The sequence below is a fragment of the Phoca vitulina genome, unplaced genomic scaffold, assembly GCF_004348235.1.
Source record: "Phoca vitulina isolate PV1807 unplaced genomic scaffold, GSC_HSeal_1.0 scaffold9, whole genome shotgun sequence".
Classification (NCBI taxonomy): Eukaryota; Metazoa; Chordata; class Mammalia; order Carnivora; family Phocidae; genus Phoca; species Phoca vitulina.
This window is the reverse complement of record NW_022589712.1, coordinates 1-130,990: the sequence shown is the minus strand read 5'-3', so window position 1 is coordinate 130,990 and position 130,990 is coordinate 1. Positions and strand designations below refer to the sequence as shown.

General features: G+C 44.4%; 3 protein-coding genes and 1 pseudogene across 8 annotated transcripts; 2 read left to right on the top strand and 2 right to left on the bottom strand.

The window, feature by feature from the left end:
* Positions 1 to 63,745: 63,745 nt before the first annotated feature.
* PSMB1 (proteasome 20S subunit beta 1) lies at positions 63,746 to 79,693 on the bottom strand. The gene is made up of 6 exons (XM_032407436.1): positions 79,496 to 79,693; positions 76,198 to 76,305; positions 72,782 to 72,863; positions 70,193 to 70,322; positions 65,033 to 65,139; positions 63,746 to 64,042 (listed from the first exon to the last, which is right to left on the bottom strand). Exons 1-6 carry the CDS (start codon positions 79,606 to 79,608, stop codon positions 63,857 to 63,859), a joined length of 726 nt encoding a protein of 241 aa, XP_032263327.1. The 5' UTR covers positions 79,609 to 79,693; the 3' UTR covers positions 63,746 to 63,856.
* Positions 79,655 to 85,518, top strand: LOC116634674 (annotated as a pseudogene).
* A 3,739-nt stretch (positions 85,519 to 89,257) lies between these two features.
* Positions 89,258 to 114,605, top strand: TBP (TATA-box binding protein). Of its 6 annotated transcripts, XM_032407435.1 has the most exons (10): positions 89,267 to 89,364; positions 90,299 to 90,421; positions 91,234 to 91,337; positions 91,986 to 92,188; positions 96,019 to 96,410; positions 101,037 to 101,124; positions 106,583 to 106,674; positions 108,376 to 108,543; positions 109,742 to 109,836; positions 110,325 to 111,088. In XM_032407435.1, the coding sequence occupies exons 4-10, from the start codon at positions 92,135 to 92,137 to the stop codon at positions 110,402 to 110,404; spliced, it is 969 nt and encodes a 322-aa protein (XP_032263326.1). In that variant the 5' UTR covers positions 89,267 to 89,364; positions 90,299 to 90,421; positions 91,234 to 91,337; positions 91,986 to 92,134; the 3' UTR covers positions 110,405 to 111,088. The 6 variants fall into 6 exon arrangements, 5 of the variants coding, with proteins under 5 accessions (XP_032263323.1, XP_032263326.1, XP_032263324.1 ...); XR_004299932.1 differs by lacking the exons at positions 90,299 to 90,421; positions 91,234 to 91,337 and adding an exon at positions 111,295 to 114,605 and having other exon boundaries at positions 91,983 to 92,188; positions 110,325 to 110,616; XM_032407433.1 differs by having other exon boundaries at positions 90,299 to 91,337.
* Positions 114,606 to 114,747: 142 nt separating this feature from the next.
* On the bottom strand, positions 114,748 to 120,436 carry PDCD2 (programmed cell death 2). Its single transcript, XM_032407429.1, has 6 exons — positions 120,101 to 120,436; positions 119,379 to 119,621; positions 118,898 to 119,029; positions 117,458 to 117,561; positions 115,895 to 116,008; positions 114,748 to 115,108 (listed from the first exon to the last, which is right to left on the bottom strand). Exons 1-6 carry the CDS (start codon positions 120,381 to 120,383, stop codon positions 114,950 to 114,952), a joined length of 1,035 nt encoding a protein of 344 aa, XP_032263320.1. The 5' UTR covers positions 120,384 to 120,436; the 3' UTR covers positions 114,748 to 114,949.
* Between the last annotated feature and the right edge of the window lie 10,554 nt (positions 120,437 to 130,990).

Sequence of the window (130,990 nt, the reverse complement as noted above, 5' to 3'; positions counted from 1 at the left end):
GTGTGTGTGCATGTGTGCCTGTATGTGTACACCTGTGTGCCTGTGTGTGTGCGTTAATTAGACCTTTCAACAGCTGCTGCTGATACAAGTGTCCATTGGGCGCTTCTGCAGGCAGGTGTCGGGGAGCTGCCTGGCTGGCCACTGCTTTGCCCCCCTCTCCTCTCTTCCCCTCTGCTCAGCTCAGGCAGAGCCCAAACTCTCAGGGCCACTGTGGTCCTCCCCTCCACTGCAGGAGTCCCTGTGACTCTGGGGGATGCAAGGTCCCTGCCCTCTTCCAAGAGGGGGTGGGAGGACCGTGGGTCTGGAAGGAGGCAGAGGGGGCGTGGGGCTCTGCATGCGGCTGGTGCCCCTTATGCGGGCATCACCACCCAGCTCGGCTTGTCCTGAGCAGTATACAGGGCAGGGCAGGGCCGGGCACCCCTCCTCGCCTCCAGCCAGGGGCTCTGATGTCCTTCCCCTGGTGATGTCATCACTGCCAACCTATGGGCCCTTTGGGCACCAGCAACAGCTCCTTCACTTTTTTGTAAACAAGGAGCCCCACAAGGCTCTGGAAAGCGGATTCTCCTAAACCTGGGGGAAGGAGTGGGGGCTTTGGCCCCTGGGCAGTGAGCACAGGCTCAGCCAGAGCCATGCTGGAACTTGTCTTGCCCCCAGCTGACTGGAGGCAGAGATGCAGAGTTGAAGGAGAAAGCCACCAGACCAAGACCTGCCTGCACCAGCCCACTTGCTTTCTTCTAACAAGACTTGGTTGGTGTATTTTGCTTGAAACAGGGGTATTATTTGTGACCCAAACTTGGGTGCTTCACTGATTACTTAATTCAGCCCCCCTTTGGCCACATTTCCTTGAGCACTTCTAAAAGGGTTAAATAAAACACTCAGGACCCCGTGAGTGGATCTCAGACTTTGTGCAGAACCCACAGGTGCTGGGCCCTGCCCCAGGTTCGGGACCAGGTGGGCCTGAGAACCTGCATTTCTAACAAGCTCTAAAAGCTGCAGGTGCTGTGTCCAGGGACCCCACTGTGAGAAACCCAGACTACATCACGATGATGGTGGGCTTCAATCTGAGAACTCATTAAAGGCACATGGGTCATCTAAGCCCAGTTTAAAGTCAGGGGGGCAGGAAGGCACCGGGTACCAGGTAGACCCAAACTGCCCAACCTGCCTCTGTGAGCATGCTACCTGGGGACCTGCACAGGAGGTCAGGTTCCTGCTGATGCTGGCCCCCATGAGCCACGGAGGTGTGGATGGCACAGCTGAGCATCTTGGGGGCCCTACCCTCCCTGATGTCAGCTACTCCCTCGGGAGCCTGCTCTAGGCTCCAAGGAGGGGAGTCAGGACCTTTGCCCATCCTGCTGGGCCTCTGGGAGAAACAGGTTCTCTTGGCTTCATCTGGCCTCAGAGGTTCGGGCAGCAGAGGGGTGTGCGCTGCGGATGGCTTCTCACTTGACTTCCCACCTTGGACAGCACTGGAGGCTCTGCAGGCCGAGGTGTCAGGGTGCTGCCCCCAGCTCTGGGTCCCTCCCGGGGCTTTGAAGTGGCCGGGCCTGCGCCTCTGTTGGCAGGACATTAGCAGAGATGTGGGTGTAAGTCACACCTTTCCTCAATTGTTCCAGGATTGTGTGGGGCCTCTTCAAAGGGAAAGAGGCTTTGTTATTTGGGGAATCATAGGGCTGCATAAACTCAGAGGAAGGGGGAAGGGTTTGCAGCCAGGGCAGCTGTGTCCTGGGGCTTGGCCGGCCTGGCTGAGAAAGGTCAGCTGTGGCCACCAGGCTCACAGACCTAAACCCAGGAGAGGGGCCTCGGCTCGGGCTCCCACGCCACGGGCCGGTCTGTGTGTCCAGCGGGGTTCCAGGCACCACTTGAGTCCAGTTGGGCAGTTCCCTAAAGGAATCTCTGCAAAGCTACTTTGACTTGCTGGGAAGTTGTGAGAGAACACGTTGCAGGGTCTCCAACCCCAGCAAAGGAGTCTGAGCTCCCAGGGCCCAGAGTTCCTTCAGCCTTTGCCTTGGGCTCACAAAGCCAGACCCAGCAGAGCCGAACGTTCGTGACTCAGATTTTAACACACAATTACTGAGCACGGCTGTGAGGCTGCCTAAAGGAGTTGATTGAAGCAACCATGCCTTGTTGCCCCCTAAGAACTGGACGGGTTAAGGCTGGGGTGCCGCTTGCACGTGCTGGGATGGGAAACTGGGCATCCCCATCGTATGGGGCCTCTGCTCTGGCCTGGATCTTGGCTCCAAGTAGCCCCCATTGATGGGGCTGTGGTCCTGGCTGTATGATGAGGCTTGGCTGGGGTAGAATAAAGACTATCTTGGGGACCGTGCTCTGCAGGCCTGCCTTGCCCCCTGCTGCTGGTCTGGGAGCCAAAGCCGAGTCTGCTGGTGAAGGAGCATGAAGCCAGCTCTGGGCGTCCAGACAGTGACCACGGAGCATGGTGCCACGTACAACTCGATGTAGCCACACCGTCTTGTTGAATTGGCCCAGAGGGCCCCGGGGGTCTTTCTGAGGTGGCTGTTCTCGGCATCAGAGGCCAGTCTGGGCTCCCTCTGCATGTTGGCTGTGCCAGGCCTCAGCCCTGCCCTTCCTCCCTGCGCCCACTGCTGGGATCCCATCTGCTCACAGTGTGGCCTGTCAGGGCAACACCTCTGGCTGCTCACGAGGAACCCCACTCCCAGTTCCGTATGCACGTGAGGGAAGGGGGCACTCCTTGTGGGAGAGCCTGTGAGTCAGGGTCTCCACCATGGCCCGGCCCTCGGGGCCCCCCACACTCTGTAAGTGGCCAGCCCACCTGCGAGCCCACCACAGAAATGTCCGTATGGGCTGCTAGTGCTTTGTTTCATCTGCCCCCCAGATGGCCTTGGACAGGTGGGCAGTAGCTGCCCTGGGGAGAGCATGCTGTCTAGGCTTCCCTGAGACCTGCATGAACTCTCTGCTCAGCCATCCTTCCTGCTGGGCCTGGTTCTCTGACCTGCGTCTCCAAACCCTCCCGGTGTCACCATGAGCCCACGGGCCTTTCTAGAGTAGAGGAGGCCCCCAGCCCAGCTGCAAGCTCAGGCCTGTGCACCTCCAGGAGATGGCCTTCTACGCTTAGCTGCAAGGGATTTAAAAGCCTCAAGGCAATATGAGAAGTTCAGATGAAACCATCCTCCCTGACCAGTGTCCAGGCTGAGTAAATGTCTTTCAGCCCTTCTCCCTGCCCGTGTGTTTTGGAGCAAGTGACTGGGCCTACTTATTCCTCAATGCCAGGTCTCTGTGTGGGTGACTCTTGGAGCCCCAGGCCCTTGAAGGTCAGAATCCCATAGGCCTCTTGGGAAAGAAGCTGCCCACAGCAGCATTGTGACCCTCTGCCTGGCATCTGGGGTTTGCTGGGCTGGGTCCCCAACCCCCAACTCCTCAGTAGCCATGGAAAGACCTCCACCCAAACTTGAGGGGCAAGCACGGTAGCAACGAGATGGGAAGGGTTTGCCAGAGCTGAGCCTTAGAGCCTTTAGAACTATTTGAATATGGGGTGAGGCAGGTGTCAGGCTGGGGCTGAGGAACAGGGTCACCGGCACAGGAATAGAGGGCCCACAGGAGCTACTGGTATGGGGGGATCAGGTGGGTGGATATTCTAGGGGTGTTCTTATGGAGCTGGTGCAGGCAGTGGGAATGTCCGCCCAGAGCTCTGGGAAAGGCCTGAGCTATGGGAGTAGATTCACTCAGTCATATCCATTCATTGAATAAAATGGGCATTGAGTCCTACTATGTGCCAAACACAGAAAATAAAAAGTAATTTAGAAGAGGTTCCACCCCCCCAGGACCTGGGGAAGCAAACACGTGCACAGATACATGTAAAGCTGAAAAGCAGCGTGGAAAAGGCTGAACCAGAGAAACATACCCAGAGAGCCTGCAGGAACTGGGATCTGTATCCCCTGGGACGGCCGGAAAAGTCACAGACTCCCCTGGACAGTGGGAGGTTGCCGTAACTCAGGTCTTGGGCACTGTTCAGAGTGGCCAGCAGGCAAGGCCCTGGGAGGGTGGGCCTTCAACAGGGGGTGCTGAAGACCGGGGATAAGCTCCGGGGGATGGGGAAATCAGCATGGGTTAGGGAGGCAGGGGAACATGCTGGAAGGACCCAGTGATGAACACTGTGTCTGCTCTACTAAGGACTCTAGACCTCTGGGGAATAGTGAGACTGATACGAATTTTTAAGTATGACAGTGACATGTCAGGCTTTTCTTATAGGATAACCTTGTTGGCAATGGTCTGGCCGGGCAAATGAGGTGACACAGTAGACAGAGGCTCTGTGGGGACAAATAAGAGAAACAAGATGCCCAGAGGAACTCACACTGAAAGCTTGAAAAGGAAGTTGCCAGAGACATTGGCCTGTGTACAACCCTGTGACCCAGAGCTGGGGTCCACGAGCTCTGCAAGGGCTCCCAAAAATATGTGAGACTCGGAAAAAAAGATTATTTGCTCCAAAATGTGAAGTTACAAAGTCAAATTAAGATTCAGATACTTATAATATTACACCCAGGAGCTCAAATCAACTCCATTCTTACATACTTCGTATTAATTCTATTTCATGCAGGTTACTGGCTCAGTTCGCCACATTTAGTAGGTTGTGGGCAGAGGTCTGGGAGCTGGTCCTGCCATTGGGCCACCCCACAAGGCGCAGACGGGGCGCTGCCCTTCTGCCTGCCCAGGTCCCTGCAGGAACGGCAGGCTCGGGGGGGCTGGGGGCACACACTTGCTCCCTCTGTCTGGGGCACTCCCCTCCACGTGTTGGACCTCTGCTTGGGCAACACTCTTTCGGGCAAGCCTGTGGCCTGCGTCGGGGTGGGGACATTCCCTCTCCTCAGAGTGCTAGTCTCAGGCAGTAATTGTACACCCGTGTGTGGGTTATTTCATCAGTAATTAAATAATTGCCTGTCCTTCTCAGAAAGCCACATGTGGGCCAGGACATGGTTTTGCTCAGTATTATACCCCAGTACCCAACATGCTGCCTGGCGAGTAGTAAAAACTTGGTACGTGTTGAGTGATTCTATTAATTTTGTTCCCTGCTCCATGTTCAATATTTTTCCATGACCAACATTTTTCCATGACCAACATATACCTATTGGTCTTTTCACCATCCTGTGAACATAAAATGTCATCTAGCCTTTGGTTCCTTTATTTTCCCTGGAATGATCTCCATCCACTCCTTGGTCAATCCAAATCCTACCTGTGTCAAAAGGAATGCTTTAAGCTATAAGCAACTGACTCCTAGAACAATGGTGGCTTCAGCAACTAAACTATTTGTCTCATGGAATAAGAAATCTTGAGGTGGATACTCAGGGCCAGGTCACTGTTCACCAATACCAAGGCATTGGGTGAGCATCTCTAGGGTTCTCTTGGCCTCTCCTCATGGTCACAACATGGCTGCAGCAGCCCCAAATATCATATGCTCACACAAAGCACCCAAAGCCAGGAAAAAAAAACAAAACAGCGTGGGTATAAAAACGTCCAGCTAGTAGGAGTTAGCAAAGAAGAATCTTGGGAGGGGAGTAGCTCCTTTTTCCAGCCACCAGAGACCCCAAAGTCTCTGTTCATAACCAATAGAGTTACAGGATGTGTGTGGACCCAACCAAGGAGAAGGGAACAGTGAGGATGGAAGCACCAAGCCAGTTTCATGGGTAGCAAAGCTAAGACAGAAGTAAACTAAGGACCATCTTCACTATCTGGCAAAAGCAAGCAAAGTGGGACGTGGATCCTGAACCACATGTGAGCTACTGAACCTCAGAAACAGATGGGAAAAAGTGGCCTCACTAGCCGATCTGGAGGCTCCACTTGAAGAACAGACTGGACTGAGCGGTCTCCTGTCTTAGCAGCCCCAGCACTCGCCTGTCCCCTCTCTCCTGTTAGGAGAGTCACCAGCCCAGCCAAGACCAGCAGAGGCCACAGTTGCTCCCGGACTCACACGCGATGCAGGAAGGTGGGCAGCTCCAGGCTCCTCTGAATAAGGCAGGAATCCAGGTGGTACATTCAGAGGGGAGACACCATGCAATGCTGCCATGGATGGAGGTTTGCAGGAAGTTTGTATCAGAGGTCTCCCTTGGGTGTAAAGGGGCTTCTTGCCCAGGATATGAAGTGGTTCTCACCGTGCAGGCCCCTTTGTGCGGAGAGTACTGGCGGCACCTGGGCAACACACAGAGCTGTGAGGACAGGTGCACCTTCTCGCTGGCAGAGCTGGGAGGAGGCTCTCTCTGAGGTTTTGCCTCTGGGCCCCAGGCTTCAAGAGACCCTGGCTGGATAGAGCAGGAGCTGCAGATGGGGGCCAGAGAGGAAGGGAGCCAGCACTGTAGGAGTTTGGGGAATCAGGTCAGACAAAGGTGCACAGGTGCCCCTTCCTGCAAGACTGCTCACAAACACCACAGGGCACCTGTCATGCACCAGGGGCCGTGGAAGCACCAGGCGCAGTCTGAGTAGCCGCCAAGATCCCCTTCCTGGAGGCTCACTGCGTGGTGACAGCACTGGGCATTTCCCAGAAAGGAGAGCCATCATCAGAGGGGTCCTGAGTGTCCCTGCTCATCTGTGCCACTCCCTGGGAGTCTGGGCCTTCCCTCTTGCTCTTGTCATGTGCTGGGCCTAGAGCCGCAGAATACACCAGAACCTAGTCCTGTACCCAGCATCATGGAGGGGAGTGTGGCCTGCTCTCTCCACGTTACTCTTGCCCCAAAACCCTCCCAATTGGTGACATATTTGGAGACACTGTGTCCCAGAATGGTGGCGCTTTCCAGGGCTACTTGGAATTGCTTGTCCATAGCAGGATGCAGGGGAAGAAATGGAGGCTAATTTTCTCAAAAATGTCAGCCTCTGGATGGAGATGGAGAAAGAATGTTCTGTTCTCATACATACCATACAAGAAAAAAAGAAAGGGACAGCCAGGGAGACAGAGAAGCCCTCCCATTACCCCACCTCTTCCTGAGCTGAGGGTCAAGGACTTGGCATGCCCCCGGGCCTGGGAAGATCATATGTCAATGTCCCTACCATATGTGCTTTGTAGAGCCCCAGAGAAACATTCACTTTGCCCTGATCCAAATTGGTAGCAGTCTGTTGTTGAAGCTAGCTTCCTTTCCCCCACCTGCTTTTGGGGAAAGAACAAGTTGGCGTGGAAACACCGGAGTCCTAAATGCTTCCCAGGCTCCCGAGAGCCTCCCTAGGTCTCAGAGCCCAAGGTGGATTGCAACTGTGAGTGGTTACCCAGAGGTTGGAAATCCAGGGAGAATGGAACCCTCGACCTACCCTGAGCACTCAGGGGCCGTGTGGTTGGCAGTGTTCATTGTGCTAAGCTTCTCAGACAAATAGCTATGAAATATACCAAACCATTAAACACATCAAATCCCTTATACCAGACGGCAAACAATGATGAGAAGCTGACAGTGTTCCTGCACAATTTAATTTGTGAAATTTGCATTTCATCAGAGAGTAAGGACTACCACCCACTCACCCACTGCTTTAACCACAAAATAGGAGGGGCCTGCACATCAGAGCCCTAGAGATGAGGGGCACTGGGGTGCGGCCAAATGCTAAGACCCAAAGCAAAACCCCAGTATGCCTGAGAGTTCAAGAATGGGGACATTCAGGGGCGCCTGGGTGGCTCAGATGGTTAAGCGACTGCCTTCGGCTCAGGTCATGGTCCCAGAGTCCTGGGATCGAGTCCCACATCGGGCTCCCGGCTCAGCGGGGAGCCTGCTTCTCCCTCTGACCCTCTCCCCTCTCATGCTGTTTCTCTCTCTCTCTCTCTCTCTCAAATAAAAAAAAAAAAAAGAAAAGAAAAAAAGAATGGGGACATTCAGGGATGACCTAAGAAATGCTAAAGTATTTTCTAAGAAAAGCAATGCGTGATGTGACATACATAATACCGAACACATAGTAGGTACTCAATAAATGTTCACAGAAGGACCGGAGGAATGATAGGGCATTTGCATATTTATGCAAGCTGCTGGGCCCATGGCTTCCCCAAAGCCCTTTCTTGTTCCTGTGCTCCCACCTCTGCTTTATGCCTGTCCAGGGCCTGCTCTCTTGATGTTCCCAGAGTGACCACAAGCAGCCAACACCTTCTCCCCTGGGGTAACTGGAAGACCGAGAAGATGGAAGGAGGGGCTTCTGGTGTTGCTAAAGTACCCCTAGGACTCCTGTCCACCTTTGATCAGCCAAAGCGCATCTCCTCCTCCTCCTCCTTCTGGTGTGCCCCCTGCAAGTCAGCGCCTGCCTCACACCCACAAGCCTGAGGAGACAAAGTCTCCTCTTGGAGATGGGGACACTGCATGCAGTGGATCCATCTCGTCCGGAGGGTGGGCCCATTCCACTTTCCCACCGACCTTCATGTTCCTTTGTCATCACAGTGTTTGCATGAAGCAAGACGTTTGGGAGATCCAGGCCTGGCTCAGTGACCTGGGAGGAACCAGAGGAACTGTCTCGAGGTCTCAAAAGAAAGAAGAAATTTTGGGCAACAGATGCATCTGGAAAGTAAAAAACACAACAAGTAGATGTGGCCAAGATGTATGGGAGCATCAGGACTGAACCAGGAGGACACAGATGGTGGAAGGAGGAACCACAGAGGAGGTGAGACTCAGGACTCACTCTCAGGACGAGGACAGGTGGGAGTGGAGGGGAGGCCACATGAAGGGGAAGTGAGACTCAGGACTCACTGCCAGGGATGAGGACAAGTGGGAGTGGAAGGGAGGTCTACGGGAAGGGAAGGTGAGACTCGGGACTCACTGTCAGGAAGAGGACAGATGGGAGTGGAGGGGAGGCCACTTGAAGGGGAGGTGAGACTCGAGACTCACTGTCAGGAGGAGGACAGGTGGGAGTGGAGGGGAAGCCACATGAAGGGGAGGTGAGACTCAGAACTCACTGTCAAGAGGAGGACAGGTGCTAATGGAGGGGAGGCCACATGATGGGGAGGTGAGACTCAGAACTCACTGTCAAGAGGAGGACAGGTGGGAATGGAGGGGAGGCCACATGATGGGGAGGTGAGACTCGGGACTCACTGTCAAGAGGAGGACAGGTGGGAATGGAGGGGAGGCCACATGAAGGGGAGGTGAGACTAGGAACTCACTCTCAGATTGAGGACAGGTGGGAGTGAAGGGGAGGTCTATAGGGAAAGGGAGGTGACAGTCAGGACTTATTGTCAAGGACAAAGACCAATGGGAGAGGCGGAGAGACCCAACCTGGAAGGTGAGTTGAGACTTAGGACTCATTGTCAAGAAGGAGGACAGGTAGGAGTGGAGGGAAGGCCTACATGGAAGGGGTGGTGAGACTTAGCTCCCTAAGAGAAGCAGAGACATACCACGTTAGAGAATTTGAAGGAGGGCTGTGAGTTGTCCCCTGGCTAGACTGAGAGTGGTAGAGTTGGGTTGCTGATGGCACGCAGTGTCCAGGATGGGGATCAGTGGGCCTCAAGGCATTATAGCTCCTCCCAGGTCATCTGCAGAGTGGCTCTGCATGGGGGTTCCTCACTCAAGCTCACACCCTCACCCTTCCTTCCAGCATAGGGCAGGTCACTGAGGGTGCCCAGGTTTGGGTGAGAAACAGAATGTCCCCTGAGACATGCTAGACAGGTGTCCTTTGGAAGGCAGGTTAGGGTGCAGGTCCGTCTACACCCACCCCTCTGGGGTCCTGGAAGCTGGCATGCACACCAGCAAGCCTGGCCCGCAGCTGCAAGATGCTGCTGACCTTACCCCACACCCAATACTTTTCAGTGGGGGGACGAATGTCCATAAGGGGAGAGCCTGGCGAACAGTGAGCGCTGACAGAGCTCAGGAGAAGGAGCCCTTCAGAGAAGACCTCAGGCTGGCAGTGCTGGGCTCAGGTCTGCTCACGGTCACTGGGGACAGCGAGGAGGCGGGCCTGTCTGGGCCACAGGAAGGTGAGACGGAATGGGTGGGCTAGGACCCAGGCGCAGCAAGAAGCCCCAAACATCCGGCACTGAGGTCCTGATTCCACTGTGATGGAGGCTCCCTGAGGGCTTTGAGCACAGGAGGGGCGAGATGGTAGTCATGTTTCTAAGGGCTGCCTGGTGCTGGATGGAGGAGACCGTCTGCCCCAGGAGCTGCGACAGTGTGAAGAACGGGAGCTGCAAGCCGGAAGGCCATTGTGCTGGGAGCCACATCCTGTGGCCTCTTCCTCAATCTTTGAACTGGCAGGAATGCCCCGAATAAGCTTTGGGGTCTTCCTCCCTAGACCCTGCAACACTAGGATGCTCAAGCGAGCCAGCGAGCATGTAGCTGGGATCCCTGGGGGCAGCAGGGAAGTCGGGTGACAGCCCACCCAGAACGCAGGTCGGCTGCAGTGGGTGACAGGAGTGGAGGTCTTCTCTTCAGAGGACAGGCTGACGGAAGATTGTCCCAGGGCGGATGGGAGCGGCTTTGTGGGGAGTTCTGGGGGACAAGTTGCTCATGCCATAGATATACGTATGAGGGGCAAGCAGATGCAGCGAGCACCTGACAGGAGGAACTTGCTGTGGAGTGGTCTGCGTGGCCCTGTGTCTGTCCAGCGTTCCTCAGGACCTCACCTGTCAGTTCCTGCCCCGTCTCCCCCAACACAGAGGAACAAGGCAGCTGGCTACTGGACTGCAGGAGCCCTTGCTGGGCATAGACTCAGCAGCCCAATGTTTGGTGTGGGCCAGGGACCGACCCTGGTCAGCGTGGGCCACGGAGCAGCCACACAGTCCCTGCAGCTCTGTGGACCAGCACTGCTTGCCCCCCACCAAAGGAGGCCAGGCCGTTAAGACAGGGGATTGTCAGTAAAGAAACCGGGAAAGGCACAGAAAAGAGTCTCAGAAATCCTAAAAAAAAAAAAAAAAAAAGAACTCCAAATTAAGGCCCATTTACATATCACAGAGAATTTTGATGATAAATCTTAAAATATCCAGTAATAAGACTTCCAGTGTTTTACTGCTAAGACGCAGTAAAAGTGAATAGAGAAACACACCCATGGGAGGACAGACTTCACAGAGTGATGACACGTGTAAAATAAAATAGACCCTTGGCTCTGTTCTGGGGTTACTTTGGTGCATCGTGTCCAAGTACTGCCGATTCTGGTGCCTCATACCTGCGGGACCTGCACAGGTCTGGGAACCGTGTCAGCTCCACGGACGCACGGACACTCTTCTCAGCACCCACAATGCTTCTTACGTGTTTTTACTGAAATAGAAAAATGCCAATGAGCAAGAAACACAAGGAATTTTAGGTGAGCCGCAAGTCCAGTGTCATCAGCACCAAGTGTTGGGAACCACGGACTGCGGCCACGTGGTGGCGAGGTGGGGAAAACGCCAGCCGCCCCGCACCAGGCACAGGGTTCCGTCACCAGCTCGGCTCCTGCAGGCGCCTGGCCCCGCCGCCCCCACCCGCTCCTGGGTGGGCGATGCACACAGACACGCGCACACCTTTCCCCTCGGGAGGCAGAGTCGCCGACTCCGGCAGGGTCGTGGTCGGCACGGACAGCCGTGACGCAGCAGCCTCTCTGCACAAGTCAGCGTCTGATGCCTTAGATCCCCCCTCAGCCCCTCAGCTGCTGCTCTCTGCAGCCTCCACAGCCCTCGCCCATCACCACCGCCCAGCACAAGTACTGGTCTTCTTGGTAGGGGCTGTACATGCCAGATAAGTCACACGAACAGGAAAATGCTCATGGGCTTCCCACTATCAGCAGCCATTGTTTGAGCACCTGCTAATTGCAAAGTTCTGGTGCTGCGTGTGCAGGGTTGGGGTGAGGGGAGGTAGAGACACAGGTGTCCTCAGGACTCAAGGCCCACGCCACCCCTGCAGACAGGCCCCCCAGGCCCAAGTCAGTCTGCGTGCATGTGTGTCACCAGCACAGGGTCTGACAGACCCCCACGCAGCCCAGCCCACACGCAGAAAGCCAGTCTGGAGCCTGGAGCCGAGCACGCTCCCTTCCACGCAGCAGCTGGGTAGCCAGGGGGTCTCCAGCCCCCACTACTCAGCGAAGCAGGGCTGCACCTCAGTGTCCTGCCTCCCCCTCCATTGGCAGGCAGCCATCTGTCCTGGAAACTTCTAGGTGTGGTCCTGCCTAGAGGCAGGGAGCTGGATCAAATGAGCTTTTGAGGTTCCCTCCCTCACAAATCCCTAAAGTCTATTCAGTGGAGCCCATGAAAGGTTAAAAATCAAAGCTGCACAGAGTCAGGTTTCCACATAAAACAAACGTGAATATAAAAGTGTCAAATGGAAGATTTGGCCTTCACCCCCCTGCTCCCTGCTCACACCCCTGCCGGCTGCTCTGTGCTTCAGAGGGCTACTCCCTGTTCACACTTCTGTAAACTGCAGAGTTCAATGGAAGGGAGCCATCCACACTTGGCTGAGAAGTGCAGCTTCGCCTCCTCCCGCCCTCTCTCAGCCACAAATGACCCTGAGGAGTGTCTGAGATCAAAGGAGCCAGGACCCCCTCCCTGTCTCCTGCTCAGTCCCGTAACCACCCCCAGAGGACAGGAATTCACATGTGCTTGGGGCTGGAGTCCAAGGTGTGGATGACTGAGTTGGCTGGGAAGCATCACCTGCAAAGGTGGGCGAGCTTAAGCTTTCAAAGGGTGGCCACCTCCAGGGGTAACCGTGAAGGGGGCCTTCCCACACTTCGGAAGCTGGTCGTGTGGGATTTGCATCCCAGCAGCCCGTTCACAGGGCCTTGGTCCTGCTTTCCACTAACTGTGACCTGAGGTCTGCCCTCCCAGCCAGGAAGATTGCTGCAGACAGGGAGGAAGCAAGGGCACGCTGGGGGCGCAGGTGCATCAGCCACCCTGATCCAGAAGAGCTTAGATCTAGTAGCTGCAGGGAAGCCACGTGGACTTCTGCAGACAACACAGTTTCTTGAGCTTTTCCCACTCAGCTGGCTTGAGTAACCAGAGCAAGTGAACTGGCCACGTGTGTGTAGCTGAAGCTGGCGTATCTGAAAGGAAAGCATTCACTCAAAAAAGTGTCTGGAACGGTCCTTGTGGCTCGTGGTGCCTCAACCCGCAGGTGGATTGCTCTCTTATGAGAGCTTGCCCACACTTGATGCTCAATAAGTGTTGCATAAATGATTTGATACTTGATATAATGATTCCTGTGGTTTGGCCTCAGTCATGGAACAATAATTTACTAGAAACTCTTGAAATGGTATTTTATTAGTTGTTTCTGTTAATTTCAGTTACTGCTTTGCAATAACGTCTGAGTAGCTGGGTCCTTGCCCCTACAGCTCCGCTGCGTGTGGAAACGCCCGCCTCAGTCTTCAAGCTGTTTTCCCAGGGCACACCATTTCAGGAACAACTTGATTTTTGTCCACGCAAAGTGCCCCAGTAAGAGTTGGCATGTGCCATTGATTAGTGACAGAGTTCCTAGAATAAACAATTTTCTATTCAAAATTTGCTACATGGAGGGGCGCCTGGGTGGCTCAGTTGTTAAGCGTCTGCCTTCAGCTCAGGTCATGATCCCAGGGTCCTGGGATCGAGCCAAGCATCGGGCTCCCTGCTCTGCAGGAAGCCTGTCTCTCCCACTCCCCCTGCTTGTGTTCCCACTCTTGCTGTGTCTCTGTCAAATAAATAAAATCTTAAAATAAAAAATTTTTTTAAAAATTGGCTACATGGAAAAGTACATACACAGATTGCTTGTTTCTGAGTTTTTCTACACCCTGACTCATGGCTACACCATTGACTTTCTAGCCCATCACAGATGGTCTTAGTGGTTTGAGAGTCAGCTTTCAAACAACTGTCCCAGTAGTCGTGGGTGGGGCAAACGAGCATCTCTCAGTCAGTCACCAAACACGCACCACACGCAGAAGACCCCTGGCCCACGCTTCCATGCCTGGGCCTGGACTCCACTCCACAGACGGAAGGAGAGAGTGTGGCCTCCCCAGTGGTGCCGATCCCCAAGAGGTGCATCGAGGGCTCCCGATGTGTCCCGAAGCCCCATTCCTGCCATGGATGGAGCGAACTGTTCACTCAGACACTTGTCCTCTCATCTCTGTCCCTGGCGCAGAGTAGGTGCTCAAAGACTGTTCATTCGAGAAGTGAATGGAAAAATTCATGGATTTTTCCTGCCTGGCCCCTTGACCAATTCTGTCAGCAGAGGGAAGGACCAAGAGCGGACCGTGGTCGGGTCACAGCTGTCCCTGTGTGTCAACCCGAGACCCCTCTTGTGCCGCACTCCTCACCCTGCAGCTGTTGGGCATCAGTGGCCTTTGGTCCCTGTGCGCAGCCAGCCAGACTCGAACAGGTGGTCTGTCGGGTAGAAAGTTCCCTTTCTTGCTCCTGGTTCCCAGTGCTATTGATTCTCCTTCCTTCTGGGAGAACTTGGCTGTGAGCAGAAGCCCTGGACTGCTTCCTCTTTGCTTTCTTCCCGTGGTCCCCAGCCCACAAGAAGAGCTAGAGCCGACACAGGAGGAGCATCGCCTGTGGGCTAATGACGGGAATCTGCCAAGAGGGCCGGCTCCAGCCGACAGAGATGTCCACCCACAGCCAACTGACCAAATACTAATCCTCTTTGGCAGTTCAGGCATCTACTTTCCAACCCACAAATCAGAAAAAAAAAAAACAAAAACAAAACTGAGATGAGGGGTAGACCATCCTGAAGGCCCTTGGTTCAAAGATCAACACCTTCTCAGGCTACCACTGGGCCCACAGCCCCACCCACACGCTGGCCCTTCAAGGAGGGACCTGGGGGAAAGCCAGGGCCTTGGCGTGAGCAGGCTGTGTGACCCCAGACAAACTCCTTGACCTCTCTGATCCTCGGCGGCATTGACACCACAGCTCTCGCCCTTCTGTCCACTTCCTCCACGCCACCACGGCCCGATCACTCCTCTACTCGCCATTTGTTATTTCTGTAAGAATTCATTGTCTCCCCAGATGTACTGAAGTTCTTGGAAGAGGCCTTGGCAAACCCCACTCAGTCCTGTGAGGTGACCCGACGGGGTGGAGGCCAGGGGCCCTGGGATGCTCCTGGTGAGAGATTCACCCAAGGCAAACAAAAGAGAGGGAAGTAGAGTGTCTACACAGCAGGTGGGCAGCAGGCAGGACAGCAGACGAGAGGCTGGTGGGGGGCTGCGCTGAGGGGGCAGTGAGGAGGTACCGGGACGCATGCGAGCCTCCTTCTTTGGTGCCTGCGCCCCAGGGTCAGTAGCCCCTTGGTCCGCTGGGGTTTATGGCTGTTCTGAGGTGGGTCGCCTGATGGGGCTGTTTGCGTCCAGCCCTGTGGCCACTGTGGGTCCTCCTGCCTTTCTCAGGGTTCCACTGCTCAAGCCTCTGCCTAAAAGCGGCTCTACAAGTCCCCTTAGTTTAAAAAGGGGACTGATCATTTCAACAACCTGCTCCACTAAGGTTTTTAGGGAGTCGAATGGGAATGTACGTCAAAGTCCTTCACTGGTGTAAGCCCTGATACAAATGCTGAGTATTTAATGAGACACACATCAGGGCGACTGAGTCACTGTGGGCTTCAGATATTCAGTACCATGTGGATTTTGCCCCAAATCCTTATAATTCAGAGAAGTCCTTCTCATGGGTTTTCAAAGGTGGTAGAGAAAAGACCTTTATCTGATAAATGGAGAAAAAGAAAAGTAGGTATTTGACTTTGGTGTTTTTCTTGTCATTTTTAATTGTTTTGGCTTATCTGTTCTGTTTTTTCTCCTCTCACATGACCACGTCTGAATAAATTCTGTGATCCGCAGCAACAGGAGGGTCAGGTCCGTTCCAGAGGAGCCGGTCCCCCCTTGTCTTCACCAGCCAGGCAGGCCCACCCAGCGCTACAGTCTGGATTGCAGGGTGCCCAGAGTAAAAGCAGTCCCCTCCCTCCTTTTGTTACTCTTCGAAACACCGCTGGGAGCTGAGCGGGCCCATCTTGCTGATGGATGACCGGTGCCTGGGACAGAAAAAAAGGAAAAGAACTATTTCCTCTTGTCCCTCATCCCATCCAGAGAGATTTGGGGGAGCCTGGTATGGTCACCAGACATGGTTTGGGCTTTCTGGGAGACTCCAGCTCAGCCAGAAAGGAAAGTCAGGAGTCTCAGGTGGACCTCCCACCTGCCCTTCTGTCAGGCAAGGTCTCACTGGTCTCCCTCAAGCTTTAGCTGAGGTTTGAGACAAAGCCAGGGGTGAGGTCAAAGAAAGAAAGACTGTGACATGTCAGTTCAGAGCCCAGCCCTGGGGGGTTGGGTCTTGTCCCCGGGTACGGAAAAGGTGACCCAGATAGTCAGTAAACTCGTGGTGGATGGAGGAGAAAGGCATTCTTGCCAAATTCAACCTAACACTCCACCCTTGAACACCCTCTCCCTGGTATAGCACCTGCCATATTCCATTCTTCCGTGATTAAAGACCCTCCCGAGCAGCACTAGCAAAGCCAGTGAGTCCTACACAAGCCATGTTCGTTTGGCATCTTACTGCTGTTATGTCATCTGTTCTTCATGATAAGCCCATGAAATGAGCATCAGTTAAGAATTGAGTTCAGCGGGCGCCTGGGTGGCTCAGTTGGTTGGGTGACTACCTTCGCCTCGGGTCATGATCCGGGAGTCCCAGGATCAAGTCCCACATCAGGCTCCCTGCTCAGCGGGGAGTCTGCTTCTCCCTCTGACCCCCTCTCCTCTCATGCTCTCTCTCACTCTCTCTCTCTTAAATAAATAAAAATCTTAAAAAAAAAAAAAAAAAAAAGAATTGAGTTCAGCTGCCCATAGAGGAAAAGCTAAGTAAACGTGAGGGTGTGACTTCTCTTGCACAAGAAGGAAGTGAGCAGGGATATTGCACATGATGGCCCCAGGGACACAGGTGGGATCTCATCTTTAAAATTCTGATGTGGGGGAGGATGCTACTTATCAGGGGCCTCTTGGAACTCCAACAGTGTCCTCCCACGTCCATGGGGCGATTCTAAGATTCATGTGCAATAGACCTGAGCAGTGGTGTGCCTGCAATCCTTGCACAGGTGATTGAACAGAGGTTTGAGAAGCTGTCACTTGGCCCCAAAACATACAGCTAATGAGTGTTTCCAAGCCAGAATTCCAACCCAGGTCTGTCTGACCCAAAGTCTGTGCTTTTTCATTGTCTGTAAGTGGATACCCGTGTGCATACACTCATGCACACCATGGCCCGCACAGACAAAGTCACCTCAGAGACTCTGGATGGCCCTAAAGACCATCAAACATGGCACATCAGCCTCCGGAGTCTCAGTTTCTAGACTTTTCTCACTGTTGGGTTGGGCAAGGTGCTCTGTTTCTAGCCACTACATGCAGTGGGGCTTGTAAGTCCTCAAAGACCCCCTTTTGTGGTTTAAAGACCCGCCAACACCCGACTTCGAGAGTCCTGGGAGGTCTGTCTCCTGAGGTCTGCTTGGCTTACATGATGTCTTTGATTGTCTTGAATTCTACCCCTTGAGCCCAGACATGTGCTCTGCCTTGCCCTGTCCATTTGAGGTGGCAACCCCTAGTCCAACCCCACAGTCTGCTCTGTGCCCCTTCCAAGTGGCCATCCAACCCAAGAATACCTGCAGGGTTAGGAAGGCTCTGGTAACTTCTGTGATATTGCCCAAAGCATATCGTTTCTCTCCCTTTCCTAGAACTCCTGGAAATATCTGCAATGCAGCAAACTCCTTTCCACAAAGTCGTTTTAAGAAGTAAAACCCATAGAAAATCTTATACAAACCCCCCTCCTCCAGAACGGTGTGTGTGTGTGTGTGTGCGTGTGCGCGTGCAGACACACGCGTGCGTGTAGACCCTGTGACTTCCACCTGCTCCACTTCCTGGCCAGGCCAGCAGGTGATTCCTAGGGCTGCACCTGCTTCTGCATTCAGGTATCCAGTTTTCTGAGACTCCATTTCAGGTCCCGTCTTGCCCAGAGCTCGTCTTTGCTAGGCTAGAGGCTCCCTCTGTCCCAGAGCTTTCACGAAGCTGAACAGATCTTTTTAAACCTGATTAAAGCCATACTCCCCATCTCTTCGTTAGCAGCCTTGCCTGCCCCCCTCAGTGCTGGGTCTCTTTCAAGGAGTCACAAGTAACCTGCAGCTGCTGCCTCCCCTGCACTCCCCCGAGCAGCCACCGCCAGACAGACAAGGACAAGGACAAGGACACTGGCTCCCCTTCTCCCACACTGTGCTCTGGCCTCTCACTGTGGAATGTGACAACATCCTTTTCAGTCTCGATTGACTTTTTTACATCTAATTTCCAGTGTCCCTTTCCTATGGGAGCAACCACAGCCGTGGCATGGCCCACAGGTGATCAGGAAGGGTGGGTTTAGCTAGAGAATGAATGGGCACAACATCCCAGGATTCAGCTGAGGGCAGGGAAGATGCTCCCAGGCTGTGAGCATTCCTAAGTCCTCCAGAACAGCACAAAATAAAGCTTTTTGCATAAAAGTTTTTAAAGAATTTTTTATTTTTATTATTTTTTAAAGATTTTATTTATTTATTTGACAGAGAGAGACACAGCAAGAGAGGGGACACAAGCAGGGGGAGTGGGAGAGGGAGAAGTAGGCTTCCCGCCGAGCAGGGAGCCCGATGCGGGGCTCGATCCCAGGACCCTGGGATCATGACCTGAGCCAAAGGCAGACGCTTAACGACTGAGCCACCCAGGTGCCCCTAAAGAATTTTTTAAACTGTGAACCCCTTACACCAGGGCACATGGGTGGCTTAGTCGGTTAAGCATCTGACTTCAGCTCAGGTCATGATCTCAGGGTCCTGAGATCAAGTCCGCATCGGGCTCCCCACTTAAATAAGTTCTTTTAAAAAAAGTTTATACTTAAAATTTTTATCATGTGTTAAAATAGTTGCAAAGACTATTGTTTCTGGTCTACGGTAAAAATTTATATTTAAAAATAAAACCGGGGGCGCCTGGGTGACTCAGTCGGTTAAGCATCTGCCTTTGGCTCAGGTCATGGTCTCAGGGTCCTGGAATGGAGCCCCACGTCGGGCTCCCTGCTCAGTGGGGAGTCTGCTTCTCTCTCTTACTAGTGCCCCTCCCCCCTACTCGTGCTCTCTCTCTCTCTCTCTGTCTGTCGGAAATAAGTAAAATCTTTTAAAAAATAAAAATAAAACTACTATATCATTATTTTAAGTGGATCCAATGGATTCTAAAGAAAATATTTGAAACCCAGCAGAATCTCCCATTGCTCTTCTTTGTCCTTGAATTCAGATTCTCAGTCTCTCCCCGATGGAGTTTTATCCTAAAGTAATATACTCTTAAGGTTTACAAGTTTGTTTGTTTATTTGTCTTACTAATCACCCCATCTTATTTTCTGTGATTAAAAATATATATAAAATAAAAGTTGATGTTTAAGAATCTGTTATCCGGGGACTTTTGGGAGGTGATGAGAATATTTGGGAAATAGAGCTGATGGTTGCACAATAGTGTAGACATGCTAAATGCTGTTGCATTGTTCACTTTGGAAAGGTCAGTATTATGGTACATGCATTTCTCCTCAATAAAAATTAATTAATTTTAAAATTCCCTTGTCACCATCAGCCACTAATTCAGAGGCTTCTCATCTTTCTTTGACTTGGACCTCTTTGGTGGTCTGGTAAACCCTGTAGACCCCTTTTCAAAGTAATGTTTTTAAATGCAGAAAATAAAATACAGAGGATTAAAAAGGAAGCCAACTATATTAGAATGCAAGTTTTGAAATTAGTTTTGTGATATAGTAATGCATGTAATTCTTTATTACCACATTAACAAGATCTAGCTGTAAGGGGTGCCTGGGTGGCTCAGTCCGTTGAGCATCCAACTCTGAATTTCACCTCAGGTCATGGTCTCAGGGTCCTGGGATCAAGCCCTAATAGGGCTCCCTGCTGAGTGTGGAGTCTGCTTGTCTCCTTCTCCCTTTGCCCATCCTGCCTCTCACGTACTCTGTCTCTGAAATAAATAAATAAATAAATCTTTTTTAAAAAAGATCTAGCTGTAAGTTCAATAACTATTGTAACTTTGAAGCAGTGATAAGTAGAAATAATGTTTCAAGTTATGTGATAAACGAAGTTCTTTCTGATTTCTCCTGGTGACGAAGTTATAGACACTAATACCACTATCATTTGTTGTTTGTGTATGTGATGGGGGAAATGCTAAATGTCACTTAGAGGTTAGTGACACAAAGATGTAATTTTTTTCACCTGAGTTCATGAACACACTAAGCTAAGAACCCCTATTCTAAGTATAAGAAATTTACTGTCTGGGACTACACCAAAATAAAAAGCTTGTGTATAGTGAAGGAAACCATCAAAAAACAAGAAGGTAACCTACTGAATAGGAAATGATATTTGTAAATGATATCTGATAAAAGTTAATATCCAAAATACATGAAGAACTAATACAACTCAACACCAAAAAACAATCTTATTAAAAAATGGGCAGAAGACCTGAATAGACATTTCTCCAAAGAAGACATCCAGATGGCCAACAGACACATGAAAAGGTGCTCAACATCACTTATCATCAGGGAAATACAAACCAAAACTACGATGAGGCAAGGGCACCTGGGTGGATCAGTCGGCTAAGCAGCTGACTCTTGATATCGGCTCAGGTTATGATCTCAGGGTTGTAAGATCAAGCCCCACATCGGGCTCCACGCTGGGCATAGAACCTGCTTAAGATTCTCTCTCTCCCTCTCCCTCTGCCCCTCCTCCACACCCCCCATGCACTCGTGCTCTCTCTCTTTCTCTCTCTCTCAAAAACTACAATGAGATACCACCTCACACCTGTCCGAATGGCGAAAATCAACAAAGAAGAAACAACAGATGTTGGCGAGGAGCAGAGAAAGGGGAACCCTCTTGCACTGCTGGTGGGAATGCAAGCTGGTGCAGCCACTCTGGAAACCAGTATGGAGGTTCCTCAAAAACTTAAAAATAGGGGCGCCTGGGTGGCTCAGTCATTAAGTGTCTGCCTTCGGCTCAGGTCATCATCCCAGGGTCCTTGGATGGAGCCCAGCATTGGGTTCCCTGCTCTGTGGGAAGCCTGCTTCTCCCTCTCCCACTCCCCCTGCTTGTGTTCCCTCTTCTGCTGTGTCTCTTTCTGTCAAATAAATAAATAAAATCTTTAAAAAAACCTTAAAAATAGAATTGCTGTACAATCCAGTAATTTCACTTCTGAGTATTTGCTTGAAGAAAACAAAAACAGTAATTCAAAAAAAGTGTATACATCCCATGTTTATTGCAGCATTATTTACAATAGTCAAGACTGGAAGCAGCCCAAGTGTCCATTGATAGATGAATGGATAAAGAAGATGTAGTATATACATACAATGGAATATTACTCAGCCATCAAAAAGAAGGCGAGCTTGCCATTTGCAACAATGTGGATGGACCTACAAGGCATTATGCTCAGTGAAATAAACCAGACAGAGAAAGACAAATACAATGTGATTTTACATATGTGGAATCTAAAAAGCAAAACAAACAAATAAAGGCAGAAGTAGACTCATAAATACAGAGAACCACTGGTGGTTGCCAAAGACAGGGGAATGGAGGGATTGGGTGGAATAGGGGAACAGGATTAAGAAGCACAAACTTCCAATTATGCAACAAACGTCCCGGGGATGAAAGCACAGCGTAGGTAACATAGTCAGTAATCCTGTGGCAACGTCGACTCGTGACCGATGGCAGTGCACGCTGCGTCACGTGCGATACGCCTGAGGCTGATGGAACCCTGTGTGTAAACTGTACTTCAGTTAAAGAGAAACAAATCCACTCTGGGTAAAGCTATCATCATATCTGTTAGTACTACATAATTGATCAAAACAGCATAAATATGTTATAAATCTTGATAAATAACTGCCATTCAAGATAACATGTTAAAATGCCTCTCTTAATAACATGGCTGAGGCTGGGCATTTTCCAGTTAGTTCCCCTTTGGGGGACTAATACTTATTTCTAAACCAATAGAGGGTTCCCAGCATCAGTTCTCATTTTAGGGATATAATTTTTGAGGCAACCCTGTTCATATAAAGAGTGTTACTATAGCAACAGTACTCAATTATTTGAGCCCCTCCAGAGTTATACGTCAAACATCACATGATAACGTATGGGGCGCCTGGAGGGCTCAGCCGGTTGGGCGTCTGCCTTCGGCTCAGGTCCTGATCCCGGGGTCCTGGGTTCGAGCCTCACATCAGGCTCCTTGCTCCATGGGGAGCCTGCTTCTCCCTCTGCCTCTGCCCCTCCCCCTGCTCATACTCTCTCTGTCTCTCTGTCAAATAAATAAATAAAAATCTTTTTTAAAAATCACATGAAAATGTATTATCAAAAATTATTTGTAATGCTCTGTCAGTCAATAGCAATTGGACCTCCTTCAACTGGATAAAAGAATAGGAAGCCAACTCTTCTCTGACATATTTGTATTTAGACATTAAATACCCAAAGATACAGCAAATGTCTGTTTCTTCCACCTGCTACTCTTTCACTTAGAGGCACTAGGGTCCCCTCCATGGCTCTTGGGGTGGAAAGTGGAGCTCAGGAGTCTGTTTTGCTGGCGCAGATTGTGGAAGATGCCAGGTGATCTTGGAGCCACAGTCTGGAGACAACTTGCCAACCTCTGAGGTGGTGTAGGGGTTGTTTCTTGAAGGTCAACCTAGAGCCTGCTCCTCTGTACACGTCAGTGGTTCTGGAAGTGCCTCTTCCCTGTATTAAACATTTTTTTTTGCTTGAACTGCTTCGGTTACATGTGATGAATATCTGCAGTTGAGCTGACAAAAAAGAACCCTACATTTGCCCACAGTTGGGCCTATTGTGCTCCTACTGGAGGTGATGCCCCACAGAAGGTAAGAATGCTACTGTGAAAAAATGCACTGCTGAGCCTTATCTTTTCTTACCTATAAGACAAAATGCTCAGTGAAAACTCACTCCCAGTGCTCCCCTTTTTGGGAGGGGCATATTCCACGTCCGCTAATGTTGGGCTGGCTGCTGACGTGCTTGGATCCGTGGGAGCACACCACACCTGAGCCAGGCCACAAAAGCACTGTGTGTTTCTGCTCTGAGCTCTCGCACCCTCACCCCATGGGAAGAACTTGCTTGGTCCCCAGAAGAAACACATTCCAGCCACAGCCTGAACCAGAGCTGACCTAAGAAACCCACAGACTCAGTGAGAGATGATGCTATTGTTGCGTGTCAACAAGCACTGGGGTGCTACTTACTACAGCAACAGTTGGTAAAGCCCTCCAAGGATTGTTCTGAGAATAAAACAAGAATGTAGACAGGAAGTACTTACCATCATCATGTATCACAGAGTAAGCACTCAACTATTGTTCTGTGGAAGTTCCCACTGGTTTCTAGCATGGAGCTGTGTGCTCGCTGTTCTCTCTTCCTTTACCAATGTCAGAACTGAGTGTGGGATCTGGTTGCAGGAGCTCTCCTACGTGGTTCCTCTCCTTTTGCTTCTCTCCCACTCTTACACACCCTCCATCAGACACTCCCGTGGCTCAGGCAGCGCCTCAGACACCAAGCACAGAGGAGAGAACCCCTAACCCACCGTGCAGTGTCCTACTGCACCTAATGGGACGGGTCACTTCCAGGAAGGTGCTGGCCCCAATTCTGATGGAGTCTGGAGCCCCGTCAACAGCCCCTGTGAAGTCTTTCTCTGTCCCCATCTCTGCCCTCCGCCAATCTTTCCCGAATGTGTGATCCCTCCTCCTCAGCCGCCCTGTCACTGATTTTATTTATTTGTTTGCTGAGCTCTGCCACTGCCCAGCTGCTGAGGCTGCTCCAGCTGGGTTCCCAGCCAGGCCTCCGTGAAACGCTCTTAGGGAATCTCTTCCACACCAGCGAGCCCTGCTCTGCCCTCCCTCCCTCTCCAGACCCCGCTGTGTGCTTTAATAAACACAGACACCGTCTTGCCTTCTCGCCTCCCTCCCAGGGAAGTTAATATATTTGCCGCCATGGCCTAGCTCACATTTGCCAGTCGACTTCTAATTGATTTAGGAACACACAGCCTCTTTCCACTGTCTGGATGAGTATTTCTATCTTTGGCAAACTGGCCCCAGACATAGGCAAATACGTTAATAGGACTTTGCCTCTCACTCTCTTCCTTCTAAATTTCTCCTGCAACTTCTCTAAGAATAAGGACTTAGAGGTTTGGAGTCAGACAAGCTATGCAAACCCAGACAAGCTCCTGAACCTCCCTGAACATCCATTTCCTCATCCATAAAATGAGGGAAGTCATATGGCCCCTTCAGCGTGGCAGTGAGGACTGACTCAGATGAAGCTGTGAAGAGGGGACTGTGTTTCCTCTCCTCTTCCCTCTCCTTCCTCTCTGCATCTCTCTCTGCCTCCCACCTCTCCCTAGATGGGTGTCTCTGTCTCTCTTTCTGTCTCTCTGTCTCTTACTCTCTGCCTTTCCATCTCTGTCTGTCTTTCTCTGTCTCTGTCTGTGTCTCTGTCTCTCTCTCTGACTTCCAACCCTAATAGTCATGCCCCAGCTACCTGCCCCCCATGCAATGGTCTGGACACCCAGAAGATCACATGTAGGAGCCCCTGCATGGGAGCCCCTAACAGGAGCCCCTAACAGTCATGCCCCAGCTACCTGCCCCCCATGCAATGGTCTTGACATCCAGAAGATCACATGTAGATCACTGTTCTTAACTCACTCTAGTTCAAGGGCAGACTCCTTTGAATCTGTCCTTTGCCCAAGAGGAGCTGATTGGAACCTAAGGGGACAGCCAGCTTCTCTGCAGGAGCTGGACTGCAAGACAGACAGACAGAGCTAGCTGCTGACAACAGGAATGGAAGCAAAGAAGATAACACAGCACAGGAACCAGGCACAAGGAGCTGCTTCTAAAGGGTTGCCGTCTCCCCTCCTGAGGGTCACCTGACTGCCAAGACTAAGGCCAGGACATCCTCCCACTCCTTCCCTTCCCTGAACCCTTATAATCCAAAGGCTGCCTCTTTCGCTGGTGATCTGAATGAGCCCCAGTGGTACAGGTGAGAGGTGCAGACCATTCTGTGCATGGCGGTTTTGTTTTCTCTTCAACCAGACATTCAAGGGTCCAGCCTCACTTTGATGTGCTGACACACTCTCTTCTGCACGATCTCTGACACTTGGCTCTCCCTGGAAAGACTCCCCCTCAAAACAGCCATACACATTAGCTTGATGAGATAAGGCCCAAACTTGAAAGAAACGGGATGCCACTTGAAGGCAGTCAGAGAGGCTAGACTTAGATAAATAGCTTGTCCTCTCCATTCAAAGGCTGGTTCGTTGGGACCTCAGAAATGTTTGGGTGACCAGCATTGATTGGATGAAACCACTGTACTTCCTCCTCATTGACTTCTCATCTAGAACAGAATTCGAGAATCTATCAAGAAGCCCCTCTTACCCCAACAGCAAAGGCAATAGAATCATCCATACTCTTCAACATCATTCTGAAGTTACCATCTTTCTTTCTAAGGAGAGGGTCCCCAGATGCACATGCACTGCTAGGAATTTCATGCCTGTTGGTAAGATGAGACATTGGGTGGGTGCCTTTCACTGACATAGTAAATGAACAATCTTCAGACTACCTTCCCACCGTCAGGAGGGAGGACAAAGACCCTCAGAGCCTTCCCACCATCAGAAGGGAGGACAGTGGCTAAGCAGGTACACTTTGACCCCCTTTAGCTCTCTGTCCTTTGGTCAGTAACCTAAGGGAATTTTGGGAGAACCCCTCCAGAAACACCCTGACCTGCCTTCCCTGCTGCTGGCTGTCCTTGTGGCTCCTGGCTTCCCACACAGGCTGTCTTGCCTCTTGTCTATTTTCAGAACTTCTCGTGAGTTCCTGGAGCTCCTCACAGCCTTACAATATATCTTTGTGTAAATTGCCAGAGTTGGATTCTTTGCTCACAAACTAAAGAATAGAAGCGAATCACACTCTCTTTTTTCCCACACTTTTTGGTCAGGGCATGGAGCGCGTTGCTCATCAGCTTCATTTTCACAGGAGCCTGGAGAAGAGTGTCGTTCACAGCACGGCCTGACAAAGTGCTGCTGGCCTACATCCATCTGCAGTTGCCACCACCGCCCCACTGGAGGGGCGTCTCCTCCAAGTGGCCTGCTGCGCGGGTTGGCATGCACTCGCCTCTCAGGCCCTGCTGCTTGCTGCCATCGAAGGCCATGTGGTCGGGACTTTTCCCTGGGCTAGTTTGGGGAGGCCCTGATATACCATCTCTGAAAACTTGTCTGGGCTCTTCTTCCGTATCCCTTAATGGGGATGGGCATCTGCGCATCCAGAACTTTAAACTAGGAGGCACCCTATAAAATTAAACCAATCTGTCTTTCTGAGAAGTTGGAAGACTAGAGAAGAAACTGGGGAAGTTGAATCTTAACTGGGTTTGGGAGTGAAAGGACATTTGTTTCTCCTTTTTCCATAAAAACTCTTGAAAGATACATTGCCAGCTCCCTCAATATCCTTCTACGAGGTGGAGGGACCAGGACACAGGAGGGCAAAGCAGTCTGGGACCAAGGAACGTGATCTGTGTGTTGTGTGCATGCCCGCATGCACGTGCTCATGCTTGTATGTGCGTGTGCATGTGTGTGAGCACATGCACATAAGCGTGTGCACGTATGTGTTTTGTGTTGTGTGCATGTGTGTACACATGTCCTTGTATTAACATGTTCACACACCTGGCCTGGAGCCATAGAAAACAGCACAGCCTGCAAACAAGTTAATAACCCAACTGCAAAATCACTGGGGGTTTTTGTAGCTACATCAACCGATTGCTTTCTACTGAAGAATCTCACAGCGAACCAACAGGAAGAGAATAGGCCCTTAGGCTTGAGGCAGAAGAGAAGGACAGAACAAGACCCAGAGAGAAATATCTCAAATGTGAAATGAATCTATGGCTTCAGCACAGGCTCCTAGAAGTAGCATCCTCGTACGGAATGCATGGTAGCTGAGCAGGGCCCTGGCCAGCAGTGCTCATGCCTGCGACCTGGACAGTCAACCATGCTCCTGCTCTTCACGGCAGACTTCCCATGCAGGGACATTTGATGGAACTGATCCATAACCTGAGAGGAGCCACCAGGTTTTTCTGATTTGAGAAGCTTCCTGCACTGCCTTCCACTTCAAAACCAATCATCACATTAAAACGGACAAGCCACTTATTCAGGACAGACCCCCTAAAAATCCTGAAGGCAGTTCAGGACTGGGGGACTCAGAATGCCCAGGGTAGCTGGAGCTGACTTGAATCCTGCCAGGACTCGATCTCTTTACTTCTGAAACATGGACACGCACATGGAGCGCACGCACACATGCTGATCCTGCCCGGGTACCAAGCTTAGTGTCTCCCACTGTATCCAGCCCTCAGAAGCATCTACTGTGTTGAATGATGGCCTAACTCGGTTACAGCCCTATTCAGCTGAAAACACCCAATAAATATTTTCGTTTGAGTGGTCTCCTACAGGAACCAGTAACCAATATATGGTGCTCTCCCTTCCATAGCCAGAGTCCAGGAATCAAAGAACGGAAACGAACCATTGTACTTGATAACCCATGTGAGCACTTTTGCTGTCTGTCCCCTCAACTTTGCACTCTGCTGGTTTACAGGGTTTCGTTCTCAAAAGAAGACACAATAATTGTTCTAATGAATTGGAAATTGAAGCTGCCACCTGGCCCTTTTGTCCTCCTCATGCCATTGAATCAATAGGCAAAGAATGAGGCGCTGCATGGGCTGGGTGACTGACCACCAGAGGGAAACTCAACTGCTGCTGTGGGACAGCAGAGGTGATGTCTGGACCCAGGGGACTTGCCTTGCCCAACGGTAACGGTCAGTGGAAAACCAAGCAATGCAAAGAAGGCAGACTCACTGGAGATCTGGACTCTTCAGAAATGGATGTTTGGGTCACCTCATCATGGAAAGAACCCCATCAGGAGTTGAGGGCAGGGCGCCTGGGTGGCTCAGTCGGTGAAGTGTCTGCCTTCGGCTCAGGTCATGATCCTGGAGTCCCAGGATCGAGCCCCACATCGGGCTCCCTGCTCGGCGGGAAGCCTGCTTCTCCCTCTCCCACTCCCCCCTGCTTATGTTCTCTCTCTCACTGTCTCTCTCTCTGTCAAATAAATAAATAAAATCTTAAAAAAAAAAGAGTTGAGGGCAAATGGAACACAGGGGGAAAAGTAGAAAAATAAAATTATTCTGAAAAAATAAATCTGGACACAGACCTTACACCATCACAAAATTAACTCAAAATGGGTTGTAGGAATAAATGTAAAACATTTAACTATACAGCTTCTAGAAGATGATGCAGGAGGAAATCCAAGTGGCCTTGAGCTTGGAAATGAGTTTTTAGATATTTCACCTAAAGTGTGACCCATGAAAGAAAAAATGGATGAGTTGGACTTTATTGAAATTAAAAACTCCTGCTCTATGAAAGATACTGTTCAAGGAATAAAAAATCAGGTTATGGACTAGAAAAAAGTATTTGCAAAACACATCTGATAAAGGACTTGTATCTGAAATATACAAAGAACCTGATTTTAAAATAGGCAAAAGGTCCGAAAACACACTTTACCAAAGTAGATATATATAGACGTCAAGTAAGCATATGAGAAGATGTTCAACATCATATGTTAATGGGGGATTGCAGATGAAAACAACCATAAAATGCCACTACACACCTATAAGAATGGCTAAAAATTTTTTTTTAGTTGACAACACCAAATGCTGGTGAAGGTATAGAATGAGAACTCTCATTCTTTGCTGGTGGGAGTGCAAAATGGATTAGCCACTCTGGAAGACAATCTGGAAGTTTCTTACAAAGCTAAACATAGTCTTTCCATATAATCCAGCATACGAACTCCCAGGTATCTACTCAATTGAGTTGGAAACTACATCCATACAAAAACATGCACACAAATCTTTATGGAAGCTTTATTCATATTACTAAAAACTGGAAGCAACCAAAATGTCCTTCAGTCAGTGAATGGATAAGTACACCGTGACACATCCAGACAATGGAATAGAACTTGGCGTTCAAAGGACATGAACTGTCACACGACAAAAAGCCATGGAGAAACATTAATTGCATATCACTAAGTGAAAGAAGCCAAACTGAAAAGGCTGCATACTGTATGATTCCATCTACATGACATTTTGGAAAATGTAAAACTGTAGAGACAGTGAAAAGATCAGTCGTTGCCAGGGTTAGTAGGAGAGGGAGAGATGAACAGGCAGAGCACAGAGGATTTTAGGGCAGTGAAACTACTCTTTATGATGTAATGGAAGACACATGACATTGTGAATTTGTCAAAACCCCTTAGAATGTACAACACAAAGAGTGAATCTTAATGTAAATAATGGACTTTAGTTAATGATAATGTATTGCTTCATTAATTGTAACAATATGCACACTCATTCAAGATGTTAATAATGGGGAAATTGAGTGGGTGGTGGTGGCAGGGGCGGGGGGAGTTACATGGGAACTTTCTGTTTTATCTGCTCAATTTTTCTGTAAATCTAAAACTGTTCTAAAAAATAAAGTCTATTAATTTTTTAAATGAGTAGAGCATTGGTGAGCTGTAGAAAAACTTCCCAAATCTGATGAAAACTGTAAGCCACAGATTCATGCAACTCAACAAATTCTAACCATAAGAAGTATGAACAAACTACACGTTGGAGACATAAATTGCTTAAAACTGATTATAAAGAGGTAATCTTAAAAACAGTCAGGAAAGACCCATAATGTACAGAGGAAGAAAGAATGGCAGGCAACTTCTCATCAGGAACAACATGAGCCAGAAGACAGCTGGTCAACATCTTTAAAATTTTCCAATAACATTGGCAACCTAGAATCCCTTGCCTCATGAGAACATTTTTCAAAAGCAAAGGGCACATACTGCATGGAGCACTGGGTGTTATACGAAAACAATGGATTGTGGATCACCACATCAAAAACTAATGATGTATGGTGACTAACATAACATAATAAAATAAAATGAAATAAAAATAAAAAGCAAAGGCAAAATAAATATTTAGACATACAAAAGATGAAAGAATTCATCAGCAGGGGACCTGTGTTTGTCAAACCTGCGCACCCTTTATTCTCCTGCATGTCTCCATGCTCGTATAATCTCACACAAATACACATACAGATCTATGTTTGGCCTCTTGTGTGTGTCATTCATTAGCAGTCATGCAATAATTCTCTCCCTTTTCCAAACCCTGCCTTTCTCATTCAGTAATACCCAGTGGACATCCTTCATTGTCAACTTTTTCAAGGGTACACAATATTCCATGATACATGGATTCCATCAATTATTTAATTCCTCCTAAAAGAGGAAATCACTATAGTTAACTGTGGCCTAGAGATAAATCACAGAAGAAAAAGAACTATCAAAACTTTGCATTTTCTTCCTTGTTGTTTATACATATGCTTGTATATATTAATTATTTTCCCCTTCTCTTCCCCTATTATTTTCCATAAGAATTATTGATAGTGGTTAACTTTAAAAGTTATTTTTCAGATAACAGAATATTTGGGTGGGATTTTGCTCGCATTCAAGTGAGAGTATCACCCAGTTGGGACTAGTAACTAATGGGACTTCTTGTCTCACCTTTCTGGGAAGAGGATGAGAACAACAGCTTTGGTACAAAAGTTATAGTTCTTGTGCAAATATGGGCAAAGGGAGTGAATGGAAGTTAAGTGGAAAGGTATGTGCTAATTGCTGACCTGTGTCTCAAAACTCATTCTTTGGCATTCTGTTCTGAAATCGTGTGGCTAAAACTCTACACATTGCACTTCCCAAGACTCCTTTGACAGCGAGCCTCTTACAGGGCCCAGCTCTGCTGATGGGAGATCCTAAGGGGTCTGACAGATGGAGCAGGAGAGGAGAGATTCCCCTTGTTTTCCTGTTTGGGTCGGTGCTGCTCCAGCCCCAGCTCCATTCACCTCTGCCAGAGGCCTGAGCACCAACCCCAGGGCCCTACTCTGGGCTCTGCTGTGTCTGGCTGCCTCACCTTCTGCCTCACCCTCTGGAACAGCAGTAGGTTCTTCTTTTAGTTCTTAATCTCTGGGTTAGTTCAGCTTTCCAACACCTATGCAATCAATTCATCTGAATTCCCTGTTTGAATCACCCAGGGATTCACATCACTTCCTATCTGGAACCTGACTAACACAAATCCCACCTCACTTAAAGGAACAACGTAAGACCTGGAGTCTGAGTAGCACAAGCCTATCTAATAAACAGCTTGCATCCCAACCTCAATCAGAGAGCCCCAAGTTCCTTAGCGCTGTCTTCCAGCCCGTGGAAGAGTGAAGGAGCGTTCACAGGGCCTCCCTAGCCCAGCGCTGGTTGCCGTGGTCCCACCGAGCACTGCCTGCCCATCACAAGACCTGTTGTCACTTGAGAATGTGGCCATCCCTGCTCACCTCCAAACACTCGTAACAGGTGAGTCTATTGTACTCCAGGCAGGGCAGGCACACTCCAGAGGTGTGTGCTAAGAATTTACTGGGGAATAAGAAGAAAAGATTCAAAGTACCTCTGCACTAGCACCCACTTCCCCTCCCCTGCTCTAGTTTCTCCTGGCACTTAGCACCCTGACACACAGTACTTCATTTACTGTCACTGCCAATTAAAATATAAAGTAGACGAAGGAACACATTTTGTCTGTTTCACTCACTAATGAATTCCCAATGCCTAGAAGAGTGACTGACAGATAGTAGATACTGAATAAAAATTTATAAAATGAGTAAATGGGATTTCCAAACAGGAGAGCAAAGAGAGGCTCACTGCAACATCTATGTTATATCAACAAGGTGTAAACAATATAAATAACAAGATAAGATACATTGAATAAGCTTTGGTAAATAGATTGAGATGCCATGCACCCAATAAAAATAATACTCTGAGCCTGAGTGGCTCAGTTGGTTAAGTAGCTGACTCTTGATTTCGTCTCGTCACTATCTTAGGGTCATGAGATCCAGCCCAGAGTCTGGCTCCCTGTTCAACAGGGAATCAGCTGGAAATTCTCCCTCTCCCTCTGCCCCTCCCCCCACTCACACTCTATCTCTCTCTAAAATAAATAAATAAAATCTTTTAAAAAATATTCTGAAAGTTTGCTTGTTCACGCAAAATGAGTGGTTCATGATGTACCATTAAATAAAATTTAAAAATTTAAAAGAAAGTGTAAAAGAAAATGTTTGCTGTCCATGATTTATTCTTTTTTTTTTCCTAGGAATATCACCCATATTTGCTTTGAGAACCATCTCTGTTCCATTTGAGCTATGTGTTTGGATGGATTGACTCATCATCTGGAGTGGCCCCTTCACTTGAACCACTTGGCATGTCCCTTCCAACGGGCCACAAGGGTGGGCACCATACCCAATTACAGGAAATAAGAAAGTGTCCCAAGGCTACTGTGAAAGGGACTTCTCTTTTCTTCAAAAGGAGCCCTTCATTCAGACCCTCTCTACTACGCCAAATGGTATGCGTAATGATGTGGCCACTTTCCTGGCACACTTGGGGGAGGACCATCTCCACTCAGATGGCAGTGTGGAGAAATGAAGAGAAACCAGTTTATTCCAACCACTTGGTCAAGTGAACTCTACCTCTGGATGTTTAGTTTGATAAGCTAATAAATTCCATTACTGCTTAGTTGAATTAGGTTTTCTGTCACTTGGAATCAAAAGAATCTCAAATGATATGTAGGGTTTGATCCCATTTTGGTTTTCTAAGTATATTTTAAAATATTCAGTCATCTAAACATGCTGTCTTCCCTTCCAACCCACTCCTCAATGTCTTCAAACAGGCATCTGGTTTCATCCCTCTAAGAAATAGTTCTGGCTAGGGTGAGCAGTGAGGTCCATTCAAACACAGCTGGAAAGGCGCTCTCCAGGGTTTGTTACCAGGAGCCCAGTCTGTGTGTGTGTATGTGTGTGTGCGTGCACAGGATGTTGAGAGGAGCATAAAAGAAAAAGTTAAAAGTGGTTATCTTTGGTTAGTATATTGCATGTATTTTCTAACCTTTCTAGATAAACTTGTATTTTCCAGGTCGTATTTCTGGTTCTCTGTCCAAAAATATCATTGGGCAGATATCAACATTGATATCAATATATCAAAAGTTTAAAAAGGTGTACATTGACCATCCTTTAACCTCAAGAGGACGGTGGAGTACTTCCAGTTTCCAGTTCTGTTTGCTTAGAATACAAATGCACAGAAGTCGTAACCTGATTACTGTGGTACTTGGCTGAGCTAACAGACGGGAGCCCAGACTCTGGTTCCAGGTTTTATCTTCCATTTTAGCCTCAGAATTTATGCCTAAATTTTACTTATTGTGAACAATCTGAGAATCAGAGAAAGAAACTTCCTTTCTTAGAAGGGAGACAATGTCTTCTGAATCAGAAATAGGGACACATGGGGGGCGCCTGGCTGGCTCAGTCGGTAGAGCATGCAACTCTTGATCTTGGGGTTGTAACTTCGAGCCCCACGCTGGGTGTAGAGAGTACTTAAAAAAAAAAAAAATTTAAACAACAACAACAAAAAAGAAATAGGGACACATTTTCTCACTAGTTTCATTACACTTGCAAAAGTCATGGGGAAAGAGTCTACATCACAGCTCCCCTTGGCTCCCTGTGTTTGTGGGGCACTGGGAGAGACTGAGGGGTTCCAAGGGAAGGCCTGGGGGCTGGGGGTCGCAGGCTTCGTAAGCAACAATGACAGCAACACGGACGTGCAGAAATCAATAAGCCGAGCAGGTCTCTCTCAGTAAGAGGAGCTGGGCGGTGCCCGAGACCAGGCTGAACATCTGTCAGGCAAACAAAAAGCCATCGAGAAGAACAAAGGGAGGATTATATTCACTCAAGTTCTTCCCGAGGCCCAGCAGGCGACACTGCCTGGCCCTCCTTTCTTCAGATACTGGACATCCATGGAGGGCGTGCTGCCGGGCAAAACCCAACCACAGGGTGCACAGAGGAGGGGGGAAAAGAAAAAGTATAGATGGAAAATTCAGGCAGATCCACACTGTTGGGATGTCACAGCTTCCCACATGCTTGCTGATTAGGAGTCAAAATTTCCACAGAACCTTTTGCTTTGCGTGTGAGAACATTGATCCCCAAGGACCTTATTATAATCCAGTTAGTTAAACCCTTACCCCACCTCTCTTCTATCCTGAAGGCCAGGAGTGGGGCAGAGGTGGAAAGTGGAGGACCCAGGGTGGGGCTGCTTGAAATGGACAGACCTCTGAGATGGCCCAGGGCTGTAGCCTTTAGTAACCAAATGGCTCTCTGCTACCAGGCTCCCTGGCTGCCCTGAGAGGTTCATTCTGCTGTGACCAGGGCGGCTGTGTGCTCTGGAGGCACGATTTGTCCCCTGCGGCTGGCAGGGTGGCAGCCACCAGCCTCCTGATTGGACAGACATCAAGCGTGAGTCACAAAGCAGCTCAGTAATGAGCCCAAAGTCCCACCACTGGCGTGTAGCCGAGGTATACTGCATTACAAATCTACCAATGATATTAGACCAAATGACATTATTAGGTGACTTTGGGGGTCAAGTCTTTACGGATCAAGTTTAGACATACCGCCACAGTGATTTTAAAATATGTCCACAAATTCCTTGATATCCCTTCTGTGAAAAGGTCGAGTCTAATTCCTCTCCCCCTGAGTGTGGCAGAACTTAGCCACTCATTTCTTATGAACAGAAGGTGGAGAAGTGAAGCTGTGTCACCTCCACGTCGGTCACCCTCTTGGGGAGAGCCAGCTGCCGGGCCATGAGGGCGCCCAGGCAGCACTGACCAGCAGCCGCCATCAGCCAGCACGGCGGGCAGCGCAGGGTTCAGCCACGCCAGCTTCGGGCTTCCCACCCCAGTGAAGCCTTCAGAAGACACCAGCCAGCTGACAGCCTGGCTGCAACCTCGTGAGAAACCTGGAGCCGGAACCACCCAGTGAAGCCACATGTGGAGACCTCGAGAGTAAACTGCTTATTATTTAAAACCACGAAGTTTTAGGGTAATTGATTATCCATCAAAGCATAACTAATGTATTTGCGTATCTTGAGGTTCAGTGACTGTTCAAGTTAAACTTAGATGCCACCTCCCTTTTGTTGTGACAGGTTCGGCAGAGACTCTGTTTCCTTTCTTCGTAGGTACGGCCTCTCTTGCAGTTAAGGGGGCACAAGACAGCTCTGGCCAGGGAAATACAGGTGAAAGGGGTTATGCCTCCTCCACACCCAGCTCATGAAAACTGACCGCATGGTCTCATTGCTGTGGACTGAATTGTGTCCCCCCAGAATTCACATGTTGAAGCCCTAACCCCAATGTGATGGTGTTTGGAGAGGGACCCCTTCCTTGGCAGGTAACTAAGGTTAGATGAGGTCATGCAGTAGGGCCCCCATGATGGCAGAGATGGGAGAGAGGCCCCCACCACACCACCCCTCTCACCGTGTGCTCGCTGCGGAAAGGCCATGTGAGGACAAGAAGGTAGCCATCTGCCAACCAGAAAGAGTCCTCACTAGAAACCAACCCTCCTGGCTCCCCGATGTCAGACCTCCAGCCTTGAGAACTGCTGTTGGAGCTGCCTGGCCTATAGTATTTTGTTATGGCTGAGCTCACTAAGATGGGGTCTTCCATGCTCTGACTTTTCCTGTCTGCCAGCCAGATCTTGAGACCCAGGACAACCTTGGACACCATATGTTGAAGGTGCTTGGGTGTCTGAATGAGTATGTGGATCAGGGGCCCACCCCCTTTGTTACAGTCCCCCATTGGGTGCTCCCATTGTGAACCTCACATGGACAAGAAGGGTGCTCCTATGGTGCTGCCACCTTTTACGGGGGCGCTAGAGCAGAGTTCCCTTTATGTGTGCGCTCCCAGCAGGAAATCTCTGTTCCATTATTCAATCCACTCAGCTGTGGTTTCAACGCTTGCACACTCAGAAAATAATAATAATGTACAATTGCCTTGGGTGAGGCCAGCTTCTCTTTCAGTATCAAGCATCCCAGTGCCTCTGTAGGAGCCCTGGCCGTGACTTTGGGGGCATCTGTTTGAGTGGATGAATACCCTCAGGCAGCTTCTGGTTATTCTGATCACAGCTTGAGAAGATCTTCACGTTTCAGTGACATCTTTGAATGCTGGATCAGAGGTAAGGCAAAGGCAAGCTTTTCTAACAGTGACTAGGTAAGCTCTCTCTATGCTTTCTCTTTCTTCCTGAAAGGCTCTGATCTCTTCCCCTGTCTTGATCAGGACACATGAGAACACTCCCTCAAATTCTCCCTTCCCCTGCTCACTGGGGCAGCTCCCACAGAAGCGTGCCAGGTTTGCATGCAGGGTTACAGTGCTTATCATGCCCTAGCAGGCCAAAACTTCAGATGGTTATGAATGACTTCCTTGAGCTCTGTGCCTCAGTGTCCTCATGTCGAAACTGGGGGTAATAATGGCACCCACCTTGAGGGGCATTGTGAAGACTGGCTCACAGGAGGCACATAGAGCACACAGCACAGAGCCCAGTCCTTAACAGTCCATCTGCGATCACTGCTGGTGTCGTCGTTATGATGGTGGGGGCGATTGCTACTGCCCCACCAAGGGACAGAGGGACTTGGGGAGTGCCATTCTCATTTCCCGTGTGAACCCCTCCTGCCTCTTGGCCCATGCAACCCTTCAGCCTGAGTGGTGGGCACAGCTGGCTGGGGCCTTCTTCCCACTCTCCTGTCTGGCTGCCACCTGTAGAGGCCACCTCTGACCTCTGGCCTATGAAAGGACAGCTGCCCTCCCCCTGGTCACTGCTCCACCCACAGATAGATCCCGAAGCGACAAGGCCCCTCAAAGCTCACTCTCTTTGAAACCGTTGAGTCCCAATAAATGGGCCTGGCCAGCTTCAGGGACTTGTGGGGGCCCACCCACCCTGTTCCCACTCCACTGCTTGTCCTGGGCTCTAGGCCCTGCTGTTTGTGCACATGTCCAATGTGGATGGGAGGGTGGGCAGAAGGAGGACAGATGAGAAGGCCAGTGGAGAGTGAGAGTGCATTGGGTCCAGGCATCTCAGACTTCCAGGAAGATGGGGCTCACTGCCCCTCCTCCTCCACAGCCTGCCCATGGCCACAGTTTCTGCTCTGCTGTCTGAACACCTCTCCAGTCTACCCACCACTCTCCACTAACACCCTCTCCACTGGAGCCCACCCCGCACTCTGAATCCCTAACAGCTGCTGGGGTGATTGGTCAAAATCACAAATCTCACTCCTCATCCTCCTACTGAAAATGGGTGGTCAGCTTCACAAAGCCTTCAGAATGAGGTCAGCCTTCTTGAAAATGGAGCCCTGGGCCCTCCACCCACTCTCTCCTGATGCTCCTTGGCAGCTCGCCAACAGCCACATGTTCATGGCCTATTCGTACATCGCCACTCCTTCAGATGCCTCCTCTGAGCCCCTGGGTGTTTCGTTTCTTATCTCTCTTTCCCACGCTTTAAATCCATGCAGGACCTACATGGTTGCTTTCAGTCTATTAATTTTCATTCACTCCTTCATTCATTTATTCAGTCAGTCACCATACATTTATCTGGTCCCTTCATACCAGGAAAGAAAGGGGAGAAAAAACAGGCCTCATGTCAAGATTGTATAGTCTAATGAAGACATCAAGACAAGCATAGAGACAAGCATAGAAAGGAGGCAAAAACCTAGTGCCATAAGCAAAGTCTGAACAGATTCTGTGGGAGCTGGGAGAAGGCAGAAAATATGTTTTATTGGCAACATCAGGAAAAGTTTGATGAGGCAGGCATTTCACTCAATCATTCAGTACATATGCACTGAAGACATGCTAAGTGCCAGGCACATAGGCATTTGGGATGGACCTAAAACAATGAACAGATTTTGACTAGGTGGGGGTCTAGGGGAGAAGCTTGGCAGGGAGGAGTAGAGAGGGAATACCAGGTGGGGTGACCAGTAGGAGCAGAATGAGCCCAACATCAGTTCTCTCCATCAGCTAACCACAGTGCCCTGGCTTTCCTGTCAGCAACTACTACTTCCCTGGACTACTATCCAAGTACTACTATTTCCCTAGAGTACTATCCAAGTACTACTACGCACTTGGATAAAATGGACCCCTGCCTCCAGCTCCAGGGACCAGCCCACATCAGCTTCAGTCAGCCAGCGTAGCTCGTCTTCCTGGTCAGAGTGACGGGTCCCAGGGTGGGCCTGTAAGCCAGGTGGGGCCGTGGGGCCAGACACACAAAGGGCAAAACAGAGGTAAAGGGAAACTGAGTGGCTGGATCAAGCCTTGCTGGATGTCCCTCTGTTGTTTAAGCTGGGTTTTTCTATAACCTGTCATCCAAAAAGTCCTAACAGATCCAGACAATTTATGGATGAGGCTGATTGATGAAGGCACAGAACTTCTGGTGGAAGTTTCCAGAGGCTGATTGTCTATAGCTGGAGTGGCCCAGGTGCTGACCTGGGCTGAGATTCCCAAGTTCCCCTCCTGTGAGGAAGTTCATGCATACTGCTCCCTACCTTGTCTGAAGCGCCCCTAGACACCAGGAAGCCCAGGGCCTGGGCCCACAGCTCTTGTGTGGGAATCTGAAGGGGCAGCTGAGAGTAGGGCAAGGCAGGAGGAGCAGGGGTGAGGCGGTGGACAGAGACAGGGATAACCAGACTCCATGGACTGGTGTGGTGCGAGCAGTCCAAGGCTGAAGCACACTTACAAAGGCTTTTTCTTTTTTTACTTTTTGTTTTGGTATAATTTCAGATTTACAGAGAGTTTCCAAATACTCTCCACACAGCTTGCCCTAATGTGAAAAGCATTTCTCAGAACTGAGCCTCCACATTAGCACAACACGTTACCTAAGGGTTGTGTGGTACCTCCTCATGGTTAGACGGGCCCTGGGCTTTGGCAGGAATATGAGGGTTGTGTGGTACCTCCTCATGGTTAGACGGGCCCTGGGCTTTGGCAGGAATGTGAGGGTTGTGTGGTACCTCCTCATGGTTAGACGGGCCCTGGGCTTTGGCAGGAATGTGAGGGTTGTGTGATACCTTCTCATGGTTAGACGGGGGCCCTGGGCTTTGGCAGGAACGTGAGGGTTGTGTGATATCTCCTCATGGTTAGACGGGGGCCCTGGGCTTTGGCAGGAACGTGAGGGTTGTGTGATATCTCCTCATGGTTAGACGGGGGCCCTGGATTTTGGCAGGAACGTGAGGGTTGTGTGATATCTCCTCATGGTTAGACGGGGGCCCTGGGCTTTGGCAGGAACGTGAGGGTTGTGTGATACCTTCTCATGGTTAGACGGGCCCGGGGCTTTGGCAGGAACGTGACGTGACCGTGCTGCCTTCTTCTGGCTGAGACGCTGCCTGCCAGGTTGTTCCATCTGAGTGAGTCTTTGAAGCTCTACCGTCCCGGGCAGGCAGAGTATCTACTTGCATTATTTAGTGAGCAGAGGCTTTTAAATTAACCACAGCCTTGCTTGAGGGAGCCCTCTGGCTCAGACTGCTGCTTCTTGGAGAGAAGCTCTCATGGAACTGGGCCACCCTCCAGGCTCACCATTCTCCAGAGCCACTTTGGCGCTGCAGGGGAGCTGACCAGAGACAGACCTGGAGAACCGGATCCAGCACGTGCCCCCAGTATGGTGCAATAGGATGTTCAGTGAAGAAGCTGAGAGAGCCCCAGCCCACCCAAGATCCCCCTGCTGGGATTGCCCCAAATCCTACCTGATCATCAACCCCTCAGGAAGGTGGTCCTTCCCCACATGACCCCAAAGACTCCTTCCCTGACCCTCAGTCTTCTAAGAAGCTCTCAGCCTGTGGACCCATCCTCTGTATTCTGTTCGGTTTTCTGACTTCATTGTTCTCTCAGTTACTGTTATGGAGCCATGGTGCACAGAAGACATGCCCCTCCCAGTCAGAACCAAAGCTCCAGCCTGAGAGGGGGCTGTCTGGGGCAGGATGAGGTATTCCCCTGACACTATCTCTTTTAGGGTTTCCAGACCCAATTCAAACATGGGGGAGGAGGTCCCCCCCACACAATAACAAACAATTCTCAGACATCACCACGGTGTCTGAGAATTCAAGCTAATTCTGACACTGTTTATCCAGAGCCAACATCAAATCTCACAGGTTAGGGCTCAGTCCTATAAGACTGTTTTCCACCCCCAACTTCAGATGCCAGTCGCAAGCCCCAGGCTCTTACCTATGCCTTTGACTGGCTATAAATCAGAGGTTCCCAGGACCTCCTTCTTAGGTTCTTTTAATTTGCTAGAGCAACTCACAGAACTCAGGAAACACATTTACCAAGGTATTCAAGGGTGTGATAAAGGATATGAATCAATAGTCAGATGAAGAGATAGATCGTGATACAAAGTACAGTGAAGGGGCATGGAGCTTCCATCCCCTCTGCAGGGCACCACTCTTGAAGCCTCTCCATGTGTTCGCCAACCCAAAGCTCTCTGAAGCCAGTCCTTTGGGTTTTTATGGAGGCTTTATTACATGGTCATATTGACTAAGTCACTGGCCATTGGCTAATTCAACCCCCGGCCCCTGCCCATCCCTGGAGGTTAGGGGTGGGGTGGGGGATGGGCAAAAGTTCCAACCCTCTGATCAATGATTGGTCCACCTGGCCGCAGGCCCTGCCCTAAGGCGGGGTCCAAAAGTCCCCTTCATTAGTAACAAGACACCCATGTCACCTTTATGACTCTGCAGGAACTATGGATGAAGACCAAGTGTGTCTGAGAACTTCTATTTTGGTCATCTGAGTGACCAAATATATATTTGTCATGAATTATTATATCACAGGTACCAATAAGGGAGGGAGTCTGAAGTACACTCCTGCAGCAGAGTTTTCCTCTAGCCTCTGGTGGCATTTGTCTACTTGAGTATCCTCCCTATCCATTTCTGGTCCACAACAACTCTCCAGCTAGAGGCTCACTGATAGCCCAAAGACTGCATTTCCTGTCTGCTAGCCCCCCATAGAATCACAAATTCCCCTCAAAACCTACGTTGTCTAAGGAGCTGAGGTAGTCTGTCCGTGTCACAGGCTGTGTAGTACAGACAGTCCCCTGTGAAAGCAGGTGGGGCTGGACCCACTCCAAAACCAACAAGCATTTGCTGAACACCCTCCATGCCAGGCACCGGTCTAAGCGAACAAGACAGACAAAGTCCTGCCCTCTTGACTACAGTCGACAAGGGGACAAGATTATAACCAACAGACATGTGAATAAGGGGCCAGGTGTTGACCACGCAGGCTGTGAGCATAGTGAGGAGGTGGTAGGCAGAGACCAGAAGGAATGAAGGGCATACCACGCAGCACCCTAATGAAGGAGTGAGTCCTTGTAACACCTAAGCCACACCTCTCCCTCCCCATCTTCTCAGCAAGTCATACATACACAGTGTCCCACAGGCCCATGGGGTCCCTGGTGGGAAGGAATGCCCAGTTTCCAGCCTGCTCTCAGTGGGCCTTGCTTCCCTGGGTGGGCCTGGACACAGCTTCCTGCTGGGTGAGAGGGAGCCACACTGCCCTTCTGGCCCAGGTCCTCCAAGCCCTCACTACTGACAACAGCAAAGGGGAAGAGTGTGGGTCCTCCCCATTGAGGCATGACAGCTGGGAGGACCAGCTCGGGCTCTGGACAGAAGGCTCCACACAGACCTGAATACCCCTGACCATTGAGCAACACAGGTTAGAAGAGCACAGGTCCACTTACATGTGGATTTTTGTTGGTAAGTACAGTACAGTACTACAAATGTAATTTTTCTTCCGTAACATTTTCTTTCCTTTCTCCAGCTTAATTTATTGTAAGCACATAGTACATAACACATAGGACATACACAATATGTGTTAATCGACTCTTTATATTATCAACAAGTAGGCTATTAAGTAGTTACGTTGTTGGGAAATCAGAAGTTATACACAGATTTTTTTATTGCACTAGGGGTGGGCAACCCTAACGCCCACTTTGTTTAAGGGTCACCTGTATTTGGAAATAGTTGGCTAACCCATGTACCACAGAAAGGGAACGTGTCAGCTTCCAGAAGCATCCAGGTGGTAAAGCCTCCTGGGCTGCAGCACCGACCCCACAGCCTACTGGAAGGGTGATGTGTGAGGGGCTCAGAGTTCCCTGGAAACAGAAGAAGCAAGCATCTCTCTCCTGTTACCTTTGAAGGCCTTTTCTTTGCCTTCACCATCACCATGTTTGTGACTCTCTGGATTGCCAGAAAACATGGCACTGGATTAGATCTCTAGTACCAGATTCTTTAGGAAAAAGTTTTTTCTTTAAACAAATTAAGTTTATTAAAGAATCTGAAAAACAGCAAATGGTTCTGGACACAAGGTCTGTTGAGGCTGAAAGAAATCTTTCCGCCGGAGAAAGATTTAGGGGTCTTCACAACAGAAAATAGAGCATAGCTAATATCTGCAAAAAAAGACTCTCATGCTCTGGTATTTTGAATGTTGATAACTGTTAGGTTGAGTTGGGTTTTGCTTACTTGGTTTCATTCCTGCAAAGCTGTATGTCTCTGATCTGCTCGTCCCCTGGAACTGAGACTGATGAAGGAAAAAATCTAAGCGTTTGCAAGTTCTTTTCTATCCATTCCTCAGCTTTACTGAGTTAGAGGACAAAAAGGATAAGGAGATGGAAGCAGGAGGTAGTCTGTACACATTAACTTCTTACCCAACCAAGGCCCAAAGACAGTGGTTCATCCAGCACCAATGTAGGGAGACCTCATTTCAGCCTCGAGGTTCCTTGGCCAGCAGAGAGGGCAGAAAGGGCTTTGTGTCACTCTGGTGGGTGATCCTGCCATAGGTGTCCAGCCTGGCAGCTACTGGCAGGTGCCTCACTTACATGACATGATCAGATGCCCGAAGATCCAAGGCCAGGCTCCAAGCTCCCACTCCCAGTTGGCTACAGCCTGGCTTTCTGCATGAGGAGCTGTCACACAGCCAGTAAGGAAGTTCAGGGACAGTGGGTGCTGTAGAAAAGACGCAAACACCCATCTTGGTGAAGTCAGGACTCTGCTCTTCTACTCTCATTAGAGGGTTTTTTTTTAATTTTTTTAAAATATTTTATTTATTTATTTGACAGAGAGAGAGAGTGAGCACAAGCAGTGGAGAGGGGCAGAGGGAGAGGGAGAAGCAGGCTTCCCGCCGAGCAGGGAGCCCGACACGGGGCTCAATCCCAGGACCCCAGGATCATGGCCTGAGCCGAAGGCAGATGCTTAACCAGCACCCAGGTTAAGCTGAGCCACCCAGGCACCCCTCTCTTCAGAGGCTTTAAAAAGGTCTCTGGCCTGGGGCACCTGACCGGCTCAGTTGGAAGAGTGTGTGTGACTCTTGATCTCAGGGTCGTGAGTTTGAGCCCCATGATGGGTGTAGAGATTACTAAATAAAATAAATAAACGTAAGGCATAAATAAATAAATAGGTCTCTGGCCATTAAGGTCTTCTTTAAAGTATGGACTTTAGACTGTACTTATATACAAATATCTTTTAAAACTTACTTAAGCATAAAGGATAACTGGAAACATAAGGACTTACTGCAAGAAGGTGGGATGTGGTGGAGGTTCTTGAGGAAAGTAGAGCTGCTGTGCCAGAACTAACTGGTGTCACAGCACCAGACGGTGAGCCCGAGCCCACCTCAGACTGACAAGCAGCTGGAGGGGCAAAGCTGGGAGAGGAAGAGTGTGGATGGAGTAAGACATACAGGCAGAGGCTCTTCACTTAGGAGGCAATCAGTCAATTCTGATCATGGGTCATTAACTGAAAATAAGGCTAGGAAAAGAGGGAAGAAGAAAGCTTGAGCAGCTGCTAATTCAGCAGTTTCCCACCTTAAAATGTTGAAAATATCCCAGATGAAGTAGAAGGCTCCCTTCCTTCAAAAACATAGTAGAAAATAGAGAAGTCTATTTTATTAATATAGGTTGAAGAAGGCCGTCCTATGAAAAAAACAAACCCGGAAGCCACAAAGGAAAAGACTGGCAGATTTAACATTAAACATTTGAGACTTCCTTGTGTGAAAAGACCACATAAGTGAAGTTTAAAGGGTGGCAACTGGAATAAAATGTTTGCAAGGTATGTAAGAGATAAAGAATTAACATGCATAACAGATAAATTATTTATATTGGTAGGAAAAAGACAATTAATAGAAAAATGAACAAAGATGGGGCACCTGGGTGGCTCAGCCATTAAGCGTCTGCCTTCGGCTCAGGACATGATCCCAGAGTCCTGGGATCAAGCCCCACATCGGGCTCCCTGCTCCATGGGAAGCCTGCTTCTCCCTCTCCCACTCCCCCTGCTTGTGTTCCTTCTCTCACTGTGTCTCTCTCTGTCAAATAAATAAATAAAATCTTTAAAAAAGAAAAGAAAAGAAAAATGAACAAAGAAAATAAACAGGCAATTCACAGAAGACAGACAAAATACAAACACACACACAGGTGTGTGTGTGTGTATACACACACATTTTTTTCCAACTTCCCCCACAACTGACAACTGAGGGAAACAAACTGGAGAAATGTATATGCATTTTTACCATTGAGTCTTGTTGTTTGCAGTAATTATGTTCTATAAAGTCACCACAAACTCTGAATTAGTGAAGACTAAATCATTGTTCCCAGCAGAAATACCAGGGTCAGGTTCCTGTGACCCTCTGGTCACAATATTTTCAACAACCAATCAATATGTCACCCTGTCTTAGGTGCATTTCTATTCAAGACATCTTATTTAATATTTATTGTTGACTCGTGAACATTGAGCTCACAACCAGCAGACCTCTAACTCAGGTCTGGATGAACCATCTACACACGTATTTTCTCCATGAGGCTCATCACAGCCTTTTTGTACTTAGGATCGCTAGAGAGCACTTCAGCACTAGGCTTGAGGGCCACTTTAAATGATCACCAATAAACGCACAATCACCAATAAAAAGCACAAAAATATGAAAACGTGGCACTAACTAGGTGGCAAAAAGGATCCTTCTTTACAGCGAGAGCTGAAACAGGAAGGCAGAGTGTCATCTGGTTCCACCTCAGCTGGGAGCATGCACACGGGTGACTCACTTTCCCCAGCTCTGCTCTTGTCCCTTGCGACCACGGGGTTACAAAGAAATCTTAGCAAGCAAGCAAATGCACAAATACAGCATCAGTGAGTAATGAGAATTGCCTGTATTCATGAGTACATGTACACGTAGTCTCTGTGCGTGTAAATATGAATTTGTACACAAATGCAGGCTTCACTGGAGTTTTTAGTGTACTGCTCTCATGTGCCCTGTTTGTTACAAACACTGGGACAGAGTTGCTGCCTCCAAACGGTTTAATCTAATGGGAGAGACTGATTATCCTCAAGTGGTATGAACAAATAATTGCAGATGGTGCTAATTACTAGGAACACAATAATCAGTTTGCTGTGAAAAAGAATACTCAGACAGGGTAGCTGAGAGAGACAGAAGCTGATACTTGTGGAGCTGAGGGAAGCTTTTCTAACAGCATGAATACATCCCATCTCAGAAGGGAGACAAGCCTGGGAAGCCAGGAGCCTGGAGATATGGGGTGGCTGGAGAGCTACAGACCTGGCATGCAGTTAGTTCTGGAGAGAATAAGGCTGTATGTGAGTGGTTAGTAGAATTTTGACTCATCATATAATCATGGACTCCTTTTCAATGAAAAGATATCTCCATGCAGTGTAATATAACATAAAAGCCAAGTATTTCCAGCTTTCTTCAAGAGTAGCCTTCTGAGCCCTGAGAATCATCTACAACTAGAAGATGGAGAAAAAAGGGGAAGGTACACAGGAGCAGCTAGTGAAACAGGAGAAAACACAAGGGAATATGGCATCACCAAAGCTAAGACCAGAGGTTGCTTCAAAACAGAAGGCAGTGGTCAAGCAAGAGATTTCTTCATTAGATTTTGCCCAAGTAGATCAAAAGTGCCCTGACAAAAACACTTCAGGGATTAGAGGCAAGAAAGAAGGAACAGGAAAGGAAGAAGTGGGACCAGCATTTATAGAAAATGTGTTTGGGAAATTTGACTATAAAGAGGATTAGTGTAAGGAAATAGTAGCTGGAAGGGAATTAGGGGGCAAGAGAGGTTCTCTTGTTTCCTTGTGATGGGATATACAAGAGCACATTAGTTTACTGGTAAGAATGATCAAGTGCTGGGGTGCCTGGGTGGCTCAGTTGTTAAGCGTCTGCCTTCGGCTCAGGTCATGATCCCAGGGTCCTGGAATCGAGCCCCGCATTGGGCTCCCTGCTCAGCGGGAAGGCTGCTTCTCCCTCTCCCACTCCCCCTGCTTGTGTTTCCTCTCTCGCTGTGTCTCTCTCTGTCAAATAAATAAAATCTTTAAAAAAAAAAAAGAATGATCAAGTGCTAATGAAAGATCAATTGTACATGACAGAAAAGGGAATAATGGAAGGAAAGACATCCTAGACAATGTGAGAGGGAATGGGATCAAAAACTTCTGTAAAAGGATTGATCTTTGTTAGGAGGAAAGACACTTCTCCAGTTATATTAGGATGGCATAAAGAGTGACAGGTGTAGATAGGGTTATAGATTTGGGAGTAGGAATATGAAGGAAGTCTACTGTGATATTATAATATTTTTTCAATCATGAATGAGGCCAACAAGGCAATACTCAACTGGAAGATGAAGTTGGAAATACAGGCAGGGGTCATATTATACAGGACCCCATATGTCATGCCAACGATTGTTCCAGATGTAGGGAGCTTTTTAAAAACTAATGAAGATGCAATAATAAGAAAATAAACAATTTATTATAAAAATAAGCAAAAGATTTTCAACACTATTAGTCATTAGTAAAATGCAAATTAAAACTACAATGTGATACCACTACACACTTAGCAGAATGGCTTAAAAAAAAGAAGTGTGACAATATCATATGTTTTTGAGATACTGAAACAACAAGGATTTTTTTCTACCACTGACAGAGATGTTAGAATCATCTGACAATGATTTTAAATCATCATAAAAATGCTTCAGCAAGCAATATAAATGCACTAAAAATAAATGGAAAAAATACAAAATCTCAGCAAAAAAATAGAAGATATAAGAAGAATCAAATGGAAATTTTAGAACTGAAAAAATACATTAAAGAAATAAAAAATTCAACAGATGGATCCAAGGGCAGAATGGAGGGGATAGAAGAAAGAATCACTGAACAAGAATACAGAAAAATAGAAATTATCCAGTTGTGGCACCTGGGTGGCTCAGTCGTTAAGCATCTGCCTTTGGCTCAGGTCATGATCCCAGGATCCTGGGATCAAGCCCCACATTGGGCACCCTGCTCCACGGGAAGCCTGCTTCTCCCTCTCCCACTCCCCGTGCTTGTGTTCCTTCTCTCGCTGTCTCTCTCTCTCTCCCTGTCAAAATAAATAAATAAAATCTTTAAAAAAAAAAAAAGGAAATTATCCAATCTGAACAACAGAAAGAAAATAAGGTTTTTTTAAAAACAACAACAACAACAACAACAACAGAGCCTCAGGGACCTGTAGGACCATAATCAAAGATCTAACATTCATATCATTGGAGTGTCAAAGAGAGAGAAGAAAGAGGGTGGGACATAAAAGTACTAAATGATGATGATGATGATGATGATGGTTGTTTCCCAAATTTAGCAAAAGATATGTAAACCTATAGATTCAAAAAGTTAAGTGAACCCCAGACAGGATTACCCCAAAGAAATACACATCAGGACACACCATAACTCAACTTCTGAAAATTAAAGACTAGGAAAAAATGTTGAAAGCAGCAAGAGAAATGACACCTTACTTATAGGGGAAAACAGTTCAAATGACAGTAGATTTCTCATCAGAAATCAAGAAAGGAACACATTTTTCAAGTTCTGAAAGAAAAGAACTATCAACCAAGAATCACATATCCAGAGAAAATATGAAGGGGAAATAAAGACATGCTCAGATGAAGGACCATTAAGAGAATTTGTTGCCAGCTGACCTATCCTAAATTAATGGCTAAGGGAAGTTCTCTAAACAGATAGGAATGAAGAAAAGAAGGAATCTTGGATCATTATATAAATAATGTAATAAGTAGAAACACTATATAAAGAGACACAATTTAAAAAATTTATATAGACTAATCAAAATGGAATTGTAAAAAAAAATGGTAATCTACAAAAAGTTAAGAAAAAAAAACAAAGAGACAAAACACAGAGAGAACAAACAGAAAATAAAAAATAAGTTGGCAACTTAAACCCTAACATCAACAATTTAATTACTTGTAAATGGTCTAAACACTCCAATTAAAAGAAAGATTGGTAGAGAGGATTAAAATGCATAACCTCACATTATGCTGTTTATAAGTACTTCAAATATAATGAAATAGGCAGAAAGTAGAAAGGTTGAAATATATATATTGTGCAAATAGTAATCAAAGGAAAGCAGAAGTGGTTATATTACTATCAAATAAAGTAGACTTCAGACCAAAGAAATTACCAGAGCCCAAATAAGTCATATATATATAATGATAAAAGGGCCAGTCCACCAAGAAGACATAGCAATCCTAAACTGGTATGCACCAAACAACAAAGCTTCAAACTATATGATGCAAAACTTTTAGAACTGAAAGGAGAAACAGACAAATCAACTATTACAGTTGGAGATGAGAACATCCCTCTCTCAACAACTGAAAACCAGCCAAGAAGCTTTAATCAATATTTATACAACAGTCCCACCAACAACAAGAGAATACATGTTCTTTTCAAGTGCCCATGGAAGATATACCAAGATATCTGGGAGGAAAAAAAAAAAAAGAAAGAAAGAAAGAAAGAAAAGAAAAGACCTCAAAAAATTTAAAAGATTTAGTTAGAAGCATACACATAAATATGGTATGCTGTACATCATTTTTATTTAGATCAATGTATTTGTTTTATTTTCCTTGCAGCTTCATCTTTGAGATTTTCCTGTTATTTTTCTTTTTTCTGTTATTGATTTCTAGTTTGAGTCTACTGTGTTTGGAGAACACGTTCTGTATGTCTTAAATCAATCATCTAAGCTCCCATTTCAAGAACCTAGAAAAGAATAAAATAAACACAAAGCAAGCAGAAAGAAGAAAATAATAAAGAGCAGAAATCAGTGAAATTTAAAACAGTAGGAAAAAAACCAATAAGACAGAAACTTATTCTTTGAAAAGATCAATAAAATTGTCAAACCTTTAGCAAAACCGAGAGAGAAAGAGACACAAATTACCAATATCAGGAATGAAACAGGCAATGTCACTAAAGACATCAGACATCACATAGATCAAAAGTAACACTATGGACAACTCTACACACATAAATTTGTCAATTTAGATGAAATAGACCAATTCTTGAAAAACACAACCTCCCACAACCCATTCAATATGAAATCAATCATTTGAATAGCCCCATAACTCTTTTTTTTAGATTTTATTATTATGTTCAGATAGCCAACATATCATTAGTTTTTGATGTAGTGTTCAACAATTCATTAGTTGCATAATGATTAGCTCTATAACTCTTAACTTTGAATTCATAATTTAAAAACTCCCAAAGAAATCCCCAGGCCCAGATGGTTTCACTGGATAATTCTACCAAATGTTTAAAGAAGAGCTAACACCAATTCTGTTCAATATCTTTCAGAGAATAGAAGAGGAGGGAACACTTCCCAATTAATTTTATGAATCTAGTATTTCCCTTATTCAAAAGCAGATAAAGACAGTACCCAAAATATGAAAATCATAAACAAATATCCCTCATGAATATAGGTGCAAAAAACCTTAACAAAATATTACCAAATAGAATTCAGCAATACATGAAAAGAATTATACACCATGACCAAGTGAGGTTTATTCCAGAAATGTGAGGCTGGTTCAATACTAAAAATTAATAATTTTTAAATATAATTTAAATTATATCAATTATATCAAATTATATCATTTTTAATTTGAAATAATTCACCAAATTAACAGGTTCAGAAGAAAAGTCATACTCTCATATCAAATGATGTGGAAAAGCATTTGAAAAAATCCAACACCCATTCATGATTAAAAAGTCTCAGAAAAATAAGACTAGAGGGGTCTTCCTCAACTTTAAAGAACATCTACAAAAAAACCTACAGCTAACCTACTTCATGGTGAAAGACTAAATGCTTTCCCCTCTAAGATTGGAAATAAGGCAAGAATGTTTGTTCTCACTACTCTTACTCTACACAGTACTGGAAGTTCTAGCCAGTGCAATAAACCCAGAAAAGGAAATAAAAGGTATACAGGTTGAAAAGGAAGAAATAAAACTATCTGTACTTACGGACAACATGACTGTTTACATAGAAAGTATCAAGGAACCTGTAAAAAGAAACACCTAAAACTAATATGGGAATTCAGTAAGGTTGCAGGATACAAGACAAATACACAGAAACCAATAATAAGTTCTATATACCAGATATGAATACTTGGACACCAAAAGTAAAAATACAGTACCATTTGCAATCACTTAAAAAAATTAAATACTTAGGTGTATGATTCCGTTTATATGATATTGTGGAAAAGGTGAAATTAAAGGAATGGAAAATAGATCCATGGTTGAGGGAGAGGTCACAGGGGATTTTTGTGAGGAGAAGCAACTCTTCTGTATCTTGATTGTGGTGGTGCTTGTTACTAAGTGTATGCATTTGTCAAAACACATACAAGTGCACATAAAAGAGTTATTTCTATTGTATGTAAATATTTTAAAGTGAGTAAAAACAAGAGCCACGAAGAATTTCAAGGAGGGATATGGTAGGTCAGATTTGCATTTAAGCAAGATCACACGTGTTGCCCTGTGGGGAGCAGAAGGGGTGAGGCAAAGATGTGAAGGCCAGGAGACTGGTGAGGAGATTACTGGAGTCATCCAGGTTCAAGACAAGCAGGGTCTGCACTAGGACTAAAGTAGCAATGGAGACAAGGAAGAGAAAATTGTTCCCATAACTCCTTGGACCATTGTAGGACTGGGAATAGAAAGATGGATTCCAAGAAAGTGGATTTTTTTTTATAGGGGTGTGTGTGCATGTGTGTGCGTGCGTGTGCGTGTGTGCATGTGTGTGTGAGAGAAGCCTCTCATCTAGCAAACCAGTATGCAAAATGGTAACTTACACATGGTGGGTAAAACTGGAGAAGCCATGGGGCGCCTGGGTGGTTCAGTTAGGGGACCGATCCTTGGTTTCAGCCGAGGTCATGATTTCAGGGTTGTGAGAGCGAGACCTGTAGGCTCTGTGCTGAGCGTGGATTCTTTCCCCTCCCTCTCTCTCCCCCTGCTTATGCTCACACTCCCCCTCTCCTTTCTCAAATAAATAAATAAATGAAATCTTTAAAAAAAACAAAACGAAAAAGCCATATGCTTGGGAAAACTGATTTCATGAGATACTGAAGGATAAGGACCCACAACTAGGATTTTATCATTTTAGTTCAAATACAAGGTTATTAAACACCAATTAAAAATGAAGTTTTGGGGTCTAAAAACAGTCACCATATCATACTGGATCATTTACTCCATTTTACACATATGGAATTTTAACTGCTAAACAGAGGCAGAAGGTTGAGAGGAGCTGTTCCCAAATCTCAAGGCTGTAGGCAACAAAGTGACCCCAAGGGACCTTAGGGAGTGGCCAGGGGCTGGAGGCCAGCTCAGAGAAAGCCAACAGGGGCGCACGCCTGCTGGAGGGGCCGCCGATTCAGGAAGGGTGCTGGTCAGCTGCAAAGCCCTGCATCCTAACGTTCTGTAGCAGCTGCTGCTCCCTAAGCTCAGAAACAAATGCTTAACTTGGAGATCAAGCTTCCGCCGGGATGGGAGGAGGTGCTAGCTCAGCGGTTCCTCAAACTTTCTACACCAAGAATTCTTTTTATCTTCTCCACCCCACCCCCACTGATCCACACAGTGTTGGGTAGGGTTTTCCTACAGAACTGGATTTAGTAACAATGAATTCTTCAAGAATCAAAGACATTTATAGTTGCCAGCCAAAGCTTTATCCAAGAAACCACTAAATTGATGTGATTAACTGGTTCAACAGTATTTATTAAGCAATACTGGTGGACATGGATCCAGAGCCAGGAGTGCAAAGCAGGTGAGGTCCTGCCCTCTGGGCTGATGGTGGACAACACGTGCAGAGTCACCATCTGCAGAGCATCCGCACAGGAGGAGAGAGGCAAGTGAATTAGGAGGTGGGGAGGGGTCAGAGGTGGCTGCCCTGAGCCACAACTTGAGGGATTTGAAGGGTAAATAAGAGTTTCCAGGCAGGTTGGGGTGGGGAGGGACGTAGTCCCCTCTGGAGGCCAGGAATACCATTGAGGTCCTAATCATAATAAATGTAATTCCCCGAGTATGTACCACCATGTGTCAGGCTCCGGGCCGAGCACTTACACACATTAGCTCATTTACTCCTCACTCTGAAGAAGTACTCAGAGATATGGGGATAGAACCCCATTTCACAGGCGAGGAAACCACAGCTTCCCCACGTCCAGCACTTTGCCCAAGGCCACCCAGCTGGGAAGTGATAGGACTGGACTCCAGAACCCACAGCCAGCGACCCTGCAGGTGTCTCTGGGCAACAATAAGCACGGTGTTGCCAGAAAAGTGAGTGTGAGAGAAGGCACCACGAGGTGAGCTTGGCTGCAGCACAGCAGTTCTCAGTGTCCAATGTGGCAAGTGTGTGAGGGGCAGACCACAGCGCAAACCTGAGGAGAGGAGCCCCAGGGGGACTGGCTCCACCACAGTTCTTGGGCCCTATTTCATGTAAGTGTCCAATTTCTGTTAGATTTTACAAAATATTGCCTGGACCCCACTCTAACCTGATAGCTTATAAACACCCAGGAGCTCATTGGACACCTTGAGCTCCTCTTGTCGTCCAAGCCTGCCCAGGCTGCTGAGTGAGCCCAGCTCAGACTCTCTGGATGGAAATTCGCATAAATTCACTTCCAATCTGAAACTTTTCTTTGTATCCTCCCTAATTTGACCTCCTGCCACATGCATTTGTCACAGCTATAGTGTGGTAGAGAAACAGAGGGTGGCTGTGGCCCAGCCCAGGTCATTGGCCACATTTGCATGGAATATTCTCCCTATAAAAGCTTATTTTGGGGGCACCTGGGTGGCTCAGTCGTTAAGCGTCTGCCTTCGGCTCAGGTCATGATCCCAGGGTCCTGGGATCAAGTCCCGCATCGAGCTCCCCGCTCCGCGGGAAGCCTGCTTCGCCCTCTCCCACTCCCCCTGCTTGTGTTCCCTTTCTCGCTGTGTCTCTCTCTGTCAAATAAATAAATAAAAAATCTTTAAAAAAAAAAAAAAAAAGCTTATTTTGGACTGTAGTCATGAAAGTGGGATAACAATTCTTTGAGATGGAATCTACTCCAAAAGGCAAGATACTTGGTTTCTGCCCATACACTGAGGTCTCATGGGTGACCTGTGTTCCCCTCCAGTACACCAACTGAAGGTGTCTGTGACAGTGAATGGTCACCCTCAATGTCAGCTGGACCCTCCGAGGTACATTCGCAAGTTGATGGGACTCATGACATTCCATGTAGTCCCAGGTCATAGAGGCAAGAGGACAGCCCTAAAACTTAAAGACAGCTTTAGTTTTAGGAAAACAAGGGAGAAGAAGAACAAAATGCCTCAGGAATGATAGTTTGAATTCAACGGCTCTTCCTGGTGGCACCAAGGTAAAATATAAATAGGTTTTCAATGGCTTTACAGATTGTGGGTGATTGATTCATGGCAGGCTATTAGGGAAGGTCAGGACAGCCAGGCTATCTTGAGGCCAGGCTCTGCGAGGACGCCCTCTGGCGCCCATGAGCCGTTCCCTTGGCACTGCCCTCAGAGAGAAGGCCGGCCTGTGCAGCCCGCGGTCTGACTCAGGGCAGCACTTCCCAAGTCCCTTCCTTTTAAGGCCGTCAGGGATCCGAGTCACCGCCGTCAGCAGGGAGCAGGCGTGGCGGCTGGAGCGTGAGGAGTCATCACTACGAATAGCTTGACTCTGAAGTTTCTAAAAGGGAATCCGGACCACCTGAGCCTCCCAGAAGAGGTACCAGTCACACTTCCCTGTTGCCATTTGTGCCCAGGCAGAGCCAGGGACAGAAGCTGGAACACGAAGGGCGTTCCGTCAGACATTCAGCAGGTTAAATGTGTCCCACAGCTGTCACGGAGGCACTCTCCCAGAAATAGTCCCAACACAGCGGTAATACAAATAACGGCAGGGCTGAGATGAGACTAACGGGGCCTTATTACTACCACCCCTTAGGAATAAAACGTGTAAATAAAGGTGCTAACCAAAGGCAAGCTCAGGAAACACTGTCGAATAGAGGGGCTGAACTGTAAGAGGACCCACAAGAGCAGGCAAGTGGATCAGATAGGCTGGAAAGTTTGCTATTTGAGAAAGCAAGTGACTTTTTAAAAAATTTTGTTATGTTATGTTAAAGTGACATTTATATTACTGACACCGAGCAGGGTAACAAGATAGAGTAGAAACCATGTTTAAGAGCAAAAAGCAAGAAACCTTGGAAGGAAAGGCCCTGCTGGGAAGCAGCAGCTGAAGGGCTTGCTGCGTAGCGCGGAGGACTGGTGCAGAGAGGAACCGCTCCTGCAGAGGCCGAGTGCTCCCCCAGCCCCCCTCCCCCACGAGGGAAGGGGCATCCGCCCTGCCTGCGGGGGGTGCCATCTGAGAAGGAACTGAAGGCTATCTTATCATGGCATAAACTGAAAAATCAGTAGTACTCTGAGATATGTGTCATATCACTTGTTATAATGAAGATAATGAAAAGTTGACTACTTCAGTAAGTCACTGCAGGAGGAAGAGGGGCTGTTTTTCAGTACTGCCTGTATGTTCACTACGAGATCTTTCAGAAAGCCTGGTCAACTCAGCAGCTGGAGAGAACAGGTCTTATGTTCCAATATTAAGAACAAACATATGTGCTCCTTTCGTTTCTGTGATGTCCCTTTGGTCCTGGGCTTTTGAATCCTCCCCCTCCTTGGCTGAGCCACCCTACTAAGAGGTCAGAGTCTCCTGAGTAGTGCTGGAAACTTGTTGATCCATTTCTGCCAAAATTGCCTGGAAAAGTGACCAGTGGCCCAGGTACACTGGTGCATTATTTTAATAGAAACATCTAATTTGCTCATCTAAGCAATAGTAAGACTCATAAGCATCTATTGCTCTGTTAGTGGAAAATTGAACTGAATCTGATCAAGCCTCTAAATGTACCAATTTACAAGAAAAGACATTTATAGAAACTACAGAATTGCAATCAGTAATGTCCAGAGAGCCGGGAAGTCGGCAGGACAAACCACCCGGCCTCTTTGACATCTAAATTTCAAGTGAATGAGAGAGAGAGATGTATTTCGCTCCTGACTTGAATGAACTATAAATAGACATTTATGAGACAATCAAGGAAATTTGAACATAGACTGGAAATTTGATTGAGGAATCAGTTAATTTTTAAAGGTATGATTGTGATACTGTGGTTATATTTTAATATATGGTCATTATCTTTTTACCTTTTACAGGGCTGAAATATTTACAGATGAAGTTTTATAGAATTTCTGAGATTTGCTTCAAAATAATCTGGGGGGTGGGAAGGATGAAATAAGGCTGGCCATGAGGAGTTATTGAAGTGGGTGAGGGGCACATAAGGTTTCACTGTACTGGTCTCTCAACTTCTTTTTTGTGCATTTGAAATGTTCCATAATAAAATCCATGGATGAATGGATGAAGCAGTGGAGGAATTCAAGGAAAATATAGCTTGTACTTCATAATAAACCAAAGCATGCAGTCACTTCAGATCATAAACAAAGATAAGACCTTGCCCTCTAGGAAATTTCCTAATTTAGGACAGACACATAAGCACCCATGCCCACAGCAAAGGCAAGTGTCAGAATGAGAGGGGTTGAAGTATCAGGAGGGCCTAGCTCCAAACTGGGTGTAAATTTTGAGCCACTGAACAGCTACTTAAGTTTTCTCTGCTGTAAAATTCCAAAATTATTTTTCTTATAGCATTATGAGGGACACGGAACGATGGAAATTTATTACAGGGATAAGAGAAAGTAAAAGTGCCTCCAAACCTACACCAAACTTCCTGATAAGTTTTGACTGGTCAATGTTTCTGTCCAGTTTGTGAAAACTGTAAGAAGGAATGTGACATTACTCCAAGCTTCCAACGGAGTAATTTCTGAGGGAAATTCTCCACCCTTCAGTATCATTTGCCTTGTCAGAATTTTGTAATGTACGTATAGGTTAAAACTCCTTTCACCTTCATGAAGCCCAAGGGAAGTCATAATTCTCTGTGGTTTTCTCCAAACAACCCAAAGACTTTGTGCACATCTGTCTAGAAAGTCTGGGGTTTCAGGGGCACCTGGGTGGCTCAGTCGGTTGACCGTCCAATTCTTGGTTTTGGCTCAGGTCATGATCTCGGGGCCATGAGATCAAGCCCCCATGGAGTCTGCTTGAGATTCTCTCTCCCCCTCCCTCCACCCCTCCCCACAAGCACACACGTGCTCTCTAAATATATAAATAAATAAAATCTTAAAAAATAATAAAATAAAAAGCCTGGGGTTTCAGTTTCACAGTCTGGCAGACAGTTCCTCTGGCCAAGCCACCATCTCGCTGTTCCAGTCTTTACACGCAGTAGGCAGCACCAGCTGGGCTCATGCCCTCTGCGGGGAGCAAGTCAACACAGCTCCTCCCAACCTTGTCCATGCATTGCCTGAAAATACTTGTGGCTTGTGGAGACAGTACTCACTTTATTTCTTACTAATTAGGAGATGATCAGGTATATGTATTGACGTCATCATGGCTGGTTAAAAGTGAGATACTCTGTCAAACAAACTAATTTTTTACTAACTCAAGCCAAGTTACCCCTTAGATCTTTTTTTCTATTAAGTTGATTACTATGTCGCATCTACAATCAAAATAAAATATTTTGAGAAGTTTGGCAAAAAGGGAAGAGGAGTGGGGCACCTGGCTTGGCTCAGTCAATGGAGCATGTGACTCTCAATCTCAGGGTCCTGAGATCGAGCCCCAGGTTCAGCACAGAGATTCCTTAAAAAAAAAAAAAAAAAAGGGAGGGGAGGGGGGAGAAGAGTTATTAAACTAGAATTCTAAATTACAAAGCTTTGTCCTAAAATTAAAGATAAATAAATAATAAAAGTCCCTTATGGAGGTCTATAAAATAAAGAAAACCACACATATCAGGCTACCGTGCTGTGTTAATGTGGATGTTTTTTCTTCTGCGTTATGACATTCATTTTTTCACACACCCATAGTGTGACGCACAAACAATGCTGTATTCTGTTGATTTTCAGTTAGTGTTCTGTCCTGATATTCTGCCATGTTACTTACAAGGACTTCATAGTTACCACTTTTTTTCTTTTTAAGATTTTATTTATTTATCTGTCAGAGAGAAACAGTGAGAGAGGGAACACAAGCAGGGGGAGTGGGAGAGGGAGAAGCAGGCCTCCCGCGGAGCAGGGAGCCCGATGCGGGGCTCGATCCTAGGACCCTGGGATCATGACCTGAGCCGAAGGCAGACGCTTAATGACTGAGCCACCCAGGTGCCCCCATAGTTACCACTTTTAATGGCAGGGTAATATCCGGTGTACTGAGTATTTCAAAAACTGCCTAACCATTTCCCAATTGTTGGTTATTTAAGGAATTTGAAACTAAAACACCCTCTCTTGTGACAAGTTTTTATTTACCCAGATGTGCTGCATGTCACCACCAGCGACAGCGCTGCTAACTGATGAGCCCCACACAGGCTGTGTCCATGCCCTTTCGTCAAAGAGAACCAGGAGCACAGCAAGGAGCCTAAGGCAAGGAACGGTTTCAGTGTCAAGACTTCAATCTCTTCTGAGCTACACTTCTGTCTCAGAAAGAATCAGAAGCATCGTCTCATTTCTGTTCAGCTGGAGGAAGTTCCTTCCCCAGATACCTGCCCTACCCACCCCCACCCCACAAGACCCCTGCCTGCTTTGTCTTTCTCCCCAGCACACATCACCTGGTAAGTACAACACACTAGAACTCTGTGAGATACACTTTCTCTTGTGCTGACTGTCACACTTACCCCACTATAACACGAGCTTCCTGACAGGAGGTTTGGAGTCCATTCTGTTCAGGTCCGGACCCCAGGGCCTGGCACAGAGACGGTACTCAGCTGGTATTTAGGGAACAAATGTGTGTTGCAAGCTCATCCCCGGGAGCCTCAATTCCCTGGCTTGTTCTTGTTATCAAGCCTCAGTTTGCATGTCACCTCCTCCGTAACCCCTCTAAAGTAGACACCTGCCCACTCAGTCACCTCACAATTTTGGTTTTCCTCATAGATACCTGCAAGTGTTCTGGCTATTTGCTATCTACCTCAAGAGAGCAGGGACTTCATATTTCTATTCACAGCTATATCCCCAGGACTTAGAAAGTGCCTGGAACATGACAGGAGCTTGAAGACTATGGTCAAAATAATGGATAGATTGAGCACAGTGAGTGTCTCAACAAATATCCTAACCCCACCTCTAATAAACAACATAAATAAGCAAATTCTGATTTCTCAGAAAAATGATACTTTAGTGTCTATGCTCTCATAATGTATCAGTGCCAGCCCTAATGCTGACTTATATTCTTTTGAGAGCCTACAGAAAGGATTGTTGCGAAGCACACGGGCTCCTGGGATAACTACCCAGGTTATCCCCGGCCCTGTTCTTGTCCTCTGTGCCTTTCTAGGCCCACATCTTCCCCTCAGAAATGCTGGCCTTGCTAGTGATGTTTTAAATAGCTTTCACAGGGAAACCACAAATGGGGAGGGAATACTTTATGACATGTAAAGCTTTCAGAGTCTCAGTGTCCAGGATCAAGACTTCCCTAAGCCTGACAAGGTTTCAGAGAAACTGTAAATAGCAGCAGTCCCAGGAAGCAGGAAGAACAGAGCCAGTGCAGTCCAACAGCTTGGCTTCCCGAGAAGCTCACCAACATCTTGGTGTTTGTAGATGATTATTCTTAAAATTGTAAATGAGAAGAAAAGCAGCAACACCAACACAGATGGACCAGCAGTGTCCTCACCTTCTAGGCCACTCCTATGGTTCTCAACAATCAATTCTAATAGTAAATGAAAAACTGCCAATATGAGAGAGTCAAGAACATAAAGGAAATCATAATCCAGTTGTAGCTTTTGAAATAATTAAAAATAAACATTTAGAAAGAAAAACAAAATTAAATAGGGACTCCTAACAAGTCTCTTACAACAGTTAATATTTCAAAGGCAGCCTTAAATTCAAATATTTGGTCAGATCCTATATTATAGCATGTTTCAAACTTTGGTGTAGGAAATACAGTCATAATTAAGGACTTTCCGTTTATCTCCAAGTAGGGTAGGTCTGTCTTGGACTTACTTAATTTCTATTCTGAGCAAAAGAGAAAAAAGGCAGAATTACCCGTGAGACACAAGAAAAATACATTTACCTCTTGCCAGTGGTAAATGAAAGCAGTACAGACCATATCCTTTTGAGTCAAAGGCATTGAGTTAACTGTGAGAAAAGCAAGTCTTCTCTTGGGAGACAAACCATAAGAGACTCTTAACTACAGAGATCAGGCTGAGGGTTTGCTGGAGGGGAGGTGGGCAGGGGGATGGGCTTGATGGGGGATGGGCATTAAGGTGGGCACTTGCTGGGATGAGCACTGGGTGTTGTATGTGGGTGATGAATCACTGGATTCTGCTCCTGAAACCAGTGCTGCACTGTATGTCAACATTTAAATTAAATTTAATTAATTTAAATTAAAAAAAAAAAAAAAAGCAAGTCTTCTCTTGCATTTTCTTGGAGTGTAGCAGAACACTACATGAAGCAAGCAGTCTGCTCGCTGGACTCAGAACTCCGTTAATCAGAGATTAAGCCTCATGATTTGTGGATAAATTCGACTATAGCATCCATACAAAATCCTCAACCAAGAATCTCAATGGCATTCATAGACTTGAGTCCTCAGCTCTTCATATGATCAAGATTCATTTGAAAGGAATTTACCAAAGTACAAGAAACAAGAGGACTTGCTGGTAGAAAACAAAGAAAACCCAGAGAGAGAGAGACCAGTAGAATAAAATGAATACTGAGTCTTAATCTCATCTCTGCTGCCAGTCAGTTGCCTGGGAAAACCCCATAAATTTCTCTTCCAAAGAAATTCTGTTTTGATTTTTGTTTCTCCAAACCACAACCCTTCTCCTCCCCTTCTCTTTCTCCCCCCACCTTATTACCCCGATCCCATGCACACACCCGGGATCTCCAACATGGATTACCACTTACCAACTTTCTGGTTTATCCCCTCTAGTGTAGATTACTACCAATTTTGCTGGGTTTACCCCCTGTCCTTTCCACTTTGATATGAGGATGATCTGAGATTTAGAACACCAACAAGGCATCCCTCCTTCCAGGTATGAAAGAGGATTTACAGTTAGGCTCAGGGCTCCTTCAAAAGCTCAGCAAAGTCTGTGCACTGGCAGAGCACGGGCCAGCAATCTGCTTCCTTACAGATCAGACCTGCGGCGGGTGGGCTAGCCTGGGTTAAGCCAACACTGCCACCTGGTGGCCCCTGAGAGAGTGATCTCCGCTGAAGAACGTGGGTGGGACCTCTCTCTTCCCTGGACCACAGCCAGCTCCTCTTCCAACCCCACAAGCTTCCAGCAGAATGCTCTCCAGATGCAGCTCACCACAGAAGAGGCACAAGTTGTAGGTCTGCTTGAGGACAAAGTGGTATGAGATCACACTCTGGATCACCTATACTTCCTAAGTCAGCCCCATGAACATCAATCCACACCATGTTGTGTTTTGAACATTTATTTCAATGAGAGAGAGAAAGAGAGTGAGCATGCAGAGGGGAAAGACAAAGAGAGAGAGAATCTCAAGCAGACTCCCCATTCAGTGTGGAGCCTGACGTGGGGCTCAATCTCAGGACCCTGAGATGAGACCTTAGCCAACACCAAGAGTCAAACGCTTAACCAACTGCACCACCCAGGCGCCCCCCCCATGTCGTGTTTTGAACGGAGATTTTCCCATTATTGAAAAAATGCTTTTCAAAGATGATTCCAAGCTCCAAGAAGCCACTCAGACACGAGAACCACATGGACACTAATCTAGTGCTACAGGATAGAGGACAGTACATGCCTGGGAAGCACCTTCAGGACAGAGACGATAGGCACCCGTTCAGAGAGGGTGATCATGGCCCAGGCGGGCAGGGTCTCTCCCTTCGTCGGACATACCCAGACTCATCACCTCCGAAACGCACACACTTGCTGTGAGCCCTTCCCTGTCAAAGACAGAAAACAAGCCCCAGGATGTTAATAGACAAACCCTAGTGATCCTGTGGGTGAAACTTCCCTTCAAACCATTTTCATATCCTCTGTCCTGGTGAAAAACGAGCTAACTAGCAGAATGCAGGAATGAAGTTCCTGTAACTCCAAGTCACCTTGCCTTCAGGCTCCAGCAGCAGTCCAAATTACCCACGGAACGAGCTGCCCCCACCTCTGTAGAAGCAACAACATGGGAAGGAACCTGAAGCTCCTTCCCAAGTTTAGGTGGGGCCTGCTGCTGGGAACCCTGGAGGAGGGCTGGCAGGTGAGGGAGCTGAGGGATCAGCCATCCTGCTTTTGTGCCCGCCTGGAGGGGGCATGGGCAGTGCCTGGGCTCACAGCACCTTCAGCTCCTGCCTGACTCACTCTAGCTTCTCCCCAGCTGCTGGGCCAGGTGAGTGTTTAGCCCGGTCCCTTGTCCCCACCACTGAAGTGGGCTATCTGGAGGTAGTGAGGCTGGCACAAGTGTCCTCATGGCCCAAAGTCACAAATTCCAGTGCTCCTGCAACCCCCGTTTCACACCTGTCATCCCTTCCCAACAGCCTGCACTGTGGAGTTTAGGCTCCAGCACCACACACAGACCAGATCCAGCTCCTCTTAATCGTACCAGGTCAAACCCTATAATAATTCCCTTATTATTTGTCTCCTACAAGTTGTTTCCCTGATTGAACCTGTCTGAAGAGGAGTTAAGGGAGTTTTTTAAATTGTGTATGCATTACCTGGGTATTTGATTTAAAATATTTTTAGGGCTCAGTTCAGAGACTACAGTATGTCTGGGGTGCGCCCAGGAGTTAGTTTCTAACCAGTGTTCTATGTAATTCTGATACAGGAGATTCCACCAGTCATACTCTGAAAGTCACAAGTAGAGGGAATGCAGACCTCAAGTCCGAAAGCAAATTAGTAAATGCTGTTGGCCATGAAGGGCGCTTCTAGGTATTAGGTACAGAAAGGCAGGGTTAAGACATTTTGGTAATAAGGACACTGTCCTGGTAACCGGTCCATATTCCTCTCAAGTAGGCTTGCAGTTGGTCTCGTAGCCTGTTTTTTCTTTCTGCAATTTGAGCAGAAAACGAGGCTGTGTGTGAATCATGGAGGCCTGCGTGGCACCTGCCAGTCACAGGCTCAGGCAAGCCAGCACAGCCGCACTGGGGAGTCCACGGAGCAGACTTCAGAGAAGTACTTCTGCCCTCTCTGATTATTAAAGAGAAAACAAACAGGGGCGCCCGGGTGGCTCAGTCATTGGCATCTGCCTTCGGCTCAGGTCATGATCCCAGGGTCCTGGGATGGAGCCCCGCATCGGGCTCCCTGCTCCGCGGGAAGCCTGCTTCTCCCTCTCCCGCTCCCCCTGCTTGTGTTCCCTCTCTCGCTGTGTCTCTGTCAAATAAATAAAATCTTTAAAAGAAAAAGACCAGACACATACACAGCATTCCAATTCACTGTGTGTAAATCAAGTGACAGCTACATCCATAGAGTAAGCACTGGTTTCCCAGCATTTCTAGTAGCATCAAGTTCTCAACCCCTTTCATTCTGTGCAGCAGGTGCAGCAGGCAGAAACGTAAATCTGACATAGGAAGGGAAGTCTTAATGTAATGACCGTTTTTCAACCAAAAACCAAAGGCTAACCAGAAATTAAACCTCTAATCTACCAAAGTGCTAAAGGGCTGCCTTTTTCAGGATGGGAACTGTGGTTAAATGATCTATAAAAACCACCCAAATAACTAGAGTCAGAGTCAGCTCTGAAAGGACTCACATGACAGTGTGTCCTGGACAAGGCGGTATTGACCCCAGCCTCCTGCAGACACATGCCTACAAATGAGACCACACCCAAGGTCTAGAGAAACACCAGGTTACAAGAATTCATACCTGAAGCTGAGAAAGAGACATCATGAATTTGTAAAACTTCCCTAGCAATCTTTGGAGGTGGGGACCTTACAGAAAATTCTAGACTGATTTATATAATTTTTAAATAGAAAGTTGAATCCCAAAATCAATGGAACATCCTTTGAAAAAAAAATATACCTAGTTTATAAAATTGTAATGATTAATTTAATGTCAACTTTCCCGGATCACAGGGTGCTCAGATATCTAGCTAAATATTATTTTGGGGTGTCTGCAGGGATTTCTGGGTGAGATTAGCATTTGAATTGGTGCACTGAGTAAAGCAGGTTGCCCCTCCCAGTGTGGGCATCATCTAATCTGCTAGGGGCATGAATAGAAAAGGTACAAAGGAAAATGTGCTTTCTGACCAACTGTTGAGCTGGGACAGAAGTCTTCTCCTGTCCTTGGAGACAGGGCCTTACACATCCTCTCCTGGGTCTCCAGCTTTCAGGTGACAGATCAATGGACTTCTCACCAAATTTTAAAATACTTATCTCAGGGTACCTGGGTGGCTCAGTTGTTAAGCGTCTGCCTTCGGCTCAGGTCATGATCCCAGGGTCCCACATCGGGCTCCCTGCTCAGTGGGGAGTCTGCTTCTCCCTCTCCCCCTGCTCATGCTCTCTCTCTCTTTCAAATAAATAAATAAAATCTTAAAAAAAAAAAGAAAGAAAAAAGACAAGAAAATGAAAGGAAAAAGAAATTCTACTTTCTAGATCTGTCCTGCTTAGAGAACACAAGTTATAACAAATGATTACTTCAGCCTTTATTTTTTAATAAAACACATTAGTCAAATAGTTCCAAGATACAAAATTAACCAATTCTGAAGTGATTAATGATAACAGCACACAAATCAATCCTTCCTCAGGGGAACAGTCTCCTCCCTGATGCCCTCCTTGGTCACAATGCAGATTCTGAGTGCATCCCCAGTGTATACATCCCTCTCAGCTGCAGAAACGAAGACATCTTTCACAAGCCGCATGGCTCTGTCCAAAGACAGTGGGACATGCTCCACGTTCTGCATGTTCTTAAAACCAACCTGGTGGGACAGGAAACTTGGATGAGGCATCATGTGACAGTACAAAGGTGGTTCCAGCCTCCCCAATGCCTTCACATGTCTGAGGATTCATAATGAATAGCTCACACAAATTTGAAATGTCTCCTAACTGAAAAGCTTCCAGACCTGGATGAATTACACATTCCTAAAACCTGACAAACATGCACTGAGACAAAGCTCCCGATCCTGAGAAGCATGCATCATCTAGAGAGGAGAACATATGAAAGCAGAGTACCATTACACAATGTGCTACCATTAAGAAGAAAAAAGAGCCAGGAGAGCCCCTAGCGGGCATAACTAAGTTTACTTGAAGAGAAAGGCTTTGGCAGAAGACACACTTGAGTATAGGAGTGTGAAGGATGAGCCAGAGTCAGAGGGGAGTAACGCTGCAGACCAAGGGTGTGCTATGACCCCAGGCCTGGTGACAGGACAGGCACACCACATTGGAGGTTTGGGTGTGAAGGAGAGTGATGGGAGATGAGGCAGATAAGCAATACACACAGGTTGACTACACATATATAATACATTTCAGAAACACAAGGAAGGAAGCTTGGAGGCAGAAAGGATGTTGGGAAATACAAGGCCTGAATGCAGGCAATAGTATCAGAAAAGGGGGTAAATTAAAAACGTACTTGGAAGTTAGAATACAAAATCAGATGACAGAAAAATGGTGAAAATGGGGACAATTCAGGTAAAGGTGGCAAGAGAACTGAAAACATGGACCAACCATTGTAGACACGAGAGGCCTGGACATCATGAGGACACAGGAAGATGCTAGAGCCATGGGAGCAGGTGAGAGGCCACAAGACAGCCAGCAGAACACAGACAGACCAAAAGATTGGGGTAGGGAAAATCAGCAGGGAAATACAAGAAAGCCTGGATTTCTCCACTCTCCTCAGCGGGTGAATAGGAGAACTCAGAGGAAAGCACTTTATGCCAATGTCACAGCCAGCGTGGACGCAGTCTCATTACCTGGTTGTCAAGCAGAGGCTGGAGCATGGCACTTGCTGAGCCTCCGGCCTTGAAGGAGTCTCTCTGGTAGGACCCTACCGGGTCAAAGCTATACACAGCTCCCTTCCCTGAAAGAATAAAACAATCTCCATAAGGATGCATCTTGACCACAATCCCAAATCACAGTAAAAATAAATCTAGTTGAAGTGTGACACAGAAGAGACTATGAACTGAGCTAAAATTTCAGCCAAATTTCACTGTTCTACCCAGCAGTCTGCTCACCTCCTCTCAGAATTTGATCAGAGGCACACCTGCCCACTCCTGTCTCCTTACGTGCTTTTGCCACCTGGAGCTTCATGCTCTCATCAGGCTGACATCACCGACCACCACCCAGTGGCCTCACAGGCACACTGGTTAGCAGTCACAGGTTCTGCTCTGAGTTCTGCACCAAGCTCCTCACAACATTCCTAAAAAATGAACTAGTGTAGTTCTAGCATAGACTTGAGTTTAAAATTCTCCTACTGCTGAATGTGAACAGTCACAAGGAAGATTTACTGTGTGTTTTTAAACTTAACAGTAAGCATACTCTTTAGCATCAACACCATAAAAAAAAACAACTGATTTAATAAAGGTAAAATTCCAGAAAAACACAAATGCCACATGCAAAAGGTTAGTTCTGCCTAAAATGTAATCACTTGCTTTGTACTACCAGAGTTAAGAATCACTATTGCAAAAACAAAAAATAACAACAAAAAAAACCACCAAACCAGAATCTGAATGTACCCATTCTTTTTTTTTTTTAATATATTATTTATTTGAGAGAGAGAAGAGAGCACATGCACATGAGCAGGAGGGAGGGGCAGAGGGAGAAGCAGGCACCCCGCTGAGCAGGGAGCCTGATGTGGGACTCGATCCCAGGACCCCAGGATCATGACCTGGGCTGAAGGCAGATGCTTAACCGACTGAGCCACCTAGGTGCCCCTGAATGTACCCATTCTGAACAGTTACAGAGCACCATGAGGAGAAGGATAAATGGGCCTCTCAGGCTCTCCTGAAGGGTGCATACATTGCTATGCCTTTTTTAAGAACAATCTAGCAGTATAATCTATCAAAATGTAAAGTACAAACCCTATAACCCAGTAATAATCTCACTTGTAGATGAGATTTACCTATAAGGCTTATTTTCACCAGCACAAACTGGAATGGAAGAGGAAGATGGGACTGCCCCCAGTCCCACAACCACAAGACAATATAAAATGAAGAGCTCTGTAATATGTATGACACAGTTCTATACTGTTCAAAAGCATAAGAAAAAACATACATAGTTGTATAAGCACACAAAAAAGTATGGCAAGATAAACTGCAAACGTAGTTAGCTATCTCTGCGGGACTGGAGGCAAGAAAAGGGAATTGCTTTGTAGGCTTTGGTACTAAATCTGTTACAAAGCACACATGCCACTGTAATTTTTTAAAAAACAAGTGTGTTTTGGGTATGAGAAATCATAGGTCATTTATGACACAGGTCTTAAAAGTGATATAACTGATCTTGAAAACATATTATACCATAACTCAAACACCTCAGTAGTTAACCTGGGAGATGTGAGATGAGGACAGTTGTCTTCCTATCCATGGACCTCTGCTACCCTTAGCTGTGTGTGCTTTTTCTATTGCAGAATTACTTAACAATTCTCTGCTGAGAAGGCAGCATCTAAGGTGCTGAGGTTGCCCAGGAGAATCCAGGGAAGTGTTTTGGTTGGAAGCAACTGTGGGACAAGATCGAGATCCCAGTGCGCAGTTCACTAACCTCAACACACAAAAAAGGGACAGGAAGTACAAAGTGAAAAGAACAAGTGATCTCTCAGGATGCCAACAGGCCACAAGTAAAATGAGGCCCAAGTTTTAACCAAAGGCAGAACCAATCTCAGAAAAACCACACACAATACATTTGAGGAAAAGAAGAGTGGAATAAATTGAAGACCAGAGCTTCAAAGACCTTCCCCTCACTTAGCAAAGGCAAAAGAGACATTTGTAACATCAGAGCAGAATGGCATGAATCTTGACTGTAGATATAGAGTGCTTTTCCTCACCAAAATAACTTTTTTTTTTTTTTAAGATTTTATTTATTTACCTGACAGAGACACAGCGAGAGAGGGAACACAAGCAGGGGGAGTGGGAGAGGGAGAAGCAGGCCTCCCGCCGAGCAGGGAGCCCGATGTGGGGCTCGATCCCAGGACCCCGGGACCATGACCTGAGCCGAAGGCAGACGCCCAACAACGGAGCCACCCAGGTGCCCCAATAATTCTTAATTTTAAAAAAGCACACTGGCTTCAATGTAAAAAATAAAGTCAAAACAAGTCCTAGCAAGAAATAAAGGTAAACCCTGGATGGGAGGGTCCTTTCTAACAAAGTAGGACACTCAATGTCATAAAGAAAAGACCATTAGTCTGGACCCTATGCAATTCAGAAAATTCTGCCATAGCTAGACACCCCCCAAAATGTAAGAAACAAAAAACATTCTTGGGAGGCATCCACTGCATACATTACAGAGTTGACACAGTTAGATGGCATTCTTATAAATTTTTAAAAAAGACTAATGTGCAGATAAGTAAATGAGCAAAGGTCAGCACATAGGTCAGTCTCCAAAAAAATGAAAAGGTCAATAAACACAAAAAAATGCCCAACTTGAGTATACAAAAACTATACGTAAATTAAAACCACAAAATATTAACTGGGTAAAGATCTTTAAAATGTGTTAATTCTGATAGTGGTAAAGGATGCAAAAAAGCCCAGGTACTCATACCCCAGCTAGGAGGCCCTTTCTGAAGGGCAAGCCAGCGATAGCATCATATGCCAAAATTATGTATTCTCTGACACAGCAACTCTACTTCTGGGAATGTTTACCAGGGAGGTACACATGGTTGAAGAAGTATACAAAATTGTATGTACAAGAATGTTCATCATATTGTTTCTATTAAGGAAACTACAAACAACCTAAATTACCTTCAGAGGACTGCTAGGCAAACTATGGTGTAACTACATCCTATGCAAGTCAGTCACTGAATCATTATGCATCTTTACTCACTGGCATGAAACTACCTCCGTGACAATACATCCCATGTAAAGATGCATACACTATACATTCTACTTACATAGCGCACAAGCACGTATGACCACCAAGATACTTGTAAGCATGTTCACCAGAAGTTTAATAGTAATTATCTCGAAGTAGAAGGTTGGGGTGATTACTACTTTCATTTTTGTATCTTCTTGTACTATTTGAAACTTCTACAGTACTACTGATTTTGTTACAGAAAAACTAAAGCCATTATTAACGGGGGGGGGGGGGGGGATTTTTTAAAGGATGACTGTAAGTAGAGAGTTAAAGGTACAGAGGTCAAAGCAGACGGCTACTTAACTGGCTATCCTGAAAGGCAGCTGTTGGACCCACTGTTCTAAGGATAACCAATGATCCCAGTGTCCTGAAGGACAGCTATTGACCCAACTACCCTGAAGGTCTCAATAAGGAGCACTGCTCTCCAGGTCTCCATTTCCACAAGGGAGGAAAAGAGGAAACAAGACGTTAAGTGGAGACTCTGGATTTGGGGACACCAGGCTTATGTATAGGCTGTGTAAAGAGCAGGAATGAAAACAGAAGCATAAGATCTGAAAAGTCTCAAAAAAAAGGCCTCCTGATTTCTTTTCCAGAAATATCTTGAGAGATGTACACCACCAAAGCAAGGAAATAAACCAAGAAAGAGGAAAGCACAGGTAAAAGCTGGAGTATCTTGGGGAACAGACAAAAAGGACTGCTTTATTATAGGAATTTACAAATTCCTCTAAGAAATAAAAATAAACGTAAAGGATAATCAAAGTAGACCAGAGAAGATTTAAAAAGACAGTTGGAAATGCCTGAGAATACCACCAGAACATCAAAGAACAGGGCTTTGAACTCAAAACAGATCCAAACCCAAACCTGAGGTTTGCCCTTTAGTAGATGTGAGCATTCCTAAATTGGTGTCTGTCTCTCAGTAAAACTCAAAGGACATTGTCTGGCCTGCTAAAATTCAATTGTAGCTATTATTAATGTTGCTAAACCTGACTTTATTTATCTGACATTCAAGTCAGACATAATTTAAGTGAAAAAAACGTGTCCAGCATGCTGGGTTAGGCAAGGTAATCTTACCTTATCAAGGGTGATTAATTTCTTTTGACTATTTCCATGCTTTAAAAAATTTCCTCTTAGTTTTCAAGTAACGTTGAAAGCCTCAAAATACACTGTGTCAACCTAATTTGTCTACATCTAAACCACAGTAGATAAAATGACTGGAATGCTCCCAGAGGCCACATATGGGGGCTGCTATTAAGACAGAGAGAAAAAACAAAGGAAAAGCCCATGGAACAGAAGAAGCGACAGCAGTAAAAAGTGGAGAGAGGAGATGAGAGAAGCCCAACTCCTTACTATCCAGAAATTTTCCCTCTCAGTTGATATATTTCAATATATTGTTATCAACCAGACATTTCTATAACTTCTTTTTTCAATGGGCTACTGTAAATGGTGGCACAGATCTGTCCTGAGAGATAGTATCTGGTTTTTGGAAGCAACTGAAAATCAATCCAAATGAGACCCAGTGAAAACCATCAGTGTCCCTGCTCCATTAACAGAGCTTGGATCAAAAATGGGATGGGCATGTCAAGTAACAAGACTGATTTTCTTAGGCCCTCCTGGTTTGACTCCAACAGGAAATCAAAGAGGTGCTTCAGAATGTCCTGAATACGCTGTTGGAAATGCATACCTTTCTTTTAAGGCATCGCTTTTTAAAAACTTAAGTCAAATACGTTTGTTATGTAGAATGATAATTAGGCTAAGCTTCTCCAAGTCAGCTTTCTTTCCATAAGATTGAAATGCTAATTATCTACTACTGAACTCATGCAAGATCTTCAGAAAATAGTAAAATAACAGCCTGCCCATCAGTCATTATTAGAGCTTTAGTATACAACTTGCAGTGTGCCTTTGGATCATCTCTTTACTTCCCTTTTAGCTTCAGTTTCTTATTGTTTTAATTAACAAATATAAGACTGTTGGGCAAGACAGTGTTTATGGTTCTTTTCAACTGTAGATGGAAACAGACATATCTAAAATATGCCACCCCTCCTTCATTTTCCAGAAAGAAAGAATTCTACCTTCTTCATCCAGTCCCCCGATGATGTTGTAAACGTAGTAGGGAAAGAAGCGTCTTGAATAGAGGATTGTAGACAGCATTGCAGCAATCGCCCCGGTAGTCATGGTTTTGTTATTAGAATGCTTATACATCTGCAAGTATTAATGAAAGTAACAGGCATTGAGAGGCAGAATATATTACAGACTAGAATAAGGAACAGTGAAGTTAAAGGGTGAGCAGCTATCTTGGTGAAAGGATGCCTACTTCTTTCGTGATCACACAAATAATACTACCATACCATTTGGGGGGCTATAAAAAATTTTTAAGGGAAAGAATGTTAAATTTGCCCTCAGCTCTCTATTTTCCATGCTACCTTTATCTCAGGAACTGCTCATTCAAGAGCAAATGCACACACGTCAGGCATAAGTGTGGTGACCTGGGAGGATGATTTAAGTCCAGCTCTCCTTTACCTCTGCCTCTAGACCAGGGTCAGCAAACTAGAGCCCATGGACCAAAACCAGCCCACCAACTGTTTCTGCAAAAAAAGCTTTATTAGAACATAGTCTTATTCATTCATTACATATATCTACATCTGCTTGTATATTACAACAGCAGAGTAAATGGCCCATAAAGCTGAAATAATTACTCTCTGGCCCTTTACAGGTGAAGTGTGCTGACTCTTGATCAGACCCAGATACAAGCCCTTCTCTTTGCACAGTAGATACCTGTGAGAACAGAAGGTTTGAGGACAGGACCCTTACTCTGGGAAGTGGTCTTGCTCCTTAAAGCATCTATAGTGGAGAACAGAAGTATCCAAAGCAAACCTTATTGTGATTTTTGAATCCTAGATTTACTGCAGCCTTAGGGAATCCTAAATTATCCAACAGAGAAATTCTACAAAAATTACAAACATAAAATAAATTTAAGTTCACCAATTTATCAGCCACAGAGCAAGCATCTCTAAAGATTTACTTAAGAATACAGGCTAAAATGATTAGTCAAAATACCAAAAAAAAAGATTAGGAAAAAAATCTTCATTTCATTTCAAAACCAAGCATCAACACTTTAATCACCACACCATTTATGTGATAATGTATGAAAGAAAAATTTCAAGGATTGTGTAATTATGTTGAATTCACTGTTTCTTGCTATATTTTATTAACACAGTACTACTCTGTTGGTCGTGTACTTTTGTACTGTAACTTTCATTTACAAAATATGTACCAGGAATCGTATAAATATGTCAATAAATGTATATCAATGAAGCTTTCAATGTAAAGATTTTAAATAACTATTAACCAGTGATAACTATTGAATGAAATCATTTTTACATTCTAACAAGCAATTTCAAAATTATTCAGAAACAGATGTCAAATTTATTAAATATTCCAGTACCTACGACATCATTAGTAAGTGCATATAATCTCAAGTGTTACTCACAAACAGGCAAAGACAGAATGTGACCACCTCTGCTAACTTCTTCACGTTTCAGGTGTCTTTACCAACTACATAAAAATGTGACACATACCCTACAAAATTAAATCCTATTCCAGCCTTGTATTTTTGCCAGCTAAGAGTATGTATTTACTAGTTATTATTACAGATAAAATCCATTTTATTTATTCTTTTTTTAGAGAAAAAGAGAGCATCCACACACATGTGGGGTGGAGGGGCTGGGGGTGGGGAGGGGAAAGGTGGGGGAGAGAGAAACTTAAGCAGACTCCCTGCTGAGCGTGATCTCACGACCCTGAGATCAGGACCTGAGCTGAGTCAGACACTTAACCAACCGTACCACCCAGGGGCCCCTAAAATTCCATTTTAATACAGTCTAAATTACTCCTAGCCTACCTCCTTGAAATTACTGGAAGTTACATAATGCTTAATATACACAGGCCACAATAAAAATCCAGACGTGCCTCTGCTTTCATCAAAAGTTGGTATTCCTTTATTCCTCACGCCTACCGATCTAGCACAAAAGACATGCAGGCAGTGACACTGTCAGCCCCTTTAAAAACTGCAGAACAGGTGAGAACGGCTCTTCCTCTCACCTCCTCCTCATACCACCCTTTCCTGCTGTTCCAAGCCCACCCATCACGGGTCAAAACTTCCTCAGCTGGCAGTCCACCAAAGCCTACCCAGGTGTTAGGTGATGACAGCTTCGGCTGTGCCTCTCATCCAAACTCCTGCCTTATCTATTCTGGTTGCTGCCCACGTGTCCTGTTGACTAAGAATGCAATGCTGTAAAGAGGGAAAGCATGTCACGGTATTCCAAACCAAGCACCTGTCTAAAAGTTTGCCTCCTCCACAGAATTTTTGTTTTTGAAGGAAGATTATCTTCAGAAGAAACCCTTTGCATGCTACCTTGAAAAAGGTAGAGAACCTTTATATTGTACGGAGATTTTAACAAAGGGAATATCCTGCAGGTTCACATTATGCTACTTTCATATAGCTGTATTAACAGTATCATTTCATTTCTAGAATGGGCTGTAGTTTCATCAGCTAACCTAGAGCTTCTCCAGCTATTCTGTACAACAGTTCTGCTATATGCTTCAAACAATCTATGAATTGTTATTAACTTTCCATAGCACAGACATGTAACAAAAGCATCTACCTTTAGTCTTGCTTCAATAATCTTTGTCAGGGTCAGACAGTCTCCATGAAAACCGCTGCATCCAATGACTGTTTGGTCTGTTCTGTAAAAAGCACATTTCGGGAAACTGAGCTGGTTAGACAATAAAGTAAAACATGCCTTGGGCAATTTTAAATTTAAAACTCCTACTCCCATCATTTACCCAATGGTAATGGGACCAGTTAGGCCTTTGTTGGCGGGGGGGGGGGGGGTCATCACTTTATTCCCAATACTAAATGAATTATAGGCAGGATCAAAGACTTACAGAAAAATGAAAGCATGAATGGCCTAAAGAAAACACAGTTGATACGATCTTGGGTTAAGAGCCACCTATTTAAATATGACACAACCCAATGCCCACATAGAACTATGTATCAATTTAAAACCTTTTTTTTTTAAAGATTTACTTACTTATTTGAGAGAGCGAGCGAGCGAGTGAGCGAGCGAGCGAGCGAGCGAGTGAGCGAGCGAGCAGAGGGAGAGGCAGAAAGAAAGGGAGAGAGAATCTCTGGTGGGCCCCCTACTGAGCATGGAGCCTGATGTAGGGCTTGATCTCATGACTCCGAGATCATGACCTGAGCGCAAACCAAGAGTTGGACACTCAACCCACTGAGCCGCCCAGGCGCCCCCCAGATTAAAACTTATATAGAGAAAAATGATTAAAAAAAAACACAAAACTGTAGTAGATATAACCAAAGTCTAATTTTAACTTCCTTAGTCTAAAAGGGCTCTTATAAATACCAAAAGCATTAACACAGTGTATCATGGGATGTAATGTATAACATGGTAACTACAATTAATAATATTGTATCAAATGTTTAAAAGTTGCTAGGAACAGATCTTAGAAGTCTTCCACAGGGGGGTGGGAGGATGGGTTAGCCTGGTGATGGGTATTAAAGAGGGCACGTTCTGCATGGAGCACTGGGTGTTATGTACAAACAATGAATCATGGAACACTATATCTAAAACTAATGATGTAATGTATGGTAATTAACATAACAATAAAAATTTTTTTTAAAAGTCCTCCACAAAGAAAAAATTTTGTAATTACGTATGGTGACACATGTTAACTGGACTTGTTGTGGTGATCACTTTGCAATACACACAAATATGGAATCATTATGTTGCACACCTGAAACCACTGTTATATGTCACTTATACCTCAGTTTAAAAAAAAACAAAAAACCCACAATGGAAAGACTGATAGTTACATGAGTCCATAAAAAGAGACACAAGTCACCATAAACATGAAGAGCCTTCATGTTGTTCACAAATCCAAATCTACATTTCAATATATTAGACTGGTTAATAATGCCTAATGCTGATGAGGTTGTGGAAAATGGATATTCTTAATAAATAACTGGGCAAGAGCATACATCCATTTAACTTTTTAGAAGGGTCATTTGGCAGTATCCAGTAACATCACTTTTACTCAATAATTCCACTGCTAGAAATTCACCCTGTAAATATACTCACTTAAGTTTGCAAAGATATACTATAGGCTTACTTGTGAAAGTATACGTATTATGTTAATGGCTCTCTAAAACAAAACAAACAAAAAGCACTTAAATGCCCACCACTGCGGAACTGATTAAATTTTGGTATAGCCAAACAAATTGAATTAGGTCTCAAAGATTTCTAAACTTTAATATCCATCTATAAGGAAACCTACACCAATCTCATCAAGAAACATAGCAGAAGTCTCATGATAAACTCTTCCTTTCAGAAATTTATGATTCACACAAACCATACCTGTCCAACTAGGGGGACCACTGACAGCTCTGGGAGCATCACCAGCATTTCCTGACCTATCCCTACAACCAATCTCACTGCACTGAGTTAAAGAGCTCCGATCTCCCATAAGGCTGCAGTGCCTTTAGTACCAAGATGGGTGAATAATACCAATAGGGTAGAACAAAATCTTGGAGCTTTAAGATGCTTTTCCCAAATAGTCAGGTGTGTATCAAAGGAAGAGGAGTTTGCATGCAAAGAACAAAGACTAAATGTAGAGTCTCAAACAGGTGGGGAGGAGGCAAGTTTGGCTCTAAGTCAGCCCCAAAGGGCTTGGGATTAGGTGTACATAGGCAGCTTCAACTCTATGTATGGTTTAGTGCTGAAGATGGATGATAAGGACAGAGGAAGTTATTAATGTGCTATCTATATGCCTATAGTATTTCATAATAAGAAAAAAGAACAGGTATTCCCTTCAGGAACACACACACTAAAGTAGAACAATACAAAGATGAGCAGAACCTTGCATAAGAATGGTATTTGTAAAGTTATGTTCTTAAATTTTATCTGTGACATTTACTACTTCCAAATTATGAAACCCATGAAATAATTTTTCTTCTCCTAAGAAGAAAAAAGGTAGCATCCATGCACTGTGAAGCAGAGAGAAGGGGGTATCGAAAGATGGAAGAAGAGTACGTAAAAAGGCGCGTCTGGGTGGCTCAGTCGGTTAAGCGTCTGCCTCCAGCTCAGGTCATGATCCCAGGGTCCTGGGATGGAGTCCTGAGTCAGGTTCCCTGCTCAGTGGGGAGCCTGCTTCTCCCTCTGCCCCTTTTGTGTATGCTCTCTCTCACGCGCACATGTACACGCTCTCTCTCAAATAAATAAAATCTTAGAAGGAGAAAAAAGAGCACATGAAGAGAACTGGGAAGATGACAAACATCAACTGTTCTCTAGGGTAGGGTGTGGGCTAGCCCAGGACCAGGAAAGAAGACAGAGCCCTCTTCTTTACCTACTCATAACACAGGGCCCTGTCCAAGGGACTTGAACCCCATCAATCCACTCCTATTACAATTCAGGTTTAATAGGCTCTTGTGGACTAATTTAGGAATTAACCACCATTTGCAACTCTTTCCAAAAATGTTAACTACAAACCATCACTTATCAGTGCATATTTCATTTTCATGTTTTAGAAAAAATATAGCTAGCCCATTAAGACTGTGGCTCACAGATATAGCTGCTTAGGTGATGGCTAAATGTTTTGGGTAAAAAAAAAAAAAGTGGGAGATTAAAAAAAATGCAATGGATTAACAGATAAAAGAATGCAAAGCTATGTGGTAACATAATTATAGTAAATGCTAACAAGAGCCACGTGATAGCATATAGGTGTTCACTACAAAATTCTTTTACCTTTGTTATATATTTGAAAATTTTCATGATAAAATGTTAAGGTAAAAATATTTCCTGCCAGTACAGCAAATATCATTAAGACAACATATTGAATTATTAGGAAATACTAATTCAGAAAACAGTTTTCTAACAAAAATGCAAACTAAGCTCAAATACTCAATCTAAAAACTCATGAAATAAACGGTTTAGAAGTGAAATCTCTTACAGCAGTAAGTCATCACAAGATACTGGGAAATGTATCCCTAGAAATATTTACTTACAATTTGTAACACTTGGGGCTATCCCGGGTGTGAACTGAATACCCTTCACTCAATCGAGTGTCAGAAGCAACAATCGAAAAATCTTCTCCAGCGATTGCCAATACAGTACTGAGGAAAAAGAATAAAAAAAAGGAGACACAAAAATGGTCAATAGCACCTCTCTCTAGAGGAGAGTTATCTATAGCATATATTGGAATAAAACCCACTAGATTTAAGCAAGAGCAGGACTCAGATGAAAGATGAAAGATCAAAGGGAAAGGATCCCTGGCTACAAGTCAACTGGGGGAAAAAATTTAAGTACTCCCTAAAAAACACAAGCCTAAGTCAGAGCAAAGGTCACTTAGCAGAAGGTAACAGAAAAACCACTGAATTATCATAACATCATCAAAAAATTAAATACTGACATTGTGCAAGGTACTGATATCACAAAACTGGACCAGACCCTGCCCGTGGGGATCAGGTATAGACCGTGGTACCACAACCAAAGCTCTCTGAACTCAAAGAAGGGTTTCATGTTTTTCATTTCTTTATATCCAAGTCCTTATCTACCACTCAGTAAACACCCAAACAGCTGTTGGAAATGAATGAATAAAAACAAACTTTTTCTTTTGTTGTTGTATGATTTATGCTAACAGTGTACTGAAAAGGCTTAAAGTATGAATTCCCAAAGAAGTTCGTCCAGTTCTAAATCTGGGTCTCTCACTTACTAGATATGAGACTGTAGGTAAGCTGTTTAACTTCCCAAGACCTCAATGTCCTCATATATAGATCAGAGATCATAACAGTAACTACTTTATTAGAATTTTACAAGAATTAAATGAGTTAATAATTGTAAAGCCCTTTTACTTGTGCCTGAAACATATCTGGTCCTCCAGTATTAGCTTGATCGTTGTGGCACAGGTACAAGACAGCAGAGTGTGATCACTGAGAACCTGGGCTCTGGAGTTACTGGAGACCTGTCCTTGCCACTTCCCAGCTCTGTGACCGCAGACAAATTATCCAAATTCACGTTATTGGTAGTAACAGTTCCTGTGTTACAGGATGACTGATAGAGATGAATGACAGAGATCACAAAAGCACCTAGCACAATGCCTCACAGAACACAAGCATTCAGAAAACTTTATCCATTATTTTTACTGAGGTGGGACGTGCACTAAAGCTCTGCAGTACAAAAGGATGGCACTCCAGTTAATATGGACAATGAATAAAAGGAAACAGGTAATAACCCAAATAATACATTCAAACAACTTATTAAGGTGTTCCTTTCTGTGTAAGCTAATGGAGGAACATAAGGCTAATGTGATGGACAGGGGTCTGACTTCCGAAAACCCCTAACTAAAGATTTTGGAATGAGAACAGTTCCATATGCAAAGTGGAGTGGAGTTTTAAGAAGGCTACTGTGACAGTAACACAGTATGTGAAATGGGATCAAAGCACTGTTCCAGTAAGATTAATGTAGTAGCACAGCAGCAGTGTGAACTGCAAGAAACGGGGATTGAAAAAAACACAAACACGTAAACTGTACAAGCTTTTGTAACTACCAAAATGTGACAGAAGTGGGAAGAGCCAATTGTGATGTCCAAGATTTTAAACCTGGTTAAGCAGGATGATGGCATTAATTATGAATGCAAAGAAGGAAAGATGATTGAGGAATAATTAGCTTGATTTTTGTTTTAGTATCTTGAGTTATGGTGACAGCAGAAAATCCAGGCAGAAATGTTTCATTTAAGAAGCCCAGAAGGAGGAACTCATGAGAGGTAAAATTGAAGAAACACATTTGGGAATTATCCTCCCATGAATGAGACGTGAGAATGTTTATAATGGGGTTTAACTACATTTAAAGAGACAGAGTAGGAGATACGGAATTAAGCCTTGTTTTGCAGAAGCAAAGGCTGCCCAAGAGCCTGCGGCAACAAGCACTAAAGAAAACGAAGAAAAGACTGAAGAAAGGTAACTTAATAATCACAAAATCATAACTCACTAACGGTTAAGGCAGTAATGGCTTAAACTGGATTACAAAGGGTTAAAGAGTAATGAGTACGGAATACCCAACACCCTGAAAAGTCTTATATTTTATAACTGCCTCATGAATTGGGTCTAACAACCCATCCTGTGATAGAACTACTTCATTAATTGTCACAGAAAGTGTTTAGAAGTGCAATGGTAAAAGCATACATAAAATCAGCGGCAAAGGAACGACAGATTCAAGTCTTGGCTCAACCCCATATCTGCTCTATGACTCGAGCAATTTACCTTCTAAGAGCCCTGGTTCCTTTGTAAAAATGGAGCAAATACCACCTAACACTCAGTTAACCTGAGAATTAAAAAAAGATAACTGCTTACAATGTACAAAACGCTTCTCTGCTGCTGACTAGCTAGGAAAGATAATGAAATCTGGGTTCAAGAAGTTGAAAGGTACCTGAACTTCAGTGGCAGAAACAAGGCTAAAATCAGAGCCTTCCCCTCTCTTTCCAACATACTTTAAAAATCTGCATTAAAGTTTCAAATCCATAAGGACATGATTACTTAACCTGGTTATCTCAAAGAACCATCTGTTTGTTTGAATTGGGTGTGTATGTTTTAATGTACAAAGTTTGGGTGGTAAGCTACAACCACTGCTTCAAGTCACACCTCTCCATTGGTCAGAAGTCCTAAATGCATGGTCTTTTTACATAACCACCTCTTTTAGTGCACTATGAAGGAAAGTGTTAAAGATAAAACTGCTAGCTTAAAAAAAAAAAAAAAGACAACTTGAGTGTAACATGGAAGAACACACATATTAAAAGGTCTCTCTTCTGCCTACTTTCTCCCTGAACTTAAGCTAAACCTTGAAAACAAGCACTGATGTACGAAACTAAATCTGGCCAACTAACGCTGCCTTCTATTTAAAATAACAGAAAATGATTACGTTGATCAGACGTTTTAGCTGCAGACACAAACGTGGTCAAGCATCTAACGACACTAACCAATCAATCCTAACATTTTAACACCAGATGCTAACCCTGTGCCCTCGCCTTCTGGCATGAGAAACCTATTCAGACCGTAAGGGAAGGTTAGGTCTCCCCTAAAGCTCTTCCACACCAGAGGCCAGGTTTCAATGTGTATCTACCGTCTCACTGCAACAAAGAGCAGCCCACGCACAAGTGACGGGCCTGTACGGTGAGCCACTTAAGACCGAAGCTGCCCCCGCAACCCATGGAAAGGGAGGCCTGCGGCTGGAGGGCCAGCGCGGGTTCCGCCGCGACCCCCAACAGACTTCAGCAGGGACGAATGAAAGCCGAGGCTCTCTGTTCGTTACCCTCCGTTGAAAGCGTAGGGCGAGAAGCGCAGCCGCAAAGGGCCCGCGGTGCTGTGAGGCTCCATCGCCAGGTCTCGGCCGGGTCCCCAACACCCCACGGCGGTCGACGACATCGCACTGCTGCGGCTTCGACTGCGGCTGCTGCTGTCTCACGGCGAAATGGCGCCCGGCCGGAAGTCCCGCCACTTCCGGCTTCTGGAGACGCTCCTTCCGGCCGCTCTATCTCGCGCCTGTCGTTGCTCCTGTTGTTGGCTAGCGCCCCCTATTCCAAGGAGGCTGACAGATTTTTTTTTTTGCCTAAGAAAGGTTCTGCTTTCCTAAGAAAACATTCGAATTCACGCCTGACGGACAAAAATTTTAAAGTCTGACCATATAAAAAAATTGGCAGAACTGTGGAGTAACGGAAACTCTACGGGAGTCGCCTAGCATAGTTGAAGATGCATGCAGTTTATGACCCAGCAATTCCCTGCCGAGGTTTGTATCCTAGCCAGAAGACAAGTGCAAGAATGTTCATATAGCATTGTTCTTCATGGCTCCAAGTTGGAAATGAGCCAAATGTCCATAAACAGCAGAAGGGATAAACCAATTGAGGGATATGTCACAGCCAAGAAAATTGACTGACTTCACCTAGAGGGGGGACGCAGCAACGTGGATGTGTCTTACAAGGTTGTGCATAAGAATACATGTTCCATAACTTACGAGTACACAGTGAGTAGGAAGAGCCTGTTTGGATGGACTATGGAAGGGAGGTTCTGGCGCTGCAATACTAGGTTTCTTGATGTATAATCATCTGTTAATCTCCACATGTGTTTATGCACTTCCTTATATGAATATTATATTTTATGATCTTAAAAATATCATTTGAAAAAACAAGCAAACAAGCAATTGGCTCATATAGAGTGGACCACCGGATGCATGTAATTGGGGGACCAGAAAAGATTTTTTGAAAAGTATTTGTTTAATTAAAAGTTTCCCCATGTTTTACTGTAAACAAGGGGTAAAACAGGATTTTCTTTGTTGCTTATGGACAGAAAATTATTATACTTACTTAGATGCTGTCCTGAATACAAAACATGTATATAACATTTTTTATCCTTAAGGAGTTCACATCCTTACTGATTATATAAAATAGAGTTGATCCTTAAATAACACAGGTTTGAACTGCACACGTCCACTTATACGCAGATTTTTTTCGATAAATATAGTACTGTAATGTATTTTCTCTTATGATTTTCTTAATAACATTTTCTTTTCTCCATCTCACTTAATTGTAAGAATCCAGCATATAGTACATATAACATAGAAAATATGTGTTAATCAACTGTTCATGTTATCAGCAAAGCTTCCAGTCAACAATAGGCTGAATGGAGTCAAAAGTTATGTGTGGATTTTCATCTCTGTGGAGGTTGGCGCTTCTAGCCCCTACATCATTCAAGGGCTAACACTACAAATGAAGCAAATTACAAAAGAATATATAATTGTGCTTAAATGAACCATAGGAGAGATGAAGATACTCGGGTCCAACCAAGCGTCAGGAAGTGAACAGAATGAGAAAAAACTACTGATACTCTTGAAGCCACCTTGGCCCTTCTGGCCAACCTAGTACTCTTTGAGCTTTAGCAAGCACCCTTAGCCCGTCTATATCTATACACCATGCATTCTTTTTTAGAAAGAACAGAGCACCTCTGCACGTCAGGAAAGAGAAACCAGACCCTCTTGCACAATCCCGGCCACTGGAACCAGACCCCCTTGTACAAACTCTGAGCATTGCGATATTGTCGGTAGCCAGCAGCATCGAGTCTGCACATAATCAAGAAATATTATGGACCACTGCCCTCCCTTTACTGATTAACTGCTCTAAACTCCTTTAAAAATCCCTGGGCCAGACAGAAACCTTGGAGTTGGCCTTTGGACAGGAGTCTTCTCCCCAGGTGGCGGACCTCCTGCATAAAGCTCATATTCCTTTCCAATCAAAGCTCCTCTCTTGAGTATTGGCTTTTTTTTTTTAGTAGGCTCCACACCCGATTGGGGCTTGAATTCACAACCCCAAGATTAAAGGTCGGATGCTCTACACTCTACCGACTGAGCCAGCCAAGTGCCTCTTGGGTATTGGCTTTTCAAGCCAGGGGCAGCCAACCCTGGTGTTTGGTGACAAATTTTGGTGAGCCACCCAGGAGCCAATGCTCCTGTGGCATCCAGATCCCCTGGGGAATCCCAAGGCAGAGCAGTTTGGCCTTGGCAATGTGCCATGGCTTCCTTGGTAGTTTCCTGGGCTAGTAACTTGGAGGACTGCAGGAAGTTAGCTGCTTGGGGCTAGCTGGTCTCCAGGAGGAAATCTGAGGGATATGTCCCTGCAGCTGAGGAGACTATTTTTGTCTCAGGGAAACTCCCTGCTGATTCCCAAACAGTCTAGTAGCCAAGTTCGTTTTTTGTTTTGAGTGGAAAGGGAAGGAGCATTTGGGGAAGCTGACAAACTTCTGGACCAGTAAATCCATCAAAGTGCATGCTGATGCAAGTTTCTCATTTGCGAAGCACAGGGTGCTTCTGTTTCATTGTCCATGCTTTTTCCTTTTAGAAAGGCGTGGCTTTCGGGAGAAACTAAAAGGGACTTGAATAACGGTCAATTTATTAGGAATTTGGAATAGATCTGATTTGGTGTGTGTTGGTGGGGTGGGTTGTGTTGGGTTATCTCAACTTTGTGTATAATGGGAAATTCCATCTCTATCCCACCAAATAGCCCACTGGGCCAAATTTGGAGTAAGTGAAAGGAGTATAGCCAGGAACTATGACTGTGAAAAAGATTATCTTTTACTGTAACACAGTTTGGCCAATGTACCATTTAGAGATGAAAGATGGTTACTAAATGGCTCTCTTGGATTCCTTCCTCCCATTCAGTTGCCTCTAAATAAGGGGTCTTGGTTTGGCTCTCTTAGGAAGCTATTTGATTCAGTTGGTGAAACTCCAACTTTGGGGAGAAACCAGAAACTAGGAAGCATTCAGTTCAATTGGTGAAGCCAACTTTTAGGGAAGAACAAATGCTGACGGAGGTACTCCAGGCTTCATTTAGTCATAGTCTTGTTTCTTCTGTGTTCTTTCTGAACTTTTGCCCAGGAAGATGGGGAATACTCCTTCTGTTCCCCAAGAAGGTCCACGAGAGCATATTTTATTTATTTTATTATTTTTTTAAAGAGTTTATTTATTTGAGAGAGAGAGAGAGTGCACGCGCACGCTCTCGCACAAGCAGGGGGAGGGGCAGAGGGAGAGGGAGAAGCAGACTCCCCACTGAGCAGGGAGCTGGATTCCAGGACCCTGGTATCCTGATCTGAGCCCAAGGCGACCATTTAAGCAACTGAGCCACCCAGGCGCCCATGAGGACATATTTTAAATAAATGGTGCAGAGAGCTGAAAAGCAACCAGAGAAAAAACCTGTTTTGCAGGAGAGAGAGACCCAGAGACAGACGGGGGTGGGTGGGTGGGGGGGGGTGTTACTCTAAGCTTTGAATCTGCCTGCAGCCTTTCTGGTGACACCCTTGCACCTCTGCCTCCACCTCCTGCTCCTCCTGTTTCTGCACCTCCGTGGGCACCGCTCACATAGCTAGCTCCTCTACCATCCTCGGTGCCGGGGGTGCCATCGGCTTCTGCTCCTCCTACCCTCATTATCAAGGAGCGAAAAGCACCCCAAATTGTTGGGTCCCCTCCTTATGAGGTTCAAGATAAAGCACCTCCCAAATCAACATGAAGGGATCCAGGGGCTCTGTGGACTTAAACTGCTTACCTCAGATTTCCCCCACAGGTGCCCCAGGTAAAAAGTGACAGTGGGCAACAAATTAATGGTCTTTTAGCAGACACAGATGTAACATGTTCGGTATTAAAGCTAATTCATTGTTGTTGGTTTAATTAAAATAAACATGTTTTTGGAGTTATCTACATGGAATATGATACAGATAATCAGCTTTTATTCTACCTGAATTTATTACTTAAAATCATGTTGTGTCTGTTGCAATTTGTCAAAAAAAAAAATGACTTAAAAGGATGGTTGCTTTTGTCTGTCTCATAAAGTTTTCATAGGTAACTGTTAAGAACAAGTAGGTTGAATAAATAAAAAGGCATATAGCTTTCAAAGTCTTTGGTAACCTGAAACTTTTGCTAAGTTAAATGATAAATTGGGTTGAACTCATTCGATTATCTAATTCTTTTCCAAATAACATAAAATACTGAAATATTAATTGCTAAACATAGGCTTATCTGTTTCTGGCTTCTTAATATGGAGAAACTAAAGATATTTGGGTCTGCTAATAAACACAGTTAATTGAAAGATTGTGGTATAAAACATGTTTTTAGAAATTATGAAATGTACTCAAAAAATTGCCTCCTACAGAATCCTGGTGTAACAGACAGTTCACAGTTGGTTACTACTTAATTTTCACTGGACACTAAGGTTTCTAAGAGTTAAAATTCTGCTAAATGTAATTAAGACTGATGGAAATAAGGAAAGCAACTCTGTATGTAGGAAAGAAAGAGATGTGTAAGAAAGGCATAAGAAATGAGAATAGGGGTGCCTGGGTGGCTCAGTCGGTTAAGCATCTGCCTTCGGCTCAGGTCATGATCCTGGGGTCCTGGGATCGAGCCCAAAGTCGGGCTCCCTGCTCAGCGGGGAGTCTGCTTCTTCCTCATCCTGCTCGTGCTATCTCCCCCTCTCAAATAAATAAATAAAATCTTTTAAAAAAGAAGAAATGAGAATATGTTTTTGTTGAGGTAAAAGAAATTAATTTTGTCCTAAAATGAGATTGGTTATTTAGAAAGAAAAGGCTTAGGACAAAATCTGAATGAAAAAGAAAGTTGTAGAAGGTTTGTGAAGGGAAAACTTTGGGAAAGAATTTTACGTGTGCTCAAAACTAAGATGGAAATGAATTCTGCTTTTCTCTCTGTTAAAAAGACAAAGTTTTCTGGGATTGTTGGTCAGTTCTTGATAAGAAAGTATAAACAAAGTTTTTTTTTTTCTTTTTCTATGCAGAAAACCAAAGTTTCTATGTTTTCCCTTTATCAGGTCTTTGATTACTTAAGAGAACTAAAACTTCTCAAATATTGGACTCTGACTACTGGCTAGCAAAGGGTTGCGAGAGAGGAATAATCCCCAAGAGACACGAACTGGTGAAGGGGCCGAAGAAGGTTGAGAAGGTTGACAAAGATGATGAATTAGTGGCCCAATGGAACTATTGTACTCTAAGTCAAGAAATATTAAGGTGACCAATAGTTGCCTGTGAACTTGGCAGACTTTATAACAAAGATGCCCTCATTGAGTTTCTATTGGACAAGTCTTCCAAAAAGGCTCTTGGGAAAGCAGCATCTCACATTAAAAGCAGTAAGAATGTGACAGAACTAAGGCTTTCTGATAATCCTGCCTGGGAAGGGGACAAAGGAAACACAAAAGGTGACAAACACGATGACCTCCAGCGGGCACGTTTCATCTGCCCCGTTGTGGGCTCGGAGATGAATGGCCGGCACAGGTTTTGCTTCCTGCGGTGCTGTGGCTGTGGGTTTTCTGAACGAACCTTGAAAGAGATAAAAGCAGAAGTTTGTCGCACACGTGGGGCTGCCTTCCCAGAGGACGACGTCATCGTGCTCAACGGCACCAAGGAGGACGTGGGAAACGCTGAAGAGGAGGATGGAGGAGGCTGAGGGCGAAGCTGGGGAAGAAAGCAAAGAAACCCAAGGCGGCAGAGTGTCTCAAAGCCAGGTGTCAGTGAAGAATCTCCAGGGCCATCGAAAATTAAGACAGGGAAGCCTGAAGAAACCAGCCTTGATTCTAGAGAGAAGAAAGCCAGCTCAGCTCCCAGAAGTGCAGCAGCAAATGGGAGCTCTTCTGGAAAAGTTGGGAAGCCTCTGTGTGGAACCCCAAAGAGGTCCATTGCCGACAGCGAAGAATCGGAAGCTTACAAGTCCCTTTTCCCGACTCACAGCTCCGCCAAGCGCTCCAAGGAGGAGTCCGCTCCTGCGCCACCCACACGTCCTACAGTTTCTGAAGCCCTTGCGGCGCTCCACGCCGCGCAGGCGCCGTCCGGTTTCCCCGGGGCAGGTGGCGTGGGCGTTACTGTGGCCTGTTCTCTGCTAGCTCTCCCTTTGCGTCCTCCCGAACCTGGGAGCGTGCTTGTGAGGCGCGTGGGTTTCCGCGGTCAAGTGCTGGCCCTGCCCGCCCCTCCCACAGGCTCATGCCCTCCCCACGGCCCGGAAGACGCGTTGGCTGCACTTTTTATGCTTGAAATAAAGACTTCAGATTCCTTGGGAAAAACAAAACAAAACAAAAAAACTTCTTAAATATTAAAGGAGCTAAGTTTTGCTAACTATATAACCTTGTGTAGAATCTCTTATTGCCACCTTGGTTAAGTAGGTAATTAAATATTAAGTGTTATGATAATGCTCCTATTTAGGCATGTGCTTTAGAACTTTCTGAGGTTTTTTAAAACAAACTTTCCTAGATTCAATTTCTAAGTGAAGTCTTTTTGACTAATTAGGCTTTTTTATTTGGTATGTTAAGTTACTGATAAGCCTGGTTTGAAACACTGCTAGTTCTCCAACGTTTGCTCTTCCAAATTTAAGGAAATTTTCTCTTAAGATATCTGTGAATTACGGAAATATGGTAAAATATCCCTTTGTGAACAAATTTAAACATTTAACTTTTCTCCCTACCCAAACCCTCGTGAATTCAGAAACTCTCAGTATTCTTTTTTTTCATGGCAATTATAATTATTTGCATAAGTTTGATAAAAATCTGTTCTCCTTGTAACAGGACACCATTGGAAATATTGGTTATACTACCAAGGCTTTGACTGGAATGTCATATTTGAGAGAGACATGCATAGAATCAGATATGACTGGGCAGCTTTAAGGAACTAAGGTTAACTTTATAGAGTCAATAAAGCTCCTTAGAGATGTCAATGGGATACCCTGCTTACAAAGTTCCCAGCAGCCTTACCAGGTGAGTAAAGAATGTCACTTTCTGGCAGGTGCAGGAAACCTCAGGATATTTGGGGGACCTCAAGAAGAGGAATTCACCCAAATCTACAGGTATTACAGGCAAATCTGATGACAAGTATTTGGCTTGGCTTCTGGCCTCAAGAGGCTATTAAAAGTTCAATCTAGGGGTGCTTTGGTGTCTCAGTGGCTCAGGTCATGATCTCAGGGTCCTGGGATCGAGCCCTGCATTAGGCTCTCCGCTCAGCGGGGAGTCTGCTTCTCCCTCTCACTCTTACTCTGTGCTCTCTCTCTCAAATAAATAAATAAAAATAAAAGTTCAATCTAGAGATTCCTTATAAAGAGTTCTAGCAAAGCAAGTATTAAAGAATTTATATGGTCAATCACTATTCTTGCTGAGCTTATGTAAATAATTAGGCCAAGGTTTTTAAAATTGGACTTGTTTTTCAAATGAATTAGTCTCAATTTGGCTATCTTTAGAAATGAGGGTGACTTTAGGGAGAAAAATTATGTTTCAATAACACACTTTTGTGGATGTTAAATTCTAGTCCTGATTATCTTTGAGTGTTTGTTGTTTGCCTATGCTAGACAACTTAAGGTACACTTCAGAGAAACTGTCACAATAGCTCATGTATAGATAGTCTTCATGCTTGCTTCTCTGTGGGGATAATAACAGGACCCCATATGATTACTTGAACAGTTGGACAATGGGATGGATTCCCCAACAATTGTATAACTCAACTATCACCTTGACCAATTCTATGTGGTTGGGATGACAAAATTGTTCCTTTAAAGCTGGAGCATAACCCATTCCATGGGGTTAACTATGGGCTTGTGTAGCAATAATGGATCAACCCACTTTCCTTATGATAGGATCGGATGATGCACTTGGGGATACCCTTATTTCCTGGAACAAGTCATCTCCCACTTCCCAGCAATTCCTCCTAATTAGGGTATTATTAAGGCTAGACATCCAACAAAGAAGGCTTCTTGATGCTTTTATCCCCTTAGCTATATTTGTCCCAGGAGCTGCCTCTATTGAATTAAAATTTCAAGTAGAGGCTTTAGCCAAGCATACAACATCACCTTTAAGCAAACCTGACACTCAGTCACTCACAAATTCAGAAGGTGGCTCTCTAAAACCAAATGGTTTTTCTTGATAGTGGACTGCAGCTCAAGGAGAACCTGTGCTCTCATTAAAAGAGTATTTGTTGTGTATATGTCCCAAATTACTCAAAAAATGTAACTGATGTCATGAAAGAGTTAAACACATCACCACCATAGATGCCCTAGCTGTAGATCCTTTTACAAATTGGCTAAATTTAACTCCTAAATGGAAACATACCCTATTAAGTATTGCTATATTTCTTGTTCTCCTTGTCTTTCGTTGTTTGACTTTTTGCATCTGGCAAGCAGGAGCTCACCCTATTCATACTAGCTTGGAGACGCCTTTAGTGTTCCCCTAAGTGGAAATGCCAGAAACAAGATTCCCCCACTCTGTAAAAAAGTCTTTACTCCAAAATCCTTACGTGGTCCCCAATCAGGAGGAAGTAGCTACAGAAGAGGACCTTCACCTTTAATCCCACAGATATGGAATGATGAAATTGACAGTGGGGAACTGAAGCGTCCTCTGCCAGTCTGGCCAAACTACTACTCTTTGAGCTTTAGCAAGCATCCTTAGCCTCATACACCATGCATTCTTTTTTTTTTTTTTTTTTTTTAGATTTTATTTATTTATTTGAGAGAGAGAGTGAGAGCAAGAGAGCACAAGCAGGGGGCAGGGCAGAGGGAGAGGGAGAAGCAAACTCCCCACTGAGCAGGGAGCCTGATGCCAGACTCAGTCCCAGGACCCTGGGATCACAATCCCAGCGAAGGCAGATGCTTAATCGACTGAGCCACCCAGGTGCCCCATACATCGTGCATTCTTTACTAGAAACAACAGAGCACCTCTGCACGTCAGGAAACAAACCAGACCCTGGTGCACAATCCCGGCCCCTAAGGAACCAGACCTCCTTGTGCAACTTCTGAGTGCTGTGATAACGTGGGTAGCTGGTATCATCGGTCTGCACCTAATCAAGAAAGGTTACGGACCACTGCCCTCCCTTTACTGATTAACTGCCCTAAACTCCTTTAAAAATCCCTGGGCCAGGCAGAAACCTTGGATTTGGCCTTTGGACAGGAATCCGCCTTCTCCCCAGGTGACGGGCCTCCTGAATAAAGCTCATATTCCTTTCCAATCAAAGCTCCTCTCTTGAGTATTGGCTTTTCCAGCCACGGGCAGCTTAACTTGAGGTTCCGTAACAGTCTCTTTGTGGCAAGTGTGAAAAGAGTGCATACGATGGTAGTAGCATAAGTAAAATATAATTGAATTTGTAAACCAGGCTCATTCTTCACTGAGAGCTTACCACGTGCCAGGCACTGCTCAAGCATTTCCTTAATCCATCTCGCAACTTCCTTAGAGGGTAACTGCTATTAGTGTTCCTTTCTACTAACTGAGGCAGAGCGCTCAGGTAACTTGCCAAAGGTTACACCGCTAGACAGTTTAAAAAGTCAACATTTGAAAATCATTATCTTGCCTCCCTGCAGCAAGGACCAATTAGAAAATGCGCTGGTCAGGCGGCCTCCGCCCGGAACTCATGAAAAGCTCCGCCCGCCCCTTCTTTCCTTTAAGCCGAGTACCAAGGCAACAGCGGAAGTGCCCGGGCGCCCACACTTCCCATGGCCGCCGCTCTCGTGCGGGTAACTTGTTGAGGCCAAGGCTGGAACTGGCGGAAGTGACATTATCAACGCGCGCCAGAAGTTTAGTAGGGTCGGGAAGGGTCGCCGTGGCGGGCGCTTAGGCCGCCTGCGGCTTAACTTCGTTTTCGCGGGCCAGCAGCGGTCTGCAGGGACTCCAGGTAACGGCGCTTTTTGCTTTTCCTCTTCTCTGAGGACTCGTGCAGAGGCGACCACCTCAGCGAGGCCCTGGGGCCATGGCGGGGGAGACGCTGAGTGGGCGCGCAGGCCGCGGGGGGGGGGGGGGGGCGTTCCTCTCGCTCGTGCCGCCGCTCGGGCCTGTACCGGCCGCCCACCCAGCGGGTGTGCTTCGGCAGTGGCTTTCCACCCTTGGAGCGCGGGGTGCAGGGCTCCGGGAGGGCCCGGGACAGAACAGTCCCGCACATCCTAGAGCCGGAGTCGTCCTGTCCTGCCATCCTTGTCTCCTTGTCGATGTTGGAGGGCAGGTTCTACCTGGCCGGTGTCCACCTGCTTTGCTACCAGCCGGGGTGGTTTTATTACAAAGTTGTGCTTGAGACTTGAACGTTTTGTCAGAGGCCAGAGACTTCAGGCACGAGAGAGCGTAAGATGTAAATACACAGCTCTTTATTCACAGGCCTAGCTGTCTAGGCCCTAGGTTTCTAATTTAAAAGCCTAGATAGGCTTGCGTGTGAAGAAGAATGTGCTTGGAGGCTATACAGAGTTTATTGGTTCTTTTCCCTTATCAGTGATTGTCTTTTAAAAGTATCAAATTTGGTGCTTCAGTTTCCAAAATGGGAACACACTCTGCAAACAACTCTCTTTTTGGCGGATAAGTTAGTTTTATAGGATAAGTTCTAAGTAATAACTAAGTATAGTAACTGCGGTTTTAATGGTGAGGAAAGATGGTCCGTCCCGTCACTGGGAGTGAGAGATGAGCTCTGAACAACCATAACATCAGGCCCCAACCTAGTGCCTCTACACCTAGTGTAGACTTTAGTTTGCCAAATGGGGTCTGGAGCCACCAGTTCTGGATAAATCTCTTGTCATGTTTATGAGTGCTTTAAATCCCCCTCTCCTTTCTTGCCTCAACCGTAGCAGTGACTGCCTTAAACTGAACTTCCAGCCTCCAGTTTTATCTCTTCGAATTCATCCACACTCTTGCCAAAGTAGATCTATTCACGCTGCACTTCAAAATCTTGTCACTGCTCTTTTGCCAATGTAAGAATGAGTAAAACTCAAAAACAGTGTGACCGCACTGGTACTTGGTATCTCCTCTCTCAAGCTTGTTGCTTGCATACTGCATGCTCTTTCAGTCTTTGTCCTCTTATGATTGATCTTTTGCCTGAGATTCTGATTGGTAAATTTCTGCTTACCTTGCTAGACCCAAGTTAGTGCATTCTTTGTGAAAATATTCCCCTTCAGAAACACTTGGCAGTTATTCTCTTTCCATGGCATGTATACATACATGCCATGGAAAGAGAATGCGTTTATTGTATGCGTTTATTCATGTATGTGTTTATTCTTGATTATGTGCTATATGCAAATAGAGATTGCGAAGACATTTGCTGGATTCTGCACTCAAGAACTTAGCATAGTACACCTCTGTTATTATAGCACTTCACTTTGGCAGTAATTATTTGCATACCCTTCAAATTGAACTCTGATGCTAATGACTATATCCTCATCATTTTCATATTTGTAGCACTTCTATTATAGGATAACAATTTTAAAAATATAATTTTTTTATATCTGACATTTTCTGAAGCAGACTGTTCATTTTTTCTCTCTCTCTATCTCTCGATTTTTTGGTCTTTTACAGTGATGGGTATGTAGGATATATGATTCTCTCATTAATCCAACAAATATCTGAGTGCTTGCTTTGTACCAATACATGCTTGAAGATCATATGTGTCTTTGATATATCAGCAAGTTCTATATGTGACAATATCTTCTTAGATGATAATGTTTAAACTGAAATCTAATAATAATAGCAGCTAACATTTATCCTGTGCTTACTATATGATAACTAGATGCTGATCTTGATGTGTTAATCAGCCGGTCCTATTTGATTCAGTCAGTTCTTATAGCAATCCTCAGCAAGTTAAGGATCCATCTGAACGAAACTCAACAAAAGGTCTGTCAGTAGTCACTTGGTTCTTTGGTCTAAAAGAAATAAAAAATGTGTAGCCAGTAAAGAGCTGATGAGTTAAGGAAAACTAGATAGAGCACAGTTTATATTTACAGGTTTTAAAGAGATCAAGTAATAAAACATGTTTTATTTATTTTGGGGTCTATAAAGCTTCTATCACAGTGTTCTATTAAATTAGTAGATCAAAAAATGATCACAACAAAGTGTATTGGATCCAATTCAATATTTATTGAACTTACACCCAAGACATTGTGGAGGATATAAAATATCTAATAGCACTGTGTATACAGTGCCCAATAAATATTTCTACTCAGATATGACAGTTTGCTTAGGAATTTGTTTTCCCTGAGTGTTTTTCCCCAAAGGTTTTTAACGTTGATTATGACACCTTAATTTTGAACATTCTAAGTATTTAAATATGTAATGAAACAATTTTTGTTCTATTGACAGTTTTACATGCAGTCACAGTAAACATGGAAAGAATAACATTTCAGCATTATAAGGTTAAAAAAATATATTCCAAAATAGCTTCATTGTTTTTTTTCTAGTTTTTGTGTAATCATGGAACTGGTTTGTAAGACTACAGCCTGCCTGTGTTCTTATATTATAAACTTTGAACTTTTTTCAAAGCAGATTACTGTTTCTTGGTGTACATGAAGATAACGCAAGCAGTTGAGGAAGTTGCTAAGAAGCGTGTACTGGGGATGCTCTAGGAAAAGACTGAATGCCGAGGCGAGTTCCAGTCCAAAGGTATTTGATTTACCAAGAAGAAAGTGAACATCATGGATCAGAACAACAGCCTGCCGCCTTATGCTCAGGGCCTGGCCTCCCCTCAGGTAATACAGCTGTAGGGAGGGTGTAGATGGCACAGAATCTGCATTGTTAGAGACAGTGTAAAAAGGAAGGAAGGGAATTTAACCATTTATTGTTGAAAATGGATTTATATGGTTTCAAGTTTCTCTTATTTTGTTGAGAAGTTCTGTTAGGCTTTGAGTAGGCATGATAGTGTTAAATTTTGGGAGTTTATTTGGAAGTTAAAATATGTATTTGTCTATAAATCTTAATCTTTCCATAAATGTTTATGAAACGTTGATTATCGGGTCTTTGATTTTGAAAGTAACTAACCAAATTATTTTCTGGTTTTATCTTTTCTCTTTTATGTTTAAGGTTCCAAATAACATGCCTACTTTTATTTTTTATTTTTCTTAAGATTTTATTTATTTATTTGAGAGAGAGAGGTGGGGGAGCGAGAGGAAGAGAATGTCCAGCAGACTCTGCACTGAGTGCAGAGCCCGACACGGGGCTCGATCCCTTGACCCTGAGATCATGACCTGAGCCGAAACCAAGAGTTGGCTGCACAACTGACAGCTCATACCCAGGTGCCCCAAAACATTACTTTTTTTTTTTTTTAAAGTAGGTATGTTATTTGTGGGGTGCCTCGGTGGCTCAGTCAGTTGGGCATCTGACTCTTGGTTTTGGCTCAGGTCATGATCTCATGGGTCGTGGGGTGGAGCCCTATGTTGGACTCTGGGCTTGGCGTGGAGTCTACTTGGGATCCGCTCTCCCTCTCCACCTGCCCCTCCCACTCGTGCTCTCTCTCTCTGATAAATAAATCTAAAAGAAAATATAGCCTATAAGTCAGAGAAAGGCAATTATCATATGATTTCACTCATGTGGAATTTAAGAAACAAAAGAGAGGATCATAGGGGAAGGGAGGGAAAAATAAGATGAAATCAGAGAGGGAGACAAACCAAGAGATTCTTAACTCTAGGAAACACACTGAGGGTTGCTGGAGGGGAGGTGGGTGGGGGGATGGGGTAATTGGGTGATGGGCATTAAGGAGGACACTTGATGTGGGGCGCCTGGGTGGGTCAGTCAGTTAAGTGGCTGCCTTCGGCTCAGGTCATGGTCCCAGGGTCCTGGGATCAAGCCCCGCATCAGGCTCACTGCTTGTTGGGAAGCCTGCTTTTCCCTCTTCCACTCCCCCTGCTTGTGTTCCCTCTTTCGCTGTGTCTCTCTCTGTCAAATAAATAATAAAATCTTAATCCCCCCCCAAAAAAGGAGGACATTTGATGTAATGACCACTGTGTGTTATATGCAACTGACGAATCATTAAACTCTGCCTCTGAAACTAATAATACACTGTATATTAATTGAATTAATTGAAACTAATAATACACTATATATATAATTAATTGAATTTAAATAAAAGTTTTAAATAAAAAAATAACCTTTAGATATAATTTTCATAAAATGAAAACACCCATTTTAAGTGTTTTGATAATTGTATATATCTGTTTGTATACACCTGATCTGCTAATCCATAGCTAAAGATAGTTTTGCCTTGCCTAGAATTTCATACAAACGGAATATCAGTATGTGCTTTTTTGTGTCTGTCTTCTTTCCCCAATATTACATTTGTATGTCTGCAGATTCCTTTTTTTTTGCCAAGTAGTACTCAGTTGTATGGATGTACCACATTTTGTGTATCCATTCTCCAGTTGCTGACATTAGGGGGGTTTCTAGTTTTGGGCTATTATGAATAAAGTTGCTGTAAACATTTGTGAACAGGCTTTGTGTATACGGTTTCTATCTCTCGGGTAAATACTTAGGAGTGGGATTGCTAGGTCATATGGTAAGTGTATGTTTCACTTTACAAGAAACAGTCAAACCATATTCTAGTTCCCCCAGCAGCATGTGAGAGTTCTGGTTGGTCCACATCCTCACTAACACTTGAGGCCTTAACTTTTAGCCATTCTAGTGGTTGCTTAGTAGTATTTCTTCGTGATTTGAATTTGCATTTTCCTGATGACTAATGATCTTGAACATCTTATCAAGTGCTTATTGGCCAATTACATGTCTTCATTTGTAGAATGTCCTTCTCATCTTTTGCCCATTTGTTTATTGGATTATTTGTCTGTCTTTTATTGAAGTGGAATTGCTCTTCATGTATTGTGCATACAGGTTCTTTCTCAGGTGTAGGTACTGTAGGTATTTTCCCTCAGTCTGTGGTGTGCCTTACTTTTTAATTTTCTTTACTGATGTCTTTCAGAAAGTAGAAGCTCTTATTTTTTTTCTGAAGTCCATTCATCAGTTTTACTTCATCGTTAAGTGCTTTTGTGTTCTAAGAAATCTTGGCTTACCCAAAGTCTTAAGGATTTTTTTCTTCATAGTTTTAGCTTTTACATGTATGTCTGTGATCCATTTTGAGTTCATTTGTATATGTGACATAAAGAAAGGCAGACTTTTCAAAGTAACACAACCTGAATGTTTTCTAGCCAATATTTTATAGACCTGTTAGATGCAGTAGAGTAATGCCTATAATCTTAGGGCTGCAGTATACTTTTGATCCTCCTCCTCTCACATTCTTTCTGCCACTATGTTGGTTAAACAATTTAACGTAAATATCTTAGACAGTTTTGGTTTCTGCTTTCTGCCAAATAAAGTGGGAAAGGATTATGGCTCTCTTTTGGATCTTGCACCCATTTGAGAATCTAATGAAAACTATGGATTCCTTCATGCAGAAATATTGGATATAATTTTTTTTTTTAAAGATTTTATTTATTTATTTGACAGAGAGAGAGACAGCGAGAGAGGGAACACAAGCAGGGGGAGCAGGAGAGGGAGAAGCAGGCTTCCTGTGGAGCAGGGAGCGTGATGTGGGGCTCGATCCCAGGACCCTGGGATCATGACCTGAGCCGAAGGTAGATGCTTAATGACTGAGCCACCCAGGCACCCCAATATTGGATATAATTTTCAGAGGTCCACAAAGTCACTGCAAGCTCTGCAAGCTCCATTGGCTCCATGGATTTTGGTGTTGGGTGAGAGCATTGGACTGGGTCTCAGGAAAACTTAGCTGTGATTGTGGCTTCTCTACTAGTGAGATCTGTGGTCTTAGGAAAGTCATTTAGCTTCTTCTGGTGTCAGTTTTCTTGTCCTTAATGTGGGATGAACAGCATCTATTTTTCCCTTTACCAAAGGGCTATTTTGAGACTCATAAGTTAATAAATGTAACAGTGTCTGGAAAAGTTAAGCATTTGGAAAAATAAATTGATATTGTTCTGATAGATACGTTGGATTTTCTTGATTTAAACTTTTTGGAGAGCAAATGATCCACCTTTTTGAATAGTATTCTAATAATTGTCGTTATTGTTATTAACACTTCAGTGTTTTCTAGTGCCTGTCATTGCGTTGAATGAGTTAAGTGGCATCTCTAGGGTAAGCATATATATCATCCAAACTTGGACAAATCCGTTGAGAGTGAACAGGGAACTCCCCAGGCAGTATACTAGGGTAATAGTTTAAACACAGACGGGCAGTCACTCCAGCTATTTCCTTTATTCTAACGGTATTAGAACATTATTATCCTGTAGATATGCCTGAAGGGCTAAGCAACTTTCTCGAGTTTTCACATGTAGTAAGTCGCAGGGTTGGATTTCACACCTAGGTATAACCCCACGTACTGAGGTTTTACCTACTATGTTATGGTGAAGAGGAAAGTGATATGTGTAAGAACAGCAAATGCCTTTCTATTAAGGCGTCATCACCCCGTTTATATTGGGAAGGCATTTGTCCTCATACATCTCACCTCCTCCTCTACCACACGAGTGCCAGAAACACCCAATACCAGCTGGCCTAACTATACTGTTCTCCTGACTTTGCACAGGGTGCCATGACTCCTGGAATCCCTATCTTCAGTCCAATGATGCCTTACGGCACAGGGCTGACTCCACAGCCTATCCAGAACACCAGCAGCCTGTCTCTGTTGGAGGAGCAGCAAAGGCAGCAGCAGGCCCAGCAGCAGGCGCAGCAGCAGGCCCAGCAGCAGGCCCAGCAGCAGGCCCAGCAGCAGGCCGTGGTGGCGGTTCAGCAGTCGACATCCCAGCAGGCAGCCCAGGGGGCCTCGGGCCAGACACCACAGCTCTTCCACTCACAGACTCTCACCACTGCACCCTTGCCGGGCACCACTCCCCTGTATCCCTCCCCCATGACCCCCATGACCCCCATTACCCCTGCCACACCAGCCTCCGAGAGCTCGGGGATCGTGCCACAGCTGCAGTGAGTACTTTGTGTTGTGTCTTCCCCCTCACCCTGGAGGGGTACCTTGACTGGGTGCTGCTCTTCTTTGTTTTCAGGTGGATTGGTTTGTTTAAGGGTGCAGTACTAGTGGTAATCATGTATCAACATCTGCTCTCTCTCTCACGTGAGAAGGGGATGCTAAGCTGCCTGAGTGATTCGGTCTCCTCAGTAAAAGGCTCGCAGAACATCTTCAGACATTTGGTAGCTTGTGTTTATAATTTTGGGCCAAATATATAGACACAAGCTACCAAATTGTTATTATAGACATTTTCCTGAAGCTGATTTGCTGAATCAAGCCTTATGTAGTCTCCTTCCCTTGTGAAGTTTTCAGTTTGGGGGAAGGGAAAATTAGTTACTTAGTCTTTATTAGTTCATAGTGGTCCTTGTTTGTCTTCATTGGTTATTATGAGGGCTGCATATAACTCTTTGGAGAGCTGTGTCCTTTCCACAAGCTGAGGATGTCCGTTCTTGTCCTAAATGGACTTTTCTACATAAATGAAATGGGTTCTATATGTGACAGCATTGGGTGCTGGGTGGGTGGGGTGGGAAAACAATTCTGGAAAACATAAAATATTCTCATGCGATGGCAAGTACATAGCTTTTGCTTTTAGGAAACGGCCAAATGGAAGGGTCATTTGCAATAACTACATCATCCAGTTTTCTTGTAAGCCACCTCTGGTCATTTTTAGAACTAATAATATTTAATTGTGGATCCTGTTATCCAAATCTGGCCTTGGGTGTTTGACCTGACACAGTTTTAAAAATCAAACAGTTTTCATTTTACTGATTTAGAGAGATAATCACTTGTGAATTCACCTTTGTCAACACCACTCCCTGTTTTGCATGCTTGTCTGGGTCTTATGGGCATTTAAGTTTGCGCCTTTGTTTAAATCATCAGTTATAACCAGTTGTGATGGGGTGTTTGTTTCTTGCTGGCACCTTAAACTTTCTGGTATTCTACAAAGCATCTAGTCAGCCACATTGCTGAGTTTCCATATCCACTAAGAGCCTTCTGGGTGGGAATTTCAGTGGCCTCTAAATCTTACAGGCTTATGAAGAATTGGGTAAATAATTAATGAATATATAAGAATACATTTTTAAGGGGCTGGCTGGCTCAGTTGGAAGAACATGTGACTCGATCTCAGGATTGTGAGTTCAAGCCCATGTTGGGTGTAGAGATAACTTAAATAAACTCAGAAATGAAAAGAAAGAAAAGGATTCTGGGGAGATGGCAGAGCAGGAGAAATGCCCTGGACCAAATGGCTTTGGTGAATTCTTCCAGACATTTAAAGAAGAACTAACACCAATTCTCAAACTTTTCCAAAAAAATTGAGGAGGGAATGCTTCCTAACTCATTCAATGACTATGCTGACACCAAAGCCAAAGACACTGTAAAAAAAAAAAAATCTACAGACCAATATCCCCATGATCGTTGATGGAGAAGTCCTCAACAAAATACTAGGAAACATCATTAAGCAGCATATTATACTCCATGACCAAGTGGGATTTTTATTCTTAGAATGCAGGGGTGGGTCCGCATACAAAAATCAACCAGTGTAATATGTAATATGCCACAATATGCATAACAATAAAATGAAGAAGAAAAGTGATCATCTCAATTGATGCAGAAAAAGAATGGACAAAATTCAACACTCTTTCATGATAAGAACACAACAAAATAGGAAAAGATGGAGACTACCTTAACATAGTAAAAGCCATATGTAAAAAATCATAGCAAGCCTAATATTCAATGTTGAAAGATTTAATGCTTTTCCTGTAAGATCAGGAACAAGGCAGGGATGACCTCTTTCTCCACTTACATTCGACATAGTACTGGAAGGTCTAGTCAGAGCAATACTAAGAAATAAAAAGCATCCAGAGTAGAAAGGAAGAAGTAAAATTACCTCTATTTGCAGATGTTATGATCTTATACAGAGAAAATCATAAAGACTCCACCAAAAAAAAAAAAATGTATTAGATATATTAAGGAAATTTATTTAGAAAAGTGGCAGGATACAAAGTTAACACTCAAAAATCAGTTGCATTTCTGTACACAAACAGTGAACAATGTAAAAAGGAAATTACAAAAGCAATTCCCTTAACAACATGAACAAAAAGAATAAACCAAGATTAACTGAGGATGTGAAAAATTTAGAATGAGAACTATAAAACATTGCTGAAAGAATTAAGACCTGAATAAGTGGAAACACATCTCATGTTCATAGATTGGAAGATTTAATATTGTCCAAATCTTAATACTACCCAAAATGATCTATGTTTTCAGTGCTATCCCTATCAAAATCCCAATGATGTTTTTTGCAGAAATGGAAAAACTCACGCTGAAATTCATATGGAATCCTAAGGGACCCTGAATAGTCAAAACAATCCTGAAAAAGAAGAGCAAACCAGAGGACTGACACTTCCTGATTTCGGAGCTTACTACAAAGTTACAGTAATCAAACAGCATGGTCTTGGCATTGACACACACATATAGACCAATACAGTAGAACAGAGAATCCAGAAATAACCTTTGCATATATGGTCAATTGATTTTTGTCAAGGGTGCCAGGACTGTTCAGTGGAGGAAAGATAATCTTTTCAACAAATGGTGCTGGGACAACTCGATATCCACATACAAAAGAATGAAGTTGGGCCCTTAACTAACACCACATACAAAAACTAACTCAAAATAGCTCTCTGGTGGTGACGACCTCCCCATGAAAGCATGCCTCTTGCGAAGGACCTCCTTTACCTGTCCCCGGAAGAGGAGAAGAGGAAGTACAAGAAGAAGCACCTGGTGCAGGCCCCAACTCCTACTTGATGGACGTGGAGTACCTGGGATGCTACACAATCACCACTGTCTTTAGCCACACACAAATGGTGGTTTTGTGTGTTGGCTGCTCCGCTGTCCTCTGTCAGCCCACAGGAGGAAAAGCAAGGCTTCCTTTAGGCGGAAGCAGCACCGAAAGCACCAGGAATCAAGACGAGTGGGAAACTATCCCAATAAACGGGGCGCCTGGGTGGCTCAGTCGTTGAGCGTCTGCCTTCAGCTCAGGTCGTGATCCCAGGGTCCTGGGATCGAGCTCCGCGTCGGGCTCCCTGCTCTGCGGGAAGCCTGCTTCTCCCTCTCCCACTCCCCCTGCCTGTGTTCCCTCTCTCCCTGTCTCTCTCTCTCTGTCGAATAAATAAATAAGATCTTAAAAAAAAAGAAAACTATCCCAATAAACAGATTTTGGATATAAAAAAATAAAATAAAAACTAACTCAAAGTAGATCAAAGACTTAAATGTAAGACCCAAAACAAAACTCAGGAAGAAAACAGGACAAAGGCTTCACGACATTGGACTTGGCAGTGTTTCCTTGGATGGGACACCAAAGGCACAGGTAACAACAGAAAGAAACAGATCAGTTGGGCTACATGAAAATTTTAAAAACTTGTGTATCAAAAGACACTGTTCACAGAGTAAAAATGCAGCCCATAAGGTGGGAGAAAATGCTTGCAAATCATGTAACTGATAAAGGATTATTATCTAGATATTTAGAGAACTACTAAAAACTCAACAACAAAAAAAGAGCCTGATTCCAAAATGGGCAAAGGACTTGAATACACATTTCTCCAAAGAAAATACATGAATGACCAATAAGCACATGAAAGGATGCTTGACATCACTAAACATGTAAATGCAAATCAAAACTGCAGAGAGATACCACCTCATACCCGTTAGGATGGCTACTGTCAAAAACAGCATATAATAAGTGTTGGGGATACGGAGAAATTTGAACCCTTATGTACTGTTGGTTAAAAAAAGAGAAAAAAGAATACCTGTAGCAATTATATGACTAAATTTGTGGTAGATGTACCACAACTTACTTGATTCAGTTTGTAAGGAGAGAAATGCTAAAGGTAGGTGTGTATATAAAATTGATTGGAAGAAGACAGATGATATAGAAATGAAAACATTCATTGGGTTGATCATTCTAATTGGTCTTACTGTTGTGTATTGAGGTACACAGCTATCCTCTTACCCAACCAAATTGTGAGCCATCAAGTTTTCAGAGTATTGCATTTTGACAGGACAGGAAAAGAATCAAAAGCAGCAATGAGCTAGAAACAATTGGAGATGTATTTGCAGTCCGGAATCAGTATTTACAGGACAGTGATGTTCCATGCCCATCCATGATGGTTTATGGGCAATTAGTTTCATTCAAAGGGCATATAATGGCTTCACAAAAGGCTAAGGCATGGCTCAAGGGATAGATGGGTGTAAATCCTGGCTCTACCACTTAGGAACTGTGATTATCTGGAGCAAGTTAACTGCCCCATTTAAGCCTCAGCTTCATCTGAAAATGTGAGTATTAATAGTTATTACTTCATAGTGCATTGTTAAGTATCAAGTGGGATAACCTGTGTAAGATGCTCACCATGGTGTGTGGTAAACAATAAATGTCAACAAATTAAAAAAATTTAAAACTTAAATTAGTTTAAATTTAACTAATGTAATTAAATTTGTTCTAGTAAAAGAATCAGATTTCTAGATAATTATCTAACATCTCAACCTGTAAAAGTTAAATAAACGACCATGTTTTCTTTTCAAATTTCTTGCAGAAATATTGTATCCACAGTGAATCTTGGCTGTAAGCTTGACCTAAAGACCATTGCACTTCGTGCCCGAAATGCTGAATATAATCCGAAGGTTAGAGCAATTTTAATGTATTTCAAACTATAATAATACAGGAATTTATTGTTAAAGGTCCCTAAACCAAAATGTGTCATGCTTATGTTCGTTGACACCAACAAAATGAGGAATTAAAGCAAAATGTGTATCTTTTTTTTTATCGAATAGCTACCATGTGAGAGACCCTAGAGTCATGGTAGTCTACAAGTTAAACTACTAAAATTTATGTACCCATTGTGATGGGGATCCTCTGACATTAAAGAACAAAATATGTGGTATGGTTTCATTTATGTTTTGAAATCTATGTAGAAGGGAATGATACATTCTCTGGAATTTACTTCAAAATAATCCAGTTGGAGAATTGGGGAAGGGCACTTGGGTGAAACAGGATTGGCCAGAAGTTAATAATTTTCAGAGTTGGGTAGTAAGTACAAGGGAGTTTATTATATTTTTCTGTATTTGTATAACTTTTAAGCTTTTTATAATAAAAAGATTATGGGGTAAAAATACAAGATTTTTGATGTTAAGATGGCAGCTTGAGTACATGGTAAGACTCAGCATTAGTAGATAAGCTATTTTTTAAAAAAATAGTAAATATTTGCATTCACAAATGAGTGGACATTCTTTGAGGACCAGACCAGACAGACCAGGCATTTGAGTGTGGAAGATGATCAGATTGAAGACCTCCGGGACAGGGCCCTGCAGAAGATGGTTCCCCTAAAGTTGAGAACGTCTATTATTAGCATGCTGTTAACTTTCATACATGGGGAGCTGATAGTAAATTTATTTTGTCTAACAAAGGAAGAATAAGATTTTATATAAGAAAGAAAAAAGCAAGCAGAAAGAAAAACTCAAGAATTTAACTGAATTACATGTGCCAGGCTGTGTGTGTAATGTGTGTCAGTGTCTTAGTGCCTCTCAGCTTTGCCAGGTTAGCACCGTTTCCTTTACCGAAATCTCCCATGTCCCCCCTTTGGTTAAATTCCCAGTCTAGGTTGCCCATGAGGGTTTTACTCCCTTTCTTATTTGGTATTCTTTGAATGTCATCTTGAAAGAGTGGCCAAGTGGCAGCATTTTAGCACCGGATATTTGACAGTGGAAGAGTAGCAAAGAATAAGAAGCATCTTAAGTGTCATAAGAATTAAGTGAAATTCACTTCATATATCCAGTTTTTGTTTTGTTTTGTTTTTTGTTAAGTTTTCTTATGCCTAACCAGAAGAATTAACTCCCAAGAATCAGTTGGGTTAATTTTAAGAATGAAGTCTTCTCAAGTGATTGTTCTGTTCTGCATCCCCCCTCCCCACCCCCAGTATTTATCCACTTAACTAGCAATTGTACCAATACTACTTGGCTGGCCAATAAAATAGTTGAGGACAATTTTATTATCTGACTCTGTTTTAGCCAGTGAATTTATGATTGTTGGGGGAGTGGTTTCATTTGTTTTTTTGAGCCACAATCCAGGAGCTCCTGTCTTAGTTCAGGAACTCCCCAGTCAGGTAGAAATCTCATACACAAAGTGAAATCATGTTCTTGTACCACATTTTGCGAACAGCACAAAATGATTAAAACCAAGGGGAAGAAGTGAGAGAAAGAAAAGGCAGTAAATATACAAAGTCTGTTGTCCTGTCCTTGATTCAGAGAAGTCTTGGGAGGAAGCTGTATTTTCAGGAGTCATCACTTTCTGGAGGCCTTTTAGTAGATTTTGGGTTAGTCTTCAGGCAGAACCCATATCCGTTTGGATTCTGAGTACATGCAAACTGGGGAAGGTATCCATGCATCTGTTCCTGATGCTTGAGAATAGTATTTCAGGGAGGAGAGTCTGAAACACTTTCTTCTAGACAGTTTGAAGCCGACTTCCACTGATGTCTCTTTCATGTTTCTGTCTGCCTGTATATCACATGGAGATGTGTGCAGTGATGTTTCCTCTGGAAATGTAGCTTACCCGTAAGTGGGCACAAGACTTTGTATATGACATGGGTTTGACCAGTCCAGGTTTCCCATGCTATCCAGAAGTTTGCATTAAGTCACTTTGCTCTTATGAAGGACCTACATTAGTACCTGTTTTTGCTAACAGAAAGACATCTGAGAATTTTTGCTTTAACAAAATGGTAATTGTTTCCTCACTTTACTCCATTTTAGCTTACAAATGTTTCACAGGAATACCCCACTTTCCAGTAGCAGGGGAGACCTGTGCTTGACAAGACCAAGATATAGCAAATTAGTGGACCATTAGTGGTAGCCAGGCCAATTTTCCTAGGTCTTTCAGGAACAGTGTCATAGGGTGAGAATTTGTGGGGATTTTGAGGTGTAACTCACCGCATCATTAGAATGTAGGCCAAGGAAAATAAAACTCTTTTTGGAAACTTGGACTGTTTTAGCATTGGCCTTTTAACAAAGGAAAGCTTCAATCAACAGGAGAACTACAGACATGCTATTATTAAGCATATCTAAAGTTTTTGGTTTGGCTACTAGATCACATCTAAGTGAGAGTTCAGAGTCTTGCCCTCTATTACAGTTTTTGTTGGCTTGTGAAGCAGCCTTTTGAACTTCTCAAGTTAAATATCCTCACCAATATTTCTGTAAAGTTTGAATCAATGTACATATTTGTCTTTGTCTTTGCTGGTGGCTTTTTGTTTGTATGCACATATGTGTGTGCACATGCCTAAGTATTAAAATTTGAAGATGATTTTGAGTGGAACCAAGCCATTTTGAGATATTTAAATAAAACAAAGAGAAATACAATGACTAAGTTTCTGCCTCCCACCTCAACTTGAAAACTATATATATTATTCTGTTGTCAGTGGTGGTTAAAGCTAGTAAGAGCTGCTGTTTGCATAGTATAGTGAAGCCCCTTTCCCTAGAGTAGGGTGTAATCTTACAATGGATATTGCCTTCAGAAGTCTGATTTTTCTAATAAGTCACCAATTTATGTTTAATGTTTTAATTGGAGATATTCAAAGAAGATTGAAAACTCTTATTTTCCTCATGACATAAACCCAGTTCTTATTGACTATTAATATTTACTCATGAACCTCTAGTAAAATAACTATTTTAGTAGAATGAGCTGTTGTAACAGAGTGTTTTATAACAATATTTAGAAGTTAAACTATATCAGTATAAAGTATACCTTGATTATGTTAAATATATGAATCATTATTGAATGAGGATGTCTAGGATGTATCATCAGGGCAAAACAGTCAGAATGAGGCAGGTTTAGATTTATTTTGATAGTTTACTAAAATAGTTTATTTTTTTTTTAAGGGAAGGGAAGTAAAGTAGCTGGGTTTAGATTGAAGCATTATTTAACAGTTATATAGGAAGCAGACAAAGTAATATTACACAAGTGTAGGGGTATGTTTGTCAGCTGTAACAGATAGCTAAGTTGGATGGATAAATATTAGCTGTGGGTTGAGAAAAATGTTAAGTAATGGTCTTGGAGCGAGTTTCTAAATCTCTAAAACATAACCTTGTGTTTTATATACAAGTGAGAAAGATGTAGCCTAGGTAGAAATGTCCAAGATAAAAATTGCTGTAATAACTGGCTAAGAACAAAAATGACTCATTTAGCTATTGAGACTTTTTGGTCAGCTTGGTTGAGCTAATTAAAATATGGAATATCAAATGTGGCCAATTATTTTAGAACCCTTTCTTTTTATGGTACGAGAATAAATCTTTATGTTTACCCAGTGGCCATTTAGGAAACCACAAAGATACTTCGATGTAAAAACAGTTCTTTTTTGTTTTTTTAATTTAGAGTAAGAATATAAGAAAAAGGAAAAGTCAGAACTTTTAACTTTTTTCATCATTTAAAGCATTTTACCTTTGACTTTGAAATGTAATATCAGCATATTAAGTAAAATGATACATATGTAATGTTGAATTTGTGATGTTAATAAACTGTAACAGTTTCCTTAATAAGAAGGTACAATATTTATTACCTGTTGTGCCTGGTATAGGCTTAACCATTTATATTAGTTATTACCTTTAGCCAAAGCAAACCAGTGTTGTTGCTTACAGACACAAGGAAAAGTAGAAGGTAGATGACCAAGAAATGTCTCCATTGCTGTCTCTCCATCAGTGCATGATATATATCCCTTCTATAATTGTTTAAAGTGGTAAAGTAAACATATATATCAACATTGTCCTTCCACCAAGAAATTGAATGGTTATTTATATAGCGATAAAAACTGTTTATTGACCTGTGTTTTTATCTTTAAGAACTTACCTAATATTAAAAATTTTTTTAAGTATTTGTCTAAGATCCCAAGGTAACTAAGGTCTGGAAGTAACCGTTTGTCCATCGTGGCAAGCCTGTATAATGTGTAGCATTAGAATAATTAATCTTTTATTTATCATTTTATTTACTTTGAATACATAGTTTTACAATTTTATAGTCTCCAATGCAATGATACTATTTGATCAATAAAACCAGTAGAGGGGATTTAGGAAGTGCTAAATGATTAGGCTTTTCCTGGGACTCATATAAACTAGAATATAGTGCTAGGAGTTTTGCATGATGGTAAAAGCTGAGGGAAGACAGCCGTTTTAAACTAAAATTGCTAAAGCAGTCTAATTTGTTAACAGAGTCATCTTGATTAGAAATATATGAATTTTTTCTTATGTAATTACGCTAGTAATGGAGGCCATTAATTCAACCCATGGCTGAAATACGTTCCCCTTGAGTTACAATGTTAGCAATAAAAACATTGTTAAAACTTAAAAAGTAGAAATTAAAGATAAAAACTTTTATTTTTTTTCTTAATTTGCAATTTTGTAAGTGTTAATACTTTAATACTGTTTCTAGAAGCCAGTTGGAAACAGAAGGTCATTTTACTACATACTGGTATGTTTGTAATCTGATTTACTCCCTCTGGAGGTAGAGGTTTATCTATCTATTTGCCAAAAAAATCATTAATAAAACAGAAAAGTTACAGTTTAGAAGCTAGCAAATCTAAGGTAGAAAGAGACACTGGTATTTATTAAGGATGTAATAGGTAAGGTAAAAAATTTGAAAATATATTTTTTTTTATGGGGGGGAGGGGCAGAGGGAGAGGGAGAGAGCGAATCCCAGGCAGGCTCCATGCCTAGCGCGAAGCCCGACGCGGGGCTGTATCCCACAACCCCCCCCCCACCCCCGCCCCGAGATCATTACTGGAGCTGAAATCAAGAATCACTTGCTTTACTGAGTCACTCAGGCACCCTGCAGATATTTCTTGTTGCAATGTCTGTGAAAGAATACACAGATCTTGGCTCAACTTACTTAGTAGTTACTGTTTATTCTGTTCCCTGTGCAAAACCGTGCGTGCTGCATGGTGATGTAAGGGAACCCTGTATAGGAACATATGTCAGATATGAGAACTCTATGTGTAACAGGTCCTTCTTACCAGTTGTGATGTTGTTTGTCATTTTCTTGTTCTCCTAAAGGAAATCAGCCGTTTGGCATGACCTCATTAATGATTGTTTCTGACCATTTTAGCGATTTGCTGCTGTAATCATGAGAATAAGAGAGCCCCGAACCACTGCACTGATATTCAGTTCTGGGAAGATGGTGTGCACAGGAGCCAAGAGGTAGGTTTAAGGAGTTTATTCTCCTGGTCATATATTATTATGATTATTCAGTTGCATTTTATGTATGTTTGATGAAATGTAACATCCAAGCTATTACTAAGGATCCCTTTATGTAAAAAATTCTACATATAGCACAAATTCATCCCCAAGTGAAAAAAAAATTGGTCCAGAATCACAGAATTTCAGAGCTGATGGTGTGAGAGTGTACAGATCTGCTTGGTCCTGGCAGTGGGACAGTACCATTGTGTGTTGGTCACAGATGCCTGCTGCCCCTTGTTGTAAATAGTCTGCCTCATGAGGGTCAGGATTATGCAAGTCTTAAGGATTGTACCCTTTTCATAAAATGGCTGTTGCCTACATTCTGCATCTGTTTGGAGTGATCCTGTCTATGAAGGTTAACGCTTTGGGTCGTTGACTTTAAACCTTGTCTAACGGACTCCACGTAATTGGTAGAAGGCAAAGGTTGGGGAAAGAGTAGATATATCAGCTTCATAAAGCTTGAACAAATGAATTAAACTTTTAAAATAAAAGATAATTCATATGACTTGGAGTTGTCCACACACGGTGGGGGGCTGTGGATGCTTTTGCTTATTGGATGAAGGGAAGGCTATTGTTGTGGATATTGTGGTTCCCGGTCTCTTGAGTTTTTTTCAGAAGGCAAGATGTGGGTCTATCCCTGGCTTTCACATAAGTCTTCATTTAGGAGACTTGCTTGTTTCCCCTGGATGGAGCATCGAAAGCTTCTGGTTTATCAATAAATGCTAGATGGTTTTTTCTTTCCCAGACATGCTTTTCTTTCTTTTTTTTATTATTTTTTTAAAGATTTTTATTTATTTATTTGACAGAGAGAGACAAAGCAAGAGAGGGAACACAAGTAGGGGGAGTGGGAGAGGGAGAAGCAGGCTCCTTGCTGAGCAGGGAGCCCGATGCGGGGCTTGATCCCAGGACCCCAGGATCATGACCTGAGCTGAAGGCAGATGCCCAATCTGCCACCCAGGTGCCCCCCAGACATGCTTTTCATGTGCACTGTTTAGCTCTCTTTGTCCATTTGCTACACACTGAATAGTGTGTATCTAGTTTATCAAAATAGGAAGCTGCAAATAAATTTATTGTCCTCAAGAAAAAGAAAAGCATTGCATGTATGTATGCTTAATTTTTGTCATTCCTGACCCCTGCACTTGAGAGTCTTTTGTTCATGATGGTTTTATTGCTTTTATTTTGCTTTTCTTACATAAGCTCTGTATTACTAAACCATAGTTTTATCTAACTGATGAGTTATAAGAATGGATGAGAGATTTGACATAAAAGAGGACAGAATTAGTATATGCATTAGACAAGTATAAATCTCATCACTATTTTCCTATCAAAATGAAGTTGTTAGTTGTTAGTTTTCATCTCAGGATTGTGGGCTAAAATACAGTAATAGTAATGATAGTGGTGATGATGAGATACTCCACTTTTGTAAAACCTGGGCATATCAGTAATTTGGTGCAGGCCTGTAGTTTTCTGTCAAGGACATAGGAGTACTTTATAATAAGATAGTTAATGTCTTTTGTTCTTTTCTCTTACTGGAAGGGGGGTGACATTTTGTACTTTTTAAAAAAATAACTTTTCTAGTTTTGACTTTTTATAAAGTTACTCATCTGAATAATTATTTTAGGTGGCTTTGACTACGACTGTCTGACTTTTTCCTTTCCCTAGTGAAGAACAGTCCAGACTAGCAGCAAGGAAATATGCCAGAGTTGTACAGAAGTTAGGTTTTCCAGCAAAGTTCTTGGACTTCAAGATTCAGAACATGGTGGGGAGCTGTGATGTGAAGTTCCCTATAAGGTTAGAAGGCCTTGTGCTGACCCACCAACAGTTTAGCAGGTGAGTCTGAAATGTATTGCCTGTGGCAGCAGTTCATTTGTAATCTGTGTAAACATTGTTCATGATAAAACATGTGCAAAACAGTATGTAAGCACAAATGATGTAGTGACAGATGTATTTAATGTTGAAGTTTCTCCCTTGTGTCTTGGAAAATATATTATTCTCACCATTCTCCTACTTCCCATTTCACTTATTGACATCTATAACTCACCTTGACTGGGATGAAATTGATTCCCTGTTATTTTACTGCTCAATAAATGCATTTTAAATGCATGAATTAAATCCACAACCTCACCTATCAATTTTTATCCCCAGTTTTTTGAATTATTTCTTCTAGTGAACATTATATGAGCTCTACCTGCAAAGTATAAACTTGAGTGAAACGAATATTCTTTCCTCTTATTTTCCCTGCCACTTACAAGGCCACTGCCCACCTCTCCAGCCTCTCTGCTCCCTGCACCCCTCAGACTTGCCTTGACCCTCTTGGGCCAAGGCTTTTGTATAGCCCAGTTTTTTTTTTTTTTTTTTTTTTTTTTAAGATTTTATTTATTTGACAGAGACACAGCGAGAGAGGGAACACAAGAAGGGGGGGCGGGAGAGGGAGAAGCAGGCTTCCCGCCGAGCAGGGAGCCTGATGTGGGGCTCGATCCCAGGACCCTGGGACCATGACCCGAGCCGAAGGTAGATGTCTAACGACTGAGCCACCCAGGCGCCCCTAGTATATCCCAGTTTTATACCTGGCACCCTCTTGTTCCACTTTTCACCTAGGAAACTTCCACTTGCATTTCAGATGTCCACCCAAGTGTACCTTCCTCAGAGAAGCCTGTCCTGCATTTCCCACTAGGTTAATCACACATATGGTAACTGGTTCAGTCTGTCTGAACTGGGGAAATGAGGCTGCTGGGGTTCGAATCAGACATGCCACTCATGACCCTTGATAAGGGTCAGACACTGCAGAGCATTAATCTAAAGGTCTCGTTTTTACAGCAGAAAATCCAGACTCATTAGAAATATAGAGTTTGTTAGTCTTTAAGTACTGATGACGGGTCGCCCTCACTGTCCTTAAGTTCTCTCTCCTTTGGGTTCACCTCCCAGTGAGTTTGTGGTTTAGTCAGTATTTTCCCTGTGCAGGTCCTCATTTTACCTAAAGCATGGGCAGCTTTTAATTTCTAAACTGTTTTTGCCATTTTCCTCCTAGTTACGAGCCAGAGTTATTTCCTGGTTTAATCTACAGAATGATCAAACCCAGAATTGTTCTTCTTATTTTTGTTTCTGGAAAAGTTGTATTAACAGGTAAGTTGTAACAGGAAGTAGTGTCCGAAGGTTTGAAAGAGTTTCAAGAACAGCATTTTCTCAGTGCTGAGAAGTAATTTCAAAGACTGGGGACAGGTAGCTAGCAAGTGAGACGCCTTTGCCCCTTTCTTCTCCTCCACCCTAACACTCTGATGAGAAACATATCCACCAGGGCGAGTGAGAGCAGGGAAATTAGACCACAGCAAGACCTGTAGTGGGGAGAGCAGGGAAGGTGGCCATTACATTGGTTAAGAGGTGGCATTTTAAGGTGGAAACCCTTCTGTAACTCTTTGAGATTCATCAACAGTGCCATTTGGAGACAATAGGGGAAGGTTCAGAAGAACTTGCTTTAAAGGCAGCAAGTGGGAGAATAATGGATGAGAATTGTGCTTATGGTTTTAAAGTAATTTTATTTTAAAGTAATTTTACCTCTTTAACATGTTAAGAAAAGCTATTTCAGACTCTCTTCTCCGACTTGTCTTTATTAGGTGCTAAAGTCAGAGCAGAAATTTATGAAGCATTTGAAAATATCTACCCTATTCTAAAGGGTTTCAGGAAGACGACATAATGGCTGTTATATACTCCTGCCTCTGCACCCACTTGTTTTTAAAACAAATCAGTTTTGGTACATTTAAATGCTGGTGTTGTGGATGGCCCCGATTTGGTGAGAAGATGGATGTTCTGTGGGTTGTAGCAGCCGGTGAAGCTCTCCAGCGTGCGTTCCCCGTAGGGATGCCGGGAAGCGGTCTTACTTCTGCACGGAGAACTCCGCAGCGCTGTGTAAGTTGCTCGTCCTGTGCCGCTGTTTGTGCAGCGCTGCCCGTTTATTTATATTTAGATTTTAAACACATACTGCTGTCAGCAAGTTGGTTTGAGGTACAAAACTTCAAGTGTTAAAGCCACCTCTACAATTGATTGGACTTTTTCTTTTGTTTAATTTCTTCCCCATAAACCACAGTTTTTATATTTCTACCAGAAAAGTAAAAATCTTTTTTAAAAGTGTTGTTTTTCTAATTCGTGACTCCTAGGGGTTATTTTTGTGCCAGACACATTCCGCCTTTTCAGTCTTGCAGGACAAAGTAGCCGTATTAATGAGAACGAATGGCTGTACATATTTTTCTTCCTTCAGAGTACTCTGTACAATAAATGCTGTTTATAAAATTGTTAGATTGATGTTATAAATGATACCTTGTAAGATTTGTGTGATCATACTGTTAAAGCTGTATTTTAGATATAATTGCCTGGAACCATTTCAATGTGTGCTTGCTTGCTCGTTGTTTGTTTGAATCAACATTGCATTGTATGTCGCAGTGATAATGGATGAACTACCTGAAAATTTAAGGTTGCTCATGAAACATGGATTTATTATGTTCCATATATCGAGCACCTCCTGTTTCCCAGATACATTGCCTGTAATTCTCACAAAACCTATAATTCGGTTTTGTTCCTCTTTCCCAGGTGAGCAAACTCCGGCCTCAGCTGCGGTATTTGCCCCAGGGTACATAGCTAGGGAACGCAAAACCAGGCTCTCGGCCAGAGTCCTTCAGTATTAAAGCTGGGTATGTGTACAGCCTGGTGAGGTGTTTGTTTTTCTCATGAATATTACCTGGAAATTTGTAAGTTCTTGGATTTTATTGTTTGGGTTAATTTGTCAAAGTATATTTTCAAGCAGTTCAGAGGCACATTATCAGAAAGGAAGAGTTCTTTCCTTCTCTCCCTTCTGCTTACTTCCCCAGGTATCTCCCAAGCCCCCTTCTGTGCAGCTTCTTTCCTTTTGGGCTGCTTTTGATCCCATATTTAGAAAATACTAAAGCATTTGTTGTTTTATAGCTTTGCTTTTTTTTTTTCCAGTCAGTATGTCGTGGAGTCTGATAGCATCACAGATGTACATCATCTCTTATGTACCTTTATGTATTCACCTGTTTCCTTAATTATCAGCAGTGTTTCAGCTTAGGAAGCACCCTTATATGCCTGTTTGTGGTTCAGTGCAGACATTTCTGTAGTGAACATGCCTAGGAGAGGAGCCACTGCCATCCATCAGTCCAATATCATCTCCTTCCATCCAAGAAGGAAGTATCTTTCCACATGTAGATCTTCTCTTAGTCAAGTTTTATAATTTTTTTCATATAGGGCTTATACATTTCATAAAAGTTAATTCCTAAGTATTCTCTGGTTCCTGGTATTAATGTAATTTTTCATTGCATTTCAAGTCTTGTTGATATATTTATCTTATTCCCAATCACTTTACGGAATTCTGAGGCTTTCCCCTGTGAAACAGTACACACAGAAAACCTAACAAAACAAATATTTAGTATAGTGTATTACTCAGTAGACATCCTGCAACCATCACTCAGAACCTTGCCCGTGTCCCAGGGGCCTCTCCTTCTAGTCCAGCCACAACACCCCCCGACCAATAACCATTATCTTGAATTTTGTAGTCACTTTATAGTCATTACCTAAATTACTAATATGGGTTAATCTTCCATTTTAAAAAAAATGGATGCTTTTCTGTCTGTTTTACTCCTTATATTCCCCCTCCCTGTCTTTTCCTTAAAATGTTAGGCCACATTTACAGCTGGTAGTTTCTTACAGTATGTGTTTTGCTATTTTCAAACTCATGGTGTAGTTCAGCATGTTCCTGTGTTCGATTTCCTGCAAATGAGCAGCTACATCCAGAGGCTTCTCATTGATCTGTGAATTCATTAGTGGGTTGCAAATGATGAAATTCTACTTATTTTCCAGTCATTCATTGGAATACTTTTATAAAGTGATACACTTCATATAGCAGGATAAATGCTGCTTTCCCTTTGAAAGTTTTCGAGATTAAATACCTCATGAGTTCATATTGATATATCCAATTCAAATTCAAGACTACGGGGGTTTCATTTAATCACTTATTTTTTCTACACCGAGAATCCTTAATTTTTAGACATACGGAATGATGTTAGAAAATCCCATGGTCGTTTACTTAATCTTACATTATACATGCAACAGTCTTAGATTGCATTAACACCAAGGTGATTATCAAAAGCACTTAAACATACTCATTTTGCTGTTATCTCTGAATTGTCAAGGGATGATGAGACCAGCGTTCAGCGTCTAATAAAAGGAGGGGTGAGCAGTCGGGTCAGGCAGCGTCTGAGCCAAACAGAAGTTTTGGTGGACAGTGGAGTACGTGGATGGGCAATAGGGAATGGCATCCTCTACAGGAAGTTACTGGGTGAGACATGATCATTTTAGGGTGTTTTTAAATGCATCTTGACATTTCCAGAAGTAACTGAGTTGCTCAATGTTTTTATGTAAATTTTTGGTTTTAGGTTATTTTTATTTTGTATTATTTTTCATATGATGGATTATTTTTCAACATGGATGCTAGTTGACATTGTGACATTTTCTTTCTGTTGATTTGGACTAGTCTGTAAGTGGAGAGACCCTGTGAACCCTCACCCTAATTGCCAGAACTTGGTAGGGATACATACCTAAAGGACAGCTTGGCTGGTTATTCCCAACATACCTGCAAGAATGTCCACAGTCATCTGGTGATGTCTCCAGACAGACCCTAATGGGTTTGCTTAAAGTCCTTAGCAGTCAGGGCACTATTCTGCTTTGGAAAACTTACTGTAACATCTGACTTTAAGAATCATTTACAATTGGCAATGTGAAGACCCCACACTAGTCCAGTTTTCCAGAAGCCACTGAGCTTCCTACCAAGTGTTGATTCTTGCCACCAGATGATGACAACTTATAATGTGTCCTCCAGTAGCAATGGGCTGTATCACCATAGTTGTAGGTCATTCTCAGACGTCACTCTCCCAGCTTGAAAACTGTGACACCATCCTCCCTCTTTATAGGTTCTATTTAAAAGTAGCCTAGTAACAAATCTCCCCGTCAGAATTCCATACTGGTTTCCCATATAGAGCTATGTTTCACTGTATTTCATACACATATCTTTACGAATAACACATATATACCTATAATGTGGGCTAATAGACCAGGACTTTCTCATATAAAAGTATACTAAAATAACCAGGTAGTCCGTGACATTAATAATGGTGTTATATCCAAGAAAGATGCACTTATGGGAGAACATGAGCCAACTTAGATTAGCTGTTGGTTTTTAAGCACTGATCAACAGCAGTGTCCCTTCAGGCCTCCTTCAGTGCTGGGCAGGCATCACTGGTGTTGAAAGAACTGGGAATTGTCACAGCGTAATCATGAAACACCTAGGGGCTGGAAGGAGCCTTAGCACGGTTAACAGATTTAGCTGACCTCAGGGCCAGATTTCCCTAGGGAAATCCTAATGGCCAATTCCTGCCTCCTTAGTTGGGTTTACTCCCCATGTGTGCACTGGCATGAGATGGGGGGGCGAGGGAGAGAGAAAGACCATCATTCTTGCCTTGCATCTCTCATCTGTGAGCAGTGCTATTGGCAGATCAAGGTCAGTTTTGAAGTAGGGCTTCTCTTCGAAGTCAGTTATTCATCACCTTCACCAGCCTACTGGGGTTTTGTATTTTTCCAGTGTTCTGGACTTCCATGTGTCTCAGAGCCCATGACAATGACCTGATTACCAGTCACGTCTCTTCGGGTTTTACCCAAATAGTTTTCTCTTGGTTTTAACATTGCAAATCTTAGGAGGAAAAATGCTCTGAGTAATGGATTGTCTTAATTAGGAAATTAACCCATTTTTATTATAGAAACAAACAAATACATAGGTAAAACGATCATTTCATAGTCCCACCATCCATAGTTAACTAGTTCCCACCGAGTAGGTATCTTTCCAGATTTCTGTTGACATACATATGTATAAATACTTTTACAAAAATATGAACATACTATGAATATCTTGGTGTCAGTTTAAACCTGTATCTTGTACATATAGGTGTATATCATTAAGAGTGCATTACCTTCTGCTGTAGGGATTCACCAAAATTTCTTTAAATACCTGTCACCAGACATTTTTGTTGCACTAATATTTACACATTGTAAACTCACCTAAAACAACATCTTTGTACCTTTGTCTCTGCTATAATTATTTCCTTAGGATAAAGTCCTAGAAATGGACTTGCAAGGTCTAAGAGATTATGAGCATTTTTAAGGCTTTACGACATTGTCTTTAGGGTGTACTTGTTATATCTTGCTTCCAAACAAATTCCTCTGTGTAGCCAATCCCCAGTCTACAGCTTTCAGCACAGGTGAAGACAGCCAGGACACCCCAGTCAACACTCCTGCCCAGTCTGTCGGCCTTTAGGTGGTTGAGCAGCTGGGGCATGACCTGAGAAGAGGATGACAGAATTAGAGCCCTGCGCTGAGGCAGGGAGCACTGTCCGCTTTCAACAGACCTTCCTTGCCAGGGCGATTGCAGGGACCCCGGTCTTTTAATCTCCAGCTTTGACACTAAGAACCACTTACTGTTGGATATAGTCTTCACAATTCCTTTTTTTTACCCTCAGCAACAAGTATTACCTACCACTCTGTAAGGTTAGCAAATCCACAGTTCAAGAACATTTCTACCCAACCCAAATGGATTGTGATCCTAACAATTCCTTTTGAAAAACCATTTGTCTTAATGATTATATCCATCTGTTTTCCTAACAAATCCACAAACTAAGACCAAACCTTACTAAGGCCTCTAAAACGCTCCTGTCACAAAGTACAAAGACCTTAATTGCCATAACAAGAAAAGAAAGAGTATTTAAAATTACAAGGTAATAAAATGCAGACACTAAAAATAACGATGTAACCACCCTGGGAGGTGGGAGGATGGTCCAGATGGTATAAGAAACTACATTTAAATCCTCATTATTGCACGTGCCAGTCAACGGATAATGTCTAAAAACTAGTAAACTGACAAGTTACCAGAAAAAGCATGTTATTTAGAGAACTACCAGATAAAACTGTAAAAGACAGTTCCCTCCAGGGAATAAGCCCTTAGGTGGGACAAGGCACTTTCTGTAGTAACAGGACCCATGTGCATATATTACTTTGGTAAAGTTTTGGAGCATTTAATAACATAACTTAGGGTGATTACACATATTAAAATACTCATTAAAGGTCATACCTGGAATTCAAATGTTCTCTTGGCACCACAGGGGCAATATGGAATATCCTTTTCTTGAGGGATATTTTCACCAGAGATCCAGATGGGTGCAATCCCTCTGCCGTATCTGAGAACCTAAAATCAACCAGGACCATGCGCAAATCACCAACATCTCACCTAAATTTCCAGTGGTAGCACGTGATTGGATAATAATCTGGAGAGCTTTGATGGAACACTCATCCCAAACACAGTTTACTGTTCCCCCCAACTCAGACCTGGCACCGTTAATGCTTTTTCAGTGTCATCAAATCAGTTATTTTAGCTTATCTGACTCAGGATATCAAAATCCTATTTCATACATGGTAATATGGTTAGAATCTGAATCCTAGGAGTATTTTGTGAGGGTCCCACTATAATCCTGTTTCTCCATTACCAGTTTCTAAATCCAAAATGCAGCCCAGAGTCTGTGCTTACTTTCACAGATAAAAGGAACCTCAGTTAGGGACCAAGGGTGTCTGGGTGGCTCACTCGGGTTATGCGCCCAAATCTTGGTTTCAGCTCAGGTCATGGTCTCAGGGCCATGAGATGGAGCCTCCACACTCTGCATAGAGTCTGCTTGTCCCTCTCCCTGTCCCCCTCCCCCTGCTCAGGCATGCATGCACGCTCTAATAATAAAATCTTAAAATTAAAAAAAAAAAAACTCTTTCTTTGCTCCCCCGCCCCCGCTTGTGGGCGCTCTCATATATTATTTTCATTTTAAAGAATTTTAAAGGGACAAATACCAAGTAATACACAGTTGTTTAGATAAATACTACAGAGATAAATTTCACTGTAAGATCTTAAACATCAACAGAGTGGCTTTCCTATGTTTTGTTAAAAGCATATGCATTGCTAAAAACTACCTTCACAGTGTTTAGGACCTAGGTCTATTCTTACGATATTCTTCGCCTGGATATTTATTTGACTCAGTGACTGCTTTATAGGAGTTTAGCTGAACTTTCTTCAGTGATTTAGGTTTACGGTGAATGTCTTTAAGGGGAATGATATTAACAGAAGAACAGGGATGAAGAAGGGAAACACATTTGCTGAGCAGTTACTATGTACCTACATTCTTCCTTCATCCTCACAACTGACCTCTAATTTTTTCACATTGTAGATGCAATTACATCAGAGCTCTTCGTGTAACTCTACGATCCAGGCTTCTTCCCAACCCCAAAGCCCATTTTTCTTTTCACAAAACCAGTGTCTGTGTTAACATGTCATGTTGGTTTTACAAGCAAAAGGTTCCTATTGGATAAATGGGCAAAAATATCTGTTCCCTTCTTTCTGCCACTGGTGCAAACTTCCTGTATTACATGCAACATCTTACTCATCTGTGTCGGATGCCTTCTTTAAAATACGGACCCTACATGATAAACAGTATAACCTGTGGTTTTTCAATAGCTACTGACAGGATCAGCAGCCTATCTGTGTGAAGGACTCCTATAACGAGACCAGCTTTATAGTAGTTACTTCTCAGGGACTGTACCCCAAAAACACCACCTGAAGAGAACACAAGAAGGAGTTGCAGGAGTTCTAGTTTACCTGTTCTGGCTCAAGGGCTATTTTGGTTTTAAACTTCTGGAAAATTTTATCTTCCTTGGATTCATGTTTTGTCATGGAATCCAATTCTTCCTCAGGTGCTTCACCTGAAAAATATCAACACAACTGTTACAGCAATAGGACTAGTCCCCATGACTTGACATTTCCTACATGCTGAGGGCAGGAAATTTCAAACCACCAACTTAATGTTAAATCAGATAGTGAAAGCCAGATGTTCCCACAGGCTTTCCCTATTTTAATTCATTATAGTATTTCAAGACCATCTGATTTTTCAGGTACCCCACTTTACTGGGCAGGTTCCTAGTGAGTGCTTCTCTTTAAATCTTCAAATGAAAAGAACAGACCCAAGTCCTGGGTTTAAGACTTGTGCCCGGTAGATGACAGGACACCCAACAAATGCTGAACCTTTTATTTTCACTACTGCCCTTAAGCTGCCTGGAACTGCCCTGATTCTTCATGTCTCACACGTCTTTTCCCAGCTGGTACACTCATTCAGCCATCACTCACTCACTGTGGACCTACCAGCTTGTTCTCTGCACACTCCTGCACACTCCTCTCCTGGAATCCCAGCTGTCTGAACCCCTGCTGTTCTCAACAGGATTTAGTCTGTGTTACATGTACCAAAGTATATTTTTGATATCACCTGAATATGAACTATAGACCAGTAAGCTGATACTGTAAAGTCTGATTTAGACTCTAAAACCCAATTTTGTGGTAGTTAAGAGCTCAAATTCTGGAGTCAACAACATGGGAGCTCAAACTGCAGTTCTAAAACTTTAACAACTTTGGTTACATGACCAAACAAGTTACCCAGAAAACCTCAAATTCCTCACTGCAAAATGAGGTACAGTTTCTAACTCACTGTACTGCCTTCAGGATTTCAATGAGATCATGCACAAATAGCCCTTGATGCAAAATAAGTGCTGGATAAATGCTGGCTACTAATCCTTCGCTTAGGTATCTGGCAGGCCTAGGCACTACATTAGCGTACCATCATCTAGATAACCTGTAAAATTGGGTATCTGAAATTAGCTGATGAAACATTTAAAGGGCCCCTGTCACCCGCCAAACACTATGCTAAGGGTCTCACGTATTCTATATTGATCTGAGAAACAGATCTTGGATCTAGATGAACTTACCAAGTTTCCAGCATCCTGTGGAGGAGCCCTACCCAAATGACCACCTGGATACTTACCCTGACATGTCTTCATCAGAACCAGAATCTATCTGATATATATGCCACGGAGGAGAGGTACAGGAAGGATACTGTCAAATGACAGTGTTTGAAAATCATAGGCTACAGACTCCAAAGTGAGTTGACTTCCTGTCAGTACCTACCTCTCTTTTTGAAATACTGAGCCTTTTCTTTCCAGCACTATATTTAATCACTTAATGAATAAAGTTCTAAAAGTGACTCCTTACCCATGCTCCCTATAATTTCTGATTCATTTTCTTTTTCAACAACTTCAGATGTAATTTCATCTTCTGTTTCTATTACAATTTCAAATTCTGGAAAAAGGAAGCTGTGGTCTGGAATTGTTCTGTCTGAATAATCTGAAACAAGAAAAGGTAACTAGCATCATTACTAATCCTTTAGGTTTAAAGAGGATCCAATAATTTCCCATTTCTAAGCTATATTCTATGCAGTAACCCTAGTAAATTAATATACGTAGTTCCAGCAATTTAGGTCATAAATTAAACATCGATATTAAAGCAAGTCTGGGGCATAACTGAGCAGGCAAGACCTCAGACCTCCTCTTTCATAGAGGTGTTCATGTTACCAGTTCCTAAAATTTTGAAAAGTATAATACCTTCTCTAATCTTAACTTTTATCCTCAAAACAAAAAACTTGGGTTGACGGATGCTTTGAAACTGAGCTAAGACTTAAAAAGAGTTGACTCACCTGATTGTGTACAAGCCTGCTTATGCCCAAATCTCCAGTCTAGAGTCTGATGCTCCTTACTGCAGTAATGTGCCTTGTGACATCTGGAGCATGTTTTGGGGCCTAAACAGCCACAAACCCTGCAGAGATGAGCACCAGACTTGAGCTGGAGGCACACAGACTCTCCCGTCTCTGGAGGAGGATCCTCAGAAGGTGGCTCATATGAGTAAAAGTCATTTTTCCTGGGCAGCTGATTTCTAAAAACTAAGAGAAAATGAGAAATGTTGTAAATATCGTAAATAATACAGCAATCCAAATACGCGAGCCTCCAGTCCACACAGGACTGAAAAGACCCTAAATTCTTAAAAAGAGAAATAGAAGGAACTTTTTTATTTCAGGGATCTTATTTTCTGAAAGGGGAGGGAAAAAAAAAAAACGTGCAAAAGCACAAGAAACTAGTTTGGTACCCACAACAATCTGAATTGGGTCTTTGAGCTTGTTCACAATAATCAAATAGACTAACAGTTAAGTCACACTGCAGAAATATGGAAACACTATGTGGGCCCAGCTTTCTAGAAAACAATTTGTATTCTGCTGGTATAAGCGCGCACTCTCCGTACCCACTGATCAACCCAGAAGCTGGCGCCCCGTAATGCGCCAGGAAGCGCGGCGGCCGAAGGCAGGGCGGAGCGGGCGCGGCGCGGGACCACCCCCCACTGGCCCCAGGCGCGGCGGCCGCTCACCGCGCAGGCCGGCGCAGCACGGCGGCGCCCGGCAGCAGAAGAGGAAGAGGCCGCGGTGGAAAGCGTCGGCACGGTCGGGCAGCGGCGCGTACAGCTGCAGCAGGAAGGCCAGCGGGCGGCCGCACAGCGCGCAGGCCAGCTCCTCGGGCCGCGGCAGCCCGGCCGCGCCTAGCCACGCCGGCCGCCCGCCCACCTTGCTTGGGAACTGCTCGCTCCGCAGCCGCCACGCCGGCGCCGCCTCCACGAAGCCCAGCTCAGCCGGCCCCGCACGGGCGGCCGCCATAGAGCGAGGGGAACCGGGCGCTCCTGTTACACTTCGCGTCCGGAAGGCGGAAGTTGGCCACCGGAAGGCGCGCAGAACGGCGTTTGCAGGGGAGAGGAGGCGGGACTAAGGAAATGGCCGGACGTCAGCTCGCTGCATGCGTCCCTAACTTCCGGTCCCGTGAGTTGGGGGCGGGGTTAGGGTTTAGGGGTTGGGGTTAGGAATTTACTGTAATGAGCCCGGAAGAGACGTGTGTATGTTCACCAACTCATTAACTGTGTCCTTAGTTTTGTTTTTTCCTCCTCAGCCTTTTGGACATGGCAGCCTTTGTCACATCAAACACTGAGAGGTTTATTTTTTTGAGTAAAAATTGCCAAAGAATTAAAATTCTAAATGCAGCAAGTCTGAAACTTTGCACTCTCCAAAGGAGCCATTGTCCCCTGCTCCTTTTCCTGCAGCTTCCTCCACCTCGCACGTGGCACGTGGCACCGACATGGCACGTGGCGCCGAGGCTGCCCGAAGCGCTGCTTGGTGGGCCGGGCCTGCGCCCCTTCTGCGCGGTGAGGATGTTACTGTTTTTTTGTTATGCGTTATGTGTATAACATATGTTATATGTTTTTTTGTTTAAATCTCAGTGAGACGTGAGCAAATGTAGCTATGGCCCGGATGCTCCTATTTCCAGTAATTAGTTTATAGCAGAATAACATCTAACGTTTCCTTTCTTGTAAAACCTAAGAACAATCTCTTTCATCTTAGTGTTACCTCTGTGCTGTTATTTTGTTTCCCAAAGCACATGTTCATCATTCTTAGATTCTGAAGCAACTAAATTCAGTTCTGTTTTACTGAAGGGAAAACAATATGAGAATTTTTTTTTAAATTTTTTAAAAGATTTTATTTATTTGAGAGTGAGAGAGACAGAGCATTAGCAGGGGGAGGAGCGGAGGAGAGGGAGAAGCAGACTCCCTGCTGAGCAGGGAGCCTGACATGGGCTCAATCCCAGCACCCTGGGATCATGATCTGAGCTGAAGGCAGATGCTCAACCCACTGAGCCACCCAGGTGCCCCAAGAATGTTTATTTTAAAAAACTAAGTTCTTGAAATTGAGTAAGCCGCATCCCTTATAAGATAGGGTATTTGTAGATGTGAATTGTATTCTGAGGGAGAAAAACTAGTTTCTTCTCGGTCCGTTGAAGTCAGGAAACAGTGCGTAAAAGCAGATTGTTGAGGAACATTCTGTTTCACTCCAGTGACAGCCTGCTCCAACTCAGTTTTACTCAACAAACATTTCTTTCCAGCAGTGGAGTCCCAGACTGCTTAGAGAATCCAGGGACTTTTTACACCTCAAGTCTGTGAAATACTGTTTTCTTTTGTGACACCCATAATCCAATCATATGAAGATGAGAATGCCAGAGACCCTCCTTCAAAACTGAAACCCATTTGGGAGATCTGTTTCAGTTCCTACTGTAGATCCCTCTGCTTTTTATTAATTACTGAACATTTTTTACTTGGAATCAATGTATTATGAATTCTAGCATATGTTTAGTGGACGAATGTTCAAATCTCTCTGTGTCCTTCTTTCCCCTAATTTACTGTCAGATCGGTTGTAGCCTATGGCTCTGCTTTAGTTCCTGTCTTTATTACAGTGGATCTGAAAACATCAGTTTTCATTTCAGGGATCAATACTGCCTCCACTCCTCTCTCTTCCTAAGTCTCCAAGTGGATGTTTTTGGCCCTTTTGCCTCCTTCCCACCCCTCTGCTGAGGTACACATCTCCCCTCTGGACGTAATCTAGCAACCCCCAAACTGTTGTCTCAAGGCAATGGATTTTTTACGAGTCTTTATTTTGCTGAGGTTCAGCTGATGCCCCTGTGACTCACTTCATCACCCCCTAGTAAAGGGAGCAAGCTGGCAGGTCAATTCCTATGAGTCAGAATATCTGCATTGAACAAGCCCGGGCAAGGATGAGTCATTTTGCTGCTGAACACATGTGCTCCCGCACTGCCATTGGCATCAGATTGCCTAGGCACTAGACTCTTCCACCTACAGAAGGGAATTTACAGGGACCACTTAATAATTTTAGGTCTATAAAGCGCAAAAGATATTTTCCCAAAACACTGAGGAGAAAATGAAGCTGAGCAGAACTGCACGGAGGTCACAACTATAGGATAGTCTCTCATTGTGTGCTCTTGGTGGGAATGGCTAGTTTATCCTTTGGAAGCCACCCAGAACAGGGACTCTTTGGGCCAAGTCTCCACCCATCCCTGGATGAAAAATTGGCATATTAGATATCCTCGCCTTTGCTTAGGGTCTTTAGTGGTTTTGCTCAGCCATCACAGCTCCAAATGCTCAGCCAGACATTTGAATCTCCACAATCCAAATTGGACCTTTCTTTTGGAGTCTAGTTTCTCATTATTCTCACTTGATATACCTTATTTGTTGGACAGTATCAGGGTCACGGTTGAGGGTCAGGGTCAGGGACAGGATCTGGGTCAGGATCTTGGTCTGGGTCCAGGTCAGCCTCACATTCTGGGTCAGAATCAAGGTCAGTGTTTAGATCAGGGCCTGGTTCTGGGTCAGGGTCAGGGTCAGGGTTTTGCTTGATCATAAGTGGCCCCCTTCCCTGTCTTTGTCTCTTCTCTATTTTCCTCTCTCTCAGCCTCTAGGATGGATAGGACTGTCATGGTCACATACGCATCAGGAGATGGTCTGGGGAGCATAGTTTTTATACCCCTCAGTGTTGGGCTCTAAAAGCAGAGTAAAATGTGTGCCCTGGTCACTGACTATTTCAAATCCAACTCAACCAGCTTTGCGTAGTGGCAGTCTCGTAGCCAATGAGGTTTATCCGAGGCAGTGGCACGATTATTGCTAATCAAATCCAACTCAACCCAAATCATGGGTTGTGGATGGCCTCAGAGGTCATGCAGGATCCTCCTGCCCTCCCACCTGGAAAGGGTGCTTCTGGCCCCACTCTGCCTGGGGATTCCCAGGTTCCAGCACAGGGCACTCAGTAGGTATGTGTGGATTTATATAGGATGAGGTGTGGTGGCCTACCAGCCCCTTTGTGCAGCTTTCTTGTGGGCTGGTGGTGCCCTCCTGGCACTGGCTGGATCCTTCATCCCATCCATGTGATCAGCAGTAGACAATGACGTCTCAGACAGAACAGCCCTTGGCCTCCGACCATCCAGGCAGGCATCTGTGGTCCTCCAGGTCAGGCCAGTCTGGATCTTGACAACCTCCAGCCGGTTACTGAGCTGACTTTGCTCCTGGCAACATAACAGGTCCATGGACGGTGTAGACAGCTCCTTGGGATGTTTTCATTCCCAACGTCTGTGAGGTTGAGAAAAGTGCCTCCTCCTTCATAGCCTCTGAGCCTGCTAAGAGAGGTAATAATCCTCCAGATACAGAATGTGGCTTTGGCCACAGCAGCCAAACAGCAGACTGGCCCTGCAGTCCTTTGGTCTCCGGGTTGTAATGTAAATATTTGAAATGCATACTTGTTAGGAATCAAGGATGTAGAAACAACTGTGTCTCCCACGGGGCAGTATCTCACTGAGCCTGCGTGGTCTCAGAGAGCCTCATGCATGACCCAGGGTCTGTGGCCTTTGAACAGTGTGCCAAGTGTGGATTCCGTGCTGTGGAATAATCTTGAGCCTCCCACTGCTTCAATGAGCAATAATTTCCTTACCAGCCTCACATGTGGTCTCTGCTCTTTGTAAAGGTGAGAGAAGAGATTGGAAAATGAGCCAGTTTGTTCTTTGGGGATGGGTGATTAATGGTGTGATTAATGTGTGACTCCTGGGCTCCCTCCTCCCAGGGACACAAGTGAGGTCTGTGTGCCTTCCAGTCTCTGGGATGTGAGGACCCAATGCCCAGGGCAGGAATTTCCCTTGAGTTTCCCACCAACAGCAAAGTTGCTTTTTCAGCAAGTGGAAGAGTGTCTTGCCATCGTGGGAGAACAGCAAGAACACTAGATGGGCGGCTGCAAGCCCCTGACCCTAAGAGACCTCTTCCTTCCTTGGGCTTCAAATTCCACAGCTGGGCAGTCAGCCACCAGTGATGTGGAATCTGCTGCTTTACCAGCCCAGCATCCGTTCTCATGCCCAAGTCCAGCACTTCAGCTTGTCTTTGGGAATCACATCTCACCTGCCTCCCATCCAAACAGTTCCAGAAGGCAGACCCCACTTTCCACCCACCTCAGAGATGGACATATGATCCAGGCCTACCCAACCCCTTCCTCCATCGGCTGGGTGCTCTGATGGCTTCAAGGATGAGAATGTGAACCAAGCCAGGCCAAAGACACTTAAAGCCATGACTTTTCATGGAACCGCAGGGAAAGAGAGACCCTTCCCAGTAGAATGAATGGATGGTGAGTGGGTGTCAGCCTGGAGCTGTGGGAGGCCCCAGATGCAGTGAGAGAGACTGTGCCTGTGAATGGGGCCATCCCAGAGCACTTAGGATGGAGGGTTGGAAATGGTCCAGGTCACATTGTGAGAGTGTGAGCCCCTGGGCCTGCCAGGTCCAAACCCACTCTTGTCTCTAGCAAGTATTAATGTATTTCTACCATTAAAAAATATTAACTTCTTTTACTTCAGTAAGTGTGTCCAGTCCCTTGCCAAAAAAGAGCTAGGTGACACATCAGGATCAATAATCCCTTAGACTCCCCAGGCACGGTGTCCTCACTGGGCAGGGCATGGCTGGGAGAGAGGAAGACAGTGAGTGGGGTCAGGTCTCAGGGCAGCTCCAGAACAGTTCTGTCCCTGTTCCTTCTCTATCCTGGGAGAGGAAAACCCCAGACCAGTGAGGGGAGAACCAACCAGCAGGAGGAAGAGGCCCTGGATGGCTAATTGGTCTGCTTGTTTTTTCCTTATTTTAGGGTCCATTTTGTTAATGTGCATTTTTATTAGGAAATCACCCATTTCCTGTAGGCTTCCAGTCCGATGCAATAGGTTTCTCTTATTTGACCTTTAATGTCTACTCTCTATTTTTCTTTTTTTTCTCTTTTTATTTATTTATTTATTTATTTTTATTTTATTATGTTATGTTTTGTCACAATTAATGAACAAATATTGATACATTATTATTTACTCAAGTCCACACTTTATTCGGGTTCCTTCTGTTCCACCTTTTCTGGCTCCAGGCTCCCATGCAGGGCACCACATGACATGTGGTCATCTCGTCTCTTTAGGCTCTCCTAGGCTGTGACAATCCCTCAGACTTAACTTGTTTCAATGACCTTGACCATGTTGAGGACCATGTTCAGGCATTTTATACATAGACCTGCATTGGGATTTACTTATTTTTCTCATGGTTAGACTGGGGTTGTAGGTTTTGAGGAAGCAGATCAAAGAGGTAAAGTGCTCTGTCATCACTATACAACAAGGGAACACTTGTCACTGTCCGTGTTAATGTTGGTCACCTGGCTGAGGCAGTGTTGGTCAGGCTTCCCCACCATGAAGTTACTCTTTCCCATGTGCGTATGGTGTGTCTTCGTGAGCAGGAAGACACTGTGCAGAGCCCACACACTTTGGGAGGGTGAGTTAGTTTCTCCTCCTTGATGGATGGCTGAGTGTCTACATCTATTATTTGGAATTCTGTTAGGACAGGTCTATTCAACCCCAATTGTAAAAACCTGTGTAATCTGTTAATAAAAAATACAACTGAGTAATTTAAAAGATCACACTGGCTTTATTGAACAATTCATGAATTGGGCAGCATTCCATCTAACAAATAGAAAGGACCTCCTTTGAGCTGCATGGAAGGAAAGGCTTTTAAAAGCAGACAGGGAATTGAAAAATATAAATTATTAGCAAAGGATGCACTGTTTTAGGCAAGGTCACCCTCCTAAGGGGAACAGAAGGGGCCATTCAGTACATTTTCCAGGTTGACTGGTTAAAGTTTACATGGAGGTGGGGGGGTGTGAAACTGCAGTTGGGTTAGGTAGTAAGTCCTCGTTTGCTGACCTGGATCTCTTAACATAAGTGACTCCATTTTGGGCCTGTGGTTTCTTTTTAACAAATCATTCATTTTTACCAGCGCTTTCCATTGGCTCCTGTTTTCCATTGACATAATTCCATCTTTCTGGTTTTTTTCTTGGTACTTCCTTACTTTCTGATACTTCGAGGTTATCCTGGCTCCTACATTTACTCTCTCAGTCCCAGTGTCAGCAGTTTCTTCAAAGAAGCCTGGCTCCTTTTATTAGAGAATGGTATTAAAGTGTCACCTGTAGGAATTGAATGTGCTCAGTGGACAATGCAAGGCAATATATGCATGTATTCCCACCTATGTAAACACACCTAATTAAAGATTTCCATGTGGAAATGTCTGTGTCCATATTAAGCTAACGACGAATTTATACTGATGTCTCCAACCTGGTCTGTCATCACATGGATATTGTGATTTTCTCCCTTTGCTGATGTGTAACTTCCTACTCCAACAGTGACAAACTGGCTCTCACCACCTGCCATTTATTTAATTCACTGCTCCATTCCAGATTACGGATGTGGTGTTTTCAGATCTGTTAGCTACCAGCCTGATGGGAAAGAACTTTATGAAATAGAGTTCACTGGGTACGTACAGTACATTTTTCCTTTAGTCTACAGATTCCACTCATTTCCAAAGTTACTTAGGTCAGCCTATTTTGCCATACAACCTGCAGTGAGTGTTTTTTCATACATTTCCAACACAGTTAGATTATTTGTCATGTTCTGTATTCCACTGAAGGGGCAGAAGAAATTTTGTGCATCTCAAGGTTCTTCCAGCTGGACTAGGAATTCATTGACATGAGACAGATTAATATGTACACGTGATTAAATGACCAAGGTAGGCAGGTTTTATACTTTGTGGATAAAGAGAAAATAAATCTGTGAGGAATTCACAGAAGAAAGAAAACAACCTTGGGAGCTTCAATTAGTAAGAAGTTCTAAACAGAATTTGAGCTGGGGTAGTAAATTAGTCAAAAGTAACAAGGGTTGTTTATGCAGCCTTCTGGGCTCTAAATTTCCCATCTCTGGTGATTAGGAAGTCTCTTCAACTCCTGGTACAGGGAGATCTTCACGTGGAAATTGATTTCCTACTTGCAGGGGGATAGAGGAGGGTTTTATTGTCCCTCCTACATAGGCTGTCTCTTAAGTAACTTTTATTTAAAATGATCAGCATGCCAAAGTGGCACATTTGGGGCAGTCTACCTTCGGCCCCAACATCCCACATCCTAAATGTGACACTCCCACATCCTAAATAACTTGAATAGGTTATGATTTACTCTTTGAGATGTGAAAATGTTTGGGTTTTGACAAATGCACAGTGGCAGGTATCCAGCACTTAAATATCATGCTATACTTCAAACTCCCCACCCCATGATCCTTTTGTCATCTCTGTAGTTTTGCCTTTTCCAGAATGTCCTATAAATGGGGTCATACAGTGTGTAGCCTTTTCAGACTGGATTTTTTCACTTAGCAAAATACACATAAGATTCATCCATGTCCTTGTATGGGGTGATGGTTCATTCCTTTTTATTGCCGAATAGATTAAGAGGAGAAAAAAGAAACAGAAGTTTAATAACATTCCCCAAAGTGGCCCAGCCATCACCCTAAATGCCATATTCAGCTAAAGACACAAAGATTTTGGGCAGTGGGAAGGCCAGTTAAGGGACATTATCAGGCCAAGCACACTAAAGGAGGGTATGGCTGTTATGCAGATTTAAGTCTGTGCCTTTTCCTTTGGTAAGAGTGTCTTGAGTTTTAGTCATTCTTCTAATCCTGGTACAGAGAGGGAGATACCCTTACAAATGGAGCTTTCCTTTATAAGTGTACATTTCACTCACCAAATGGCAACCTCTGTTCAGTTTTCAGAGATTTTCCTGTGTCTGCTGATTCTTAAAATTAATCATCCCCAAATAATCCTTGTGCCAAAGAGGCATATTTGGGGTGGTATATTCTGCTTTCTTCACATGGATGCACCCCAGTTTACTTACGGATTCATCTATTGAGGTACATCCTGATTTGTTTAAGATTTTAACCATGAGATATAGAGCTGTGTGCATAACTGTATGAGAGATTTTGTCTGGAAATAGCTTTTCAAAGCAGTTGTTTAAATACCAGAAGCATAATTGTTGGATCCTAAGGTGAGACTTATTTAGCTTTGGAAAAAAAACTGCCAAACTGTCTTCTGAAGTGGCCCTACATGCATTTCCCCAGCATGAAGGATAGTTGCTGTCAGTCCTCACTTTCTAGCAATTGGTATTTTTGTTTTTTGTATTTAGCATTTCTAATAGGTGTGCAGTGTTCTCATTGCTTTTTTAATATTGTACTTATTTATTATTTTTTAAAGATTTTATTTATTTTTGAGAGAGAGAGAGAGCGCCCATGAGAGAGCATGAGCAGGAGCATGGGGCGGGGAGGGGCAGAGGGAGAAGCAGACTCCTGGCTGAGCAGGGAGCCCAACGTGGGACTCTATTCCAGGACCCTGGGATCATGACCTGAGCCAAAGGCAGATGCCTAACTGACTGAGCCACCCAGGCACCCTCATTGTTTTGTTTTTTAAAAGATTTTATTTATCCATTTGAGAGAGAGAGTGAGAGAGAGAGCACAAGCGGGGTGAAGGGCGGAGGGACCTCAACCCGGGGCTTGATCCCAGGATCCTGGGATCATGACCTGAGCCGAAGGCAGATGCTTAACCAACTGAGCCACCCAGGCACCTTGGTTTCTCATTGTTGTTTAAATTTATAACTTCCTAATGATAGAGGATGTTGAGCATATTTTTTGTGCTTATTTATTATCTGTACATTTTCTTTGTCTAGGCATCTATGCAGATATTTATCCATTATCGATTAGGTTATTTCCTTTTTGTTGAGTTCCGAGAGTTTGTTTGTATCTTTTGAATACAAATCCTTTTTCAGATATGTGTTTTGCAAATATTTTCTCCCAGTCTGTGGTTTGTCTTTTAGTTTTCTGAGTGAGGTTCTTCACAGAGTAGAAGTTTTAATTTTAGAAAGTTCATGTTATCAATTTTCTTCTTTGTGGAGTGGCCTGTGGTGTTGTGTGTTAAATCTCCTCACCAAACCCAAGGTCATGTAGATTTTATGTTTTCTTTTTGATATTTTTGCATTTAACATTTTTCTACAATTTTGAATGAATTTTGGTATAAGTTGTAAAGTTTGTATCTGCATTTCATTTAATTTCATGTAGTTTCCGATTAATTTTTCTTATTTCTGGAGATGTCAGGGGATATTGGGCTCCATTTAAGTTTGGATTTCCAAAATTCCAAAATAAATCCAAAATGTAATGGATTCAGCTGGACCCCGGGGAGGGGACAGGTGCCTCCACTGAACCGAGTGCACAGCATCTTGCACTGCCTCCACTGCCCGCAGGGGGCGCCCGAGCCCAGCTCCCCGACCCGTGGGGGGCATGCGCGTCCCTTCTGACAGGAGCCCGACCTCCTCAGGATCCTCTGTGCGGGCCTGGGGAGGATATAGGGCTGCGGCCATGCTGACAGGACCGGCGGTGGAGGACAGGACTCTGGGGGCTTCTGGAGGACGTGGGGCCCGTCCACAGTGACAGGACCCGGAGTGGAGGATGTGGGGCCGTACCCATGCCGACAGGAGCTCAGCCTCTTCAGGACCCGCTGTGGAGGCTTCAGGAGGACGTGGGTCCGCGTCCACGCTGACGGGAGCCGGGTCTCCTCGGGAGCCGGGTCTCCTCAGGACCCTCTGTGGAGGCCTGGGAATGATATGGGGCTGCGTCCACGCTGACAGGACCCGCCGCGGAGGTCGTGGGTCCGCGTCCACGCTGACAGGAGTCCAGCCTCGTCAGGACCCGCTGTGGAGACTCCGGGAGGACGTGGGTCCGCGTCCACGCTGACGGGAGCCGGGCCTCCTCAGGACCCGCTGTGGAGACTCCGGGAGGATGTGGGTCCGTGTCCACACTGACAGGAGTCCGGCCCCCTAAGGACCCGCTGTGGAGACTTCGGGAGGACGTGGGTCCGCGTCCACGCTGACAGGAGCCGGGCCTCCTCAGGACCCGCTGTGGAGACTCCGGGAGGACGCGGGTCCGCGTCCACGCTGACGGCAGCCGGGCCTCCTCAGGACCCGCTGTGGAGACTCCGGGAGGACGCGGGTCCGCGTCCACGCTGACAGGAGTCCGGCCCCCTAAGGACCTGCTGTGGAGACTCCGGGAGGACGTGGGTCCGCGTCCACACTGACGGGAGCCGGGCCTCCTCAGGACCCGCTGTGGAGACTCCGGGAGGACGTGGGGCCGCGTCCACGCTGACAGGAGTCCGGCCTCGTCAGGACCCCCGGGAGGAGAAGGTGAGGAGAAGCCGCCTGAGCGGGGCCTGCGGAGGGGGTGCGAGCTGCCAGGACCCCGCGGAGGAAGGGCGCGCTGCGGAGATGCCGGGCTTTGTGTGCGCCGCCGTGGGGTCCGCGCGGGGCTGGGCGCGGGGCTGTCGGCTCTCCCCGTCCTGAGCTCGGATCCGCTCCGAGGTCCCGCGGTCTGTGTCTATGCGCCACTCGGATTCGGTTCCTGGGGCCGCTCGGACCGTCTGCAGTCAGGGAGGGGACCCCCGTCGCGGTGCTCGTGCTCCCCGGGCCTCGGCCCTGCGGGCTCCTTCCCGCGTCCACACGGTCAGGATCCGGGT

What these genes read in the sequence shown, in the direction of transcription:
- PDCD2 (XM_032407429.1), bottom strand. Translation starts at nt 120,383, where the DNA reads ATGGCGGCCGCCCGTGCGGGGCCGGCTGAGCTGGGCTTCGTGGAGGCG. An exon ending in TAGCCCTTGAGCCAGAACAG is followed by an intron (nt 116,009 to 117,457) that starts GTAAACTAGAAC and finishes GGTTGATTTTAG; the next exon opens with GTTCTCAGATACGGCAGAGG. An exon ending in AGAGAACATTTGAATTCCAG is followed by an intron (nt 115,109 to 115,894) that starts GTATGACCTTTA and finishes TCCTCTTCTCAG; the next exon opens with GTCATGCCCCAGCTGCTCAA.
- TBP (XM_032407432.1), top strand. Translation starts at nt 92,135, where the DNA reads ATGGATCAGAACAACAGCCTGCCGCCTTATGCTCAGGGCCTGGCCTCC. An exon ending in AGGGCCTGGCCTCCCCTCAG is followed by an intron (nt 92,189 to 96,018) that starts GTAATACAGCTG and finishes GACTTTGCACAG; the next exon opens with GGTGCCATGACTCCTGGAAT. An exon ending in TGGAAAAGTTGTATTAACAG is followed by an intron (nt 109,837 to 110,324) that starts GTAAGTTGTAAC and finishes TGTCTTTATTAG; the next exon opens with GTGCTAAAGTCAGAGCAGAA.
- PSMB1 (XM_032407436.1), bottom strand. Translation starts at nt 79,608, where the DNA reads ATGTCGTCGACCGCCGTGGGGTGTTGGGGACCCGGCCGAGACCTGGCG. An exon ending in TTATTGAAGCAAGACTAAAG is followed by an intron (nt 70,323 to 72,781) that starts GTAGATGCTTTT and finishes TAATACTTGCAG; the next exon opens with ATGTATAAGCATTCTAATAA. An exon ending in AGCCTCTGCTTGACAACCAG is followed by an intron (nt 64,043 to 65,032) that starts GTAATGAGACTG and finishes CTGTCCCACCAG; the next exon opens with GTTGGTTTTAAGAACATGCA.